The sequence below is a fragment of the Conger conger genome, chromosome 2 (genome assembly GCF_963514075.1).
Source record: "Conger conger chromosome 2, fConCon1.1, whole genome shotgun sequence".
In the NCBI taxonomy this organism is placed as follows: Eukaryota; Metazoa; Chordata; class Actinopteri; order Anguilliformes; family Congridae; genus Conger; species Conger conger.
The window spans coordinates 53,397,573-53,540,408 of record NC_083761.1 but is presented as its reverse complement, the minus strand read 5'-3'; the positions used below and the strand labels follow the sequence as shown (position 1 = coordinate 53,540,408).

The following is a 142,836-nucleotide window of genomic DNA, read 5'->3' as shown; positions in this document are numbered from 1 at the left end:
AGGACGCCCACTGACACGTCGCCTCCTCCATCAGCTGTTACGTTGGCCGTCTGCCGCTGATTCGGAGCGGCTAATAAGGTGCGCAGCTGCGGGTACAGAGACTCGGGGCGAAAAGGTCCCGCGCGCTAACGCTGTGCCACACCGCCTGGACTGCATTCTGCCGCTGACAGCACCTTATTCCTTTTAAAGGCCCACACGCATCAGTGCTCTCTTCCTGGTTTCAGTAAAAAAGAAAAAGAGCAACGAAATAGGTTTTTCTTTTCCCTAACCCTGCCCCCAAAGCCCAAATCCCCCTCACCCTCCAGTGGTCAGCTCTCTGTGTTCACACTTCACAACATCATCGATAATTATGCAAAAACATATGTCACGTGCGAAATCGTTTTCCAAACAGCTCCGAAAAATAGCAGTTATATCCTAAAATATGCATACTGTCACCAAAATTGCAGTTGTTTTACTTGAATCACTACGGAACACAAATCGCAAGCTCCAGGATGAAACGGAAAGCTCAAAAACACAAAAAATATGCGTGTAGGCCTTTAACAAATATGACAGGGTCCGTCTTGTCACTACAGATTGGACCGAACATAGGAGCATCACAGGACTGCGACACCTTAGTGCCTGTTATTCCCACTTTCCTCTGACATAACCGTGAGCTGACATCACAGCCAATGAAATCTAATCGCTCTTTCCTTAGACACCAGCCACATTCACTCAACGGGCTGGTCATGTCCATATTTTATTAGGTATCATGCACTCTCAGAAATAAAGTGACAGCGGAGGTACATTTTTGTTCCTCAAGGATCAAATTTCCCAAATGTACCCTGAAAGTACAGTAGTGTTCTCGTGGGGCCAAATTTACCATGCAAAAAAGTCATACAAATTAATTATATATTGCTGGCTAGGGGTATTTATTTATTTATTTAGTAGAGACAGTGCACATTAATGAACATTTTCAGTTTCCACATCAATGTGAATGTGCCAGAGTTAGCTAATGAGCTCATTTTCATCTGTAGTCCCTAACCTGCATGTCTTTGGCACCGTTATATGTACCTTTACCACACCACATTTGTGCGTATTCAGGCACTTTTCGTCCCTTTATTTCCGGGGGTGTACCTTACTGCACGTTGATGTAGGGGATGTGAAGATAGCTCCCTGCCCTCGGTACTCACCCTGCGTGCGGTGAGCCACCAGGTCCACCTTGCCGTACGTGCCCTTGCCCAGCTCGCGGATGTGCTCGTAGCGCTTGTGTATGTCGGCGGCGGACAGCGCGCTGATGGCCAGGGCCTGCATGTCCTCCACGGGCACGCCGCAGCAGCCCATGGTGCCCGAGGGGGACCCCCCCCCGCAGCCGGGCCCTCCCGCCGGGGACAGGCTCACCTTGGAACAGTGGGACAGACTGGAGAGAAAGAGGGGCGCGGTCACACGGCTGCTGCCAGGTACCCAGCACTATTCCTCACGTGTACATACACACTGGAGGTGCTGCCAGGTACCCAGCACTATTCCTCACGTGTACGTACACACTGGAGGTGCTGCCAGGTACCCAGCACTATTCCTCACGTGTACGTACACACTGGAGGTGCTGCCAGGTACCCAGCACTATTCCTCATGTGTACGTACACACTGGAGGTGCTGCCAGGTACCCAGCACTATTCCTCACGTGTACGTACACACTGGAGGTGCTGCCAGCACTATTCCTCACATGTACGTACACACTAGAGGTGCTGCGCTGGAGGATCTGTGGAGCTGTCATCTTCTACAAAACTAACAAATGGGACCGTGCGTTCCATTATACTTCTGCGCCTCCCTCTGCATCCTTTCTTTGTCCTTTGTCTTCTTTTCGCTCTCTCTCTCTTTCTCTCTCTCTCTCTTTTAATTAAGATTACTCAGCTTTTCCTGCATGGTTAGTGATAAATATTGCAACACTGAAAATTAGCTGGGGAAAGACAGAAAAAAACCATGCGACTAGAGCTTAATTTTCTTGGCTGTTAGATTCCTGCGAGAAAATACAACGAGTACAACCAAATTACTGTCCGTTTCCAGCATTCCTCGCCTCCGGGCTTGGACCGTGTGTATGTGGTGGGGGTGGGGGGCTTATCGTCTGTAATATTTATTTCGCTTTTGCAAACATGACAGTCAACCTCTTGCCTTTCTATCATTGAACTGTTTTGACATGGATAGCGTCGGTGCATAGGGCTTTGCTGAGACCAAACTTGCAGCAAGACAATACAGCAAGACCTGCTAGGATGTACAGTAAACTGCTTTCTCAGTTTGCCTATGGTGTTTCTTAGAAATTAAATTGAGAGAAATCAGAACAAAGCCAAATTTACCCATATGATAATAAACACAAGGAAACCATGTCTCTCTCCTATGTCTTCCACTGATTCTTTGCATGTGGTTCCCAACAGAACATGACGTGCACCAGATCAAGCTTAATGAATTTATATAACAAAAAGGAAAATAAATGCATAACTCCGAAATGTATTCTGAATAACATAATTTCCTTTTCTGAACCTCATTAGATTTCCTAAACAATGGATGGATACTAGTGGCACCTCAAAGAGGACATGAATCCAGTACCTGAGTACTATATATAGCTGTCCTCAGGAAAGTGTCTTTTGGGGAAGTAATCAATGTGAAGCAGTGGGAGGATCAGAAAAAGAAAAAGTGTCTGAACCTTCAAAAACGCACCTCTATGAAAAGCAGACAGGCTTGCTTTTAGCCAGCTCTAATACAACTCAAGCTGATCAACTTCTTAAAAGGAAAGCAGTACAGAATATTGTTTAGTAGGCCTTAAGAAAGTGTGCAGGATTGTAAGACGTTTGATGAGTCTCATTGGTGAACTAAGTAGCTGTATGTGTGTGTGCATTTGTGAGTGTGTGTGTGTGTGTGTATGCATGTGTGTATGTGTGCATTTGTGTGTATCTGTGTGTGCTTGTGTGTCTATGCATGTGCGTGTGTGTGCGTGTCCATGTGTGTGCGTGTGTGTGTGTGTGTGTTTGTATGCATGTGCGTGGGTGTGTGTATGCACATGTGTGTGCGTGTGTGTGTGTGTAGGTGTGTGTATGCGCATCCGTGCGTGTGTGTGCATGTATGTGTATGTGTGTGTGTGCACGTGTGTTTGTGTATGTGCGTGTGTGCATGTGTGTATATGTGTGTGTGTATGTGCGTACGTGTGTGTATGTGTGTACATGTGTGTCTATGCAAATGCATGTGTGTGTGCATGTATGTGTGTGTATGTGTGTGTGTGTGTATGTCAGGGAGAGGGATTAGCCTGAACTGTTTGTTATTCATGTCATGACTGTGGTCCCAGGGAACGGACCGTGCCGTGGAGCAGCGGGGAGGGGGGATTAGATTGGGATTCCGGGAGGCAGACCGGGCAGAAGCAGTGACTGAATAAAGGGAGGCAGTGTCAGAGACGGCCTCCAACAGAGCAGCTGCAGCCTCTCAGCCCTCCCCCCGTCTCTGCCACACTGCTCTCACCGCTGTCACACGCACAGCTACAGAAAGGTTATCTCCATGTCCTCCAACCACTGCATGCCCACTGGCTGCCGTATCACCGCATTAAACCAGGTCCTCATTCTCCTCATTCCACACAGCTCTTTTCATCCTCTCTAAGCATCTCCACAGGTCGAGGACAAAAAAATGTGTTAAATGACTTCCGTCTACAGCACCTAAATTCAGACGGAAAGTGCCTTTTGTATATTTTATATGCTCTCTGTGAAATATGAGCGATAAGAATAGACTCTTCCATCCGGCTGAGACGGAGCTCTTGGTTTGCGGCCAATGAGGGCTCCAGCTGTGCTAAGAACAGCTGTAATGTGCATGGCTGCGATGAAACCACAGGGAATTCAGGCTCTCTGAATGTAGTTCAGACCGGGTCAGAGCAAAACGTCACAATCAGCTTGAACAAGCTCAGTAAAGGCCCATACACACCAAGAGCTACAACTATAATGATAACTATACCCATAATGATGCGAGCATCCACACTGCGGAACGATAACGTTCTGTAAATAGTCTCTCGGCTATAGTCATCCGCCATTTCGCACGTGATGCCCTGTAAATTTGGTTGGCTTTTGACAGGCTTTGACTTCTGTTTTATCATTCATGTAGCTGGACAAAATCATTCTGAAAGGATATCGTTCGTCAATGTCGGTGTAGTTGCGATGTGGACTTCACCATCCACTTCAGTTACAATGGTTTTTAAAATGACATATTTATAGTTATCGCTCTAGCTATCACTCTGGTGTGGATGCGCCTTAAACCTGGGAATGGCAGACCTTGCTTCTATGACTACGGATTTCCTGTGAGGAGAAATACAAAAAGTAGGGAAATATTAAATGGTAAATGGCAGGCATTTATATAGCACCTTTATCCAAAGCGCTGCACAATTGATGCTTCTCCATTCATACACACACTCACACACTGACGGCGATTGGCTGCCATGCAAGGCCCCGACCAGCTCATCAAGAGCATTTGGGGGTTAGGTGTCTTGCTCAGGGACACCTCGACACAGCCCGGGCGGGGGATCGAACTGGCAACCCTCCGACTGCCAGACGACTGCTCTTACTGCCTGAGCCATGTCGCCCCAGGTGTTTCTTGTTGCTCAGATGTGTCCTGTTAGATTGATTAAACAATAAATAGTTCTGAATGCCTACTCTTGGTTTTAGCCTTCAGTTTTACCTGTGAAGACTGCATTTGTGTTAGAAAAGATGAAGACCAGAGAACTGTCTTTTGGAGAAAAGACAAAAGTGACAAAATGAGTGACAAAAGTTCTGGAACAAAGTTTTATGGACTGATGAGACCAAGATCAACCTCTAAGAAAGTGATAGAAAGGCCAAAGTGTGGAGAAAGAAGCGATCTGCTCATGATCCAAAACATACAAGCCCATCTGTGAAGCACTTCCTCAAGTGTCATGGCTTGTTATTTACTTTAATTTACTTAAATACCACCAATACATTTGTGTGGTCTCATACCAAAGGTGCTATGTTCCAAGTAATTTCACACATTTACGTGTAAATACCAAGAAATAAAAGCTGAAATTCAGAACTCTTGTCTTCTTTTTATCTGAATCCCCGAATCTAAAAACAAAATAATTGGCCTTGCTGTTCCAATACTTTTGGAGAGGACTGGAATTAAAACCACATTTTTAGACCCATTCGCCATGAGTTTATAGTGTGCAAGTACATAAGCTGAGACAGCATGCTTTAAGCCATGCTCAGGCATACCCGAGATAAATGGAACCCTGCTCTAGAAGCATCTACATCCATGAGTAATACAAATGCAAGCCAAATGTATGCCCATTATCTGTACTGCAGCATGTGTTCAACTATCTGTGTTTACCGCATCGATTCACATGTTCAGATGAGAGCACTTGGGCATATCTAGACTTCCAGTCACTCTGAAAAACCTCTTGTAGCTGGCTCTGTACATATTGTACTGTAAATATTACATTTCATAATCTATGCAATGCACAGAAAAAGAGGAGAAAGAACTCTCAACACCCTTCGGAATCGTCAAGCGATGCTTCTGAAAATACTGCTTAAATACTTAGACTGTTGTTTTCTATCACTTCACTCCTCATTAGCATTGCCTTGTTTTTCACTTCTGCTATCCCTAATCTTTTACATCTTTTACATTATACAGCTTAACCACTGACATCTGCATGCTATCTCCTCAGAGCCCTGCAGGGCAGAAACAGCACACAAACAAGCTCTGCTGCAGCCACTGGAGACCATTCCAATTAAAATGCACTATAGGCCACTGTTGCTTAACTGTCACTGTCACACACAAAGGTGCTGTGGCTGAACTGGAGCTTGTCCTTGACTTCCCATGTTCACAATTCAAAGTACTGCTGTAGAGTTACGTTGGGGAAGCGACCATACTATCAGACCTGGGTTCAAATAGTATTTGTTATGGATTCAAATACTTTTCTGCATTTGACTAAGCTTGCCTGGTGTATTGGAACAATGAAATAAGCCCAAACGTGTAAACCCCGCTCCATCTGCTCTTCCTAGCAGGCTCAAATTTGCAAGGCATGACCAATAGAGCACAGACATTTGAATCCAAAACAAATACTCTTTGAGTCCAGGTCTGTATACTATGGGCTGGTTTCACAGACACAGAGTGAACTTAGTCCTGGAGTAAAATGAGTTTTATATGGGAAGCTGTTACTTTTGCTTAGAAGATATATCCATAGATAGAATCCATGGATGAGGATCAATAAGGAACAATATGGAAAAAAGTAATTCCAAGAGGTAAGGGGCAATAGTGCTGAATTTCTTTCCACATTACAACTGTAGCTAATTATGCTAGTTTTTATAATAATCTTGGGACAAAAATGGGTGTGTACTGAATGAAAAGCACTCATTATCGATCATTTTTCCATTATCAGCCGAAAGTGAAGCAAAAAGAGCACAGTGCACTAAGTAAGTGGAATGGACAATGTTCGTTACTGTATTCATGTTCAGTGTATTCTTATTACTCTCCGTATTGTCTCTGTATTGCTTTTTTTACATAATCCAATATGTAATGCTTGTTAAAAAAAAACAGCTAAAAAGCACTATTGACACTATGTTTTGATGAAATTACTGTAAAACAAGACTGGCCTACTAAATAATGAGAGTGTGAATGTGTTTATAAATAATTAAATGACCGCTCCCATCTGCCCGAATATATGATTCATATAGGGCACCGAGTCTGGTGGGCTTGTCGATAAACAGACTCAAATGGTCCAACAGACTGTTGCAATGTGTTCCTGTAACAGCCTGACAGTACGTGCTGTTTTACTGTCTGCTACATGCCAAGTAAACTGCCCGGCATATGCAAAACATCCTCAGTGGTGCCAGAGGAGATTTCTCTTTCAGGGTGTTATAAAGGTGCTCATCTTCCTCTCTAAAAGCCCAAAGTACAGCAACCTTTGTATTACCCATGTTTTAAGGGGCTGGCCCATCCAGCAGCCTGAACAACAGTAGCTGGGTTGGTTAAAAAAATGTTGAAACATCTATTATGGGCTGAAATGTTTGGCAGGGGAAGACATCCTCTTATAGAGTATTTAGGAAAGCGCAGGTTATGAGGGCTTCTCCTTGGATAAACTTCACTGTTATTTAATTGCAATATCCCCTTAGACTATTAATATGAGATTCCCAAGGAGGATTGAGAGGTTTGGCCAACAGGTCTGCTTTAAATGTTCCCAAAACCGATTCAAAATTTGCAGAAAAACATCAAATACTATAGCATGAAGGGTGGGAGAGCTTAAAATAATTTCACCAGCTGAACATTTCCCTGTATTGTGCCTCCTCCGATTTCTCATTGCAATGTTCTTTGCTCATCCAGAACCCTGCTATTGATTGATTTTTACATGCATTTATTTCAGTCATGGGAGACTCAAACAGATATAATGAGCTGCATATGAACACACACTCATGTAAGCCTTGGCCCTGACCATTTGCCTCAGCCCTTGGGAAGTACTGGTTGTAACTGTAGCAAACAAAGCTACTCACCTAGTTGGGAACAGCCAATATAGCGGAGGGTGGAGAGTTGATTTACACTTAGCAGATTAGTATGCTTTTATTATGCTCTTTCCCTCATTTCCTCTCCCAATACAGATTGCTCAATCGTATATGTAAGGAATAATCCACTCATTACAGGTGGTAGTGAAAGGGTTTTCATGCACAATGCGCACCACCCGCTGTGGACCACCCGCTGCGTAGTGGACGCGTTGCGTGTTGCAATATACAGTTTACACTCTACAATATACACTTAAATGCAGGATCTATCAATTAATCACACAAGTTTAAAAATTGTATGCTACGTACCAACAGTGGGCAAGCTATGTTGAAAGAGTTATACTAGATATGTGGTCCGATAGAGGACACATTGGACATGTTGGAAATGAAGTGTGCTTTAGAAAAGTGCTAAATAAGTGTATTGTCTCTAACTTTAATATGCAAAATTGCCAATGCACTTTACAGTGCACTACTCTAAGATTCTGAATTCTTTGTGAGGTTTGAATCTTAATCAAACTGCCCAGTGGTGAGTACCGTTTATTTGATGTAGACATTACACATGGCTGTTGCAGTTGTCAGAGATCTGTGCTGATACACTTTGATGGAGAGCAGGCTGATGTTAGCGTTAGGGCTTATCAGTTTGATTTCCCGTCTTTTGAGGCTTTCAGCAAATGTGATTAATATATCTTCAGGCAATTGGCAGTTTTGATGATCAGCTGAAAGAATTACCATGGCTATGGACATGGAGTTTTGACTTAATGTTTCGTAAACAGTGAAATCAATAATACATGCAGTACTGATTATGTAATGAGCTAATAGGTATTTTGTATAACTGAATACATGAATGAACCAATAATTATATAAAGGTGTTTACATAAATGGTAAAAATACTCAAGCTACAGCACTGTTTGTCCTAATTCAGCTGAAGATAATTAAGACCATTTGCCAGCAGGGACCGGCAAAAAGGGAAGCATACATTCTTAACATCACTTTAATAAGTGGCCCCCTTTTGTGCAAGGAGGATATATCCTACAGTTAATGCGGAAATTGAATGCTTTGAACATTTGGTTAAGCCCCACCAGCACTACTTATAATTTATTTCAAAGAAAATCTCTCTCTCTTGCTCTCTCTCACACTCTCTCTCAGTCTTGCTCTCTCTTTCTGTCTCTCCCTTTCTCTCTCTCTCTCTCTCTCTCTCTCTCTCTCTCTCTCTCTCTCTCTCACACACATGCACACACACACACACACACACACACACACACACACACACACACATCAATCCCAACCACCAGTTACAGTCTCCTAACCATGCTGACTGCTCAACCGACACTATAGGGCACGCCTCTCCTCTGCCCTCCCCCTTACCCAACCTCCAATAAGCCCAAGTGCACCAATTAGGAACGGGCCATATCTGCCAGGTTGCTAGGTTACAGGAAATAAGAGAGCAAAGAGCAAATTCAAAGAGAAAAATAGGTTTGCTTGATTTTTTTAACAGAACCAAGACTAAGCAAAGACAAAGAAACAACAACAGCAACCTATCCCCCAATTTGTTTCAGTTACTCAAAGAGAACAAGGCAAGAAGCCAGAAACTACACGACACTGAGAAAAAAAGGACTGTATGGGATGCCACAGAACTGGCAAAGACAGACAAAATGTACTGAATACCCTGTGGCGTCTGGGGGCTGGCCTCGGGTATGTCTAGCTGTGATAGGTGTAGAAAATGACATTATCGGACATCTCCCCAGACAAAGTGATAATGCATGGAGAACTCACCATGCTGCAGACATTGGTATAGCATTGGTATATTATACATGGGTACAGAGGCATTAAATATTTTTAAAGAAATACAACAAGGTACAAGAGGGCAAAATAATGAACACAAATTAAATAAAATTAAACAATGTGCAGATAAATTACATAATCTAGAGAATAGAATATGTGTGAAGTAGCATTTGGAGTGATATCAAAGCAATAAGACCCAGATTAATAGATTAAGTTGATCAAGGATGCAGTAATAGACACCGCATTAAAAGTGGACTAGACCACAGTGACTATACTGGTAACTGCAATTAGACTTTTCCATTTTAGATAATGGGGTTGTTACAGGTATGTAAACATAGACTCACTGAGCACTTTATTAGGTAGCCCTGCGCTCTAGCTTGTTCATGCAAATATCTAATCAGCCAATAGCAGCAACTGAAAGCATAAAAGCAAGCAGATGTGGTCAAAAGGTTCAGCTGCTAGGATTTTCACGCTTAACAGTCTCAAGATTTAGTAGAGAATTGTGTGAAAAACAAAAAATCATCCAATGAGCAGCACAGTTCTGCAGGCAAAAATGCCTTGTTCATGAGAGAGGTCAGAGGAGAAGAGCCAGACCGCTCAAAGCTGACAGGGAGTTTACAGTAATGCAAATAACCACACAATACAACAGTGGAATGCAGAAGAGCATCTCTGAACACACAACGTGTCAAAGCTCTTAAGTGGATAGGCTACAGCAGCAGAAGACCAAGTCTAGAAAATAAGTTCAATAAATACCAAAGTGCTTACTGAGAGTATATGAAGTTAGAATAGTTGGAATTGTTGCATGAACAAAACCCAGTGAGTACCAAAGCTAAATATTTCTAGAAATGTTGATAAAGGATGTAACTTCAACATATCCAAAGTAGAGGGTTGGGTGAAATTTCTGACACGGTTTCCGAGTGCTAAAATCATTTGCAAATACAATTACACTAAAAGTATGTTTACTTTTGGAGATATGAATCCCCCAAAATTGGTCCCTGGTGAAAAAAGTGAATATCTCCAAAATGAAAGTAGAATTATCTCCACATGCTAATTTACAAAGATTTACGGAAGTTATGGATCTCTAAATTTCACATTTTGTACCATGATGTGTTTTTTCATTGTAACACCTGGCAAACTTGAAAACTGAATAGAGTATGAAGCTCAAGTTTTCAGGAATTTTATATTTCATAATTGTATACCAACCCAGAAAAAGAAAAACATCCAAGAGGAGCTGTGGTGCAACCTCCTGGAGTTGGCATGGAATGGCCCTGCTTAATCCATAATCCCACAGCAAGGCAATGATCCCAAACATATACTAGTATTCTCTTTCTTCTTAATGATGTTCCAAACACCTTGTTTTGGTAAGCCTATTGTTTGGCCTATGTCCCGTTCAGTTTCTTTTTCTTATTTCTCAGCCTCATAATGGCTTCCTTGACTTTCACTGTCACAAGTCTGGGCCTTGACAAATGCCGAAAACCGAAAGCCGAGAATGAGACTAGGAACTAAAAGCCTTCTTATACCTGCACCAAGGAAGTGAAGGAATATACCTGACTAATCAGAAACAGCTGAGAAGCCAACTGTCCAATTACTTTTGTTCCCCTAAAATGGGGGGACTATGTACACAAATGGATGTCATTCCTACACAGATCACCCAATATGGATGTTAATTCCCCCAAATTAAAGTAACAGTCTGTACTTTAACCTCATATTCATTGTTTCATTTCAAATCCAATGTGTTGGGAGTGCAGAGCCAAAATAACAGAAATTATACCATTGTCAATAAACTTCAGAAACTCGCTGTATGTGCTAGGATATCTTTAGGCATGAACTAGATGTTTCCCTTATCAGTAGAACTGGAGCGTGTGTCATAGACTGTGACAGCTACTGAAATTGCTTTCAGACAGTCTGGGATATATTGATCAATAGAGTGCCATCTTAAATAGATGAACCCAGAAATTAAACCGAGGCATTGGGCACATTTTCCTCTTGTTCAGAGAAAGAATTACTGCCTAAAACATAAATATCAAGCACCATCAACAGCAAGGCAGGATTTTAATCATTTCTGTCCTGACCTCTCTTCGCCCATGACTCCTTTCATCCACCCTGGTCTCATCCAAGACTGCCCTTTTTCCTGGCCTGGCACTTACCACATATTTGAATTCCCACAGTACACTATATTACTACTTTGGAATATTTAATTAGAGGCATGGCATCTTTTGCTTTTAAATAATCCACAATCATTACTTTTATGGATTTCCAACTCGTAAATTTGCATTGGTAAACTGGAAATGAAGATTATTTGTGCTCCAGGCTCCCAAAGCAAGAATTGGGAAATAAATGCCCCCTGCCCCACAATCCTCACAGTGTCAACACAGCCTTCTCATGCCGAGCTGGACTTTGAGTCCCATCAGCTGGTTTCCTTCTGCTACCAATGATTAAGTGTAAATAACAGGAGGCTGAGTGCAAATGAGCTACTGCCACAGGAGGCACACTGGGTTCCCTCTCCGTCTCTTTTAAAATGGCTTTCCACTAGGGTTGGGTATCATGAGCCACCTGCATTCTGTACCAGAACATCAGCAGGCCTTTTACACTAAATGCCAAGATCCCTGCTGAGTTTTTTTATTTGCCATGTTCCCATGATACGCGTTTCCAACATGAAGGCCTCCCGCCATTCTCTGATCTCGTCCCCAGACCATCACCTTGCGAATGTGCCAAATCCTCTAACAGTTTGCATGCACAAGCGAGCGACACCATACTGCAGGTTTGGAGCACTGGTACTGGAAGAATAACAAAAAAAAAGAACAAACCATACAGCCGCACGCTATCCTGCAGCCACAAAAGCGTGAGGTGTAGCCATGGACCGGTTTTCTTGGTATTACCTACTTTACTTGGCCCAATCGCTCATCCAAAATGGATAATTCAGCAGTTCTAAAAATTACGCTGCAAGATTGATTCTGCTCGTGCAAGAACAAAGAACAGTGATGATGCCACAGAATTGGGGCCACTTACCGGTCCAGCTGCACACTGTAATACATGCTTCTTTGCCCTGCATTGACAAAGACACTGCAAGTTCTAGACAAAGATGCATGAAAATACTGCGCTCTCAGTCTGGGGTTGACAAATCCCTTTCTGTATCACAGTGTACATTCTGCTCTGTTTTTCAGTTCCCACAAGTGACCAATTACAGCTGTGTACCATCATAGCATAGCATACTAATTCACACATCAAGGCCAGAGAAACACACTAATTAATCCACATATACCCTTTCATATTTAGAGAAAACATTGCTTTTTGTTTAGAGAGAAGGAAAACACTGGCTGCCTTGTTTGCGGTGGTACAGAGGTGACCTCTCAAAACCAAAAGAGGCTTGTAGCAGATCTGCACACATTAGATTTTCTCACTCTTCAAGGCAGAGCTCTGGCCAAGCTGAAATCAATACAGCAAGAGAAGCCTGCAGAGCCTAAACAGACACAATGTCCATGTCAATGCAACCTCTCTATGAGCCCATAGTCGCTACACTAGCAAATACCGGCATGGTACAATGATGAAGAGAGAAAGTAACTCAATCCCCTTCTTGAACAGTAGAAAGCATTGGAAGCTTTTTTTGGGGGGGGGGGGGGGGGGGAGGTGATGTCTGTACACAGGATTAGGCAAGCCTGTTTAGATGTAAGATGTAGCCTGTGTGTCATCCCACGTTTACCTGTCACATACAACTCCTCTACTCATCCTTTATCCCTCTTTCCTCTTTGCCTCACTGTACTGTTCATTTTTTAATAGCAATAAAGATCTGGCCTTCTGTTAATAATTAATGGCCCCTTCCTGTTATTATGTTTAATTTGATGTGCAGAGCACACAAAACATGCCTCTTAGTCTGGTACTTATTTGATTAGGTGCTTGTCTGCTTTCAGAACCAGCCCTGGTTTACTCTGCCGTGTGGGAAAAGGTACAAGAATGCCATCAGTTTCCTACATTCAAGAAGGATTTGCTGCCAAATAAGTCAACTTGAGGGCCAGGAAAACATTTAACAGTGGGGAGGAATGATGAGTCACTCAAAAGCAAGCCAAACAAATGTAAAAATAAAGCCTTGTTAATCTACAGTAACTAATTTTAATGGAACATTTTCATGGCTTATTCCACTTGCCATGTCTACTTGCAAAACCAATAGATCGCCATAAGCTCATACATAAGCTCAGAACTAGACTTCCTTCAAGGTCATTCCCTAACCTCCTTAAGTAACAGTGTGCTTCCTTAAACAAACAAATAAATAAATAATGCAGTTATCATACAGTCAACATTGAATCCAGCCTATATAAAAACTCATCGATACTTTGCAGTATTTCATAAGGCAAAATTGTATCAACAATCAATATATTAATATTGGCAACAGAGCACATCAGATTTTATTGCATAAGCTTCCACTTCACCTTATGATTTCCCTTAAGTGTGAAGTGTAAGTGCACTTAGAAGAAAAACAAATGTAGTGTAATAAAAGAAGGCCAAGCAATTCGCACTCAACTATCAGGAGGGGAACAATGTCTGGCTTTGTCAAATATATTCAGTCTGAAATAATACAAGCGTCAGTGCTGGCTGGAGAAAGCACACAGTAAGGTGACTCAGTGGCACAGAGCCTATTACAGTTTAAATTAGTAATATCGACCTGAGATCAATGGATTCCTGGCCTTTACTCTTTTTCAGGTCTACAGTACTCATTATGAGCCATTGATCAATGGTAACAGCAATCACATATCGTCTCAATTGTGAAACTGCTTGAAAGTTTTCGCAAAAATTGTCAGAACTACCAATCTCACAGGCCATGGGTGGACACCACCGAATAACTGACAAATTACATCAATGGACCCAAGTAAGCATCAGTGGCATCCAGGCATGAGGTTTCTTCATTTTTAAAGAAGCTGAAATCCAAATTCACTTTTTCCTCAATTAAGTCAATTCTTCATAACCATACAAACATGTCTTAAAGTATATATTCCATAAAATGAATTAAATTGTAATACTTGTGTATTTTCACACCAAAGCTTTTTTTTCCCCATCCACTTCCTGTAAAACAATATGAATTTACATTTTACATCATTGTGTACCTGTGGTCGTGTAATGTATCTCGATCAAATGTCAGTCAATTTACCGTTACACTCCAATCAATGTCCTTTCACACAGCAATGTGCATTCTTCCCCCTCATTTCACGTCAGTCAAATTGACTGCTCGTCCTTCAAAAACTCCCCCCGAAAGGTTTGTTTCACTCACGTATGCGTCATATCGCGGAAGCTAGTGCTGCTTCATGGTGTCTTTAAATTGGAGCTAGAACTCTTGTTCAGCTTTTTGTCAAACCTTTAGCAATTTTATGTACCTGTTCTACTACCACGCTCTACTAGAACAGGTTCTATAGATACACCTTTGTATTGAGGAATTAAGCCTGCGGGCTTCAGGTTTACTTTCCCTGGGTGACAGTCATCCTCTCTCTGCATAAATGTCTGACAGAGCTAGTTAATATATAATTCTACAAAATTGCCTCATTGACAATTGACAATACTGGGCAGTCAGGGAGGCTCACTCTAATCATTTGTAAGTCACTTTGGATAAAAGTGTCAGCTAAATATATATATATCTCTGAGTATTAAACATGTACCTACATTTATAACATTGGCCAGAGGTCGTATTGTCGTATCGAATCAGTATTCCTTGCTATGCACATGTTTCTGCCCCTTTTAAAAAGACACATATTTACCACAAAATTTGATGAAAATGTATCTACAATTAACACATGCATCCATTTTGTCTTGCTTCCTACCAGGAAATACAAAGGCTTTGTTATTTTGGCCATAGTTATTCCTTCTACTCTTATATAGATAGTACAGATTCTTTCCTCTTACTCTTGGACTCTCAGGCCTCTGAATACATTACCATGTGCCTCACAGATGTCTTCATTTGAATGTCAAGCCATCTTCGTGGCAGAACTTCCTTCCTTACCTGCCAAATTCTCAACTATCTAAGACAATCTCTGAGTGTATAAAGAGCATCAGATTTACTCTTACAGTATTAATTACATGCTCTTTCACTGAAGTTATCATGATATGATATTACATAAATCTTAATTGTACCTGATCCTGGAGTTAATTCCTCAACAAGAATACATCTAGTCTCACCACTCGACCAAGCTCCTGGTCCAACGCCTGCAACTGCAACTCTCATAAAGTAACCCTTTATTGTCTTATATTCCTGTCTATGCCACGATAGCATTTCAATATCTTCTAAATGCTGCTGCTGTCATCTATCTCCCAAAATATACCCATGTCTCATTTCTCCTTGCATGCAGAAAATTCCAAGACCCTGGTTCTTACTGGGGAGACATAACTCATTCCTACCTTCAATCCATAATTTCACATTGCTCCCCTGCTCACACTCTCCGCTCTGCTGCCTCTGGTTTCCCTATTGCTTGTGTGTAGTCACACACCCAAATCCTTCCCTTTTTCCTCACTTGCCCCCGATTGGTTCAGGGAAATTAACCACCTTCAACTGTTACGAGTGTAGAATCTCTCACCTTCAAGTGCTGATTAAAACCCCTTATCACCACCTTGTCTTAACACAAACTTGAAAATGACATGCCTGAAATAAAATGGTTACTATTTGTGACCCTTTTTGACTACAAGAATAATCCTGTCTCTTCTGAAAGGTAACTCTCAGGGATTTGTTTTCCAGTAGTCAAGTTTACTCTAAATATCGCTGAAACAAAGTTACAGAAGCTCAAATACAGTGGAAGTGGAAGATTATTTTCTTATCAAAAAGAAGTTATATCTTTGAGTGGATACAGATGTGTATGGCTTCAAATCCCCTTTCAAATTTGATGACAATATCCCTAGGAATGAGCATTCTGCATTGCTTTTTCTAAGCTATGTCTAAACAGGTTTCCAAAAAGGGCCTTTGGAGATTCCAAAAGGTCACATGGCAACTAACTGATATTATGGGTGTTATGAGGTGTAAAATACTATATATGATACTAAAATGATCCTGCAACAAGTTTCCTTAAATGCTTCTGCCCCTGCCTGTCACCCTCCCCCTACCTATCCCTCTCAACCTCCCTCTCCTTGCTCTCCCCTCTGGCAGAATATTGTAAAAATAATTACAATAATTAAAATAATAACATCTAGCGTACTAATATATTAATTGAGGTCCACTGATTGAAGTTTTTGTCAAGCTCAACCCCCATCAACAAGTCAAACATCCCACAATTTTGCATGCACCTTATTTATTTAAATGCCCTCTAATGTAGAGTCAAATTCATTTTCACTGTCCTCCTCAGAAATATTCACAGGTGTGATTTGTTCCAATGCCTCCAAAGGCAGTCTTCAATTTAGACTTACGCAGTGAAAAATACATTTTTGTTGTAAAACAACAACCTTTTTAGGCATTAAGTCTTGAGAACTGTTTATGCCATTGTGTAATGGTCTCAGCATAAGTTCAACAGCTTTCAAATTATACATCCTGTGCCCACATTGATTGAAGATTTCACTGTGGAAAAAAGGAATGAATGCAAATAAACCCACTCCAGCTTGTGTGACTGATGGGGTTCAAACGCAGAATGCAGACCTTTGTAGTGATGTAGCTCTTTAATTTAATATTACTCACTGTGACTATCGAGATGCAGTTTATCCTCATTTTATGGATTATATAGTCTGTCTTTCTCCAAATAGAAATTGTCTGCCAAATAATAATAATACTTTTGTTATTATTATTATTATTATTAGTAGTAGTAGTAGTAGTAGTAGTAGTAGTAGTAGTAGCAGTTCTCAGATTAATATAATTTTCTTACTGCTAATAACATACAGATCGAATGAGGGTCACATGGGGAAAACACACACAGGAATAAGCTATATAATCATATAAATAGGACCTATATTTGCAGTTTTTTCCCTCTCGTCACTTTCATACTGTGTCTAAATTTGAACAATTCTGCACAGCTGACAGCGATCACAATGATCTTTGACACAATGGAAAATTGCTCTTACAGCTGGGACACTGTCACAGGGTTTACTCATCGCCCCCTTGTGGACACGTGGCCAAACATATGTCTGTCATTAAAGATAAAGCCTCATTTCCCTTGTTGCAACACGACCAAAATGAGATTTATAAGGGATAAAGAATTTTAACATATGGAGAGAGTGGATATCCTCTCTTCATATTTAAGAAAGGTTATGTGAATGTTGAGAATGAGAATGGCTAGATGATGTATGTGCTATGTTTGTATGTTTGCTTTGGTCCTTATAGGCCCCGTTTACAATGTGCACTTTGACAATCAGAACAAGCTTTTGTGTGAAAATCTAAATCTTAATCATTCCAATGAAATACTACTGCCATTAACACAGTAAATTCATAACAGGGCATCTGCAGGTAGTCTATTCCCAGTGAAAAGGCAGAATCTAGACTGATCTAGACATCTAGAGGGCTGTAAATCTTGGAGTGAGAGACATATTGACACTAACAGACTAATTTAGCCACATTTAGTTCAAGATTCATCTGGGCACGTCCTTGTCGACGAGAAACCTTTCTCTTTTTGTTTGTCAAAACGCCTCTCCGTCCAAGATTTTCAGCATCAAATTCTTGTGCATCTTATCACAATATGAAGGGCAAGGTTCAATTACACGGTTCCATCGAGTCTCGTCTGAAGTTACTGTATCACATAGTATAAACTATTTAAACACACACACACACACACACACACACAGTTGAAGGCATATCTTATAGGATCATGGCTTGCCGTCACTCATTTAATTATTTCGAAAATCTTTTCAAATCCTCCTACGTATGCATGATACTGTCCAGTTGTCCAGTTATGCACAGATCTGACACTTCAATACAAACATTATACAATTTGGTAAATATGAAGCCCAATGAACAAAAATATATCTTTCTTTCATAAATCTTTATGTTATCAAAGAAAAGCATATTGCGAGTAATATCCGCTCTAATGTTAAACGTGTAGGCTACACTAAGTAGCTTGCTATTCATAATGGAAAGAAAAGTGACAATATCGAAGTAGCCTACATTTGATGTATTTGGTGTAACTATAAATACGTTAACGTGTTGAGTTTCGCAATAAATAAAAAAAACACGCATCATGGACTTATAGACCTTGACCTATACAACAACAGTTCTAATAATAAGGGCATACAACACAAGTTTAAGGCATAATTAGTGGGAATGTATAGCTCATGCCTCTTCAAGTTTTCTGAGAGGACTCACCGTACCTTATACATTTGAAACGAAATAGTTTGCTGGCTTGTTCATTTCACAACTTATCCAAACACAAGCATTTTCAAAGCATCTGATCAATGAAAGCAAGATAATCAGGATAATTGATTGTGGTCACGCGGCTAGGCTACATAATCAACAACATTTAAATCATTAGTTATTAGTATATCTGCAAAATAAAAATATTTTGTAATAGTTCTTACTCAGCACACATTTTTAAGTCGAACAAGGACATAACTTTAATACAAAACACGAATGTGCAAAAGATTAAACGAATCTGGGCCCCCTGGTCTCCTCACCTGCTGGCGACCTGTCTTTCTCCCCCATGGTCCTGCATTCACTCGCCGCTCCTGGGGCACCTTTGATCGTTCTATGACCTGGTACTTCCCCGGTGGTCGATGGCAATGCTCCAATATGCTCCTTATTTCTTACGCTTTCAGTTTAATCTGGGTCAAAGCGTTCATACGGAACAATGTTATCAAATGTATGGGATGTACAGGTTCAGCGTACTTGTAGAATATGTCTAATTATGAGTTCTCAGCAGAGCATGAATTATTTTCCAAAGCAGAGTAATGTGTTTTGCCTGAATATTTATAAATCACCTACAGATTCTCTCCTTATGCATTTGCACCCTATATATATGCAAAGGAGGTGAATTGCTTACAGTGCTCTACCATTGCGTTTCCAATTCGCTTGATTGTCCGTCTTTGTACTCACGCTCGACCGAGCTCAGGTTGCGAGTGCGCTGCGCGCTGTGCAGTATTTCGTACTGTTTCTTCGCGGTTACTTGAATCGGGTGACTTCGTTGTTCGTAGTAGATACCATCATGCGAACTTGTTCATTTTGTTAAAATTTTCTGGGGCACCGTTGTATGCCTAATTCCACGCGCTAAATCACAGTAGTGGCAACTGTCCACAGTAGTAGAGGCATTAACAATCGTAGCGGAGCAACCTCGCCCCCTTGTCAATCTGCTCGCCTGCGGGAGGCTGTCCTGGATTTTCGTCTGGACCCAGTTCAGTTCTTCAAAGACATAACCCAGTTTCCAAGTACATCTATTTGCACGTCCTTATCATGCCATCCTTGAAAGTAACGGAAAGAACAAAATAACAAATAATGTCCATCAAACCCAGTTTTGAAGAACCTCAATCCCCTATAAATAATATGGAAAATTGTCTATTAATTCAAACGATTTCCTCCGGCTTTCTACTGCAGTTGTGAATATCACATTGATTCTTATCAATCTAGCGTTAGTAATGCTTACGCTGGTCTGGTTCGTATTTCATTCATTACAGCATTTAATTTCGATTCCTTTTCATCGTTCATATGTCTCTTGGTCTCCACCTTCCGGCGAAGACACGAGCGTTCACGTGTGCCGGGTCCTAGTGCCGGGTTCCGGTAGTAAGGAACAATAAATTTGATAGCGCGATAGCGTGTGCTGCCCTGCTTGTGGTTTGTGTTATATTGTGTAAAATGCTAATATATGAGTGTAATATTTACGCAATGTTAAAACAAATGTATAAAGTAAATTAAGCACTATAGAAGCAGCTGAATCGCGTATTCCCTATCTTCAGAGGACCCTACCAAAAATAAATAAAAAAATATTTGAAAAATGTAATTGCTCAAAAACCACATTTTCTCCTGTGCAAGTCAAGTTGGTTATCCTGGAGAGCTTAGCATTTAGTCAGACTAGGTAGCAGTAGGCCCCATGTGCCACAGTCTTAGCTTTAGTTACCATATCGTAGGTGCTTTGCTGGGCAAGAATCCAGGTACTGCTGTGGTTATAAAAATAGATCCAACTGAAGAATTTAAGAAGTTTACAGATATATGTATATTTGTCTCCGTGAGTAATCCCTCCTAATTGTATGCATCACCATCACTGGTGCCAGGAAGCTCCTGATGATCAGAAGGTAGCCTGTAGGTCTGGGATGAGTGATGCATTACACCTGTGACCAGAGACTCTCAGAGGCTCCTCTGGGCTGAAGCACAGGCACACAACCATGTCTACAGCAATTACACCAACTACTCTAGGTGGTAGAGTGAAATAAAAGGAATCTGCGGGTGCAGAGAAAGTGCACTGGGGTAACAGTTATTCTCTGCCCTCCAGATATTCCCCTCATTCTTCTAATCTTCAAAAAAGGTTGTGAAAGTTAGGCGACGTTATTTTTCTGAATTCTGTCCGGCTTTGCAGAAGAATCCCCAATGTTTCTGGAGCAGAACAGTAGGGCTCAGTTTCCTGAAGGTGACCTTCAGAATCAGCTGTACATTGATCGCACTGAAGCCGGGCCGCTGCCCATTACAGTGGTGTGGATTGAACAAGAAGGGAGACAAAGCTGGCTTTGTAAGCAGTGGCCGCAGAGCTATTCTCATGCAGCCATTGTATTATTTTACTTTCTGTTCTGGGCTATATCTTTTGTCCTCTGTTCATTTGATTGACCTACTCTGAATTTCACCTCTTCAGACTGTGAGGATGCCCTGTTCTTGTGTAGATTCGTCAGAAGAAACCCCAGGTGACAGTCTATAAACCCTAATAGGAGGCCTTAAATACTCGCTCCCTACTCTGACATTTTCTTCAAAGAGGCTCACATTGCTCATATTTTAAGTCTGGATTTGAATTCACACAGGCAAAAGGGCATTTTCAAAATGACATATTATATTCAGTTAAATGTGAACTTCGATATAAAACCTAAAGTACAATTATTTAGGCAAGGGTGAAACCTCTAAATAACTGAATTTATTCAAAAGAAGGCAACCTTGATTTGAATTGCTCCTCTCTGTCAACAGAGGCACATTTTAATCCAGAAGGCCCTCATATGGTCTGCATCTGCTTTTAACAAGTTTAATTTTAAATGTGAAGCAAATATAATGTCTGATGGCATTTATACAATACCCATATTTTGACATGTTTCACGTCTGGAATTCTGGCAATTATGTGGTGTTTGAAATAATATTTTAGACAATGTGTCTTCTGTATGTGAAAACAGATGCAGTACTTGGCTGACAGTCAAATAAACCCAAGCTATCTGAGTACATAAGATAAACGGAATCTAGTTTGCACACTTGCAAACATATGCTTATGATTCACCATCTACAGTGTGGTGCCAGAGCAGAAACATAACTTGCAGATTAGATATACAGAAAGACTGCAGCTCCATGTCATTTGTCAATGTTGTGTATTTTTTTGACAGGGGCCTGGGGTGGGGGTAGGGGGTGGTGGTGGTTAGATACGGGTGCCACAGGGAGAGAGAGGAATTGGGTCAATCATGATTTGAGCTGCTGGTCTGCTCATGCCATACCAGAGCACTGTGGCAGGGCACAGATTGTACATTATTCTGCCTCCCTCTCTGTGTGTACGAGCATGCTAAGGGTTACTTCCCCATATTCTCCCAGCTCTCTTGGCAGCAGTGCAGAAGTGATTTATTGCTTTCTAATCCAGGTATATAAGAGAGAGATGTGGTGGCCCAGATTCAGCGGTGAATATCCCTCCCCCCTGCTGTGCGAGGCAGAGGAGAGAGGAGAGAGAAGTGGAGTGATAGAGAATGCTCTGGAACAAAAAGAGGGGACTGCACAGTCTGGTTACCGTACGCTCATTCCCATAGTCACATCACATGAAGCCAAAGCGCTGGTGAAAAGCTTGTCACAACACAATGACAGTCGCAGTTTTACCATGCAGCTCTAGTATAGCCTTTTGTCATCTCAGATTAATAAGGGGTTTCACTCTCCATTTGATTTGTACTATTAATGGATGGATCAAGCTCAAATTTAATCACAAACATGTCATTATTCAGAATCAGTGAGAGCAAACTTCCAATGAAAATAATATGACTATAACTATAAATATACAAACTGGGCAGTGTGCACCGAACAGAAAAATGATTGACTGAGTTTTCACTTAGAGTGGCACACAGATACATGTTCTGCTGCCTGATGAAGACCAGAGTGTTCAGAATTGTTTACTTGTGTAACACCAGTCTGTCTGCAAGTTGCCAGTTTTGTTTGGGCTAATTTTTTGTTTTTGTTTTTTGTTTTCCCTCGGCGTATAGAAACAATCTGTTAACCAAGGGCACAAACCTTGAGGAAAATTCTGACTGCATAGTTGTTCATAGTCGTTGTTGGGGTGACATTGGCTCAGGATGTCAGAGCAGTCGTCTGGCAGTTGGAGTGTTGCTGGTTCAATCCTGCCCTGGGTGTCCCTGAACAAGACACCAAACCCCCAAGTGCATGGCATTCGATCACCGTTGGTGTGTGAATGGGTGAATGAGAAGCATCAATTGTACTGCGCTTTGGATAAAGGTCTGCTATATAAATGCAGACATTTACCATTTGTTCAGTCTAAGTAAAATTAAAAAAACATTATCTGAGTAGTCAAGGTTGTTTGTCTTCACTCATCACATGCCAATACATAATCTGAGTAGGACCTTTGCCTTTTCCTTAAGATGCTAATTATGCTGTTCATTCCACAGACACAAGTTCCTAGAACAGCAAAGATATATCATACTAGAGATATCTATGGTCATATTAGCTTCTAAGTTCATTAATCACAACAAAATAAATCATAATGCCAAGGAGTCATGCCTGTCTACAGTCCTTAGTCACCAACGCATTCCTCTATCATGCCAATGAATGGATGCCCACTGGAAACAAAATTGAAAACAGTGCACAGTTCTGCTGCCCAAAGCCCTTTTTTTGGCACAAATGTCATGTAGAGACGAGGATTACAGGTTAATAAGTCTGAGAGCTGCCAATGATTAAAAACTGCCTGAGACCCAGGCCATGAACTGCCATTGCCAGAACAGCATTTTGCTGCTCCACATATTGACAGTAGTGTCATAAAATGTCCTAGCAGCTTTCAGCAGTGACATACTGCAGGATGCCAGCCAGCCTACATTAAACACGATGAATAGCCAACAGATTGTATGCTGTCACATTATAGTTACAGTTTATGAGCTGAACTTGTGCACTTTTTTCGAAATTGGGCACATGGGGATTCTGGAATTATTACCCTTGTTTGGCATTGACCCCTGTTTGATGGTATACCTAAAATCCACCACATATTGTAGGAGGAGGTCCATTAGCTCTATATATGGCTGTACTGTTAAATAGTACACAAACAGTATCATAAAAGCTGGCTCTTTGCCAAGCTGTCAATCTTGATTAGAAACTGACATTAACATTTAAATGAGGTGGTTGGATAATCCGGTAGGTTGCTTATGTGAGAAGTGATTACGCGGGAGTAAAAGGTGAATTTATTTAGCATGCACATGCATGACTTGCAGGTGCACATGCATATTTATATTGGTGGAGAATGGCTATCCTTATCCAATGCTATAGGAGGATATGTATGAACCATTCCACTTTGTGTGCCTGTGTGCTATGCTCTTTATGTGCAGTAAGGGTTGTCCTGAACTGGTCTCAACACCATACACTGTCCTTTGTAATTCTTCCTGTCACATACTGTAGAAATGTTATCCCTGGACGTGCCACATATGGGACTCCTTCCTCAAGCTCATCATATCTCTCCATCTTCCTCCTATCCAATAATTTGCACAAGATTAGAACCTGCAAGGTTATATTTGAGATGCACAAGATTAATAAAACAACAGCACGAAACCTTCCAATGTGCTATCATCTACTATCAGTGCCTTTATCAAATTTAAATAGCTTATGCTGCTTGACTGGAAATTATGATATAGTGATGTGTTTTGTTTTGTGTAACGCTATGTATAGGTGGATGGTGCTACATTGCCAGGATGGGGATGATGGGGACTGGATACATGAGAGCGAGTGTCCAAGGGGTGGACCAGGGGACAGGAACCATCATTTTTGTATTGAGCTCAATATGATATTATCATATCATATTGCATGGTTTTTAGCAACATAATACAGGTCAGTTGGAGAACATGGTGGGGGAGAGATTATGATTATGATTATTATGATTGTGATTATTATTATGATGCTGATTATTATTATTGTTATTGTTATTGTTATTATTCATATTAATTGTAATAATAATAATAATAATAATAATAATAATATATTTTGCTCTTCTCTTCTAAGGTTAGCTCAATGAAGTTATTAATATGGGGACTATTTTTCAGTATTCACTAAACTAATGGATGCACTAGGACAGGTGAAATATGTTGAGCCATTATTCGTGCTTTGAGTACATGCACCAGAGTGCAATCACTGTGCTGAATGAAACAATTAACCTCTGAAACAGGTGAAAATAAGGCAGGGCGATTATGCAGATTGCTTTTTCATGTACATGACCAAATGTCACGGCAGTCCTCCACTGCACACATCTTCCAGTTACATTATCACATTGCAATCTGGAATTGGAAAATAGGGGATAACAAAGCAAGCAAAAATAATACTGCACACTACCTTTTTCTTTGAATCCATATCATGACCCCTGAGTATCACACACTCAACAAAGGCTGCATAGAGATAAGCGTCAGTTATGGATTATCAAAGATAAACCAGCGGGTGGGGAAAATAACAACACAAAGCCTTTGCTTACTGACCTGCAATTCTTGTTAAGGTTACGGTTTCCAGTGCCTGAACAGAACAGACACAGAGACTCCATTCCTCCTCCTCTGTCCCACAGTGCAGGTACTGTAGATAGTCGCTTTGCCATTCAAACACCCATGGAGACTTGGTGAACTTTATATAAAGAAAACAGATAAACAGGAACAGAATGTTCTGTGAATTGTAATTGGACGCGTTTGGTGCAGCAGATTAAAGGAAAAAAGGAAAGGCACTATGGAGGCAGACCGACAGGGTGCTCTGTGCTTACAGTATACTGTATGCTGCTCATCATGCTGACAAATTACTCCTGGAGTCTGCACAGAGCGTGGTTTTCCTGGGAGAGCTTGTTAGCACTGCAAGTTCAAACTGCAGCAGAAGCAGTGACAGTGATGAATGTTTGCATTTAATGAATAAGAATAATCAATTATTTTTTTTATCAGAAAACACTTTCTGAATGCATTAATTATATTAGGGCAAGAAATTGTCAGTTACACAACTAGATCTATTTCAGCGTACTACTTATTTTATACAAATGTACTTTACCTAATATTTCAATAAAATGTAAAATGGGACTATCATTTCTATATATATATATATATATATATATATATATATATATATGTATATTTTTGTTCTTCTTCTTCTTCAAAATAATCCAATATTTTTTTCTTTTATTACATTAATCAAATAATCAGATTTTCGGAAATTGAACTGATCTGAAGCCCAGACTTTTTTGCTTAAACAGAGTAAACAGAAAGCAATCATCTGTCTGATTATTCTAAATAATACTGCATTGCCACAGACCGTTCTGCTCAGTTCCAGCCCAGTGTAAGATAAACAGAGAAACCTGACACCCCGACCTTCCCAATCCTCTGCAGAGTGAGAGAGACCTGAGCTCATACAATATATTCTGTCAGACCAGGAGAAACCTCAAGGTTCTCTCTCCCCTTCTGTCATTTTAAAAATCCCCTTTATACCTTATATTTTCGTGTACGCCACTTCATAAAAACCTTCACCTTTACATTTCCACAGAATGGACAAATGTTTGGCCAGGGTGAGGCTTTCCATGAAAAGGAGATGGCACATTCCTGCCACTCATGCACGGTAGCTCACCTCCAGTATATATGAAATGTATTTTAATGCATTTTTCATGATGTGGGAATTTCACATCCACACCTCAGCTCAGGGGGGAAACGGTTTCTCCTCATGCCCGTAGGGCTAAACACCATATCAAGCAAGCCTTTCTCTTTCAATTCAGTGGAACTGTAAAGAACAGGGTACACACCGAGTAAAAGCAAGTATATGTCCAGTATTTCATTTTCCACATAATGTGGGTAGAATGAAGGTTTAAGACAACATAAAACCCTTCTAATAACAGTCTATCCCAACGTATAAACCATACATTGGCAAGCTGTAATATTATTTGCAGGGGCAATATTCTGCTAGTTTAAGTGTATGATTGATTGTTATTTTTTGTTGATTCCCATTGTTTTATAGGGTAATCTCATTCTTGTATATTACACAATTATGACTAATTTACATGATTATTGGATAATAATAATGATAATTATACTGATAATAATATACCTTTAAGACAACTTCTTTATACAAGATACAGAAGAAATGCAAAAAAAATAAAAAAATACCCCAAAATAGAACTTTGCTTTAAAGAACAGAACAATATAATAATACCTTTCATTGTGACATGCAGTATGTAGCCATTCACATTAATCTAGTGTACCATTTTCAGAATCTATCTAAAGCCTCAAAGACCTTTTTAAAAATGATTTTGCTGAGCTGTATGAATGGATTATCACGTCTGGCAAGTTAATTTCAGTAATTTGGCGGATTACAGCCACCAGCAGTGTTTGCCCTGATGATAACAGTTAGTTTGGAGGTCTGTTTAACCCCTACAGTACCTATGGAGCCCATGTTGCATCTAACATCTACTTCTAAATCTGTAATTGCCTCATAGAGGTATCACTAAAGGATGTATCCATTTTGGATTGAAGTACTCTGCACTGTGCTTCTTCCAGCATGACCTGTGGCCTGGACTTCTTCATATTAATGTACAGTAATAACAACATACCACGTCTTTCTAAAATGCATCTTAATCAACCCCACAAACAATATGATTTCAACCCATCATAGGAATATTTTTTTTAAAAAGCATTTAATAAATGATACTTACCCATGGAAGGCTACTTTAGTTGCTATACGTGCACAAATGGTTCAAATGATATGTTGGGAATTTCAAAACAGAGAGATTTCCTTGGCTCATGCAGGTTGATAGTAAAAATGGACCCCAAACCCTAGAGTCTAGAGGCAACACAAGACTGCATATACCTGCTGCATCACATAAAATGGATCGTTCAAGTAGCTGTCCACTTATTTCCCAATGCATTACTGTTCAAACCTCCTCCCTCCTCAGCAAAAGCACCCCACCCAGAAAAGAGGGGCTAATTTTACCAGAAATCAGATGCAGAGGTAACAGACTGTCTAAGTGTATTGACAGACCTGTGGTCCTGAACAATAGTACTGGCTTTTTTTTTTGGGCTTCTTCCATTCATCACTGCACAATAATGTTCCAGACGAGGCCACATGCTCCATTAGTACACGCCAGGCACTCTGATGTGTATTGATCCCAGAACCGTTCAGCACTTGCCGGGCTAATCTGGTGTCCATTTACATGCACTTGCCTTCCATCAAGCCCACGATGACACATTGGCGAAGCAGCCAAGGAGCAGGGATTAAAATGAAGTTTCCACTCAGCTAACGGTAGTCCTGGTTGGCTCTTTTCTTGGATTCGCAGCAGCAAAGCACAAGAGAGGTTCATCATCAAGTTCAGTAGGCAACAGGGAGATGAGAAAGACCAGTTTAAATTCTGTCATTAGACAGTTTGAAGCTTGCTCTCAAAATAGTGCTCAGGATAATTCCCTTGAGTGCAGCATATAGACAGCAAATTAATTCTCCATTAAATCACGTGTGTTTGTACAAAACCAGTCATTTGAATGGTTGGCATATAGTCTATATAGTGCCTTTATCTGAATCATTATGACAGGGAAGACATACTGCTCAAATGCAGTTCATGCTCTTTTGATCAGAGAAACCAGTGCAGCCTCATGTACTTTTTGACTTCTCTGATTGCCTCTAATAAACTCTGAACAATTGCCGAACAACAGTACAATAAATATTGAAGTGTCTTGAGTGTATTATGGTACCCCACAAGCTCCCTGTCATCAATGTACACAGTATACAGTACAGACTTCCCTCTGGGTGTTACTCATCAAGACTCAAATAGCCTACTTGCTCCAAAGAGCCCACATTTATTTGACACAATTATTACATAGGACTCCCTGAAAGTATAACAATATTTCATTTGGGGACTAAATACTTTTTACAAGCAAAAAAGGTACTAAGAAATGATCTATTTCTGGCTAGGGGTGCAATTTTATGTACCTACTGTATAGGGTGCACTTTAGACTTGCATCTTTTGTTGAAAATGTTCAAGTGTCAATCAATATTTTTGTCATATTAAAATGTAGATTTTAAATATTTGATGATGGCATTTTCGTAACAATATCAATTCAATGTGTTTGCACTCTTAACTTGCTCCTCTATATGCTGTTTTCCACAGCTGGTGTCACATGCTCCGTTCCCACCACATATTCAAATTTGGTGAGGTTTAATGAGAGCTACAGAGTCTCTAAATATGCTACCATTGGATTATCTTCAAAGAAAATTGAGCACTTGACTTGCTCCTAGTAAAAGAGTCTAAAATCCACCAAAACAATTGTAGATAGACACTTTAATCATTTAAATACAGCTACAAGCAGCAATTATAGGGTTTCAAGCACCCATCACAAATAGACAGTGAAAACATTATGAAACACAGACAAGATAGACAAATACGCTAAGTCAGACCAGGACAATTATTGGCCAATTTTGTTAGGCTCTGGCCTTTCCAAAATGAAAATAAGATTTGCAAATCCAAAAACATTTGACTACAGGTATGACTGAAGATAATTATACTTGCAAAAAGTGACCTCAATTTATTAATTGTAAAAACAAGCAAGTCAGTGGACCTTCGTCAGAGCTTCACAGAAAGGCCATGACCTTTCAATATGTTTATATGATGGTTTTGTACTTCTATTCTGGAAATTCAAGCACTACTCCTTGTCCCATTTCTGACACTTTGATAATTAATTTCACTTTGACAATGAACGGCGATCAGGTAAGGTAGGTAGTTCCCTCATGCCAACGACTGATTCCAATTGTCTTCCACGTGTGGTCTGATTAGCAATGAAGGTCAGTTGCGTGTCTTTCTATTTGAATCAGTGTTTATTTGTTGAATCCTCCAATTTTTATTTATTTATTTTTGAAAATTCCCCTTTTGAAAATTTTTCCCTTTTTCTCCCAATTTGGTAGCCAATTATACCCTTTATATCTGATCCAATTGGTGCTAGCTGGGGATACACCGCCTTATTATTACGAGCCAATTATGCCGCTCCACGAGAGCCAAACTCGGCTTTTTGGCTCGGTGTGCAACTGCAACAAACCTCTGCATCTTAGCCTGTTGCACCACCGCGGCTCCCATTTCACATTGTGGCGAGAAGGTGTGGGAGCTGAACGCGCAGCGACCCTTTGTTACCTTAGGGTAGTGAGGAAAGTCTGTCACACTTTCACCTGCACATTTGATTTTGTGCACAAATTTCATACACACAACCGTTGGAAGACAGGATTCCTCTGAGAATTGAGACCCCATTAGCAGCTTCCTTCTATCTTAGCCAAGTGTTGGGGTTTTGTGTTTATTGTACCCTTATTCGCACGCCTGCTTTCATTGGCTGTTCGTCCACTTAGTTTTCACCTTGTCTGAAAGCTACCTGTTGGGAGGAAGGAGCATTAGGCTGAGGTAGTGTGGACCTAGGAGTACTGAGGCCCTCTGTCAGTGGCTAAGACTGGCTCAGACTCTTTTCAGCCTTGATCAAGCATAAGGGATAAGTCAATGTTTCCCCTGTCCATACGTGGAGGTTGTTCTTGGCACCGCATTGTGTTTACTTTGGTACAGCGAGGTGTTTCTTTTGGTCATGTTGTCTTTTGTCTTTTGTTGTGTGTGTATAGCACTAAGGCTCAAGACGCCGCTGTTGGAGATGACATCCTTTGAGATTTTTGCACACCCCTGATGGTCTGGGGATCTTTGGTGGAAGATCTCCATGGCAGATTGTGTTTTTAGGGTTCTTCCGCATAAGTATGTCATGCATGACATACTTATGCTCTTTGTTGCCTTCTTAGTGCAGGTTTGTTAATGTACTACATTAATGTTAAATATGTGATTTTGGAGTTGTCGTTCCTCCCGGTGTGAGTCTAGCGAATCTTCAATTGCCCAGAGCTCAATATGGGAGATCTTTGTGGCTGTTTGTGTATTTATCTCGCTTCCTCTTAGGTCTCCTGCACTCGTGGTGGAGCTGAGAAGCATATTGTAGTTGTTTACTATTACTGTATACTGTTGCTATTTGTGTGGGGATTCACCGAGACTTAATGCATGGTCGTTGGAGACCGTCCCTCTCATCAAAGAGCCTCGCAGGACTCTCTGACTGCCCTGGGGTCTGTGTTGAATAATCCTTGGTGCAGTAGATGCTTTTAGTTGGCACATTTGTAAGTCTTCTGCATAGTCAGATGGGTCGAGGTAAGTGTCTGGTGAATATCCCTGGTTGCTACTTTCCTAAAGTCAAGTGGTGTACATCGTTGCAGTATCATAGTGTTCTCCCAGGCTCTGTTCACGTACCTAGTTATTACTCGCCTCGTCTTTTACTACCGCCATAATCAGTCAGGTGTGAGGTTGAGTTTCCCTGCCATTTGTTATTTCCTCACTCGAGTCAGATTAGACTTCACAACCATTTTGAAAGGTTATTTTATTGGTCGGTTGATTGCCAGGGAAGTTATTTATCCTTCCTCCTCTGGGATGTATCCCTAGTCTCTAGGGATGACCCCCAGAAAATATTAGTGGTTATCACATCTTGTGGGTAACTTTTACAACCCAACTTGGTCACGTTTGGTCCTCCGACCCCGCTCCATTACAGTTTATGAATCTTCAGAAATCTGCTTTTTTTTGACAGTTTCTTGCAGGCTGATTGCTCATTGGTCTTAGAAATGGCATGGGGGCTTCAGAATCTGAAACAACAAGCTTGTGTTTCAAAAGCCTGAATCTTAACCACAAGGCCACGCCCTAGTGGAGGAAATTGATGGCAGTCCAAGCTATGTTGAAATATTATATCTCGACTAGCCCCTTCCACCAGTCAATTTAAATGTGGCTTTACACACATAGTTTCTAGAGTCCATACATCATAAGTCTTTTGTTTGATGATGATTGATCAAAGTATATTGAAAGTTTTAGATAGTCAATTTCACCTGGACATTTTTGCCTCATGTAGCCTATGTCCGGTTTTCAATATATCACTATAGCTTACTTCTAGTATATTTTCTAATGATCACATGATGATTTCAAGAATGGGCTGTTTTTATTCAGCAGGGATGTCCTGAAAGTCTCAAGATCTTATCCCATATTACCCATTTTCCATTTGAAAGGCAATTATGGCACCACATTTTTACTAAGCATGGCTATATTAAATTATTTGGGGTTGAGCCATACATTGTTGGTTGTATGATGAGTTTCAGCACGCTATCTTTAACAAGACAACGGAAATTTGAAAAGAATGAAAAGGGTTGCTGCAGTAGGCTACATGCTTGTAACCTTATTTATAGTTTTGCTCCGTTTGCTGCCAAATACCGTGTAATAATGTGCTTATTGCTCTGGTTTGACAAATGTCAGCATAAATCACTTGAACAACAACGTGTACAAACAAGTTAGTAATATTTCTTGCAGGGCAGTCTTCGATTCATCAAAAAAATTATCAGACCACACTCTGGCTGAAAATGTCAATTTAACTTCCGGCGGGGAGGGGCTGCGTTACCGAAGAGGAAGCAGCGACAAGGCTGTGATGACCTGCTGATCGGATGACGGAAGCGTCCAAACGGAGTTCAACGCAGTAGGCAGAAGCGAAATAGGCATAGCTTGTAGCCAATAAGAAGCGGAGAGATTATATTTTTCATTTCATCTAGCTATGTAAAAAAGTGACTTTATCAACATAATTACCATTAGCTACAGCTGAGCTGTTGATATCGCCCATTGCGAATATTTGGCTACTGCTACATGGCTATGATCACCACACAAATGTGTGTTCTTTACCAGTAACGTTAACACAGCGAGATGGACAGACTGAACATCATCGGAGTAAGTTAGACAACGCCTTAAGTATAAACTAGCTGGGTGCGCTTGAATCCGTTAACTCCGGATATGGTGAGTATTTAAAAGATTGTTTTCTTATGAGAATGTTGAACTGTAGCCACAGGGCCAATGGCAACCGACACCACGGTGCTAGCTAATTGTCTAAATGTGTTCAATGTATTGGCTAGTATTTCAATCGAACAGGGCAAAGTCCATTTTCTTCCCACAGGCACTTGTTACCAGGAAATGTGTTGTTTTCTGATATGTTTATAATTTTACATTAATTTAGGCATTTGCATTCGAGTAATCTCTTCATGTAAAGGTGCATTGGCTGGCCAGTTCTGAGTTCATTCAGAGTTCATTTTTCAATACGTTTCGTTAATGTGCTGGGGCAGTGCAAGTAGATCCAGCACCTTGGGTCTGGAATGATTCCTTGAAGTCTGTGTAAGTCCACAATTACACGTGTGTGCTGGGCGATCTTGACTACCATTACTTTTTTTTTCTTTTTTTTCGTGCGCCTCAGAACTCAGAATAGGTGCATCGTTAGATAAATCACTTAGAGCTTCAGTATGGGGAGCAACAATTTAGGCATATGTTTTAATTGTCGTCCATCGTCTTCCTTTTTCTATGCATTGTTCTTATTCGGAAACACTGATTTACCAGACTGAATTTATTTTACTTATTTTTAAGGTTTCTCAGTCTTGTTCAGTGTTTGGGAGCCTCTGTACAACTTTTGAGCTTCATTCACAGAACGTATTCATTTAAAATGTAGGAAATGGTTGCTTGTGACCTACTGTGTTTGAATTTTACAAATGGTTCTATTTAACCATGTAATTCACTTACTACCTCTTCATATGGAAGTCTCCTCCCCCATCCTTTCTCTTCAATGTCCATACAGCGGCAGCTCAGTTTAGACTCAGTCATGAAAAATGTGTTCTAATGATAACAAATAAACCAGTTATCAATCCAGCAATTGTGTTTGCCTGTTCATTTCCAACAGGAAGGTTAAATGTAAACCATAGACCAGCCCTGGAAAACGATAAACAACAAAAACTTACATACAGTATTTATTTATTCTAATAATATCTTCTCAAAGAATATTTAAAACTACTAAGTCTGGTGCAATTGTTTCATATTGGCCATACAGTGAAGTTCATTGCTCATTCTTCAGTGTTACACAGCCAATTGCTTTATGAACTGTGGACATGTTTTTGAACTCTTTATGTAGTTAAAACTATATAGCATATATATATACACATATACACATATATACACAGTGGTGTGAAAAAGTGTTTGCCCCCTTCCTGATTTCTTATTTTTTTGCATGTTTGTCACACTTAAATGTTTCAGATCATCAAACAAATTTAAATATTAGTCAAAGACAACACAAGTAAACACAAAATGCAGTTTTTTAAATGAAGGTTTTTATTATTAAGGGAGAAAAAAAATCCAAACCTACATGGCCCTGTGTGAAAAGGTGATTGCCCCCTAAACCTAATAACTGGTTGGGCCACCCTTAGCAGCAACAACTGCAATCAAGCGTTTGCAATAACTTGCAATGAGTCTCTTACAGCGCTGTGGAGGAATTTTGGCCCACTCATCTTTGCAGAATTGTTGTAATTCAGCCACATTGGAGGGTTTTCGAGCATGAACCGCCTTTTTCTCAATAGGATTCAGGTCAGGACTTTGACTAGGCCACTCCAAAGTCTTCATTTCGTTTTTCTTCAGCCATTCAGACTTGGACTTGCTGGTGTGTTTTGGATCATTGTCCTGCTGCAGAACCCAAGTTCATTTCAGCTTGAGGTCACGAACAGATGGCCGGACATTCTCCTTCAGGATTTTTTGGTAGACAGCAGAATTCATGGTTCCATTTATCACAGCAAGTCTTCCAGGTCCTGAAGCAGCAAAACAGCCCCAGACCATCACACTACCACCACCATATTTTACTGTCAGTATGATGTTCTTTTTCTGAAATGCGGTGTTACTTTTACACCCGATGTAATGGGACACACACCTTCCAAAAAGTTCAACTTTTGTCTCGTCAGACCACATAGTATTTTCCCAAAAGTCTTGGGGAACATCAAGACTTTTTTCTGGCAAAATTGAGACGAGCCTTAATGTTCTTTTTGCTCAGCAGTGGTTTTCGTCTTGGAACATTTTTGCCCAGTCTTTTTCTTATGGTGGAGTCATGAACACTGATGTTAACTGAGGCAAGTGAGGCCTGCAGTTCTTTGGATGTTGTTGTGGGGTCTTTTGTGACCTCTTGGATGAGTCGTCGCTGCGCTCTTGGGGTAATTTTGGTCCGCCGGCCACTCCTGGGAAGGTTCACCACTGTTCCATGTTTTCGCCATTTGTGGATAATGGCTCTCACTGTGTTTCGCTGGAGTCCCAAAGCTTTAGAAATGGCTTTAGAACCTTTTCCAGACTGATAGATCTCAATTACTTTCTTTCTCATTTGTTCCTGAATTTCTTTAGATCTCAGCATGATGTCTAGCTTTTGAGGATCATTTGGTCTACTTCACTTTGTCAGGCAGGTCCTATTTAAGTGATTTCTTGATTGCGAACAGGTATGGCAGTAATCAGGCCTGGGTGTGGCTAGAGAAATTGAACTCAGGTTTGATAAACCACAGTTAAGTTATGTTTTAACAGGGGGGCAATCACTTTTTCACACAGGGCCATTTAGGTTTAATAAAATAAAAACCTTCATTTAAAAACTGCATTTTGTGTTTACTTGTGTTGTCTTTGACTAATATTTAAATTTGTTTGATGATCTGAAACATTTAAGTGTGACAAACATAAGAAATCAGGAAGGGGGCAAACACTTTTTCACACCACTATATATATATATATATATATATATATATATATATATATATATATATATATATATTGAAACATTTGTATTGCCCTGAGTTTTGTTAAAATTGACTGATGAATGTATCTTGATGAATCATCTGTGCCGTGGGACTCCAGCAAAGTAAAATGGCCGACAGGACATTGTTCTGCATCAGGATGTTTCTATTGGACTATACCAGGGGTCGGGACCCCTGGTCCTGGAGAGCCGCAGGGTGTGCTGCCTTTCGTTGTTGCTTGGCATTAATTGATCAATGAAAGCCGTTGATTACACAGTTAACTCACCTCACCTGGTTTCTTGGGTCTGAGTCGCTTGCTTATTTTAAGGTGGAGACGAAAGCCAGCACACCCTGCGGCTCTCCAGGACCAGGGTTGCCGACCCCTGGACTATACTATAATAAACACAACTTCTTCTGGTGTCTATCGATGCTTTTTCACAACAGTATATATATATACATACTTAGGGTCAACAATTGTATCCAAAGCACATACTGTAAGTAGGTGACAGCCTGCCTTAATATTCAGCCGAAGAAACATCTCGTGCTATTATTTTGGCCTCCACTATGTATGGTTTGCATACACTGTAGCCACAGATGATGCTAAAGTGTGCCCAACCAGAGAACTGTTGTTGTCCAGATCAGAGGAACTGTCATCACAGAAGGTAGAGGACTCTCACAAAATGAAGTAGTGCTAATGGTGCTAATGTTGCAGAACAGTGCCCTCGCTACCCAGTAATTTTGCCTTTGTTATCAATTTGCTTTTTGAATGTTGCTTTTTCAGAAAACTAACCAGCTGGCTCGCATGCATGCATACAAGTCTGTAGTAATGCTATTTTTTGTCGTAGCATCTAAACATAAATTTAACTTGGCAGCTTGCAACATGCATGCACGGTTTCAGGTGAAAAATGTTGGGATGTGGAGTGCAAGTATTCCATTATCCCTCTCCTCCACTGCTCTCTATACTTTCCCAGCACACACACATTCAGCCCTTTGGTTCAACTTGTGATTGTCACTTCCTACTTCCTGACCAAATGACATGCAGGCCCTACCTTACCAGTCTTGCTTCAGTGCAAATGACTCCAAAAACAAAAACAACTGCCTGAGCTTTTCTGTTTGTTAATTTAGTTGTGGTACATTGTCATGTTATGCATTTGATATGCATGTGCATATGAAATGTTATTCCCTATCTGCCATAAGCAAATTATGGAATGAAGCAAAGAGAAAACAACACCAGTGTGCAAATGAAGGAACTCAAAAAGGTGACGTATCTGGTAACTCACTGGAGCTGTGCACTAAGGAAGTAGCTTTAATACCTTGCATGTCTTGCTGTAGTATCACAGAACCCTGATTTCAAATGAATTTCTCCCAATCTATAAATGCTTGTAATCTAATGAGCATGTCTTAATGTTTATAGAAGATGGTTTACTAAGTTTTATTGTGCAACAGATGGATGAGAGCATGTTTTGGCAGCTGTTAATGACTGTCTGTCACAGCTTGTTTGCCTGTCTCTCTTCTACCTCTTCCCCATTCTTCCTGGTCACATTCGTCACCTCCTGATCCTATTGCCAAAACTGCATACCCAGGCATCGGCAGAGGGCTCGCTTCGTGCGCTGGAAAGTCTAATGTCGGAGTTCTTCCATAGCCGCACCTCCAATGAGCGCAAGAGGGAGATCGGTGAGTCATGGTCGCTTTGCACTCCAGCTACACGGTGGACTTGCAGTTCAACTACAGCTGAGATGCTACACCCATTATACAAAAGGGTGCAAGCAGGGAAGTTAAATGTTGATTCATAATGATTCAGCATTTTATATTCCATATATTTATGTTAAGAGTTAAGATTTAATTTATGGTAGCACCATGTTGGACTTCTTCTAGCTATCAATGTCTGAAAAGTATTTGGCCTATAACTTGAAGTTCTCAATGTTTTTTTTAAATGCTTGTCTAATGGTGAATCTGTCTTATTACAATGTGGCCTTGAACTTTTGATTTAATTGCTTTCTCCTCCCTCTAATTTCCTGCAGAGGAGCTGTTGAATAATTTTGCTCAGCAGACAGGGGCTTGGCGGTACTGTCTCTATTTCCTCTCCAACACCCACAATGAGTATATCATGATGTACAGTCTGACAGTATTTGAGGTGAGTAGTGCCACACAGCCTTCTTAAATGTTTTAAAGTCTTTCTGAACTACTTCACTAGAAAAGTCCTTTCCTCATATTCCAAGCTCTTTGCAGTAATGAGCCTTGAAAATAGAGAACTGGTTTCAGGCGTCGAGTACAAAATGGCTGCTCTTCTACAGTGCATGTTCCTGCAGTTTGGGGAGGAAAACGGTTTTATTAAATGTGCTGAATAATAATCAGAATTGACATGGGACAGTGAGCAGTTGGAGACTACCTCAATCAGTCATGGCCTATTCTGGTAGCTGTTCGGCCCACTTGCAAGACCTGGAACACAACCAAGTAACCAGGCATATTAAGATTTTCAAAACATATATTACAGCTGACAGTACTTGCAATAATGATCACTTAACAATGTTCTGGAGCATAATCTAGCATTAATAATCTCCTACATATTATATATACCTAGTTGACATTTATTGCTTATGACTGGGGTGCTAAATTGAGAAATTCCACATTAAGTTACAGAAAGCGTTGTTGCATGGTCATCAGTTCATGTTTAATAACATTTGCATAACCAGCAGCAAAGTATTTTTATACTCATGTGCGGACATCTGTAACCACATGTATCCGTGTATGTTTTTATAGGTTTCTTTTCAGAGAAAATACTGCTCTGAAAGCTATGAAAAGTATCTGTGGATGTTAATAAAAAGTTTTCTTCCTATAAAAACAAGCGTTATAAGGCCATGGTTCATGAGTATAGCTCCATGTGAGTTGAGATGGTCCATTTCCCACTCTAGAGGCCCATGACATACCACAGCTTCAGATCTTTAAAGAGCTTTATGTAGCTAACAAAGCTCAACCTTTATCTCCCCAGATAAACAAAGAAAATTAAAATCAGGCCCTGTGCTTGTTCAGTAAAGGAACAAAAAGACTTTACTTTATCACTTAAACTACCCTTTTCATCACTTTGTATATGTCAAATTAAAGTCACAGACTGTTCTCGGTGTAAAACATCTCTTTGTTTAGGGAATCCCAGTCCACTCAAGTATGTTGACACTACTGATATTCTTATGAGATGTGTGAAGAAGAGAACGGCAAGCAGTATCTACAGTTAAGATAATGTGTGCATTAATGTGAAGTAGTGCTTTGAAGCATGGTGCAATTCGTTGAAAACTCAATTAGTTCTGCAAAACCGATGAAGGTTGCAAGTGGTTGTGGGAGTGGTTGTTTACGGCTTACTGTTTTGGGATTTGGCAGAAATGGTTCGATTTAACCGTGTAATTTTACTTTGATATTTAAGAGTGCAGTCATTGATTTTGGGAAGAAAATCCACGGCTGGAGAGACTGGATGTATAATGTGTATGTTGCAGAGCCAGAAAGAGCAGCATTCACTGCCCTGGCCTACTTCAACATTACACTTACAACATTGCTCATATGGTATTCGGTTTCTAGCCTGTAATGTTCTGACACATTGCTTAATGTATATATAAAATATAAAAATATTTATAAAATATATACACTTACCATTTTATTAGGTATTTATTAGACTTAAGTCTTATGCTGCTGTAGCCTATCCACTTAGAGGTTTGAAGTGTTGTGTGTTCAGAGATGCTCTTTTGCATACCACTGTTGTAATGTGTGGTTGTTTAGCGTTATTGTCACCTTCCTATCAGCTTTGATCAGTCTAGCCATTCTCCTCTGACCTCTCATTAACATGGCATTTTTGCCTGCAGAACTGCTGCTCATTGGATGTTTTTTGTTTTTCGCAACATTCTCTGCAAACTGTTGTGTGTGAAAATTCTGATACCAACAATCATTCTACAGTAAAAGTCACTTAGATTTTCCCCATTTTGATGGTTGATTATTGACATTAAATGAAGCTTCTGACCCATATCTACATGGTTTTATGCATTGTACTGCTGCCCCATGATTGGTTGATTATATAATCGCATGAATACATTACATTACATTATTGGCATTTGGCAGACGCTCTTATCCAGAGCGACGTACAACAAAGTGCATACCCATAACCAGGGATAAGTTCGCTGAAAGACCCTAGAGGGAAGTACAATTTCAACTGCTACAGGTACAACAAAGATAAGGACGAGGGCCAATTATTATTTTTATTTTTAATTTTTTGAACAAAGAAACAAAGAAACAGAGCAAAAGTGACCAAAGTTAATTACCCAAACACTGCTTACCTAGCCAACTAAAAATACAGATACACAAAGCAAGTCACAGAGACAACAATTAAGGTTCACAGGGAGGTAGGGAGGGATGGGGAGAGGTGCTGCTTACGTAAGTGTACATGTGTTCATAATAAAGTGCTCAACTGAGTGTATACATTTATTTATTTCTTTGTTTCAGTACTGTCTCCTACTCTATCAATACCAAATATGATGTAGTCTATATATTCAGATATTGCACATTCCTGCGTTATATAAATTACAAAGGAAAAGCTGGCAGCTTCCTGTGTTGTGCACTGTTAGCTGCTAGCACTACTACTGCTAAGTTGAACTATAAATACAGTAAAAACCACACAATATGTGAACGAAGAAAAATAAGAGTTGCACACAAGCTTTTTGAAAAAATTGGCAATGGAGGGCCGTAAATTGAAGCTTCGCTCTCAATGTTCTCTTGCAGAACCTTATCAACAAGATGTGGCTGGGCGTGTCCTCACAGGACAAGATAGAGATCCGCTGCTGCCTGCCCAAACTGCTGCTGTCCCAGCACAAGACCCTGCCCTACTTCATCCGCAACAAGCTGTGCAAGGTCATCGTGGACATCGGCAAGCAGGACTGGCCTGTCTACTACCAGGACTTCTTCACCAACATTCTGCAGGTAGAGTACACTTTGCAAAGTCATTTATTCCCCTTCTCTATTTTCTTGATATTTGCAGACGTAAGCTTGTTGCAACAGTTGGTAAAATAACCATCAAGTTACCGTAATAACAATTGTAGTTTGTGCTGCCAGTGGGCACATGTGGTTAGCCACATTTCAGAAAGTGGTGTCGTCCCTTATTGACTTAAACTTCTGCTTTATGTTGGTCTCAGCTGAACATAGTCTTCAAATGTTTTGTGGCAAATAGTAAATATAGCTACACTAGTTCACTGTCACAAAAATTGGAGAAGGCTTATCAGAGTAGCAACAATCATGTTCAGTTTAAGGCAACTACATCAGAGACCATGCAAAGGAAGAGGCGTTTTAGTCATCGCAGGCTGTGGCACTGAAAAAGTAAAGTGGGACATGGCCTGAATTATTCTGATCGCTGTCACCTTGTGTTTATTCCTCGTGTGAGCTCTGTATCATTAGAATCATATCTGATATAGAGTGAGACGCCAAAAACAAGGAAGTCACTAAGCACAGGGCTGCAGGAACCACTTTTGTCACCTCATTTGAACACCACATCATCCATGTGTGAACAGCTACAAAACAACACCTCGGGAGCAGCAAAGCGTAGTCACGCAGTGTAGCCTTCCTCATTCTGCGTCTCTCTCTCTCCACCTTCAGTTGGGTGTAGTTGGGGGTGATGACATCATAACTGAGGGTGATTACAAATGCCGATGCTCATGTAAAGAGACCCATGCTTGTGTCTCCCCCGTTCCCTGTGGCTGTGTCCAGCTGATCCAGTCCCCCACCCTAGCCCCTCTGGGACTGATCCTCCTGAAGACCACATTGGAGGAGCTAGCGTGCCCTAGGGAGGACCTCAGCGTGTCCCGCAAGGAGGAGCTTCACAAGCTGCTACTGGAGGAGGTCCCCACGGTGCTCGGCCTGCTGGCGGGTGAGGGCCTTTCATTTCTGAGGGGCTGAAACCGCGGAGCGCTCAGCAGCGTATTCCATGCGGTGGCTGAGATACAGCCTATATTTCCTCATGCAAATGGCCCGCATCCAAATTAAATGCTTTCAAATGCTTTTTAAATACAGTATGTCCTGGCTTTCTGGGAAATATCCAAGCTTGATATAGATGAGTGCGTAAAAGAATAACAAACACTTGTCGCCTTTTAGTTGTCATGTTCAGGTGCGCAATTCCTTAGAAATGTGGGTATGAATTGTTTCTGTTTTATTTTTTTTTTATTGAAGTACAGTTTGTACTTGTGGCCTGTTGCACCAGCTTGCACACAGTTAAAAATGACAGTGGTTAATAACTGTATCTGTTATTAACCTCCCTTATCCACTGTTCTCCAGTCTGGAGTGGATTTGGTCTGCACTATAGATTAAGTGAGAGCTTTTGTAGTGTTAATAGTGATGCAATTCAGTGTCACAGTAGAACTGGTATTTTCTGCTGTTGAGTTGAGTGCAGGAGAGTGTAGCTGTGTTTGGTGAAAAGTGCTGCCCATTTACACAATGTGGAGTGCTTCCTCACTGCGGATAACATGTTACAAGACTCTTTTTCTGTGTCATTTCCTCTACCTCCCACATACTGAGAGAGTACTTTTTTTCCTTTCCTCCCGACAGGTACTCTGGAGGCAGTCAGGGATAAGCACAGCATCCCTGCCACCACTCCTCCTCCTTCTCCCACATCTGGAGAAAGTGGTATGAAAGGGCTTTTCCTTGGTCTGTTATTGTCATCTTTTCAAAGCTGATGCAATCGATGAATTAGACAGTAGACATCTTGTGACCACGGAAGCAGAAGTTGGGTTTGTTTACTGCTCCGTTCTCTCCTTCAGGGGAGCTGGTGACTAGCATGTTCCAGGGTCCACCGTACTCCAAACAGCATCTCCCCCAGCTGGACCAGGAGAGCCTGCAGCTCTGCTCCCTTGCCCTGGAGTGCCTGGCCCATCTCTTCAGCTGGATCCCCCTGTCCTCCAACATCACGCTTTCTTTGCTGGCTACCATTTTCCACTTCGCCCAGTTCGGCTGTGACCTGCACAAGGGCAAACCAGCTCCCTCCATCTACTCCTTGGCCCCTGCCCCCGGAACGCAGGAGCAGCGGGGCGGTTCGGTCGACAGGGCACAGCTGGGGGTTCTGGCCATGACCTGCGTCAACGAGCTGGTGTCAAAGAACTGTGTGCCCCTGGAGTTCGGGGAGTACCTCCTGAGAATGTTCCAGCAGACCTTCTTACTGCTGCAGAAACTGACACGGGAGAACACCGGCTACAGCGCCAAGAGCCGGCTGGAGGAGCTCGATGAAAGGTAAGGCCAGAGGCACACCCTCCTCCACGCTCCGATCTGCACCCCCTGGGGTCTACAGGTACCCTGTGCTGCGTCACTGTCTGACCGACTTGCACAGGTAATTTTAGGTGTGTGGATCCCTGGTGCTTTTTTGTTATACTGGGGGTTATGGGCACATGGCAGTTGACAAGCCCTGTCTTGTCCAACTTGTTTTCAACCTGAACACAAGCTTTTTTGAAGAAATTCCAAGAGCAAAGGGCACCCCCCTGCTCGATTCTCCAGCCCTCTTCTTTGCAGGTTACTCGCCATAGAACTGCTGCCAACAGGTGGGTGCTGGAGATAAATTGGCATTGTGCAAGTGTGGGGTGTCCCCATCCCCCTTCCCTCTAGCCCCCCCAGCCCCCCCATCCCCCCTCCGTTCCTCCACTGCTGTTGTACTCTAGGTGCCTTCAGACTGGGAGAGCTCAGCAGAAGCTAGGTGAGACATTTTTGTTTCGCCCACTACAGGAGAAGTTGGTGAGGTAAGGGGGGGTGGCTGGCACTGATTGCCTTCAGTAGCTCTGCTGCTCAAACTGTGAAGTTGCAGGTAACGCACTGCTAGGAAGATGAAGAACTTTGCAGTCAGTAGCTTTTACAGTCATTGGATCCTCTGACCCCAGCTGGGTGCCAGGCTAACCGCCCGTTTGGAGGAACCGTATGGTCTTCTCCAATTGTGGTCTGCTCATAATGCCAGGATTACGAGTTCATCGAAGGACACGTATGGGAAATACTGTGGCATGCTTGCTCCTTTTTCCTTTTGGATCATACCTATCCTTTTTTATGATTGTCTGTCCACTTATTCATTGAATATGCCTGTTCATCCTGCGTGATCTGTATTTCAATGAATTTTTATGTGACCTCTTTGTGTGACCATTTCAGTCATGTTTACAGTTTTGATGACTAGTGTTTATGCGAGAATATGACGGATAGAATTGACTTCTCTCTCATCTTGCTAATAATTAGCGGGATGGATTTAGAACATTGTGTATGTGCATTCAGTTATAAAAGGAAAAAGACCTCAAGGTTTCAGTTAATTATCTTTGGAGTTCCTAGCTTTTGGTGTATACTTCCGTAAGTCTCTCAGAGTGCAGATCAGCAAGAACTTGCGGCAATATGCCTACACACCATGTGGAGATCAAAGATAAAGCCAAGAATGCTTAGAATGTTCTGGAATTTCCTGTTAATCCGATCAACAGAAGATGTTCTGTTAGACAAAATCCTGATTGGAGGCACAACTAATTTCTGAAATGAGATTTGAACGCAGTTTCAAATTACAAAAATAACTTGGGAAACACCCCAGACAGCATGGGGCAGATTAGCAGGTTAAGAACATGCAGTCCTACCCCATTTTTCCATTGTCCAAATGGTGGTTTTAGAAGATTCAAGAGTTAGTTTGAAATCCAAATCAACTTCAATATTCCATATTTTTATGCCGCCCACAGTCTCCAAGGGAATTATCTGTGTTCTCCACCTGGCTGCAAAAGGCCCTTGACTAGCATGTTTTTTCTGCTGTATTTCAGGTGTGTTTGGAGTCAGTGGTTTGCCCATCTCTTAGGTAAATGCTGAAGGGGTTTTACTTCTATTTAAACGTTTTTAGTTTAGATGTTTTTCTTGTTCTATTTCATTTTGTCTGGTATTGGCTGCTTTATACTTAAGATTTTGTTTTGGCTGAAATCTGTCCTGAAAGTGCGATATATTTTTTCCAGTTGAAAACACGGTCTTCTTCACTCACAATTTATTTAAACATCTCTCTTTTGTGAACATTGGATCTGATGACCACATCAGTGATGTTTGTCTTTTGTTGTTTGTTCTCAGTTATGTGCAGAAGTTCACAGACTTCCTGAGGCAGTTCATCAGTGTTCATCTGAAGCGGATAGAGTCTAACACGCAGTTCCCCACGGTAGACTTTCTGGCACTGCTGTTCAAGTACACCTTCAGTCAGGTAACACACACTCTGAATATTTATGTCTCTCACACTTGACTGCCCCACCTTTCAGTATTTCCACCAACAATTCTCATAATTGTTGTTATTCTCATAATACTCTGCTTATTATTCACAGCTATGGCTGGGTACCTATAGATAGTGTTGCTATCATTTTGACACTTTCTGTTAGCACTGAAGAATCTAGCAGCTATTGTGAACCACTCAGTTACAAGCCCCAAGATATTGACGTTCATGTTCATGAAAAGAGTTTGAGGCCTGGTCTTTTCTGATATGAACACCTTGTGTTGTATAGTGGGATCCAGAATTATTGGCACCCTAAATAAAAATGGAGAAGGCTGCATTTAATATAAAACATTGATAATGATCTGTGTTTTATGTTCAAACATATGGGAAAACTATATACTTTTATTTCAATACATTTACTTTCATGCTTCTATGTTTAAATTTTTAATTTATTTTATTTATCTAATCTCAAAAAATTGCTCTAAAAATCTTTTTATGTAATAGCTTTTTTTTTTTTTTTTTTTTTCTCAAAGCCACCGGTGCCAAAAGTGCCTCACAATCATACCTTATCATAGCAGTTCTACTTCATGTTCTGTTGTGGGGAAGAAGACTCATTAGAGCAGGAAATGCAAGTGTATTCGGCTTTGAAAAACCTTAGTGCCTTCACAGCTTCTTACTCAGAAAACCCCCCTTTCTCATGTAATGCAGGTCTGCTCTTTTACTTAATAAGAGCTTTTGTGCACAACCTTATATGCACAATTGTATTTATCTCTCGCCATATGCATATCATGCTCATATTGAAATGATCATAGTCCAGAAATGTAACATGCAAAGTAACTGTCTGAAAGTTGGCGTAGAAGCGCGTTTCTCTGTGTAATTGATTTATTCCTTGAACATTGCTCTGTTTGCAGCCCACTCTGGAGGGATACTTCTCTTGTCTTGATATCTGGGTCATCTTCCTGGACTACCTGACCGCAAAAATACAAAGCAGATTCACCGACAGAGATGGCATGCTGAACAAGTAAAAAAATAAAAACCCAAAATTTGTTTGTGTGTACAAGTCCTCCTGTAATGATATGAAGTGGAATAAGGTGTTCAACACAATATGTGGATTTCTGAATGAAAAGCATTTATTATTTCAAAGCAAGATGTAGCATTTGGTGTAGTAAACAGACCACTGGTATTTGGACCCGGTCCTTTGTCTTTTGAATATTAGAGGGAACAGTGCTATTGTACTCTAATCTAGTAAAATCCCTCGTCCATAAAGGGGTTACAAGTATGTCTAAGATGTAAATTTAATAAATAATTGAACCTAATTGATGCTTAATGTATTGAGTTTGTGTCTCAGTGGAACAGGCAGTAGATGGTAAGCTTTTATTTGTGAGAGGTTCGTGTTTGCAGGGATTACTGTTCCCATGCCTGTGTTTACGACAAAGGAAATTGTGTCGGTGTTTTGTAACCTTTCAAGTCATAAGTGATACCCATTTGTGGTCTGCCTCTCACAATGCTTTGCGTGACTTCCTGCTTTCTCAATCTACCACATGCTTTAGAACATGAATGTCACAGGTTGTAGTCAGTATTCATCTGTGACACACTGTGTCACACTTCCAAAAATCAAAAATGTAATGTCCCTCTCCCTTTATTTTATTTGTAATGTGTGCGTGAGGTGACCAATCCGTTTCAGTCCCTACCATTGTCTCTCTCTGTCCCTCTGTGTCTCCAGGTATAAGGACGTCTTGGTCCTCCTACTGGGGGAGGTGCTGAGTCGTGTCCAGTATAGGTATAATCAGCTTCAGCTTGAGGAACTGGATGATGAGACCCTGGATGATGATGTAAGAACATTTGGTTCTCGTCTTGTCATTGTGCAGAAGTGCTGGTGTTTTCCATGGCACATGCATGTCTGCCAGTGGAATATAACTCGGCCCATTGTTCAAAATATTGTCCTTCATAGAATCACATTTATCAAACCATAATTGCACTAGGAGTTTTGGGGGGAACATCCAAAAGTTGTGTGTTTCATGGTTTCCATAGCAACAGACCGAGCGACAGCAATACTTGCATCAGAGTCTGGAGATAGTTGCTAAGGTGACAGAGCTTCTACCATCTCATGCTTTCTCTACACTGGTAAGTCCTGCCTCCTGACCCAGCCTATGAATGTTTGCTTTGAAATAGAGTTCCACTGTCTCCTCTAAAAAATGTACTAACTTACATTTTTTAAATATAATGTGCTTTTGACCTAATTGTGGCTTTTCCAACCTTGTGGTTTTTGTTTTTTCTTTCTGCTGCATTTCCTGTCTCAGTATCCAGTGCTGCAGGAGAACTTGAATATGTACCTGGGGCTGCAACAGTTTGTTGTCCCTGCAAACTCAGGTAAGACCGAACTGAATTCTGAATTGACATGTGGCTTCAAACCACCTGACTTATCAGCTGGTCTGTGTTTAGTTAGTGTTCATGTGACCAAATGTTTAACTAGAACGGAAAATAAAGATCATGCTTCTGGTATATTTTGGGTTTCTGTCAGTGTTGTTTCTCAGAAATATGCATCATTTCCTGTGGGTTTGTCTCCCCCTGCAGGACAGAGGCTGAACATCACCTCAGAAAGTGATTGCCGGCGGCTGCACTGTGCTCTGCGGGACCTGAGCTCCCTCCTCCAGGCCATCGGGCGGCTGGGCGGGCACTTTATCGGGGTCGACTTTGCCGCCCGCTTCAATGATGCGCTCACCGTGGTGGAAAGGTGAGGAGCGGATGCAGAGGTAGTGGCTTCACTGGAGTCAGTTTTCTCAAAACCTGACTTTGGACAATATTACCATTTTTCTCAGTGTTAACTGAAAAAGCAGTCTGGCTGAGCTTTGTGGGATTAAATTTGATGTAAGAGTCCCTGCTCTTGTTTATCTTGTGCGATTGTTCACAGCCATGCTTACAGATGCCAATTTCAAACTGATGAGCTAACATGTCTTCCCAAACATTATTAGGTCCCACCCTAAGAATTGCTTTTAAGTAGGTTTTTTTTTTTTTTTTTTTTTTTTTTATGTAGACATTAATTTCGGTTCATTTGTCAAGTAAGTGGGAATGGCTAAATTGCTTTTGAGTAGATATACATAGCTTATTTAATATATTTAACACTCATTTTACCTCTCAAGGAATAATCCTGCAATACTGGGTATTCATTTTCTTGGTTATTCATATTTGCCTTTTTCAATAAGCTTAGATATGAATAGAATTTTCCAGAATACATATTTAAAATTATACTTAATATGTTTGAACGTGTAATTAGAGCAACATGACGTAATTTAGCATTCTTTGAGCATACCATTAGAGAGGTCATATTTCAGCGCTCCCTGCATCCCGCTCTGCTTTTCAACAGTGTTTCTGTGTGTCTTTATGAACACAGTTTCCTCAGTTAATCTTGTGTAATTACCCGAGAAATCAAACCGTACGATAAATGCAGAAATAAGTACATGTTCAGATGGAGCCCCGTGGTGCACTTCTGCTGACTTTGTAATGAGAGATTGGATAAAGTTCATTAAGCACCTTGAGTGAGGTTTATTAAGTTCAGACCCATGCACAAAGACCTTGTGACGGCTGAGCTGAGGGGACAGAGTGCCTACTGTTCGGTAGGTTTGGGTTTTCTCTGACGTTGTGGCTGTTTCTGTTTTCTTTGCACTCAGGCTGGTTGAAGTGGCCTGCTACAGTTCCCTGACCGGCGTACATGCCCTGGAGACAGCCATGGCCTCTGTGCTGAGGCCCGATCTCATTGATGTGTGAGTTTATTGCGCTGCCCGCAGGTCTCACTGTTCCTGAATACAATGTGTATCTTGGCAGTTTGATGTTTAATGAGTGTTCAAGTCTGACTTGGAAATAAGACGATCAGTCATTGGTATTGTTTTAGTTTGACAGTTAGGTTGGTTCATCTTATTATTTGATGTTATTTGTAATGGTAATCTCTGGAAGACCTGTATGCATGTTTGTGGACTGGATGCGGGAGTGTTATACTTTTTGTATTTTACAGCTGCGTAGGGGAAGGGGGGTTGTTTTAACCGCGTCTGCTTCCTCTCTCTTAACACCTTGATTATCCCTCTGCAGCCACGCCCAGTCTCTGGCAGCAGTGCAGGCCTACTCCCATTGGCTGGCTCAGTTCCACGGCGAGGTGCAGAGGCAGAACGAGACGCGCTTCATCAGTCTGGTCACCTCCGTCGTGGATGCCATCGCCCCCCTCATCAGCGCCAAGGTACCAGTGCACGCCTTCGTTTAAGGGCCGGTTCTGCAGGTTGAGAAATTAACACAAGACACCAAATGCTGGTACATTTTCCTGTGGCTGGTAACTTCATCTACCCTCCAGTCACTTCGGCCAGTAACTCGCAGGTCCTGTTCTATTCTAGATATCTAGTTTTCAGGGAAAAGTGTGAAATTGGCTGGTGAATTTTGAGATGGCACTGTGGCAGAAAAAAGTTTTGTTTTTCTTCCCTGTGTTTACTTGTGATCGTGGCCCGGTGCACGGAGTCCGGGCCGCCGACCGAACACAGCTTAGACAAGTCTTCTGATTCATGTTGTTTTCCTGCTCAGGAGAAAAGCCCACCTCTGCCTTGTAATAGAGAAGCAATTCAGGAAAACACTTCAGACTAGATCCAATCATAAGGGCCTTTTGTATCTGCAGAAAGAGTACGCCGCTTGACAGAGCCAACATGGTAGTGAAGAGGGCCTTATTTACAGCCATCTTTTATATTCTCCCAGAGACACTGTGCAGCCCTTTGTGTGGGCGCCATATAAATTACATTTGCATCCATCTCATTAGGTGGAAAGATGAAACTTTGTTTTCAGCTTCCTTTGTAAGGTCTCGTTCTCCGTTCTCCTTTCTGTTCTGGCCCTGTAGGCGTGGAGAATTAGCCTGTAATATCTAGGCCTCTTACTCACACGGTCGTTCAGCCTGGTTTGAATAGGACCGATTAAAATTATGAAACCTCTAATTCATTATATTATGGATAAAAGCATGTTGACCATAGTACGGTGACTCACAGAACATTTCACAGAACTCCAGACTATTGTCTGAGACAGAAGAATTAAGAGTTTTTTCAAATCCCTATTCACTCCACAGTCTACATAAATATACAAATTAATCTTCTGAGCTCTGGTTTATTGCATACATCATATGCATACTATTCTTGTTTGTGTCAGTATTATAATTGCCCTTATAATTAAAATGTGGCATAAGAGTGTTGGTACAGATTTGGCCGGGTTTTTTTTCGGGAAGATACATTACATTACATTCGTGGCATTTGGCAGACGCTCTTATCCAGAGCGACGTACAGTTGATTAGACTAAGCAGGAGACAATCCTCCCCTGGAGCAATGCAGGGTTAAGGGCCTTGCTCAGGGGCCCAACGGCTGTGCGGATCTTATTGTGGCTACACCGGGATTAGAACCACCGACCTTGGGTCTCCCAGTCATTTACCTTAACCACTACGCTACAGGCCGCCCTGTAGATGAAAAACGTCTCGGGAGTCCGGCGCTGCCTCGTTACTAAAAGGGTTCTTGTGTAGGGTTCCTGTGTAGGGTACACAGAACGTGAGAGTGCCACGATGAGCCCCAGAGTTCAGGGCTCATGACACAACCCTGCCATTTGAGTGGGTGTCATGCTCTGGGGAAAGTCTGCTTCTTGGGGGTCGTAAACTTTACAGTTCGCTATACGGAATTGGGTCCCACTTTTAAAAAAATGCTAATCAAGCTAATGTCAGAGATATTTTCCCTGGGCTTTTTTCTGCAGTAGAACTGCAGCGAGCCTTCATTAGCTCTCCGGTTTGAAACAGCAGCGACCATTAACACAGTGGAGTTCTTGTGTAAAACTGGCGTCTCTCTAATTAGAATTACAGAAGCAGAACTCGAATGAGGAAATTAACTGCAGCTTTACATATCGTTGTTTATTAAAAGCCGTTTACAGCTTCAAGGAAAAGGAATTTAAAATGATTCTAATGAAATGTCTTTTATAAGCACACCTTAGATTAGGGGGTCTCAGATTCCAGTGCTGCAGCCAATTTCGGCCTTGCAAAGTGTGTATACTCCTAGGCAATCCATGACTTGAATTAAGCACTTAAAGACAAGCTGAAATCTAAATTAACTTTTTCCTCAATTTTAGCCAATTCTTCATATCCACATGAACACATCTTAATGTATTATTATTATTAAATTGCTTGCTCATTTTCACATCTTTTTCCATCCACTTCCTGGAAAACAACATATTGCGAGATTTGACGTCATTGTGTCATCACATTTTTAATTCCCCTCCAATCAAAATCCTTTGACGTAGGGGTGCATATTTTCCCCAACCTGTCTATAGCTCTGTTTCCCCCTCCTAAATGTCAGAAAGATCAGTTTCTCTCCCGTATACACCTCATCATGGAAGCTAGAGCTGCTGTAACTTCTGTTTCAGCTTGTCTAAGTGCAAGAACACAGCAAAAACCAGCAGACAGCTCTCCAGGATTGAGTTTGATATCTCTGCCTACGATCATGGAAAAAGTTAACCGCGATAACTGAGCAGCTTGCACATTAGTAGTTATCCCACAGGTCAAAGTCTCCTGGCTCCTGATCAGACTTGTTCCCTCTCCTGATCCCTCTCCTCTCCTGATCACACCCTTTTTCTCTCCTGATCCCTCTCCTCTCCTGATCACACCCGTTCTCTCTCCTGACCCCTCTCTTCTCCTGATCACACCCGTTCTCTCTCCTGATCCCTCTCCTCTCCTGATCACACCCGTTCTCTCTCCTGATCCCTCTCCTCTCCTGATCACACCCGTTCTCTCTCCTGATCCCTCTCCTCTCCTGATCCCTCTCCTCTCCTGATCACACCCGTTCTCTCTCCTGTCCTCCCAGGTCCCAGAGAAGCTGCTGCTGTCGGCCTGTCACCTGATGGTGTCACTGACCACTACAGTGCGGCCAGCTTTTCTGCTAACTCTGCCTGCCGTGCAGAACCTCTTCAACATGGTAACCGACGGCTCTGCTGCCAGGCTCCCCCCGGAGGTCAGAACATGAAACTACAGCCGCTCTGTCCCTCAGCTCAGTGATCAGTGGAAACCTTACTCACAGCATGAATTATGTATTAATGCAGTATGACAGGGATGGGATACACACCCTCTGTTGTGTTTCACTGTCCTTTTGACATGCATTTCTGCTGTATGAAATGTCAACTTTTGTCAACATTTATTGTCCACATGGATGCACAGGGCATCCTGAAAAAAGAATTTCTTTGGTCGAATATGAACTCCTACTGAAGCTAAAATGTACTCCTCTCTTTGTCTATTCTAACACGTGTATCTAATGAAAGATGGTCCAGCACTGATCCGTTTTCACATTAATTTGATATTTTATATAAATGTTTGTTACTTTTGTGAACTGAGCTGAAACATCCATCCATTATCTGAACCCGCTCATCCTGAACAGGGTCGCAGGGGGGCTGGAGCCTATCCCAGCATACATTGGGCGAAAGGCAGGAATACACCCTGGACAGGTCGCCAGTCCATCACAGGGCACACACACCATTCACTCACACACTCATACCTACGGGCAATTTAGACTCTGCAATCAGCCTAACGTGCATGTCTTTGGACTGTGGGAGGAAACCCACACAGACACGGGGAGAACATGCAAACTCCGCACAGAGAGGCCCCGGCCGACGGGGATTCGAACCCAGGACCTCCTTGCTGTGAGGCGGCAGTGCTACCCACTGCACCATCCGTGCCGCCTGAGCTGAAACATGCACATCCAATATACTGTTGGATATAATGAGTCCAAGTCTGTAGGAAAACCATCGCGTCTGCACACTGAATCTATTGAAAAATTCTTCCATTGAGTTACAGCAATGAAAACGTTGACGTTTCGACCCAAACGGGTTTCCTCACGCCAATTGTCATATGTCGTTGGTAGTAGGTACAGAGCTATGATTATACAGTGAATGGTGCATTCTGTTGAATTGTTGAGCCAAGATGGCGGCACTGTGCTCCTCTTCCCTCAGGGCCTGGTGTTGGTGTGCAGAGGCCTGTCCAACATGCTTCTGCTCCCCTGGCCCGGCCTGCCCGAGAGCGAGCAGCAGTGGCCCGCCCGCTCCGCCAACCACAGCAGCCTGCTGGCAGTGCTCACCCGCCAGTACCGGCAGCTGAGGGACCCTGCCAGCACACAACATGGCCGCCTGGGTCCGGAGGAAGGCGAGTGCAGCCTGCCGCCCTCCCCGCACTGCTCTGAGCTGCGTTAATCGCATTTGTGCCTAGAGTTTGATAATGTTTCCAGTTTGATAATGACTATAATTCAATTAAAATTCAATGACATTTTAGTTTCACAGCAAACTGTCCCAAAGACGCTTTACATTGTAACAGGGGAAGAAAAAATGGGGAATATCAGCCCTAAGCCCTTAGTTATCATATGAAGTAAATGATTAAACACTGAGAAAAAACCCTCAGAATGATTCAGTTTGTGTTATAAGTGCTTGCATCATCGTCATTACAAGTTTCAGCACAATTACTTTGCCAGACGGTCTTATCCAGATCAACGTGCAGTATTGAAGAACTTCAGTGTTGTGTCAATGTGAACAAGCAACACATGGAAAGAATAACTTTCATTACACTAATTGCAATTCAAAAACATCCTAATTAGATCCGGTAAAATGTGCAGACTGTTCAGCCAAGCATTGGATTTTATCACAGCAGAAATAAGCCTATAAAAAATAGCCTCCTTCCTAAAAATAGCTCAACCCAATGGGGGGAAAAAAACTAAGCAAAACCATCTACATACAGTATCATAAGGTGATTGTGCACTGTGTGTGATGCAGCAGTAAGCAGAATGTTTATTGTGCACTTTGAGAACTGTGTGTCTTACACTCCCTGCTCTGACTGCTGTATTTGTGCATTATGAAGACAGTTACAGCAGTGAGAGATTGTTACTGTGCATTGTGAAGACTATGTTACAGCAGTAAGCAGAGTGTTATTGTGCACAGTGGACTACAACTGTAAGGGGAGTTTATATTGGGGAATTCCACTTGTGATGGGGTGCTTGGGTGAAGCTTGGCTGCAGCTCATATTAGTGTCCCTGTGTGTCTTATAGTGAAAGCAGTGGTGCACAAGACGCTGTGGATATTAAGGGACATCGTGGACAGCGTCTCAGGGGAGTCCACCAAGTCGCGGCAGATCTGCTACCAGTCTCTGCAGGAAACTGTGCAGGTTTCTCTGGGCCTGTTCCCTGCTTTTGTCCATAAGCCAGGTACAAAGCTGACATCCTCAAAACCCTCCACTTACACAAGACCATAGCGGCTTATCACAGGGGACAGTCATTCTTACCATTCCTTTGATATTGAAATTATATATTGTACCTCATTCATCAGTCTTCCTCATTCATTCCTTGACATTGTCAAATCAGAAGTGTCATGATTTCTCCCAAATGATAAGTAAAGTGTGACGTTAAGTAGTAATTTCAACAAAATATATTTAATGTAACCATTGAAAATATTTGGTTAGTGGCCTTTTGTCACTCAAAATTGCCTATTGCCTATTTTGCCTATTGTCAGTGAACAGGGCACAATATAATGAGGCATGTAGCATTATTTGTGATGTAGCGTGTGGAAGCGGACGCCTGCTCTCGTTCCTCAGGATGCCATTTTGTTTGTTTCTCTTCTAGACGTGACCGAGGACATGCTGAGTTTCTTCCTGACGCTCTTCCGGGGCCTGAGGGCTCAGATGGGACTGCCCTTCACAGAGCAAATCATCCAGACCTTCCTCAACCTGTTCACCAGGTACACAACAGCAACACACAGGGATTAGTGACATGTCTTTTGGCTCTTTTGCCTACAGTGGTCACCTGTTCATATACATACGCATGTAAATTAGGTTATTTGCGGTTATTTTATTACATTGTTGCAAAGGGTTGTGAAGGCAATTTCCGTGTTTGTCCTTGTGAATCTTCTTTCAGTCTTTGAGTGTGGAAATGAGTTGATGTCGGAGATCGAGACTACAGGCTTGTGTTAAGTCACAATGTACTTTGGGTTGCATTTGATCTGACCCTGTTCCTTATGTTGCTCTTGTACATATTGCGATTTCTAGCTTTTGGTTTCCTCCCAGCTCTGGAAATCTCAGGAATACAGGTCTGTGCTGCTTGCTTTCACCAGGGTCTGAGATTATACTTGTTGCACTTCAGGATAATGTGAATGCAACTCTCTAATGACCTGGAAAGCAATACTTTAAAAAGGAAGGAAACCGTTAACATGGTTGGTGATAACATGGGTATCCATCCCAGTTCAAGCCTTTCCGAACCTATCCAACGAATGTAATCTTTTTTAGCAGGCACTCTTATCTGTGATTTACACAGCTCATATTTTGCCATACATTCATACGGCATAATATGTACGGAAGCAATTCTGCTTAAGTGCTTTACTCAAGGATACAAAAGCAGCACCCCAGAATCGAACTTGGAATTTCACTGTTAAAAGCCCAGGTCCCTAGCCATTATGCTACTCCATAGTGTTGTTCCACTACTCAAAAGTAAATGCCACTCCTTTTCACTCGACCCAGTCCCATCACCCCTTTGAAGAGCTGGAGAGTAGATCACAAGGTGCCCCGTTCCAGCTGGACTGTGAGAGGATGAACCGCTTTCATACTCTTCTTGAGCACGCCGGTCTGATATCTCGCTGCACACAGCAGCCCCGCTCGATTTGTGAATGTGAATGCGGCGTCTGGCTGTGCTCCGGTTCACAGGGAGCAGCTGGCAGAGAGCGTTATGCAGGACGGCGGCGCTGGTTGTCAGGTGGTGGAGAGGTTCCTGAAGGTCCTGCAGGTGGTGGTGCAGGAGCCCGGCCAGGCCTTCAAACCCTTCCTCCCCAAAATCATCTCCCTCTGCATGGAGCAGCTCTATCCCATGTTGGCAGAGGTGAGCACAAGGACATTATATAGTGTGCATTCTCCCTGGGGGAGAATTATTTGCCCAGCAGTGTCACATAGGTGTCAGATATGTCAATGACAATAATGCTAACAATAGCAATACAAGTCAGATATGTCTAGGCGTGCAGTACATGGTGTATTTCTTGGTCATGAAGTTTAGCGGGATAGTTCACTTTCTGGGTTTCGACGTTTTATTTTAGGTTTAGTGTATGCTTTTGATTGGCCCAGACAGTTTGTGTGTGTTATGGAGGGTATTTCAGATACTCACTGTGGTAGGGCATTCCATGTTTGTGGTCATGGAAAGAAGATTCATGTAGGCTCCAAGGCAGTTTATACAGTAACGTTATGTTTATATATACCAGCAGATTTATTTTGTAGAATCATCACTATAATAAATGTAAAAATCTTTTCTGTCATTTCAGTACCCTTTTCCTACTCCGTTCTCATGCAGTGCAGTTCTTTAGTCCCAAGAAATATTACTGTCGGAAGCAAAGCCGCAAATTCCTTGAGCTCAGGTCATGCGGCCAGAGGAAATGGTTCCAACCAAAAACCACCAACCGACAGCCATGTTATTTTAGAGACCTGAGTGTAAGCGCTGTGACGCATGTGCCCGCGTGTGCGTCTGCGTTTACAGCATTCCTCCCCGGACGTGAAGGCGGAGCTGTTCGAGCTGCTCTACCAAGTGCTGCACCACAACTGGAGGCATTTCTTCAAGAGCTCTGTGCTGGCCAGCATGCGCAGGAACGCATCCGAGGAGCCTGTGGAGAACCAGGCCCAGTTCACCGCCGCCATGCAGGTGTGTGGGTCCCGCCATGCAGGTGTGTGGGTCCCGCCATGCAGGTGTGTGGGTCCCGCCATGCAGGTGTGTGGGTCCCGCCATGCAGGTGTGTGGGTCCCGCCATGCAGGTGTGTGGGTCCCGCCATGCAGGTGTGTGGGTCCCGCCATGCAGGTGTGTGGGTCCCGCCATGCAGGTCTGTGGGTTCCACCATGCAGGTCTGTGGGTCCCGCCATGCAGGTCTGTGGGTTCCACCATGCAGGTCTGTGGGTCCCGCCATGCAGGTCTGTGGGTTCCGCCATGCAGGTCTGTGGGTCCTGCCAGGCGGCCGTTAGCCAACCGTGACAGGCCAACAGGCTGGGAAGTTGGTTATTGGTGAACAGGTTTTGAGGCCAAATATTTCTGAATGATGTGCTAGGAATTGAATCAGGTTTATTCCAGCTTGCTCATTGTAGTTACTGAAGTTTTATGCCAACTGCAGACAAATGCACTCATTGAGCGCTTTATTTGGTAGACCGGTACTGTTAATGCAGATATTTAATCAGCCAATCATGTGGCAGCAACAAAATGCATAAAAGCATGCAGACATGGTCAAGAAGTTGAGCTGCTGTTCACACCAAATATCAGAATGGGGAAGAAATGTGATCTACGTGACTGACCGTGGAATAATTGTTGGTGCCAGACAGGGTAGTTTGAGTGTCTCAGAAACTGCTGATCTCCTGAGATTTTTACGCACAACAGTCTCCATGCATTACAGCAGTGGTATGCAGAGCATCTCTGAACACACAATGCGTCAAACCTCTAAGTGGATAGGCTACAGCAGCAGAAGATTTTAGTCTAAATAATACGTCTAAAATACCTAATGTACATGTGTTTGTGTTTATATCATCCACTTGAACTGACAATTCAACAGTTCATCCCTCATAAATGGCATTCTCTGAATCATTGTAATGTGTGGTTTCCCAGGCGTTCGGGCAGTCTTTCCTCCAGCCAGACATTCACATATTCAAACAGAATCTGTTCTATCTGGAGTCCCTCAACAGCAAACACAAGTTGTACCACAAGGTCAGTAACCCATGGTGACTTCACTTTTCATTCTCTCTCACCTCGAAACCCTAAGAACAGAATTTCACTCTCCATTCTCTCCCATCTCCACACCCTAACAACAGTTTCACACTGCAGTTTCTCCACCCATGATGGATGTGCAGATACAAGTTGGAATCTGTAAACATTTAATCTATCTTCAGGGACGGAACAGACCTGTTTACACTTAAAGTCTAATTGAAGACAATTGTCCTCTTACATCACCATTTTTTGAGTATTTATTGTTATTACTATTTTCACTCATACAGAACTTAGTGGCTTTAGCACTACACACCCCGATCAGATTTTAGCGCGGGGCTGACACCTGCCATCTTGATGGACACAATGCCCCCTTCCCACAATGCATGCATGTTTCCTCCCGCAGAAGCTGTTCTGTTCCACCATGCTGTTCCACTTCATCAACGTGCTGCTGCAGGTGCTCGTGCGCAGGAGCCACGACCTGCTGCAGGAGGAGATTGGGTTAGCCGTGTACAACATGGCCTCCGTGGACTTTGACAGCTTCTACTCCACCTTCTTGCCTCAGTTCCTCAGCGGTTGCCAAGGCATCGATGCCAACCAGCGCAATGCTCTGGGGTGCAGCTTCAAGATGGAGCGGGTAAGGTGCCCTCTCTTTAGTAGGCTTTACACACCTTCCCACGCTTCAGGTATTTTGTGTACTACTTATAAATATGGTTCAAATATGGCTTTTCTACATCTGGTATGAGGTATAGTTAGAGGTAATAAAGCGCAATACAAACGCCGTATACCATGAGCTCCAGAATTATTGGCTCCCTAAATAAAAAAGGCTACATATAATAAATTACTTGGATAATGATCTGTACTTTATGTTCAAACCTGTGGGAAACTACACTCACTGAGAATTTTATTAGGTAGACCTGTATACCAGCTTGTTAATGCAAATATTACATCAGCCAATCATTTGGCAGCAACTTCCGAGATATTCAAACCAATATTGACACCAACAATCTTTCCACAGTCACTTAGATCCCATTTCTTCCCTATTCTGACATTTGCTCTAAAAAAACAGCAGAACCTCTTGACAGCAAATGTCAGAATGGGGAAGAAATGGGATCTAAGTGACTGTGGAAAGATTGTTGGTGTCAATATTGGTTTGAATATCTCGGAAACTGCTGATCTCCTAGGATTTTCACGCACAACAGTCTGTAGAGTTTGCAGAGAATGGTGCGAAAACAAAAAACGTCCAGTGAGCAGCAGTTCTGCGGGCAAAAACGCCTTGTTAATGAGAGAGGTCAGAGGAGAAGGGCCAGACTGGTCAAAGCTGACAGCCCACTGTATACACTCAGTGAGCACTTTATTAGGTATTTAGTAGACTTTTCCTTTTTCTGTAGCATATCCACTTAGTCATGATGCGTTGTGTGTTCAGAGATGCTCTTCTGCATACCACTGTTGTGTGGTTATTTGCATTACCGTCATGTTCTTGTCAGCTTTGACCAGTCTGACCATTGTCTTCTGACATCTCTCATTAACAAGTCGTTTCTGTCTGCAGAACTGCTGCTCACTGGATTATTTTTAGTTTTTTGCACCATTCTTTGCAAACTTTAGAGACTTGTTTGTGTGAAAATCCCAGGAGATCAGCAGTTTCTGAGATACTCAAACCACCCTGTCTGCCACCAACAATCATTCCATGGTCAAAGTCACTTAGATCACATTTTTTCCCCATTCTGATGGTTGATGTGAACATTAACTGACGTTCCTGACCCATATCTACATGATTGTATGCATTGCACTGCTGCCACACAATTGGCTGATTAGATAAATAGGAAATAAAGTTCCTAATAAAGTGCTCGGTGAGTATATTTGCTGTCGTGGATATGGGATTAATTTGAAGCTATGGCTGTGTGTTCCTCTCTGACCTCTGTGCTTGTTTCCCCTGTGCAGGACCTACCCTCCTTCACTCAGAGTGTGCAAAGGCTGGTAAACGACCTGCGCTACTACAGGCTGTGCAGTGGCAGTCTGCCCCTGGGGAGCGTGAAGCTATAGCAGATGGTCTGCCCTGCGCCAGCACCCTGGACTCTACTGCAGCCCCCCTACTCCTCTCCCTGACAGGCTCACCTCTGCCTGGGGAGAAGCTTCCAGAAGTAACACCCTGCAGCTTTGGAACCTTATTACCTACACATGTCAGTGGACTGCCCACCACCTTTGCCCAATTTGATGTTTCAGGTGTTCAGGTACCGAAAAGGCATTTGGACGCTCCAGTGCCCACTCCCGTACCCTGCAGCTGGGCTGTGTGGAGTTTGGGCACATTCCTCCACACATTCCTTTGAGCTCACTTTGAGCTCTGAAAGATGAATTCCACTGGTACAGAAATGGTTCTTAAATTAAATGTGTTGTGCATACTTTTCTTTTTGGAAAAATGCAAATATGGATTTTATTTGTTTTACTGGCCATTTTGAATTGAGGTTTTTTTTATTATTTTAATTTTTTAACTTATGGATAGTTTTTATTTTTATTAAGGTTTATTGAATACATTGAGGACTGATTCTTTTTTTGCTTCAGGAAATTTCTAAATGTTCTCCAAACAGGGAATTCTGGGTAAAATTAGTCTTAAGATGGCCGGACAATGCCAATGTGCCTTTCAATCTTCCAGATGGGAGCGGAAATGGGCAAATACTGTCAGTGTTGCACAATGATTCCCATCAAGGGATTTATTTATTTTGGATGAGCTCCCCACTTTTAAGAGAGGACTAAATGTTCAGACTTCTGTGAACAACAATTGGATACCTGTGTACTTTCTGCTGCGGTTCTGTTTACTGTATGTGGAAAGCTTTTAAGTCCTTGATGGCACATCTTTTATGCTGACTAACCCAGTGAATAAACTATATGAAAAAAAGATGGTCTGAAGTTGTGGGAAACATGTCATGGTAAAATTTCTGGTGGTGTTTATGGGAGACATATTGCGAGATATGCCTTCTGCACCAGCTGCCAGTTTTCAAAGGTTTTAGGATAATGCAAAATTATGTTGTCGACAATGCTCTCCATTATTGCTTCTATTAAGTACTTACTTCAACAGGCCCGTCTGGTGGCTGGGCCCATCACGCATCTTACAAGTCTGAATAATTTAATCCAGTCAATTGCCACAAATTTTGGGAAGATAATGATGCTGTGCAATTGTGCATTATCCTAGCTGTCATATGTCTTGTTGCATGCTCACCTTTGTATGGGAGATTATATCAAATGTCTTGTGGAGGATGCGGTCTATTCCTTCACCATACCGAGGAGACTCTAGCTCAGCTCTTATCATATGGTAAAAGGAACATGATGGTATGTTTGGCACATGAGAATTGTGTGAAAGTTAACTGAAACCGCAGGTGGGTGTCACGTATAGGAGGTGGTGTCACTGGTCATTGTATTTTGGACGGATATGAGACACTGATGTCTGCAGCAATGTCACAAATCTCTGACCGTGCCAGTCTTTGGGGAATTCATAAAAATAAAAGAAAAGGCATATAAAATCAAATAAGTAGTTCAGGCACATGACTGGCTTCTGAAATGGTAGATTTTATTTCATTATAACTGAAAATAAATAACACTTTATTTAAAATATAATTATAAAAATACATACCTGATGGGTATGGTGTGTGTGATCTCTAATAGTGATGGGGTATTCCCAAACTGCCGCTCTGAATGAGGCCCCAGTAGGATTGTGTTAATGTGAACGTAACAGAATAAAGACTTGTAGTGGGTCAATCTAACTTGGTTCAGATAATGCTTGTGTTTGCCATGTCATATTCTGCCAGTGACAGCTGTGGCCTTGACACTGAGGTAAATGACCTGTTGTCCTTGTGTTTACCCAAAGGTACATGTTTGTCTCAAACTGCTGCTTATTTATTGGTTGTGATGATGTACCCCACACATAGAATGCTGCATACACTTGCAACGTCTGTTTCAAATATTGAATATGCCTTCCTTGTGATTACCCCCACTGACAAGCATGTAATAGGAATGTTTTTTTACCTGCCCTATTCAAATACAAGGATATAGCCAGTGATTGCATTTAGATAGTTGCACATATCGAACAATCATTAACAACACTCGTTTTGAACAAATGTTATTGATTTTTTAAATACTTGAATACTTAACCTGAAATGTCCTGGGAAAGTTAAATGAGCAGTGAATTGCAGAACTCGAAAATATAAAATCATAAAAATTGGTCGCCATGGTGTGAATCATCTCCGTGCAAACAAATTACCTGATCAAATAGACACATCTCACACACTACCTTGCACTGTTTATATTTGAAGCTTGGTTGTTCGGGGGTTAATTTTACCCTTTAACCACTTTGGAGTTGCGCTTCTGAGAGGAGGTGGAGTTGACCAACACTAGAATTGGACAGTTTATTCGAGGTTGCATGTTGCAAATTTTCGTTTAAAACTGGGATTTCTGTGGACTTCCATTGCAAAAGGTGGACTGGGCAAAGTGAGAATTTGTGTGCTCTGAACGGGCGTTTTTGTATCGACATTTATATAATTGGAGGAATTTAAAGGGTTGCTTTCATCTCACAATATTCGAACATTATGCTATTCCAGCGTTGTTTGCGACGCCTTGTAATTGGTCAGTGTGGTTTTAAGTTATGTTCTGTTCCTGCGCGGACTGCAACTAAATTCCATCACTGTCAGAGAAGTAACGTTGGCTTCAGTAATTACTGCACCACGTCAGGTTCGTCTCCTTTACGACCGTCATGCAATCGTTTGTTTTTATACGTGTCATTGGTTATGTGTGTTGTACAGACTGATATGAAGCATATTAGTAAAGACGTTCATGGAATACATGTGATTCTCAATACAATAATTCCAGCTCACTTTACAGTTACATTTGTGTCAACTCCTGGAAATTTTGGTTTTCAGAAGCAATCACTATTATTCATTCAGTATCGGATCAGTTTTATATATTTTAGTGAGGTTAAGAAAATATTTTGGTTCAATAATTATGTCGTGATTTTAGTGGCAACAGAAACCAGTCAGAGGAGCCCTAATGGTTTTCTGATTACCGCAACTGCAGTTTGCTGAACCCAGAGGCCTGAGGGAGATGGGGATGCACTTTACCTTTTCCAAAACAGCCATCACTTGGATTTAATTAGACTTGGCGTTCCCAAACTTTTTCATAACATCACCCACTTCCACTTTCATCCTTTTAGATGTTTAACGTTTAACGTTTAAGAAACGAACACAATAGTTCAATACTACATGGAAAGAAATAGAGAATTTGACATATAATTGATAATTGCGTTATATTTCATGTTCAGATATAATTTATTCTTTTGTACAGCAAGCCAGGAAAATAATCAAATTTTTTAAGTTGATTTTAAGTGATGCCCTATTTGTCTGTTTGAAGTTCATAAAATCCTAAAATGTTTGTAAAAATGTTTTCATTTTGAAGTTCCCCTGGAACACTTTCACAAACCCAAGGCATCATTGAACCCCAATTTGAAAACTTATACATCACATTTGTTAATGATTGATTTTGTGTAGTCTAAGTGACTTATTTTTTGTAAGTAGACATCCTCATCACCACTGATAAAATGTCCTGATCACATTTCTTAAAGGTTTACATTATCGTCTTATTGTGACTGAAATGCAAGTAAATCATATAGTGGTATAGTATATTCCAGTGAGAACATAACTTTTTCTGTCCATACAGGGAACATTTAGTGGTTAACTGTGTCGAGCCCAATTCATGATCATTACATTGTCAACTCCGATTAGTGGAATTTTGTTCTTGAGGACTTTGTTAAATAGATGTACAGTAATTCAGTTGGACTCAATTTAAAAGAGCATGCATCATCATCTTCTGATGCCTTTGGCCCGATAATTCCAGAAGTCTATAGTATTGGTGAAGTGTGTGACCATGTGCCTGAAGGTTTTCTGTTCAAAAGCCAGTCTTGGTTTTTACCATGGAGGTGAATTTACATAGTCATATGAGGAGAGATAGTAGAACATCTCATATTTAAGTATGAGATCAGGTGAAGTAATTTGAACATTACACTCAAAATATTACTTTAAACCAGACAGAAATGCTGAGATCTGAAGGAGTTTAAATGAGCTGACAGCAGCACATGACTGTATATGTTTGTTTGAGTTGGCCAGATCAGCTTAGTGTGCCAATGTGTCCCCTTCTCTCCAAATCACCTGACCTACCATCAACAATCTCCAGGCTTGTCCTGATTAATGAGCCTCACGTGTGATCATACCCTCCGTATCCTCTTTGGTTAAGTTAGAGTTAGGAGATGCAGTGTGTAACAGATGCCCAAAGCTAACCAGATTAACTGCTCTACTTTCTTTATCCATAACCGTCTGAAAACTGGAATTGGTTTCCTTAAATTTCTGTGTGTGCTGTATAAAAAACAAGTTTTTCTTTTAAACCTGTTTTGTCAGTGTTGTCATGTAAAACCAACTTAATATCAACCCTGTTGAATTATCGACCCTAATATTTGAAAAGCCTGAAAAAATAATTTCAGTGTATCAGGACTTTTTCAGTTACAGTTGATATGCATTTTAGGTATACTTTTATTGACCAATAGACCATCTTGTTGCAACTCATACTCATTGTATACTGTAATAATTTTATGAACGATAATACACTGCTCAAAGGAATGCATCCATATAACAGTATTGCGTGCTTGAAACTTAATTAGAATGGGGATGTTGCTGATCTCAGTCTATTTGTGTATGCCTGTGTGTCTGTGTATTGTATACACACGTGCACGTGATGCTGGGATTGCAGATTTGAGGGAACGCACCCTAATTGCAGTGAAGCCAGATGGAGTACAACGGCGCCTGGTGGGCCAAATAGTCCAACGCTTTGAAAAGAGGGGCTTCAAATTAGTGGGCTTGAAGATGCTGAAGGTGAGTGCCGCCCATCACAGAAGTGTAGTACAGTATCAGAGATTGGAGGCCAGTGCTGTGAAGTGTGTGTGTGTGTGTGTGTGTATGTGTCTGAACAGCAGAGAGGTAACAGACCACAGGTCACTAATTAAGAGGTAGAAGGTCATACGGTGGTAGATGTTAAAGACTACAGTTGAGGAGTCAAGCTCAATGTTCTACTGTTCGGAGATCTTATAGAAGCAATGCTATGGCTGATAGTGACATGAAGGTTTGATTATCGTCCTATGGTGGACAGTGGAGTAAATAACTGCCCTCGTAGTAATGCTTTCATTCATCTCCTCAGGCTTCAGAAGACTTGCTGTCTCAGCACTACCAAAACCTGCAGAAAAAGCCCTTCTTCCCTGACGTGCTTTGTTACATGTCTGCAGGACCTGTGGTTGTCATGGTGAGTGACACACTGATTATAACTGTATTCCTTTTTTTTTTTTTTTTTTAATAATCTGTTATCATTTATTCAGTTATTCTGATGGAGCAGGACCTATTCTGCTGTTTTTCATTCTAACTGATGATTGGATTTACTGAACTGTGACTGAATATGTATCTGTCATAGTTTTAGTTCAATGTGGTTGGGTTTTATTATTTATTTATGTTAAGTTACTATCAAAACATTGGCAATACAAACTGGTATGAATAATAAATGACACTACTTCACTTTTCATTTGTTTTTGGACCACAAATTTGTTTAAGGGAGGGATATTAAGAAAGTATTTCAGTAGGAATTAGCTGTCAGATGAGTAGTCATTTAACAGCTCCATCAAACTAATAAAAAATTGGCCAGAACAAAAAATCACCTTACTCCTCCATTTCGGGCTTCAGAATATTGGGCCGATTTAGGAAAATTTTGGCTAAAGCTAAGTTTGTCCCCTGTCCATTTGGTCAATAGTCATATAGCATCACATTGGGCAAAATGTGAATAGCCAGTAGTGATCTTTAGTTGACTTTCCTCCCATCTGAAACATAAATGCAATGCAATGCAGTCCTAGTATAACTGCTTTCATGGACTGCCCTTCCAAATCAGACAAAATGCACACACAATCTAAATTGTGAGAAGTGTTCTAACAGAGGAGAGAAAAGACAGCTTTAGCAGAATGATATTCATTGTAACCTCTTCCAGTGCAAATATTGTTCAGTGTCAGGTAACTCTGTTGCAGGTTTGCCAGTAGATATTTGCCCTTGAGATTCCCTGCAGGAATTCAGCAAGTGTCCAATTCTCTGCCTAAGGTGTGGGAGGGATATAATGTGGTCCGAACGTCCCGTATGATGGTGGGGAAGACCAACCCAACTGAGGCAGACCCTGGCACTGTCCGAGGGGACTTTGGCATCCATGTTAGCCGGTAACCATGCCCTCCTTTGTGGAGCTTTAGCCCATATGAGCACAATTCCTTTGTTAATAGCCCATCATTATGTTCTGCTTAATTGAGCCGAATTCAAATTACACAAATTCTCTTTTGCTTTAGCATGATGGACATTGAAATCAGAGCTTGGCATACTGTATTAAATATTCGTCTGAGAACCTTGCAACAACTGAATATCAAGCATTTTGACATTTTAGCCAATTCCTGCTCAATATTGTCAATTGTACTAACTGCCAGTGTGTAATATCCACTCAATAAAGTAATGACAAGTTGTTACACATTCTTGTTAAGCTACAGTGAAAGAAAGTACTGGAAGGACCAACGAAAAAGAAAAACACAGTGACAAAGACATAACCATTCAGCAATTTGTCGTTATTGTCCTATGGGACAGTGGAGTAAATAACTGCCCTTGGAGTAATGCTTTCATTCATCTCCTCAGGCTTCAGAGGATTTGTTGTCTCAGCACTACCAAAACCTCCAGAAAAAGCCCTTCTTCACTGAAGTGCTTTGCTACATGTTATTCAAATATCTATATATTTAAAAATGTAATGTTTTCTAAATATATAAAATATGAAATATGAAATATTTAATAAATATGAAATATATTATTTAAAAAAAATTATGTTTCAAACTATTTACTGTAATTTACATTTTGTGACTCTTTACTGGAGTAATGCGAGCTATGGTAAGGGTATTTTAACCTTATAGCAGCACCGTGTGGCTCTAAAATTGTTGCTGAGTCAAAGGGGTTAATGACTTAATGTATAATATAATTCTTAGCTTTTTTTTGTACTGAACTTGTGTGGTGTGTCAGCCCAGACTTGCCGGATTTGTAGTTCGTGTAGCAGGTGTCAGGTTCAGTCAACAATGCATTTACACAAATTGCAAAATGTGCATTTAATGGTGCATTTATTTTTTGTGTGGTGTCTGGCCTGCCTGCTTCCCTCAGGAACGTGGTTCACGCCAGTGACTCAGTAGAGGGAGCCCAAAGGGAGATCCAGCTGTGGTTTGACGGCAAAGAGCTGATGGACTGGGACTGCTGTGATCATAGCAACTTGTCTGAGCTATGAGAGAGAGCACAGCAAGCGGCCTGCCAGAACTGCACCATAGCAACACCAGGACTACCTCAAATTGTTTTCATATAGGTCACCCTCATGTTTCCACTACCCAGCAGCCCAACATAGACATGCTTGGGAATAAGACAAAAACCTGCTACCTGGTCCCAATATTTATTCACTAATACATTACCAATAATACATTTACCATCAGAGTTTTCCACAAATCTCCCACCTCTTAATTAGCTGTTTCAGCATTTTCCTCCAAACATCTGTGAAATGAACTTTTAAACCTTTCACCATACAAAAACAAGTCACAAGTGGGAGCAATTTAATGCCTCAAGTAATTCTTGTCCAGTTTGAAAGTCTATAACTATGGTTTCTAGGCAGTGCACATTTTTATTTTGTTAAGGGCACAGAGGTTCAATGCACCCAAACGTGATTTTTTTTGAGCCTGTCATAGTGCTCACAGTAGAACAAAAAGGACAAATACCTTAGTTTTTGTCTAAGTTACTGTTACTTTAGACATGTCATTCTAATGTAATTCCTTCCCTGCATTTTTATTATGAATTAGTTGTTCATAAGGACAGTCTACCAGGTAAAAATAAAAAGAGTACAAGCTACAAAATAGGCAGAGATGATGACCCACACATTTTAGTTAGACAATCACATTCTAATGTTTGCATTTCATATAAGGTGTTAATGTGCTCTATATGTAATAGGACTATGGTGAACTTAATTTAATTTTCAGAAAATAGACTTGAATTTTCAGATGGTAATATTGTGAATGGATAATGTTATTCATAAATTAAATTGTCAAACATCACAAGAATGTTAAGGAAAATGGACCTGATAAACTTGAATAGAAGCATTTTGCTTTTGCGTGGGGTAATGTTTGTCTATAAATACTTACCTAAACATCAGTTGGGACAAAACCCTCCCATGAAAATCTTAACTAATGTTACCCTTCAAGGCGGGAAAGTCATTATGGGGACACAAGCTGCCTTTATGTTCTGCTGATGAATCTGAACTATAGGTAAAATAAACTGAGTTATGCTGAAACTGTGCCAAATTAAGAACCTATTCAATGTGAAATGTTGTAAATAATTTGTTTTGTTCAATAAAACATTTCTGCTGAAATCATAGGCTGTAAGTTTGCTATCTTTGGTGTATTTTGGTTATACATTGCTATTACAACTACTTTCAATCTGACCGTTTATTAACATTTACATTTTGGTTTCAGCAGTTGGAATGTTAAATCATATTGGCTTGAGTAAGAGTCTTGTGGTTCATATTATAAAGCATGTGTGACATCCGTAAGGGAAAATGTTGCATATATACTACAACCTATTAATCATATAGGAGACTTGCAGTTTTCCTCAGATTCAAAGTTTATTTTAACAGTAATACTTTATGGATCTGTAATACTGTAGAAAAGTATATTTCAGTTTGATATGGTATGCAGAAGAGCATATCTGAATATACAACACATCCGACATTGAAGTGGATGGGCTACAGCAGCAGAAGACATTTTTAGAAAAGACACGTTGAAAACAATGTAATAAATACCTAAAAAAAAAACTTGAGTGTACTTGAGCTACAGTAGATGACTACAACACCCACAATGCACGATAAACATAATTGCGTATTCGTACTACATTTCCCTATATGCACGAGAGTCTGAAAATGCAGAAACTGAAGACCAAAGTTCTTTCGTGATAACTTAAGGTACGTGCATTGTTGGTTTGCTTAACGAGGTCGTTTGTGTAGTTTTCATAGAATCTGTTCGAAAAATGTGCAATCTTGTTTTCCAAACCGTAGCGATTTAATTAGTTTTTGAGGGTGCATGACATTTGCCTTTACTAGGGTGCCTACTGTTACCGAGGCAGTTAGCTTTAGCTATCACTAGTTATTTACCGTTTGCTCGTCGGCTCCCCTGTACACGTTTTTGTCCGTGGTCATCGTCCAGATTTTTACATACAAAACTAGATCCTGAAATGCATCATCAAAACTTTCACTGCTCATTGGCTGAAAAGCGATATTGCATCTAGCTAGCTAGCGTGTTTTCATGTCGGTTGCTACATTTTCTATGAACTTATGTAATATATCAAAAATCATAAACGTTTTATGCTTATGTTTTGACGAGATGTTATAATATACGTGTTGGTCAGAACTTTGACAGTTTCTCTGACGGGGCAACGGGTATGTCCGAATAGCAAATAGCTATTGCACCTTATTTACATAAGCCTATTGGTTTGCAGGGCAGCAGAGCAAGGATGGCAGAGGAACAGACGAGGGTATCCGAGTTGCCCGAAGACGTGGAAACGGATGACTGCATGACCACCTACACGTATATTTACAGCCCGGATTTGCTGAAGTAAAATACAAATAGAAAGGCATACCGTCTGCCCATGTACTCTGTCGAAAATATATATTGCTATGATTTTTTTCTGTGGATTCATCACAAATAACATAACAAATATTTGGTTTGGTTGCAGAGACCATGTTGCCTTCATAACTGGTGGTGGATCTGGAATTGGATTCCGAATTACAGAAGTGCTAATGAGGTAAACAACACTTTCTAATCCAGGACGCTACCTCTGCAACCTCTTTAAACTTGTGTGAAAATTGTAACAGTTGTGTGTAATTTGCCCTTTCAGGCATGGCTGTGACGCTGTGATTGGCAGCAGGAATCTGGATAAGCTCACGCAGGTCTGAAAACGTATTAATTCAATGAGAGATAATATCTCAAAGAAATGTAGGATAAGACATGAGGTCATAAGAATTTGTCTGGTCAGTTTCTAGTTTCAGCTTACAACTGTAGTAGCATTAACCAGGACACTTGTTGCAGTTTTAAAGATGTGTTTACGCATTCAATTTGCATATTGTGTTATCCGAGCAAATTGACACATTTTATGTTATTTGACAGGCGGCTAAGAAGTTGAGTTCTGCCACTGGGAGGCGTTGCCTGGCTCTGCCTATGGATGTCCGGCAGCCAGAAACCATTTCCACTGCTGTAGAGGAGGCATTGAAAGAGTTTGGAAGAATTGACATCCTCATTAATAGTCTGTACCCCCATATGAGTTACACACCACTCCACATTAGAGTACATTGCATTTAGAAATGCATGCCTTGTGAAGAATTTTTTTTCTTTTTTTTCTTTTTTATACAACTGGTGATATGAGGTGTTCTTGTAGAAAGTCCTTATATTTGGTGGAGTTATTTAGAATGGATTTACCACACAAAAAGGACATCATTTCTGCTGTTTTCTTTCACTGGAATGGAACATGAATGGAACTTTGACAGCAAGGCTTTAATATTTGTAGGATAAGGTAAACTACTGTCTTTAAACATTATCTCAGTGGCTCAATGGACTTTATCATGCTCTTAAATTCTGACTCATGAAGTGAGTCATTGTTGGTCTGGTTGTTACATATATCAGTTCTCAAAAGATTGCACAGCTTTCTTAGAAAAAAAGGTTTGCTTGTGTTCTGAACATTTCTTTATCATGAATCTTATCATTTCAGACATGATCCTCTGTTTCTTAAGATTGGTCTTTAGCCAGAATTGTGGTGTCGGTGTGCTGAAGACTTTCATGGGTGTCTCGGTGGTGCAGCCTGCAGAGCACTGACCGCATGCTCATTGTGAGCCGCGACGTCAACGGTTCAAATCCGACCGTCTGACAATTTGTCGCATGTCTTTCCCTCTCTCTCGCCCCCATTCTTCCTGTCTCTATATACTGTCCAATAAAAGCTGAAAAAGGCCTAAAAAATATCTTTAAAAAAAATAAAAATAATAATCTGACTTTCCCCATGATTTAAAAAAAATGATTATTTTGAAGTTGCTTATCTTTTTGATAGATCACATGAGTTCCCAAATAAACCATAATTTTTGTTTGTCCTTACTTCCTGGGCTTCTTTCATTTAGAGGGCGGCCTGTAGCGTAGTGGTTAAGGTAAATGACTGGGACATGCAAGGTCGGTGGTTCTAATGTAGCCACAATAAGATCTGCACAGACGTTGGTCAAGGCCCTTAACCCTGCATTGCTCCAGGGGAGGATTGTCTCCTGCTTATCAACTGTATGTTGCTCTGGATAAGAGCATCTGCCAAATGCCAATAATGTAATATAATGTATGAAGACTGATTCTGTTGAGAAATGTGGCAACAGGAAACCATGAAAAGTTCTTTTCAGATCTTTGTTTTTTCCTCAGATGCTGCTGGTAACTTCCTGTGCCCTGCCACTGCGCTCTCCTTCAATGCCTTTAAGACCGTAATGGAAATTGACACCATGGGCACATTCAATACAAGCAAGGTGGTCTATGAAAGGTGGTTCAAGGTAGAGTACAGTGACGCTTGTTATAAATATGAGGGAACTCTCCATGTTGTTCTTCACATGTAAAACCATATTAGAATGAGTATTTAAACAGCAATATCTTTTGTAAGCTTCACATTTTAACATGTCACAAATAATAACATAAACTGATAATCATAAAGGTGTATTTTGATTGGTTTTTATCAAGTATATCTAGTCACAAACTTGCATTTGTGTCTGGTTGTTCAGGACCATGGGGGCTCCATTGTAAACATCTCAGCAACTCTGGGGTACAAGGGCCAAGCTCTCCAGGTCCATGCTGGGTCTGCAAAGGCTGCCAATGGTGAGTAGGTTTAGCCATGCTTGTACACATCAAATGCTTTTTTATATAGTTTGTATGGTGGACTGATAGTGCTTACTCGTTTAATTCTCTCTCTCATGGAGTTCTTATTATTTTTTTCTGGTGTGAAATAGAAAGTAATGGAAAGTAAAATGGTCCAGCTGTATTTGCTGTCTATTATAATCGCGCTAACCTACTGATGGTCCAAAGTTTGCTCTAAAAACAGTAAAAATGTATCTTCTACTTCCCTCCCTTTCCTCACCTCTTTGCTTCCTGCTGTCATACCTTGCCTCTCTGACACAGATGCCATGACTAGACACCTTGCAGTAGAGTGGGGACCAAGCGGTGTCAGGATCAACACCCTGGCGCCTGGTCCAATCTCAGGCACAGAGGGATTCCGCCGGCTGGGTGAGAATGGTGGTTGTTTTTGAGATTGGTCGCCAAAGCGATGTGAAGTACAGATCCTCCAATCGGTTATGGAAATTACTTGAGGGATAATTACTTCCACTTCATCCACAGTTTGGTTGTACTCTATATCTCTCCTTTCTACTCTTTCTCTGCTTTACCCCTTTTATATCTACGTCCCTCCACACCCTTTCCTCAACTGTCTTCCCCCCTCTCCTTCAAACTCAGGTGGAATGAGTGCAGAGAGCAGCGGTGCCTTCCAGACCATCCCACTGCAGCGGGCCGGGAACAAGACTGAGATGGCCCATGGCGTGCTGTTCCTGGCCAGCCGGGCGTCTTCGTACGTCACGGGTGCCTGCCTCGTGGCAGATGGAGGAAGCTGGCTCACCTCCGCTAACAACCTGCCTGCGCTCCTGGGTATAGCCTTCTCCCAATCTGCTAAACTCTGACTCTCCACCCAGCCATCCCAGGTGTGTAGGAGAGGGAAGTAGAGATTGGGCAGAGCCATGGCACAGCAGGGAAAGGAGTTGGTGAAACAATGTGGTGGAGATGTTGTGGTGGAGGAATGGACTAGGTAATAGACTACTGTATAGACAATGTTACTGTGTACCTCTTCCCGACCTGCATGTTTTACTGAATGTGCTTAAAGGGACAAATTTGGGATATAATTAATTTTATTAGACTCTGTTTTAATAAATTTTCTAGTTTTCCGAAGAGGTATATGGTGGTATGGTATATTTAAAATAATTTGTTAAAGGAGTAACATGGTGGTTGGTCACACTTTCTAGGTTTTTATATGCAATTTGAGAGGGCGTTGAAGAAACACAATGAAAGTGTTAAATATGTCCGTTCTTTAGTTTTGGACAAGTAAGCGTTTTAAATTTATCGTCCTATTTCCAACCGGTTGAGAATGTTCTCGTAGTGCGTCACACAAGGATAACCACTCCCCTATCCACGCAGTTTGCACATCTGGCATACAGGCAAGACAATGCTAATATTTTACTCACGTTTGGTTCACTTAAATTAGAATGCCTTTTAAGGACTATTAGACTATTTCTGGTTATATTAATTTTGCTTGCTAGCTAACGTTAGCTAGCTACCTAGTTTGCTTTCATAAGGACGTTATAGTTGTCCTTTTATCTTAACTTTGCTAGATAGCTAGCAAAAATTATCATTGAATAAGTCAGCGTCCTTACCTTAGATATCGATAGTTGATACACAAAGTTAGCTAGCTTGTGATAATTCAGTCTCCCGAGATGAGCATGTATCATGGAGGTAGCTATGGTAACAAACAACAATGTATGGAAAGTGGGAACAAGGTCTGTCAATTATAGCTAATTGACAGTTCTCATTACCACACACAGACAGTTTGGGTGAACTTTTATTGTGGAAAATTTAAGCCTAGAAAAATACATCTTAAAATACATTTAAATTAATAATAAAAGAAAGTATGCATATTTGCATAAAGACAACTGGCAAGTTACATTACCACCATGTTACTTCTTTAATGCATCTGTTGAATGTGTGTATATTTGCATATAGTTTGAACAGTTAAATGCATGTACATATTTCTTTCAAAATGACAATCATCTATTTGAACAAAATTACTGTAAGGGGAAGTATTCCTAAAAAAGAGAAAGACACACTCTATTATGCTACAAAGTAATTTATTACAAAAACTAACGATTCGACTCAGTGTCATCTTCAGGGCACATGCTGTGCCAGTGTGGAGTGGAGTCCTATAAATAAAGTGCAGGTGATTGATAATGGGTGCCACCCGTGACCGTGAAATGCATGACAAATAGTTACCCTGTAGTTGCTGTTGAAATACTGAACAATGTTCTTGCATCTTATAATTATATACCTATGCTACAGTTATATAGGTACAAAGAATGGATAATTGCATATTCAGAAGTGCATTACTGATACATTTTACATTTTAAAAAGGTAACTGAATGTTTCATGAAACATATACAGTACATGTACAGTATACCGAATGCATCCATAATTATAATCAATAGATATTCAGATTTTTAAATAGTTTGTGGATAAACATTGTTTATAGAAAAACCTTACATGCACATGTACATGCATACCTGCATACATGCAATGCTTACTTAGCATTTGCGTCATATCAATACAATTCATGTAGCCGAATAACATGAAACCAGCTGTTCCTGAAACTCTTCGGATGTTAAAAAATGTAAAAAAAATAAAAAATGAAAAAAGAAGTGTTACAGGAACTGTTAATTCGGTTGTAGCTATGTCGAATGTTGTGCCTGTTACACCGTGTGAAAATATGGCTTAGGGCAGCTATGTCCAGGCAGTGTGCGTTGCTTGGCTACAATACTGCTACTGCTTGATGTTTTATTTGACATTATTTGTATCTCCTAAAGCATAATTAGCAAAACATCTTAAGGCCAGATGTACTAAGCCTTTTGCAACGATTGTTAGGCGCACATATGACACAATCAGGAAAGGTGTCGTATGTATCAAACTGGCGCATGGGGCTAGAACTGCAGTATGCGTGTGATCTAGGCAGGTCATCGCAAGATGCACTAATGGATCACGCAAATAAAGGTTGGAGATAATCGAAGTGTGGGTGATTATGTATTACTAAAGTGCACACAATTAACGAGGGTCGAATTGTGCAATACATTTCTCTTGTCTCTAAAGAGCTGGCGTAAACCAAGGCAAAAGACAGAGACACAGATCTAGACTTTGAAGATGCACTATAATAATATTTGCAACAAGAATCACACTATTTCAACCCCAGAGCATGAACTCCTCAAATAAATTATTAATAGTAAATATGAATTTATGATTACAGCCAAGCAATAATTAAGGCTGGGTGTTTGTCACAGAAAATATTTACAAAAAAATGTATTAACTTAACCAATATCTTATGCAAAGCAGTTGGAAGTGACCTAAATAACGTGCTCAACCCTAGTGACAGTAACTGAAATCAGTGTTGCTAAATGCAAGGATGTGCTGCTTCTAATCACTTTTGTCCATCTCAGAAAGAGCGTGTTTCTTTGGATCAGTTTTCCTCTAAAACTTAAGACAGCTTGTCTTTAAGGGGCTTTTGGTTGTACATGCATTGCTTGTAGATGCTGCCATTGAAAATACAATATAATCTTATTAAATGTGTTGCAATTTTGTTTCCTATAATGTGTAATATACAGAATAGTACTTGAGGTTGTTTTTTTTTCTCCTGATGAAATGTCATCACTTGCTTTGTTTTAGATTACTGGTCATCTACACTGAAGAGAGACAAGTAAAAGACTAAAGAAAGTTAAACTAACCTCTGCAACATGAAAGGGATGGATCTGTTTACCTACTCCAAGGGACCAAAAATCAGTAGAATGGGACTGGGAGTGAGAGAGAACCACACAGAACATCCTGGCTTCAGACGGTTAATAAATTAATAATACTTGTTTTATTGTCTTTGGCATCAGAAATGTTTTAAATGGCACTTTTGAAAGTAATTCTGGCTTTGATTGTTGCTAAATGACTACATGTAAATTAAAGCATCTTTCTTGAATACAAAAAATGGTTACATTTTCTGATATGTATTAGGTATAATTTTTTACTTCATTTTTGGTTTTGATTTACAGCACACAAAAAGACAGTATTAATTCCCTGAATAAAACATCTAACCTTCTGTGTTTGTTGTCCCTTTTTTAATGATAAATTTCCCCTTGGGTTATCTTACCATTATTCATGAGCAAAATAATAATAATAAAGCAAAATAATTGAGGGATGGTTACTTTTGTTAGTGAGGAGGAAAATATTATGTTCATGAATACTATTTGATGTATTTTGAACTATTATCTCAAGATGTGGCGGCATGGATGGTGCAGTGGGTAGCACTGCTGCCTCACAGCAAGGAGGTCCTGGGATTGAATCCCGGTCGGCCGGGGCCTCTCTCTGTGGAGTTTGCATGTTCTCCCCGTGTCTGCGTTGGTTTCCTCCGGGTAATTCAGTTTCCTCCCATAGTCCAAAGACATGCAGGTTAGGCTGATTGGAGAGTCTACATTGCCTGTGGGTATGAGTGTGTGAGTGAATGGTGGGTGTGCCCTGCGTTGGACTGGCGACCTGTCCGGGGTGTATTCCTGCCTTTCGCCCAATGTATGCTGGGATAGGCTCCAGACCCCCTGCGACCCTGTTCAGGATAAGCGGGTTAGGATAATGAATGAATGAATCTCAAGATGTATTTCTACAATGGGGCAGCTTGTAGCGTAGTGGTTGAGGTCGGTGGTTTGATCCCCGGCGTAGCCTCAATAAGATCCACACAGCTGTTGGGCCCTTAACCCTGCATTGCTCTAGGGGGGATTGTCTTCTGCTTAGTCTAATCAACTGCAAGTTGCATTGTATAAAAGTGTCAGCTAAATGATATGTAATGTAATGTACAATGATGGGGGCTTTTCTTAATTATGGCAAGTATTCTTAGGTAATCAACTGTCATCGTCTTCCCTGGCCTACCAGCTCCTTTACTGGGGGTGACATTGGCTCAGGAGGTAAGAGCAGTCAGAGGGTTGCCAGTTCGATCCCGCCCTGGGTGTGTCAGTGTCTAACCCCCAATTGCTCCTGACGAGCTGTTTGGTGCCTTGCACGGCAGCCAATCACTGTTGGTGTGTGTGCGCGTGCATGTGTGTGGATGGGTGAATGAGAAGCATGAATTGTACAGTGCTATATAAATGCAGGCATTTACCATTTTACCATTTATGTTTGCAATTACTGTGCTCTCTTTCTTCTTAATGATGCGCCAAACTGTTTTGTTAAGCACAAAATTGACTGTTTTTTTAGTTCTCAGCCTCATAATGGCTTCCTTGACTTTCATTGGTATGACTCTGGTCCTCTTGTTGACTGATGCCAATAACAGACTCCAAGGGCAATAGCAAAAAACCTAGAATCATGACTAGATACACAATGCTTTCTGATACCTGCATTCAGCAAGCAATTGAATTGAATATACAAATGTGAAACAGCTGAGAGGCCAACTGTCCAATTACTTTTGGTCCCCTAAGAGGGACAATGTATAAAAAGAAATGTAATTCCCAATATGGATGTAAGTACCCTCAAATTAAAGGGGAGCGTCTGCATTTCAATCTCGTATTCATTATCCAGTTTGAACATCAATTGTGCTACTGTCCAAGTACTTACAGACTGCACTGTATGTGCGGCCGACTTTCGGTTGGAGAAACCCAGCTCAACTACCAAGAATCTCCACACGGGGGCACTTGTGTTCAATATACAGTACTAAACCGACAAGATAACACGGGGTTAGTTAGGGGAATCAAAGTTACAAGTAATTTATAAACAAAAAACAAATCAACACCACTTTTTCTCCATTATTGACTGTTCTTATTGCTTGAACTTAATTCAACAGCAATTAGTAAATTTCTGGCATCGTGTACTGGGCGCGCCGTAATAATAGCTTGCAAGAATCCTTAATATCTACACTTCGTAATTTATCGATTAAAGTCGGACAAGAATTCCACAGCAGAATTTAGACGCTCCCCCATAGGCCACGGTGTTGGGTCTGTGTTGACTTGACAGACTGCGGCGTGCTCATTGCGCCTGCGTACTGTGGGTCTCGTGACGTAGCTGTGAATGCGGCTGGTAACAGCAGCTGCTGATGAGAGCAAGAAAGAGCGATGGATGTGTGGTTGGAACCAACATTGTGAATCTAGCATACGCGCTAGCAATCTGAACTGTACTCGTATTGGTCATATTCGGAAGAATCACCCACGACCGTGAAAGGATTACAGCTCGTTTTAAGAAAACATCGTAAACTGGCGAAGGAACCTCTTGTACAGGTGGCCCACTGAAGTCTTTTGAATCTGGGGACGCTTTGAGAAAAGGGTTGAGTGGGACAAGCAGAATTTTCAGAAATGTACAGAAACAAGACTGAGAAAAGAAAAACAGGCCGTCTCTGTTCGTCTGTTCAATGAGAAAAAACAAACGAAGCAGGATAGCTAAATATTACTTAAGTTCGTATCATTTTCAGGATTCGTTTCTCTAGCGATCAGTGTAACTAGCCAATGTATGGAGATAATATTAGCTAGCTTTCAACGCCGTGTTAGCTAATTAGCAAGCTATACAAGTAATCGCGCGACTGTTGTGTTTTTCATATTTGGAAACGTATGTATAGTGGCTTTTAATGTCAGATATTTTGCTGTGCCGCCAGGGCTGGGTTATTAGCTAACATTAGCTAGCTAACTTAGGTAATTTGTGGCACAGAGATAGCAGACTGTCTAGATAACGTTATCAACCAAATGTCGTTAACATAATGTGGCTGAATTAAATATTTAACTTACAAGCTATCGTTAGCTAGTTAACGTTAGCTAACATAAGGATTTTGCTTGGTATGTTGCGTCTTTGGCACGGAGGAAGGGGGGGCTGTATTGGCAGAATGTTTGAATTAGGCATTGATAGCTAGCACATGAGCTATCTAGTAGCTAGGCTCGTTAGTGTGATTTTAGAAACTCCGGAGATTTAGCCAATGCCAACTGACATACTACTGGTGGGTTTACATATCACTCGGGTGGTGCTTAGCAACCATCAGGGCTGTTCCGCTCAGCTTTCTTGCCACCAACTGGAAAGGTTCAGTCAAGTCAGTTGTTGATGCTGTATGTTATTACTGGTTGGGAACGAATGATAACAATAATTTACCTTATTGGCTAGCTTATCAGGACAGTAGCTCGTCTATTTCATGATTTTAGGTTATGAATATAACCTAAGCGAAGTACGCTGAACAAAATCCAGTATATTCGCTAGATTTGTCATACCATTAAGCAGTTGCTTAATGGCATTAGCTAATACTAATGGTAAATATAGGCGGAAATACAACAAATGTTACTGTTCGAAAATAAACTCACTTTTTCACTCTTGTTTGTATGCGGAAAAAATAAGCTACATTGGAAAAACCACGTCATTCTTTGTGTAAGATTGGACTACTTCCAGAGAAAGAGGACTGAAATCGGTTATGTGAAACGTGAGAATGCTTTTGGACAACTTGAAAGTTGTAATTTCAGTTGAAAGGAAATCAACAACTTGTCATCAGACATACTAAGAATAACTTTCAGTCTTTGCCTTTTTCAAGTGAAGGACATTTGAAATTGTCTCAGGCTACCAAGTCAACAAATGGAGCAGATCCTGCTGTCCAGCCCTGGGGGGCATGCAGACTGGGAATTGGAGCAGAAGCCGTCTTTGGGATTTCTTGTTTTAGATCCTGATAAAGTTGCCACTTTGCCTAAGGGGGGCAAAGAAAGTCTGGAGACTGGTTTGGATTTCCAAGAGACTGGAAAGGAACTTGTGTCATTGAGCCTAGATGAGATTCTCCAAGAGAATGCCTTAAATCTAGATAACCTTTTTCGGAACTCTAGATATTCCGGTGCTGATCAGATCATGTCTTGGAATGAAAGGTCAGAGTGCCCTGTGCTGCAGTGGGAGAACTCCTTTCCACCATCGCAGCTAACCGAGGGTCCGCCTGCTGATGTCCCAAGTCTTCAGGTCCGTTCTAATGAACACATTGATTTCAGAGTTTCTTCTCTTGACCAGACTGTGGCAGGCAGCCTAATTCCTGAAAAAGACAATTCATCCTTTCTGGAACAAGATTTCCAAGTCAAAGTACCCATGGAACTGATAAACAGTCCTGGAGAACCTCTCAGTTTCAATAACACTCCTCCCTCTGGGCAGGTTTTAGCCTGGAATGAAGAATCGAACAAGGCTGATTTCTCTCTACTGGAAAAACTCTTGTGTTTAGAGCCTTCCTCTTCCTCCTCCTTCTCTTCCTCCACCTGTGTCTCCCTTCCCTGCGGGGCTAGCCCGCAGGGTGTCAGTGAGGAGCCATCTCTCCTCTCACGACATGAGGAGAGCAGCCTCAGTCAGGTGTCACAAGGCAGAGAAACGCTGTCATCTGAAACTGAGGACAAAGGTTTATTCTTGGAGCCGGTGAGGGATTCGCTCACAGTGAGTAACGCTATCCTGGAAGGGTCATCTGAGAACCACCTGAGCAGCCCCTCCCACACCTGCAGCTCCACTGGCTACAGCCACACGCCGGATGTTCAGAAAGGATCCGGACTCGTACGGAATGGAGCCGGCGCCGACACCAAAGGCAGCCTCGGTGTTGAAGATCACTCCCTGCACACGTCTGAAGAGGGGCGCTTGAGCTCGCGTGCGGATGATCCTGAGGAGAACGGTTGCGTGGACGATACTGAGCAGAACGTTTGTGTGGACGCTCTGACCCTTAGTTTGTCTTTGAAGCAGTGCTGTGAAGGCCACCCCTCTCGCCCCGGGCCCCGACGTCAGTCGACGGAACCCGAAGCCGCCGCGTCCTGCCCTGATGGAGACTCCACACCCCAGCACGATCTCCTCAGCAGCCTGGGCTTGGATGGGGGTATCTCAGTAGACTTCATGGAAGAAAAGGTTCATCTGGGCTCAACTCGACAAGGAGGACTCAAAGAGCTGATTGGCCGTCGCAGCCTGACTGCTGATGCAATGCACGATAAGGAAACGCTCAATCCAAAACCCCCCGAGAGCGGCCTGCAGGATGCTGGTCCTGGTCCTGGTCCGGAGCTGAATGGAAGGAGTGGAGAGGCAGAGCTTGACCTGGATATAGTCTATCACAGTCGGGATGGCCCTGACGACCTGGCCCAGGAGTTGGGTGATTTGTCTTTGGGCAATTTGTGGACGGCCGCAGAGACGACGGAAGGGCTCTCTCTATCAGAGGTCGGGGCGTCTAATTCGCTGCCAATGGGGGGCAGCGTTTCAGAAGCGGATGACCTGTCTTCTTTGAGGGCTGTGTTTAATGCCCTGGACCAGGACAGTGATGGGTTTGTGCGCATTGAGGAGTTTCTGCAGTTTGCCACAGCCTATGGAGCTGAACAGGTTAGTAAGACTACCTCTGGTTAGTTATTTTCTCTTTCATTTTGGTTGTGAACAGAACTGGAAATAATTGTTTGGATGCAATTGATTGTGATTATTCCAATCCATTTTGGCTTTCAAGCGGAAATGTCTGTTTCCGGAACAGCTATTGGGCTATACAGTGTTTAAATGCCCCCACAATATCACAGTATTATTGTTCTCATATTAGCAGAAAAGTCCACAAAATGAGTTTTGTTTTAAGCAGCTTGAAGAGCTTAACCGTATTATTTCCTTACTGAAGTCTTTCCAGCAGTTGGCTGAAATGAACATGACGCAGTCATTGGTCTGACACTTTCTTCAATACCCCAAGCCTGAAAACGTGCAATTGGAAACCCCTGTTTCATTTGCCGTAAACCCGAGACTATTTTCACTGAATACCTGAGTAGTGTTTTCCTCTACATTTACTTTGACCAAAAGTGACTACTTTCCACACTTCATAGCAATGGCTTATGTCAACTAGTAATAGGAAAGGCTGTCTACTTTCTAATAAGAGATAAGGAAACCCGTTTACAATCCAATCAAATCTGCCTCATTGCACCAAGTGTGAAAGCCATTGCAACAATTAGAATAGTGATATTTGTGTTTCCCCAGCCAGTGCAGATAGTTTCCTCTGAAAGGGGATAGATGAGTGCAATATGTTGTCTGCATAATGCATTTTTGGTGAATGGTTATTGCATAGATTAAAGCGGATAAATGCGTGCTATCTCAGGAATGGGAAATAGACTGTTCAGCCCAATGGGAGGCCCCTACACTTGCATAAAGCCCGTTTTCAGGCAGTTCTCACAAAATTGTGCTGATGAAGCAGGTGAGGGAATGTAGCTGTGTTGTTTTAACTTCATCCGGCACCTTTGCCTGTAAAGTGAGAGGGCGGCGATGGGGTTGTGTTACCACGAAACACAAAGGCACTAAAGAAACCTGAGCACATGGAATTCAGGGTACACTGCCAAAGCACCATTTGTTTTATTATAACTGAGACCGAGAAGGGCTATATTGTGTGCTGAAGGTTTGTTCATTTTAGCGAAACAGTCTATCATGTTCTTTCATCTTTCATCCCCAAACAGTGGTGATGTACTGTACATTCTTGATAATTGTTACTTTTCACCTCTTTGCATTTCTGGCGAATCACCTCTATAGACTCCGCTCACAAAACCTGGGCATATCCAGTTTAGATCAGACCCATTATTTATTTAACACCCCCGATTGGGACTGACTGTTTTTATTTTTCTATTTGTGCTGATGCCTGGCAACTTGACTGACTTATATTGTTGTGGTTACACTTTGGAATGTATTTGTGTTTTTATTGTCATCTCTGCTGTGGGTCGTGTTGCACTGGCTAACATATTAACTATTTGAATGCTCTTTTAGCTGACTGGGAAAAGGTGCCTGGTAAACTGTTTCTATTCTATTCTACTATTCTATTTTATAAAATCATCTGGAAGCAGTCAACCTCAGTTAGCTAATAGCTACCTTCTTTAACATTGCAAGTAATGTATATTTTATTGTAAGTTGACAAGTTGAATTAATTCAGTCGTGAAGCTGTTTTATAGAAATGTTATTGTCATGAACCAATATAGTACGAGTTAAAATGTTTCACATTAACTTCCCTGATTATGTAGGGGCCATGAAGCATCATTTGACAATATCCCATCAAATTAAATGTTTAAGGTATCTTTAATAAATAGAATCCTGTTTCGAATTTATTTGGCATTAAACAGGAAGCCTGGATAACAGTCATTTGTAATGAAAACAATTATTTTACCCTCATATTTTCCTTGTGTAGGTTAGGAGCATAACGGGCGGGGAACGTTTGTGTCATTGTCTGTGCCCGCTTATTCCAACGGCAGTGGAACAAATGAACCGTGTGTGGGTGTCGCATCGAGTCTCTGGTGCAACCCACTCTTTCTCTCTTGTACACGCTGCTACCGACTGATGGTGTGCTTTGCTTTTGTGGTTTCTTTTGTAGGGGGACTACAAAAAAAACCTTCCATTGCCTCAAGAATCCTGTCTTAAAGACCCTGCAATAATACAGAAGTAATACTTTCAAAATACTTAGATTGGCAGAGCTTTGATGTGAAATGATAATCTTTGATGTTTCTCATCAGAATGGCGTGTTTTTAAACCAAACATGATCATCTCACTGCCATTTTGCATCCCAATGCTGAAGTTACGCTTGATTACATTACATTACATTACATTACATTATTGGCATTTGGCGGCCGCTCTTAACCAGAGCGACGTACAGTTGATTAGACTAAGCAGGAGACAATCCTCCCCTGGAGCAATGCAGGGTTAAGGGCCTTACTCAAGGGCCCAACAGCTGTGCGGATCTGATTGTAGCTACACCGGGATTAGAACCGCCGACCTTGTGTGTCCCATGATGCTTATAATTCTGTCAGTGTCATGTGATGGTGATTGAGGTGGGCTGGAAGTGGCTCAGGCCTGTACACAGGACACGTCCCTGTGTTGTGTTCCGTTCCCATGGGTAAAGAGCCCATACTGGGTACAAGACCTGTGCTGTGTTTGACTAAAGAGACCTGCACTGTGTTTGACTAAAGACCTGCGCTGTGTTTGACTAAAGAGACCTGCGCTGTTTGACTAGAGACCTGCGCTGTGTTTGACTAAAGACCTGCACTGTGTTTGACTAAAGAGACCTGCACTGTGTTTGACTAAAGACCTGCGCTGTGTTTGACTAAAGAGACCTGCGCTGTGTTTGACTAAAGAGACCTGCGCTGTTTTTGACTAAAGAGACCTGCGCTGTGTTTGACTAAAGAGACCTGCGCTGTGTTTGACTAAAGAGACCTGCGCTGTGTTTGACTAAAGAGACCTGCGCTGTGTTTGACTAAAGAGACCTGCGCTGTGTTTGACTAAAGAGACCTGCGCTGTGTTTGACTAAAGAGACCTGCGCTGTGTTTGACTAAAGAGACCTGCGCTGTGTTTGACTAAAGAGACCTGCGCTGTGTTTGACTAAAGAGACCTGCGCTGTGTTTGACTAAAGAGACCTGCGCTGTGTTTGACTAAAGAGACCTGCGCTGTGTTTGACTAAAGAGACCTGCGCTGTGTTTGACTAGAGACCTGCGCTGTGTTTGACTAGAGACCTGCGCTGTGTTTGACTAAAGAGACCTGCGCTGTGTTTGACTAAAGAGACCTGCGCTGTGTTTGACTAAAGAGACCTGCTCTGTGTTTGACTAAAGAGACCTGCGCTGTGTTTGACTAAAGAGACCTGCGCTGTGTTTGACTAAAGAGACCTGCACTGTGTTTGACTAGAGACCTGCGCTGTGTTTGACTAGAGACCTGCGCTGTGTTTGACTAGAGAGACCTGCGCTGTGTTTGACTAGAGAGACCTGCGCTGTGTTTGACTAAAGAGACCTGCGCCGTGTTTGACTAAAGAGACCTGCGCTGTGTTTGACTAAAGAGACCTGCACTGTGTTTGACTAGAGACCTGCGCTGTGTTTGACTAAAGAGACCTGCGCTGTGTTTGACTAAAGAGACCTGCGCTGTGTTTGACTAAAGAGACCTGCACTGTGTTTGACTAAAGAGACCTGCACTGTGTTTGACTAAAGAGACCTGCACTGTGTTTGACTAGAGACCTGCGCTGTGTTTGACTAAAGAGACCTGCACTGTGTTTGACTAAAGAGACCTGCACTGTGTTTGACTAAAGAGACCTGCACTGTGTTTGACTAGAGACCTGCGCTGTGTTTGACTAAAGAGACCTGCGCCGTGTTTGACTAAAGGGCTGTGCTGGAATTTCCTCACTGCTCCCTTCCAGCTCTGCGGCCTCCTTCCTACTACAAACCCCTGATTCCCCTATTCCACTCCGTCAGTCGTCTCGGTTTACATGTTTGTTTATGTGTCGTTCGCACAGGGATGTCTCCAGGGCACTGTGTGCAAGGTGTGGGTGGCGATACGCTCGAACAGCGAAGAAATAGTTTTGTGTCCAGTAAGCTGCAGCGTGTTTTCAGAACGAATTGAAAGGAATACAACAACGTATGTTTCATTTGTCTTCACAGCGTAGTGCTTCTCTCAGTGGCCACGTTAGTGGTGTGAATTCCTCTGTCCAGGCTCTCGCATTTAGAATTTTATTTATTTGTATTTATTTACAGCCTGAAATAAAATTTTAAAAGGATTTTCCAAGTTAGCATGTCTACATAAGAGTGCGCAGGGGTGACATTGGTTGATTTTCAGCAGGCTTACAGTATTTTGTGTATTAGCCTGATTATCCGGAATTTTTAATTGCCCGTCTGTCATACTTTTGCCGTTCTTGACATATCATTAGCTAAATAACTGTAGGCAAGGCTTTTCTGAGCGATAAGGAGATTTCAGTGATGTTCCAGCAGTGGAGTCAGTGAAAGGGGGTTATTTTACGTCTGTCCACGGGTTGTTTGAAGATCTGATGTTCAGACACCAGCTTGTATTGAGTCTACCTCAAGTCAAACTGAGACGGTAGTGATTTATTCTGGTCCGAGCTTTTCATCAGTACTCAACCCAGGGCTGGTGAAGTTTGTGGTTTGCAAATTGACTGTTGACCATTTGGCTTGGCTAGTGTATTTGGTCGTGCTACCCTATTGCGTATTTGTTTGTGGACATTTTGAGTGCTTTGACTGCCTGAAATGGCCAGAACTATGCTATTTGATAGTGTGCAGTTGCTTCAGAAAGAAGAGCAGTTTAAGCCATGACTGGCAGCACGAAAGAGTAACAGCTCCCACGGTCTTGAGAAATGTGGTGGGACAGAACACTTCGTTTAATTTGATCCCAGTTAACACTGCTATTGTCCTTTTGGTATACCCATGGTTACTCGTCATTCCCATTATCAGTGCTGTTACTTTCCAAAATGTTTCAGCCTAGGAATGCCATTTAGATCAGAATTATGCTCATCCAACCCCTCATAAGAGATTTTTGTTGACATCAAAAAGCAGCTGCTGTAAGTATTATCACTTAGTAAGTCACAAGCTCCACTGTGCTGAAACTTGTGATGCATTGGACCGCACTGGCTGGGTATTACTTACACTAAGTGTACCCAATCATGCCTACTTAAGTGTACCCAATCATGAAAATGCCTTTACGTGGCAATCACATTTATGCCTATCAGCTAACCAAGTTTAAAACATGGGCTGGTATTATCTGACATCGCTGCGCGCCTGGTTGAGGATATTGAAAGTACGGGTTGCGTTGTTGTATGTTTTGGCTATGCTGTGCGTGCCTGCCTTCATGCGCATTATTGCTGTGTTTCGTGAGACTTAACCTAGTTTCTGAGGCTGCTTAACTTTGTCAGATTTTAAATATTCCCTGCCCGCTTTACTGCTGTGCCTGCGCTGTTAGCGACTCCAGTTTGTTCGTGCAATACAAGATTTGGCATCAACGTTTATTTACAGTTTATGGCCCAGGCTGTTGATTTGGTTATTTAGACAGCTTGAAGATGATTTGCCTGTGACAGCTTGAAGATTTTAGAGGAAAGTGTAAATGTCTGTTGGACGTGGGGAGACGATACAATAACTCTAGGCTATAACAAATTATCCAAGACTGCTGTAAACGACAAGCATTCTGTTCTGTGCTATAAGAAATGATAAATGAGCACTTGCAGGATTGCCCATTCCTTGCCTGAATATTGCGGTGGAGATTGGCATGCTAAAATAATATCTTCGTGACTGATTGCAGTAACCAAGTCTGAGTGAATCTAGGGCTGCGCAGTTCTGATTTAGTTGTTTTACTCATCCTTTTACTTTCATTTTCACCGGCTCTTGTGTTTGACTGCAGATGTCCACTGTGAAAGTGAAAGGCTGTACCCTCGTGCTGATCATTCCGACGATTCTCTGCACTGAAAACCAGATGCTGTGAAGGCCTTGGCTTCATTTGGGAGTCCTAAAGGATTAGGGCTATGTGCATGGCTGCTGCCAAAACGGAACTGTAATTACAATTTTTTTTTTGCTCAAATATTTTTATTTCAGCGCTGAAGAGTCTGACCCACCGCTCTGCGCTCGGTTCAGTTTGCTTTCCATTAGCCGTACTGTCAGCCCCTCAGCTGGTCGGATCCTTCTCATCCACGCAGCCCTGGTGCTGTTCCACTGGGCCGCGGACTGAGGCTGTCAGTGGCTACTTATGGGCAGACAGACGGGCATGCTCTGGTTTAGTGGCCCTCATCAGCGCAGGGCAGGGGCTTAGGTGGGACCGGGAGGGGCTGTTCCATCCGGATTCCAAAGAGATTACACCGTCGGCCCCCCGAGTCAGGTGCTCTGCCTAATCCCCCCTCCCCTCCCCAAACCCACTGCTGCCCCCCCCCCCCCCCCCCCCCCCCAACATCGACCATGAACGCCCGAGGTGTGCCAGATCGGAGGGGAGATTAGCTGGCAGAATGTGTTCCCCTGAGTCAGGGCAACTGGTCCAGCCTGCTTTCCATTGATACGGCCAACCTGGCATGCCTCATTGTCTGTAGGGGGTGGGCAGCCAATCACACAGATAGCGTATACTACAAATCCTCATCGCCACAGAGAACAAAAGACAATCACAGAGCGACCCCGCCCTGTCACGTTCTGTTCTCCTGCGCTCCGTGTGTAGTCTGCAGTTCAGTCTGGCACTTTACCAGCATTTAATTTTCTTTGAGACTATGTAACGGTAGCACTAAAGTGTTTTCGTTCTGACCTCGGTAGGTTTTGTGTTGCAGAAATTGTAGTTGAGCTATGTCAGGAATGATGGCAGTCTCATGCATAACAAAACCTGTATTTATTTCTCTACATTCCCCGTGGACTTGAACTAAAGGCTGAAACTGCCCATGTGAAAAAAATACTGAAATAGCGGACTGAAGTATATCTTAAGTATACTTCAGAGTACTTTAAGTATATTTAAGTTTATATTCCATACTGTTTGCTGAGTGTACTATTTTCTCACGTGGGAGGAGAGATCGGAGGGCGTTCTCGCTTTGCCTTTGTTTGCTTTCTTCTTTGTCGGCATGTAATAGTCTACATTCTGGAGCCGGAGCTGAAAGACTTGACCTTGCGTTCTTAAACTGCCGCGAGGACAGGTGGAGCGGGTTGACTTATCTCTTGTTTTGAGGACACATTGCAAGGACCTTGCAGCTTGTCCCAAACACGGACCACTCCCTCCAGCGGTCTCCCGGGGCTGCGGTGATGATGTAATGAGATGATTTATGGGAAGCCTGCTTGGGCTGGGCCTTGCCGCTCCTGTCCAACTGGAAGTGTCCAGTTCATGCGTGCTCTCTCTCTCTCTTCCTCAGCTTAGTGCTTAGCTGAGTGTCAGTCTTCGTTGTAAAACTCTTTTGTTACTTTTTTCCGGTTTGTGGAAATGCGAATTCATGGTATTAATTAGCATAGAGTGAATTTCTTTATTCGAAACTGTGGTTTTGCTTTGGGCTACATCAATCCATCTATGACTGGGTAGATGCCACATGAATAACAAGTGGGCTAATCTACTTCCTCTTCTGTGTTCCTGTTTTATATCTATTAAAAAACATTTGTAGGGATGCAGTAACATTGTGTCCTACATGTTTTACTTTGTATAGGGAAATGTAGTGAGAAAACATGTCTTTTTTATTTGATTATAGATTTTCCTGTAGGCCTAATCAAAATTTAAAAATTGGTTTCTAGGTTCTAGTCCATAATAGTAGTCATAGGAATGTGGACTGTGATGTCAGCACATTTATTTAACTCTTTATAAATAACTCTTATTGTCTGGCTTCACCTGTATAGCAGAGACTGATTCATGAAAGTATGCTGTGTCTGAGGGCATGTTTTTATTTGCTGAAAATAGCGATACTAAACAGAGAACAACATTGGAAGTTGTAAACTTTCTAAGCTTTTAACAATATGAATAGTGAAAACCAGAAAGTAATATTCACACTTGCTGTGTTATTCCAGTGAGCGGGTACAACTTTTTTGAAGACTAAAGTGTTTATTAGTTTTGCGCCTGGGCTGTTATCATCGAGGGAACCAAAGCCGGTCACACGTTGTCAAACCTCGGACGGCTTAATCAGTTTAAGTGATCTTGAGTGGTCTGAAAAACACACATTGTGTTAAAGGCATGTAAACAGGCGGTATAGCTGGCACTGGAGGCTGACCGAGGGCACTGTGTGTTCCGACCTTGACTCACCTCAGCTCACTGTTCTCAGCCTGAAGGCCGTGGGCTCACTTTGGCTCTCGCGAGCCGTAAACGGCTTGCTGGTCTAACCTTTTCTCTCACAGGTGATGTCAAGTCTCAAATGTGTGCGAATCAACTTCTGACTGCTCTAGGGGCTTCATGCAGCACTTTAAACCCTGGGCTGTAATCAGAAACGGTGCAAGGGAGCAAAATAATTACCCAGCAGTTGTTTAATTCCATGCAGCTTTCAGAGAAAGATGCTACTTGCCACAGGTGTGTGCACAAAGTGGGATTTCTGACTTGGCGGGATAACTGCACTGAGCAAAATCCGGAACCTTCCAAAATCTGAACCATGGGCCGAAGTAAAAAGTGCTGTTCTGGGTTTTACTCGCTGCAGTTACAGTAACCAGCCAATCCTGATTTGTGAAATACCCCCCAGGACTTAAAGAATACAAATATAAACAGTCATAAGCTTTAGTCAGTTTGTGTGAGTTGAAACTGGTTTCAGAGGCTCGCAGAAGAAACAACAGCACTTTAAAGGAAAATATGACAAAGGACAGTCCAGCTTTTTTGTTTGTTTTCTTACCTTAAGTATGACTGCTGTGTACTTTCTTTTATGTGACCAATCCAATGATTTCATCCAGATCCAGAGCAGACCATTGGCACTCCATGAATCTGAATCTCCCTCTCTAGCTCATTGGTGAATGACATTTTCTGCTTTCTTGGAGGGGAATATTTCTGACCATTAATGCTGATTAGATTACCTATATACTTATGTTGTGTAGTAGAAGATTTGTTATTTTAGTTTGTTGTGTTATTTTTCTCTGGAACCCGTGAGGGGGAAGTTTGAAGACTTTTCATTATTTGTTTTGCTGTTGGTGTGGGTGCGCTCTCCCCAAAGTGTCACATGGCATGTGACAATCTAATTATTTACAGCACATGCCTTTAGTTCATACTGAAATACCAAAATCCAAAGTCCAAAGACATGCTGGTTAGAGACTACAGATGAAAATGAGCTCATAAGCTAACTCTGGCACATTTATATCGATGTGGAAACTGACAAAGTTGATTAATGTGCACTGTCCCTAATAAATAAATAAATATGAACTAGTCAATTTTATCCTGGCAGCAGCATGTTCGCGATTGCACTGTTAATTAGCAGATATTCCACAGTTCCCGCTCTCCAAGCCAACATAGCAGCTTAGTATTAGTGTTTTCCAATCCCTGTCACCAAATTCCTGGGGGAGTGATTAGCAGGACCAGTAGGAAGACGATTATGGGAGATTCACCCCATCAGAGTGGGGTTTAAATTAAGCCCTGGCATTCACACGACAGGACCAGTGCTGTGTCTGTTACACACTTCACCGATTCTGTCTGAAAGTAAAGTGTGAAAGCCAATCTGGGAACCATTTTAGGCAGAGCTTATTCAGTTACATTTCTAAATCAATGAAGACCCTCTCCATTGCTCTCACTGGTAGTTGTGTGTCATTTGCTAGCTATAAAAGAGGAGGATTGGGGACACTTCTGTTTAACATCATCACCAGACTGAAGACAATTACTGGCCGAATCGCCGGATTTTAAGAATAATTATTAAGGATAATGATCAAGATGTATCCAAAAGAAATCAAAGCCATATAAAGACGGAATGATGAGGCTGTGTTCTGTGTAGAAATTATTGGAAAAAGCGTCTGACTTCCTGTAGTATGGCTTCAATAGGTGGGACCAGCCTTATGAAGTAGCTCATTGTTACGGTTTCCAGAGAAAATCGTGTGCTGCTACGTAGTTTCCCTGCTCTTCCTGCATCTCCATGCAAATCCCCTCCAGGAAGCGCTCCAGGAAGCAAAGCCGCCAGGGTGCTTTTCAGGCCCGAGAACTGCGACTCTACTTTAAAGGTTCAGATAATGCTTGACATAATTTGGTGGGGGTAGCCGTTTTTGTGTTCCCATCACACACCTCTTCTCTAAATTGATATAAATGCAAAATGCGTACACATCAGTGACCTATCACCATTGTGAGCGTAATTGCCCTGTGAGAGATGACTGTTGCCTTGGCCATTAAAGTTGAAGAATGATTTGCACAAATACTATGATAAAAAGGCCATTTCCTCAAAAAAGGAAAACCGTAAGGTTCAGGTTGACCAGTCAACCCAGAGAAGGCTTGGGCTATTTTGTAGCCTATTTGGTGGTCTGTGCACTGTCTGTCAACTGAAACTATGTGCTGACCTGAGAAGGCTATGCATAGCCCAATCCATCCGAAATTGGACTGCAGTTGGAAAAAAACAAACTTGCGTAAAACAGTAAAAATGGAAATATCCATCACGTCTAGCCCGTGCGCTATTGAAAGACTTTATTGAGCGTAGGAACCAACGTGATGCTGCGAGCAGTTTTACCAAAGCGGGTTTGAACTTTGAACGTAAAACGATTAGCCGGGCTGATTTGCTCTGAGGTCGCTCATTAAATGTTATTGCTCCTGCAATGCAGCAGTGCTATATCTCTGTGAATCTAGCAGCCGGGCCCGTTCTGTTTCTCCTGAGCAGAGCGGAGATGTGAGCTGTGAGCTCGTCTCCAGTGTTCGCCCTGGACGCTTTGATGTGCATGAGAAATCCCCGCAGGAATGTCTGTTGTTCGATTCCTAGGCTCGGGTGAGCGGCTCTGAAACACAAACTACCGCAGGACCCGCGAGTCTCTCTCGCCAGCCAGCCACCACCGGGCCACAATTGTCTCTGTGGGTTTTCTTTTTTTCCTTTCCCAATTAGGGCTGGGATACATTCTGCACAGAAACGAAATGAGCGCGAGAGCTATTTAAAAAGTAACAAACATGACATCTGATCTCTGAATTCTGTACTAAAAATGTTGTTTTGTCCTTGGCCTGAACAATGACTGAGTCTGAAGACGTGCCGTATGTCACGATTCTTTACCAAACGAATCTTTTTTATAGGCATACTTCGTCTTTGGCTCACTTATTGCCATCTGTGTGGCATTTCTATATTTTATTCTAATCTTCATTTGTTGTATTTATTTACAGAAATGACAGAAATAATTTTAGTTGATGTAATTTATTGTATACTTTATAAGTATACTTGTTGAACCTTTTTTGTTTTGTGTTTTGTTTGCCTTTTATTCTGATGCACATACAGGCTGTAAGATGATGCACATACAGGCTGTAAGATGATGCACGTACAGGCTGTAAAATAATGCACATGCAGGCTGGAAGATGATGCACATACAGGCTGTAAGATAATGCACATACAGGCAGTAAGATGATGCACATACAGGCTGTAAAATAATACAGGCTGGAAGATAATGCTCATAGAGGCTGTAAGATAATGTTCATAGCGGCTGTAAGATGATGCACATACAGACTGTAAGATAATGTACATACAGGCTGTAAGATGATGCACATACAGGCTGTAAGATAATGCACATACAGGCTGTAAGATAATGCACATACAGGCTGTAAGATAATGCACGTACAGGCTGGAAGATGATGCACTTACAGGCTGTAAGATAATGCACATACAGGCTGTAAGATGATGCTCATAGAGGCGGTAAAATAATGCACATAGAGGCGGTAAAATAATGGACATCCAGGCTGGAAGATGATGCACATACAGGCTGTAAGATAATGCACATAGAGGCTGTAAGGTGATGCACATACAGGCTGTAAGATAATGCACATACAGGCTGTAAGATGATGCACATACATACTGTAAGATAATGCACATACAGGCTGTAAGATAATGCACGTACAGGCTGTAAGATAATGCACGTACAGGCTGGAAGATGATGCACCTACAGGCTGTAAGATAATGCACATACATACTGTAAGATAATGCACATACAGGCTGTAAGATAATGCACGTACAGGCTGTAAGATAATGCACGTACAGGCTGTAAGATAATGCACCTACAGGCTGTAAGATAATGCACATAGAGGCTGGAAGATGATGCACATACAGGCTGTAAGATAATGCACCTACAGGCTGTAAGATAATGCACATAGAGGCTGTAAGATGATGCACATAGAGGCTGTAAGATGATGCACATAGAGGCGGTAAAATAATGCACATAGAGGCGGTAAAATAATGCACATAGAGGCGGTAAAATAATGCACATAGTGGCTGTAAGATAATGCACATACAGGCTGTAAGATAATGCACATACAGGCTGTAAGATAATGCTCATAGAGGCTGTAAGATGATGCACATACAGACTGTAAGATAATGTACATACAGGCTGTAAGATAATGCACATACAGGCTGTAAGATAATGCACATACAGGCTGTAAGATGATGCACATACATACTGTAAGATAATGCACATACAGGCTGTAAGATAATGCACGTTCCGGCTGTAAGATAATGCACATACAGGCTGTAAGATGATGCACTTACAGGCTGTAAAATAATACAGGCTGTAAGATAATGCTCATAGAGGCTGTAAGATGATGCACATACAGGCGGTAAGATAATGCATGTACAGGCTGTAAGATAATGCACATGGAGGCTGTAAGATAATGCACATACAGACTCCAGCTCATATATGCTTTACATGTCCCTGTGAGGCATACAGCCCTAGTTTTGCCAGGCTGTTTTTGGAGTGGGTCAGCAGCCACTGTCCCAGAAACCATCGTCCCCGCTGTACTCCAGCCGCCACAGAGCACACTCAAAATGAGAACGTACTGTAACACCCGAAAGGTACATTTCCAAAAATGATAGGAACTACCCTTACACAGTAATGGAGCTGTTCCCTTGCGTGCCGAAGCAGGCGGGAAGGGGTGCGCGCAGTGTGAGGAGTGCAGTGTGAGGAGTCTAGTGAGAGGCCCGTGTGGCGTGTGTGAGGGGCAGCAGTTAAATGGTAGATGGTTGCCATTTATATAGCATCTTTATCCAAACCGCTGTACAATTGCTGATTCTCATTCACCCATTCATACACACACTCACACACCAACGCCAATTGGCTGCCATGCAAGGCACCAATCAGCTCCTCAGGAGGATTTGGGGGTTAGATGTCTTGCTCAGGGACACTTTGACACACCCAGGGTGGGATCGAACCCGCTGACTGCCAGACGACTGAGCCAATGTCGCCCAGGTTAGCGTGTGGGTGAGGTGGTCAGGAAGAGGCCGGTATGCCGTGTGTGCGGGGCAGTGGTTAGCGTGCGGGTGAGGCGTGCGTGCGGGGCAGTGGTTAGCGTGCGGGTGAGGTGGTCAGGGAGAGGCCGGTGTGCCGTGTGTGCGGGGCAGTGGTTAGCGTGCGGGTGTGGCGTGTGTGCGGGGCAGTGGTTAGCGTGCGGGTGAGGCGTGTGTGCGGGGCAGTGGTTAGCGTGCGGGTGTGGCGTGTGTGCGGGGCAGTGGTTAGCGTGCGGGTGAGGCGTGTGTGCGGGGCAGTGGTTAGCGTGCGGGTGTGGCGTGTGTGCGGGGCAGTGGTTAGCGTGCGGGTGAGGCGTGTGTGCGGGGCAGTGGTTAGCGTGCGGGTGTGGCGTGTGTGCGGGGCAGTGGTTAGCGTGCGGGTGTGGCGTGTGTGCGGGGCAGTGGTTAGCGTGCGGGTGTGGCATGTGTGCGGGGCAGTGGTTAGCGTGCGGGTGAGGCGTGTGTGCGGGGTAGTGGTTAGCGTGCGGGTGTGGCGTGTGTGCGGGGCAGTGGTTAGCGTGCGGGTGTGGCATGTGTGCGGGGCAGTGGTTAGCGTGCGGGTGAGGCGTGTGTGCGGGGTAGTGGTTAGCGTGCGGGTGAGGCAGTATGGGAGAGGAGTCCTGCTCTGGCTGGCTTTCAGTATCTGAGCTTAATGAGCTGTCGGTTCGCCCGGGCGGCTGTCCTGTTTAATCACGCCGGTCCCAAGCCGGAGCGATGTTGGGAAAACAGCATGCATAATTCACTTGTCCTCATTTGTACCCTGAGCGGTAAACACACAGATGCTGTTCTCAGACTACTGCCGCCTCGGCCAGACCCCTTTCAGAAGAGAGGCTTCGTGCTGCGCTCTTGTTTTGGTGCTTTTGTTGAGTCTGTTGAAACGATAAGCACACTGTTGGTTCACCTCTTGTAGGAACAATCGGGCGTACACGGTGGAACCTGTCGCTGAGATAAACCATGAGTCTCTCCGTGTTGAAATGCCGTGGCTGCTTTGCATGTCATGTGTCTGACCTCACTATATGCTGATATCCTGCCTGGGCTGCACTGGAATGTCCTCTCTGGCACCCAAAGCTGCCATGGTCCTGACTGATATGTGGGCTTTTACATGTTATTTAACTGACGCTTTTACAGTTAGATTAAGCAGGGGACAGTCTCCCCCTGGAGCATTGTGGGTTTAAGAGCCTTGCTCAAGGGCCCAACAGCTGTGCTCATCTTATTGTGGCTAGACCAGGGCTTGAACCACCAACCTTGCGGGTCCCAGTCATTCACCTTAGCCACTAAGCCACTAGGCTTTTTGATACATTTTTGATTCATTTAATATGATTCATCCTGTTTCTTATTAAGTGCATAGCCTATTTCAAAACAGTTTTGTACATAACTATTCAACCCAGATGAAGCCATAAGACATGCTTCTTTAAAAATGTGTAGGACTGTTTTCATGTGATGAGAGGGAGCGATTACCCAGCTCACTGACATTAACCGGAGCCTGTGACATTTCCGTACGAGAGGATGGTGACGTTAGAGACATTTTGTTTGAGAACCCATCGTACTGCAAGCTTGCTCATTGGTCAGATGTGGAGCCCCTCTCGGCCGCAGCAGTGCCATTGTTCCGTCTGTCAACCTGAAAACCGCCCTGCTGAGCGGTGACCCAGGGCCCAACGGCCGGTGCACGGGCCTCCTTCTCCTGAGCGGGGCTTCTTCATCTGGAGCGTGGTGTAGCCCAGCGCTCCCGCTTCTTCCTTTGTCTCTGGCCTTTCGTATAGCCGGTCAGCTGTCAGAAGGAGTCCTGATCAAAGCTGTGTTTCTGAAAGAGGAGAGGAAACCCTCCCTCCCTCCATCCCTTCCCTCTCCGCTAGCTTCTTTCAGCGCCCGCCCGTCCACTCGTCTATCTGAAAACTTTAGCTTTGTGAGGCATAAAAAGGTATTATAAGTAATTTCTGCTGCTTGATTTTAACTAAAGCATTTTGCAGGACCTAACACCTGAAAAATAGTTTATTGAATATTGTTGAATTTTTGGGCTGGTATTTTTGCAGAGGGAAAAGAAGCCGTTCGTTTCCAATGCGGTACTGTGAAGTTGTTGATCTTAAAATAGCGCGCATTAGTTGAAGGTGTGTGTAATGTTTCCCACACAAGCGAAAGCTTTCTCTACATGCGCGGGCTGCGCAGCAGCAGTGCGTTTTTCCCCCCTGAGTGGAGACGTGGAGACAACAGTGTAGGGTTTCCTGTGTGCTGTGGTCTGCAGGAAACACAGCACTGCCTGCCCACACACACACACACACACGCACACACACACACACACACACACACGGACACGTGCACGATGCTCGTTGTCACATTCGCACAACCGGCGGGTAATTGAACTCATTCCACTGATAACTTGTTCCCGCTTCAAAAAGTCATTATCACTGTTTGCTCTCACAGTGTACCTCAGAACATCTCATTTTATGCATTAGACTAATGTTGTTCTACAAGCAGGGAGGCATCCCAACAGGACATATTGCTTTCACTTGATGTCTTGCTTTGAATTTTTCAGGAACCTCATTTATTGGTCCTGGGTTTGTCCCTGTAATGTCTCTGCGTGAATAAAAACATATTTTGTGTTATAACATGTTAAATATAATAATAATATGATTATGATGTTCAAATATGTTCAAATGATATGATAATCATTCGAACTGATCTGCTGTGTCATTGCCTGTTTGTTTTTGAGCAATAACCAAATTTAACAAGCCAAAATGTTTTTGTATGGAAATTGCATGTTTTTATTTGGAAGGCAAAGTCAAGGACAGGTGTTGATAGACTCCCACCTTCTGTCCTTGTCCTTACAACCTTTATGAGTGACTGAGCTAAGAGAGTAAGCAGCTGATAGCAGGTGCTACTGGTTCACAATATACTTCTTTCACTGTGCAAATTCATTCTGGTAAAAAGTCTGCTCGATTTGATTGGTTGTGTTGTGTTTGAATTGTAAGCTTTATTCTTTCCACCTTTTGTTTTAGCCCTCCATTTTGAGCACAGACTTTATATTGTGTTTCCTTTGTCCAGAATAATCCTGCTCTGTTTCAGTGTGAGAACCCTCCCTCTCTCCCTGGCCCAACATCTCAGTAGCTATTGCACTCAATACCTGTTCACATGTTGCTAGGCTACTGAGCGGAGGGTTACTGGGAAACGGATTAGCTGATTGTATGGAGTGTCATATGAGTGCCTGTCGTTAGGTGCAGGATGTAAGGTGTGGGAGATGGGCCCTGTGCTTGTCTGCGGTTTGTGTAATGCTGAAGGAAATGGGATTTCATGCTCAGAAAATCTGCTTAAGCTCATGTCCATGTCCCATTTCTCTAATATTATTTCTGTTATTGTTTCCTGAGATGTAGTGAGTCATGTCAGAGAAAATATATTGTTTTATAATGGCTGTCAAAGAGCTAAATGAATTGTGAAGTGCATTCGAGTATGTTATTGTTCAATTTGATTCAGAGTTCTGAACTCTGTGACTCTTCTCTGAAGAGGGTTAGCCCGTGACTGCGGGAGCTGAAGGTGGTTATTGGCTGAATCCGCTAAACCAGGCAACCTCAAATCTGGCCCTCAAATCCAAACCCAGCCCAGCTTTTCTTTCTTCCCAAGTAACTAACTGAACAAATAGTGCTGCTCAGTTTGGGTGTAGCGCACCCCAGATCAGTTTGGGTGTAGCGCACCCTAGACCAGTTTGGGTGTAGCATACCCTAGACCAGTTTGGGTGTAGCACACCCTAGACCAGTTTGGGTGTAGCACACCCCACATCAGTTTGGGTGTAGCACACCCTAGACCAGTTTGGGTGTAGCGCACCCCAGATCAGTTTGGGTGTTGCACACCCCAGATCAGTTTGGGTGTAGCACACCCTAGACCAGTTTGGGTGTAGCACACCCTAGACCAGTTTGGGTGTAGCACACCCTAGACCAGTTTGGGTGTAGCACACCCCAGATCAGTTTGGGTGTAGCGCACCCCAGATCAGTTTGGGTGTTGCACACCCTAGACCAGTTTGGGTGTAGCGCACCCCAGGCATGTCTCGCTGTCCCTGCCTTGTGGGGAGCATCCTCCTGTAAGCCCTGGATAGGCCTGGTGTGGGGCCAGCTCAGGACTTCCCAGAGGAATGTACTCCTGTTGACGGCAGGTATCTCCTAAAAGCACAGAGACGATCCTCGTAAGAAAAGAGGCCATTTGTGCGGGACTGCCCTCTCCTAGGAGCTTGTAGGCAGGACATTTGTCAGGTCGAAGCAATTTTAACCGGTATTTGTTCCTCTGAAAACTGCTGATTCTCTCAAGAGGTGACTGCCAGAACGTTGGTATTGATCAGAGATAAGCAGGCTGTACAATACCAAATTGTTTATGGCCTTCATTTAGTTTTTTGGTGTGTTTTTTGAAAGTGTTGTACTTGAGGGAACAACGGTGTCCTGGACATGAAAGGAAGAGGCCCAGCCACACCCTCCCCCTCTGCAGTCACTGCTTTCAACCTTTGTCCTGTGGCAGCAGCGGCCTAGGCTGGGGTTTATTCATCTCGTCTGAATGGCTTTAGTGGGAGGTGAAAGTTAATGTCTAATCCGTGGTGCACATGGTGGAGTCCCCATGAGACAAAACACTGATCGTAATCTTACCGCTGATTCAACTCAAATTTGGTCCTCACAGCGCTGCTTGGTTACTACCAGTAAAAACCTCTCTCCTCACTCGACCACACAGCCGACAGTTTCATAGCCAGCTTCTTCAACGCTGCAGTGTTGTAATGTAACCCGTCTGATTTGTCTTGACAGGTTAAGGACCTGACAGGATTCCTGGATCCCAGCGGTTTGGGGGTGATCAGCTTTGAAGACTTCTACAGAGGCATTGCAGCTATCGGCAATGGCGGTGAGTCGGGCGTTGTTCTGGGCTCGGACAGCCACTGCAGGCTCACTCATTTAGAGCCGTGCACTTCTCCCATCAACAGTGCATGTATCCGTGGCTAACTAGCAGGGGCGCTTCTGTAGTTCTCTTATGCCTCTTTTCGACCGGGAGTTCCTGGGAATTTAACTCCCAGGAACAAGTACGCAATGAACAAAAGGTTCCTTCAGCCTGCATTTCCACCGGGGGCTAAAGACCCCGGGGAGTTTACGCAAATTTAGTCTGAAGAAAAAAAGTGAAAACGTTCCACGTTTTGCAACGCTTACGCCGGTCTGTCTGCTAGCGAGCTAAACTAATAGCAAGCTGTTGTTCTTATGCTACACTGGGTGTGGGTGTGAAACTAATGAAAACCCACCGCAGTTGCAGGAGTTGCAAATACTGATTTCGAAAGGAGACAGACTCAGAATTGAAAAAATGTTGCATTTATTCACTTGTTATGGTTTCACATTGCACATAAGTAAAGCCACAGTCCAAATCGAAAACAACAGTCACACTACAATGTGTTGAGAAACACCATTAGACCTGTACGTGCGTCTACATCGTTGCAAAACGCCGGTCTTTTAGCTGTCGTTAAATAGCTATCGCTACATAATCGCTTGCTAGCGGGCAGACCGGCGTAAGCATTATGTGCTCGTACAGTAAATTGAGGAACTAAGGTGTTGTGATACAACAAACAAAACAAGCTCTGTAGCAGGCATTTAAAAATGCCGCCTGGAATACAATGCACGTAAACTCGCCCAATCAGAAATTACCTGCGCTGCTAGCCACACCCACGCTAGTTCCTGGCCATCAGAAAGCTCTACCTCCTGAGCAGGGGCTTTTTTAGGGCTGAATAACGGCCCCGGAACGATGAGATTTGCCAGGCACGTGGTATGAAAACGTGTCGACTTCCGGCGAAATACCTTAGTTCCGGGGTAAAGTTCCACCGGTGGAAATGCGCCATTAGTGTTGTTGTTATAAGTCTACGTTCTAGAGTCCTGCCCTGTCCTCTTCCCCTGTTCCTCCCAGAGGCAAATTGTGGTGCACATATTTCTATAGGTATATAATTAAGCATATAAGAGATGATGTGTTTGAGAAATGACAGCACTAGCACGGGCTTCTGTTGAGATTCTGTTGAGTATTCTGTTTTTCACCCACAAAGTTGTCCTCTCCTGACAGTCAGTTTAATCGGGTGAAAAAATCCTAATTCCTAATTAAGAATAGAAGAAAGTCTTTATGACATGCAAATCCACTAACTCATTACATCCTCCCACAAGAAGAATGCCAAGCTGTGGATGTCTGAAATAGATTTTACAGCGTGCCTATATGACCCAGCACCCTTGTGGCTCTTCATTCGGACGGGTACGATTCTACCCAGAATCCCCTGCTTTCCAGGGGCCTTTGCTGTTTTCTAGGTTACGCAGCTTCAGTTACTCAGCTGTTCAATTAATGATATACCGGTGAGCACGAGTCACAGGAGCGCAAGGGCCTCTGCTTATGTCTCAGATAGAGGGGGGGTGCTCAGGTTTTCCTGAATAATTCACTCAATCCCAGGCCTCTTCTGGACTTGTCTACACATACATGATAGGCGCTTCACGGCGCATTGAGAGTTCACCTCCGGGTACGACGAAAACGCTGTTTCCGTTACGGCATTGGCAGAAACGCTCCGATTGTGTTCCAGACCACTGTAGCTGTGATGTCATTTTCCATTACCGTTCCCTGATGTGATGTCATTTAGATCTCTGACATGCTCACGTGTACGTACCCTCGCACACCGGTGCTGTGGAACGAGAAGCTTTTTCTGTTTGTCAGAAAGGCATGGCTGTCTGGGATCAGTCCCTGCCTCCCTGCAGTCTGTGGCCGCCTGCCTTATCTTAACATGGGGACCTCCCCCCCGGGCCTGTGTTAGGGACTGCTTTTGCATACGGCTGACCGTCTGTTGTGTTCCTGAGGGAGCTGCTGTCAGCAGTGGTCTGAAGGAGACGAGGCGGTGGTGGGGGTCTCCCAGACAGACTTAGTCCCCAGACTGGGCTAGGGCACTTTGAGAGGGGAAATGCGTGGGGGGTTTATGCCTTGTTTTTACAGTGTGAGTGGAGCCCTTTCAGGCTCTTTGTTGACATCTTCAGTTTGAGGACGTCCTCGCCGGCATGTCGTTAAGTCTCCTGGGCCTGCGCTAAGTCTCCCGGACTTGCCCATTAGCAGTCCAGATTCAGCTTAGACCCCTCCATCTTGACCCCCTGATCTCTGACCTCTCCAGCAGCAAAGCCAAACCACCAGTCAGTGCTGTTATCGCCCTCAGAGTAACCGTGTCTGTTCGCTCAGGGCTCCCATGTTCAGTCCCACACCCAAAATGAGGAGCGAGGCTTGAGTACCGCTCTCCGTTAGACGACTAAGGGAAGAGGCGCAGAACCCGCCGAGGAGCTGCAAGTACAGTCTTCTGCACCTACTTTGTGTGTTTATGCGATGCACAGACATCTCGGTGTGTCTGCAAATTTTTTCTGCCAGTTTGCGGGGCGGGAGAGCCGGACGTTTTTATCGGAATCCGTTGCAGCTTTCTCGGAAGTCTGTCCTCTTGCCACCGGTTTGTGGACGTCAGAGTGTTGCTGTGACTTCCAAGCCTCTTCACAGCCTCCTGACAGAATTCCAGTCTTCCAGGCGTTTTTGGCTGCTTCAGCCCTCTGCTTGGAACATGCAGCAGCGATGTATGGAAATCTTACCCCAATATGATGCAAGTTTTTGCTCCTGTCAAGTCAAATCGCGGTTTAGCATGACTTTGTGCAATGTCTAGAAAGGCACTTCGCTTTTTGTTTTATTTTTTGGGGCTTATTAGCTAGCTGCTGCTGAAGGCTTCAGGTTTAGAATTTCCTGAATAAAAGGCACCTTGTGGGCATTTGAAATTCCTTACCCCCAGTGGTGGCGGTGGTATTTTTTTCTCTGGTAAGCCACTCCGGCTGCGGAATGTTCTGGAAGAAAAAAAGAAAAGAAAAAACAATGAATAGAAACCGCTCCTTTAGGCCGTTATGGCAGACCGAGGCAGTAACAGCAGTGCGCGGTTCTGCCCTGTCCGGAATTCAGTTTGGAAACCCACAACCCTGCTCCGAGAATGCCAACAGGCTTCAGAGAAACATTCACAATCGCAGTCCCGTCTGCAAACACGCTGGAGAGGGTCTCCGTTCGTCACGGTTGGCGTCATCGATGTAGCCGTTTCCCTCACGCCGTACGCTCTGCGGCTTTGCGCTGTAAGATGCTTTGTGTGAGGAGAGCGTTGCCAGGATTGAGTGTGAGTGGTAAATCAAACCGCACTCGCAGGCTGGACGCTTGGAGGCTGTGTTTACCAGATCAGGTAGCCGAGTGCTGCTGTGAATGGCTGCGAGTCTCCTCAGGGCCCTCTGTGCGGCTGCAGACTGCTCTTATCGATCCGGCTCGGGTTTCCGGCTCATCAGGAGACTGGATGATTCATGGCAGGGCTGAGGACAGACGCAAGTGTTACCTTACTGCCACTCCTGTAATACCACCAGGTACTATGCAGCCCGGTTAATAATTATGTCATGTTCTGATACAAGGCACGACGTCAAAACAATCTCTCCCAGCATACAACTAAACTGCAGACTTCCTGCTTGTAGTCAGTGTGGATCGGACACTGGGGGCCATCGTATTTTCGATGTAAAGCATCTCAGAACAGGTGGTGACATCAGCCAGTGGGATCTCACCATCTCATGACTCAGAGGGGCTGGATGGTACCCGAAGCTTTGACAAAGCTAGTTGTTTTGTTTTTTTTGCTTTGGTTTTGAACACAAACCAAGCACGTTGGGTCTGCCAAGACAAGTTTTCTCACGATTTGGCATTTATGGAAACCTGCTGTGACAAATGACTGTCCTCGATACATCCGTGCACCGCTCTGTGTTATTCTCACTGAATAATGTGCAGTGCTAAGGATGGAGGGGTGTAGACTTTGCCTTATTGGCTATGCCGCTTTTTCAGGGCATGTTGTCATTAACAGGGCTCAGCTGTGTTTGAGCTGTCAGAGGTGCACACACCTGTGTCTCTGAAGCGCTCCCTGCTGCCACACCCTGGCTGACTGGGACGAGAGGAGCTCTTCACCACACTGCTGCACTCAAGGCCTGTTTAGATCATCTTCAGTTCTGCACACGAGGAGAAGTCAAGTGCTCTCCTTGCCGTCAGCTTTTCTGAACGCCGGGCCACCCGTTTTATTCCTCATTAAAAGTGAATATGGAGACAGGCAGGTTTCAGTATACTACAATAGGTGAAGTACTGGGTTGAAAGTCGAGTGGCACTTTTCATATATTGATTCGAGGACAGTCTGAGTTAATGAAAGTTTACGCGAAAAATTGATTTTGATGGATTTTCTTGTCAGTTTGACATGCAATTTAATTTTCCTATCCCTGCTTTACAGTCTCCCACTAATCAAACCTGTCACATTTTGACGTCTCCAAATAAACATAGGAAATACTGCCTAGAGTGAGAAATGGTCCTTTTGAGGAGGTGGCAGATGGGCCTCATCTTGACATGTGGGTCTGCAAATATAAATGAGGCATAACTGAATTGCTGATTTGCTTGACTTTGGTCCTGCAACACTGTCAATTAATTGTCTTTTTTTGGCTTTGTGTGTGCCTTTTGAAAAGGGCATGGTCGCAGAGAAAACACGATCGCACAAGGGAGTTAATGTAATTTTTTTTAGCGCAATAAAGGAAGGAAATGCCTCAGGACTCGTTTCTGCAGCAGAAACCAGCTAATTCGTTATGTTACTCTGAGGTTGCTGACAAGTGAACAGTGCAGCTACTGCTAACTAGCTATAATTAGCTAATTCGGGCCAGAATAGCGGTTCGTCTGTGAAGTTCTAAAATGCATAGTAGTTCAGGTCCCCCCATGCTTGTTTGCATTGTGTCGAGTTTGGGGCTGTGTTTGTTTGATGCCCTGTGTCTGCTCCCCCCTTTCAGGCTCTGACCCCCAGCTCTGCGATGTGGGCTTTAACCTCAGGGATGAAGCGGGGGTCCCTGAGGAGTACGACGACTACGTCACTTTTGAGGTGAGTACACAGCGCCCGTTTCCGGACGCTCGCTGTGAGAGGTCGTTGCAGGTTATGCATTACCTCAAGCCCAAGAAATGCCATCACAGGCAATTTGCTTCCTGGGGCTCCCATTAACCGCCACATGTCATCATCTCAAACTCTCGCAAAGTATATTCGCAACATATACTTTACCCTCACACAGGATCACCACAGGATTTATTTCCCCCTCACGCGAATGCAAAACATCATCACGGTTGATGGAGCGACATTGGCTCAGGCAGTAAGAGCAGTTGTCTGGCAGTCAGAGGATTGCTGGTTCGATCCCGCCCTAGGTGTGTCAAAGTGTCCCTGAGCAAGACACCTAATCCCAAAATGCTCCTGTCAAGCTGGTTGGTGCCTTGCATGGCAGCCAATCACCGTTGGTGTGTGAACGTGAGTGTGTATATGAGTGGGTGAGTGAGAAGCATCAATTGTACAGCGCTTTGGATAAAAGCGCTATATAAATGCCAACCATGCACCATTTACCATATCTCTCATGACACAAAAACAATCTCCGATTGACTGGCCACCACAACAGGCGCTGCCCAGAGGAAATTAAACCTGACCCTGTTTTTGTGCCTCTGACGGATCCGTTTCTGCTAACTGAACTCTGCGTGCACTCGTATCTCCCAGAGAAATCAACTCTTTGGCTAACAAGGCTATAATCTCGATTCTGTGAATATTCAACAAGCTAAACGGAAAGGTCTGGCAGGGTGTAGCTTGACATCTGGCTGAATTTATTTGACAAATATTGAATTCTTATTGAAATATGTACTTTACATATGTATGCCATTATAATTTTCAGCTGTGGCCAGCATACCTGGAATTCTTTGCCTACCTAGTGTGTGGATATGTATATTTAGTTTTAATTCCTGTGGAACTTAATTGTGTTTAGGTCTTCCAGGTTTATATGTGTACAGGACCGCTGTAATGCCACCTGCTGCTCACAAGACTGCTGTGTGTTGTCTTACGTCTGTTGTGTGACGGAGGAGCTGATTGACTTGTGTAGCTATGGTACCCCCTACTGGTGAGGTCGTATAATGCCGTACAAAAGAGCTGGAGTCAGGGAGCTTTAATCCACGTTTCTTCAAAAAAGCAAAAAGAGTGTTTTACAAAAATAAAAAGTAAGAGATTAATCATTTTGCAAAGGCCATACCTGAAATTAGCTTTCAATGGCACGACGTGTGCTTGTGGTCACTTGGACATTTTGTTATTGGAGTACGTCCCGAATGTTTTTTTTTTTTTTTAAAGTTCTTTTTAGCTTTTTTGTTTTGGGCTATAAACAAAAGGGGGTAGGCTAGTTGTTTGTAATGGGAGAAAAGAAAATCAAACAAATAAAATAAAAAATGAAAAAAATGGAAGAACAAAACCCCAAGAGAGATAAAATGAGTGATTAAAATAGTTTGAGCCTTTGGTGCTCTATGTGCCATATAGTCTGTGATGAGTTTGAAGTATGCCCATCCATCAACGGAAAGACAAAAAGCAGTTAAGTTGTAATGGCCTTGGACTAATTTGAGTGTGGTTTTTCCACTTCCTGTAACAGCGAAGTGGGGGTGCTAATTTCACTTTATAGATTGTAAATACCAATGTGAGTTTAACAGTATATATTTGTCACTGACAACCTAATATTTTTTATGTTAAGTCTGGTCCATAAACAAGGGGTAAAATCACACAATATGCATCACTATATTATTTCTCATGAACAATGCTGTTACTTCTAAACACAATAACAGAGAGTCGAAATGTCTTGTTTAGGCTAACAATATATTGGTATACAGTTAATATATGGACCTACTACAGTTGTATTATCAATAAGGCTAAAAACTATGCTTTTGCAATCCCTAAACGGCACTACCTTTAAATATATTCGAAAATATTAATCTAGATGCATTCGAATTGTATTTATTTATCAACCAAGCCTTTTCAGTTTCCAACAAATTTGTGAATGCATTTGAAACATTTTTTTTTTTTTTACTGCTAAATTTAAATATAATCAGCAATAGTTGTGTTATGTGTTATATGCCAACTAGATGTGCTTTAATGATGCTACTTCATTTCTTGCTCGAACAGTTTTTGATGACAGCATGTTATATACTGTTGTTGGTGCTCATATTGTCATATATTAGTAATATATTCTGTCAAAAGAAAATGATTCCTCACTACACTGGAACAGAGAATTTACTGAGACAAGAGCCTGGGGGTTATTGGATTTATCTTCTAGTAGGTACCACTACAAGCAATGAAAGTAGTAGAAAATAGCCAGGCAGTTTGATTTAAGCAGTTGGTGATTTTGTTTATGTGCACCTTACTTAATGCGTGTTTTCCATGCAACATCACTGAACAGTTGGCAGCACTCCACAACTCCTAGATTGTTTTTAAATCTGAGGTGGTGACACGGTACAATTATGTAATATAAAGTGTGTTCCAACCTCACATTTCTGCAAAGTTTACTTACAGTACACTTGCTCACAATTCCCTAGAAATGATGTACTGGGAACTGGCATTTACAACTGACTGTAATGTGTCTTTGATTTCTCAACCATTCAACCTTTGAAAAAAACCTTGCATATCTAAAAACCATGCCTATAAAATCAGCAGATTTATTAGTTCCACGCTTATTACTGTGTTAAAAGTCAAATCTTACATCAATGAAGGTTTCATTTCAGTTTTTATGTGGCAGCTCAATTGAAATACAAGGCAGCCCCTGTATAATGTTGAAAATGACTTTTAAAATGGCAGGTGACTGTTACATTAAAAAGGGCCATGAAAGCATTAATTATTCAAAGCAGAGTTGAATGATGTAAATGGGCACATAGTGTAATAAATAGAGCCACTTTGTTCTCCTGACCATTTCATACTACTTTCTATGAAGACTGGGTGTCTGAGAAAGGCTGCATTATGTTGTGGGAAGCCATTAAAAGTGTTTGGTCCTAATAAGGACGTTTATGTGAAAAAAGAACATTCAGGAACGTAAGTGTGGGTATGGTGGGGGCGGTCAGTGCCTCTACCCGGATGCCACACCTGTGTCTGATCAAGCCTGGGTCGTGACTGTCCCTCGCCCTGGGCTGTGAGGCCTCAATGTGGCCGCTGTTTCACTTTGTTTGCTCTCAAAACAAGCAGGGTGAGGTAGCTGGGTGGAGATCGTTCCGGGAACCCCACCCTCCTGCTCTGGGCTGCAGTAAACCCCCGGCCTTAGACCGCCCTTTCGCTGTCACGGTAACCCAGCCCCTTCCAGTCACAACACCGCAGTTGTTGTGTCTCTGCCTGGAAAGAAAACGTAAGCTAATCTGAAATAAAGCACGACTTCTTATTTATGTGGTTCATGTGCTGCGTGTGCTGTCATATTACCTTCCTCAGACTTCATCTCCCCCCAGAAGAGTTTGTGAGGATTTAATAGTTTAGCCTGAACCCAGAAAGCAGATATTCTGTCTTTGAATAGCCCTCTCTCCACAGGGCACTGGCCATGCCTCTGCCCTATAGAACTATAGGTTCTACACTATTGGTGTGGGAGCAGTCGCATCATTTCGCAGTCCGGATAGTGTAGCAGAATGCCATGGTGGCATGAAGACTAATTCATGACTGTCTGCTCTGCTAGACACTCCTGAATCTTAAGTTTTTAAAATGCTCATGTCTTGTATTTTGAGCTTAGTTCAGTGCTTGTGACTTGTGGATTAATCCCTCAGAATGTTTACAAGCAGTATTAATTGTACACAGAAGAAGCAGGACATGTTTTTGCTGGTGAAAGCAAAATCGAGAGGCAGGTTCAGCCAGGGTCAAGGTAATTCACTGAACATTGAAAAGTGCAGTATTGCTTTGAAATGTGGCTTGTTTAGTTTCTCTGAAACATTTTGGCGAATGCTTACCTTTAAGTTGGTACCTGTTACATTTTATAGATGGAGAGAGTTCATGCTTTGTGTATGCTTTTGTGCATTTTACTGATTGCTGGTGTGGTGCTTTAACAATGGGAGCTGTGCCTCTCTCATAGCCTGTCTGATGACTGTAATGTTGAGTGGATCTTAGCATGCAGCCTCAGGTCTTACCCCATGGTTTGTACCTCGGGGTAAGAAAGGGGAGGCGCTCCCAGCTCTGGCCCCGCCCCGCTGTGACATCACCGCTCTCCACAGGAGAGCCTTACGCCTCCTGCCCTTCGGACTTTCCCCTCACAGCCCAGTGCAGGACCCAGCTCCGTCTCGCTCTCGCTCTCCGTGTGTGTGTCTGTGTGTGTGTGTGAGGGAAGGCAGCCCCTCATGATAGTGCTTCCTTCCTGTCCCTGACCCCTGGAGGACCGTATGGCTCTGGGCACAGCGACCGGCCCTCAGGGCTCTGCACCGCCACAGCCCCCGCACCAGCAGGTAGGCTCTGCGGCTCCAGTGTGGGGACAGCTTCATCGCCCAACCGGGCGAGACGCCCCACGAAGGCTAGGCTACGCTAAGCGTTCCGCATTGACACCCCACCGGAACCTCTCTGCTCATCTGCTGTGTGTTGTTTAGAGCTTATATCCAGAGGTTTCTCAGATGGACTGTTTAATGTATATAAGGAGTTCAGAGGTGTGCTTTCGGATGTTGACAGGTGTTCTGTTGCAAGCTTTGAGCTGTGCTAGGCTGAAGGGTTTGTTTTGTTTGCATTGTGTGCTTTGAGATGGGTTTGACGGTTGATGTTTGAGGATGATTTACTGCTCAAGGTGCTTGCGTCCCTCGGAGTATGTTCTCAGCTGACATGTGTATCAAACTGCATGTCTACCCATTGGCGGACCACTGATATGTTTTGCATTGGCATTATCTAGTGACTGCATCATCTCTCTTGACTGTCCAGAGGGTACCTTGTTACAGCAGTGCAGGCTATGGTTTTATTTTATTTTGTTTTACTTGATTTTTGAGTGTACATGCACAAAGTGGTGAAATTATAGTACATATTCAGATCCAGACATTGTTTACTAGTTTCAAGCATTTACTCCAAACAACATACAAGGCTGGATTTCAGCTCTATTTTCTGTTGTGGAACTGGAATATAAAGTTGCAGGTTTTATTACTCTTTTCTTTACAGAGTTTATTACTTGTTACAGAACTTGTTAATCATTACAGCTTCTTCATTATTATTGTTCTTATCTTTTAACAATTCAAAGATAAACCCATTTCCCTTTTGGCAATGTACTACATAATTTTTCTTACGAAAGCAAAATGATGTCATTGTTTTGTTTGAAAGAAATATTGGATATGTTTACCCAACATAATGACCGTATGAGTGAAATATGTCTGCTATAGACGGTGATGTCGCGCTGTTCCTCCCGCAGCAGAACGAGGTGACCGATAGCGCCTATCTGGGCTCAGAGAGCACCTACAGCGAGTGCGAGACCTTCACCGATGAAGACACGGGCGCGCTGGTGCACCCGGAGCTGCACGAGGAGGTGGAGACGGACAGCGCCATCGACACCGCGCTGCACGACCCCGAGGAGACCGGGAGCAGGTCAGCACCGCGTCCCCGAACATCTCCTCCAGGGGCCTTACACGCCTGCTCTTCCCCAAACACCTCCTCCTGGGGCCTTACATGCCTGCTCTTCCCCAAACACCTCCTCCAGGGGCCTTACACGCCTGCTCTTCCCCAAACACCTCCTCCTGGGGCCTTACATGCCTGCTCTTCCCCAAACACCTCCTCCAGGGGCCTTACACGCATGCTCTTCCCCAAACACCTCCTCCAGGGGCCTTACACACCTACTCTTCCCCAAACACCTCCTCCAGGGGCCTTACACACCTGCTCTTCCCCAAACACCTCCTCCAGGGGCCTTACACGCCTGCTCTTCCCCAAACACCTCCTCCAGGGGCCTTACACGCCTGCTCTTCCCCAAACACCTTGGGCTCCTGCACGGCTGCTGTTGTTCTCCTGGATCTCTGTTCCCTTGAAGAGCCTGCTCCTGTGGTGACCCTGTGAATGTTTTACTTCACGTAGTCGAGCAGTTGACTTTGTACTGCGTGATGCTGCTGTGTTATTGTGGGCTGTTTCATTTCGCGTATTCATTTTTCTGAGAGCTGTACCCTTGGATAGGCTGCACACACGCTTTCTTTGAAATACTTTAGAACCGGTCACACTTAAGGGCCCTTGAATTAGCATTAACTAATAGAATTCTTAACATGAATTAATTGTACAAATACAGGATGAAGCTGTCATACTTAATTCTGGTAAATTTGTCAGTGTCAATTTCTTGCACTGCCATCAAAATTCCCTCTTAGTCGAGGTCCAGATACAATGTTAAAATGCGAGACCTTGAGCCCGATCTTTCTAAACGTTGTGAAATTCTAACACTGACCGAGTGCAATTTAGCATGGATCAGTGCCGTGCATGTGGTTTGTTTGCGGAGGATTTTAAGCACACTGGACCCTGTGTCTGGCTTTCTCTCTCGCTGTTCCTCCTTCTGTTACAGTTTAGCTGTTGGCACCAAGTTGTGCCTCCAAGTATTTACTTTCATCACTCCTGGAGTTGTGAATACAGCTTTTTACAGCTCCTGTATGTATTCCAGTAAGTCGCCTTTTCCCATTTAAATTCACTATGGGTCCTGTATTTTGGTAGTTTGTTTGTAATTTTCACCTCTTTGATAAAGAAGTAAAAATAGTAATATCAATGTATTGATTGTGATGTTTAGTTGGTGAATGTGCTCACTCCATTAAATTACAATTTTTGAATAATCTGGGGGACCAATGGGAGCTGCCTCTAATTAATTATAGTAATTCGACAGAATGATGATGTGTAGGAGGGGCCTGAATAGGGGCCCCTACTGCTACCCTCTGCAGGTTAAAGGGAGAGATTTGGTGACACCTGTTTGACAGCAGCCTCAGACCTCTTAACTCTGAAAGTAATCCCGTGTTTAGACAACTTGAGGCGATGTGTAAGCTAACCAGCTAGCAACATGCATTGGATTATAAATGCAGCTAATGCAACTAGCACCACTTAAGATGTAGCAGAATAGTTATAGATTCTACAAGTGCTCTCCCGTTTGACAGGAGCTGGGCTCCCCTCTCTCCTTGGCCGTGCTGGGCTGTGTTCAGCTATCGGAGCAGGTGAGCAGTTGTAGAAGCAGGCTTACAGTGCTGTGAGGAGTGGGCTCCCCTCTCTCCCTGGCCATGTTGGGCTGTGTTTGACGTGCGGAGCAGGGTCCAGTGAAGGGAGAGGAGGGCAGGAGAGAGGGCTTATCTGCTGACAGGCTGACCCGCGGCTCCCGGCCCAGGACAGAGCAGCGCCGGCTGACGGACGCGTGTTTTTGTTTCCTCTCGGCCAGAGAAAGCTTTGAATGGCAGGAAGTGCAGAGCTGGCTCTTTTCTCTTTCTCCCTGTTTCTTTTTTTTTCTTTTTTTGGAAGGTAGCAGTTACGGCTCGGCCCTCGTATGCTTCTGCCCCTTCCCTCCGTCCGTAGGAGGAAGCTGGCAGTTTTGCATGTCGACTTTTCAGCACTTAGCAAGATTTTGGAAGGTCGTCCCGCTGTCTCCGGCCATTTCCCTGGGTCTAAACAGGATGCAGACCAGAATCTGACTCCTATCTCTCTCTGACTTATGTCAGTGGCCCTGTGATTTACAAAAAAATAAATGACCTGTTGACACGAGACCCGAGTCTCACGGGGCCACTCAGAGTTTCTGTGTTGGCATTTACCACAGAATAAGAGCATAAGAGCAGGGCTGCCCTTCAGATTGCAATGTGCTATTCAGTGTGATGGTTGGAGAGTCCTTGCTGATAGGAGTTGGCCAGGTAAATGGGAAAAGGTCAGAGAAAGTGGTGAGTCTGATCCTATAGCCTTTGTTTATCTCAATGATTAATGGACAGTTGACTTTGTGTTATGCTGTCCGTAACCCTTTTAGTTCGTGGATGTGTTCATGTATAAATTCTTTAGTCTTTGTACTCTCCTTGGGATTATTACCCTTTATGTTCCAGAAGCTGGAGCTGTTCTGAATACCAATCGTTTTGCGCTACCCAGGCAGTAATGCGTCCAACAGGAACACGTTTGGCAGAGTAGCCTCCCTCTCCAAACAAACAGTATTTGGGAGAAGAGACAATTTGCATATTGTGCAAAATATGTATGTGTGTATGTGGTGTACTTTAAGTTGACTAGCCAACAGGCTGGTGGTTTCAATAAAGGAGATCAAATTGGCTATATTACTGTAATTTTAGTAAATTATTTGTTTTTATCCTTCTGGTCCAGCTTCTGCTTAGGTTTCTGTTTTGTGAAAGCTGTAACAATGGTGCCTCATATGACCCTGTGATAAACTGATGGAAGAGCGATGCTAATTATGCATCTGATCAGCACTTTTCCAGTCATGCACCGTTGTGTAACTTAAACAACCCTCTACTGGTATGTTACTGTAAGTCACAGCATAGAGGGGCCACCGTGGGTGTTTGTTAGATTCTTTAAACATTACCTTGCGCTTTAGCCACAGAGAACCTTCTAGTACTGGATGAATAGGTGACTGCAGTGTGTATGTGTATGAGTGCCAGCGATTAGAAGTTAGCTTTCTTAAGTTCCCAACCTTGCCTGTGGACCAGAAATGTGAGGTTAAGTTTTAGGTTGCCAGGTCTTTTTCTTGTTATTATTAAATTGGTTCCAATTTCCTGTGGCAACACTGAATCTCTTGGCATAAGAAAGTATTGAACAGAAAAACTGGCCTGTTCTCCATGCCATCACCGGAGTTTAATTAGACAGTATTATATACTTTAGTTTGTTTGTTTTAGTCTGTTCACCTATGTATTTCATAGTTTTACCTCAATGGGATGAGGTAATGTGTGTGTATATATAAATGTAGTAGAACCAAGTGATTATATTTTTCTGTCATTACAGTAAAGCATACAGTAACATTACTGTAAAACATAGTTTTACTATGCATATATTTGTACAGTAAAACATGCTTTCTGTGATGAAGCAGTCTTGTGGGACTGAGCTGAAACAATGTTAAACTTTAACACGCAATTTCTAGTAAAACAAGAAGAGTAAAAAACTGCTGGAAACGGCATGAACTTAAGAGGTTTAAACAGGATTACCCCTCCTCCCCCTCCTGCTCCTCCTCCTCCCCCTGTCCAATGCCTGGGCCCCTCGCCCCTCCATAGGGCTGCAGCGGCTTCTCTTGCTCTGCTTAAGGCTAAATCTGATTAACCCTCAGCCAATCACAGCTAGCGTCTCACCGAGCCTCTGACAGGAAGGTACAGCTAAAGGCGTCTGTTTTATTTCTGCCATTGTCGCGTGGAGTAAAAAAACCTAGGGTCAGAACTCTGCCCTGTGCCTGTGGAGACCCGTACACTTCCCTAGTCTGCGGAGACCCGTCCGGTTCCCTGGTCTGCGGAGACCCGTCCGGTTCCCTGGTCTGCGGAGACCCGTCCGGTTCCCTGGTCTGCGGAGACCCGTCCGGTTCCCTGGTCTGCGGAGACCCGTCCGGTTCCCTGGTCTGCGGAGACCCGTCCGGTTCCCTGGTCTGCGGAGACCCGTCCGGTTCCCTGGTCTGCGGAGACCCGTCTGGTTCCCTGGTCTGTGGAGACCAGTCTGCTCCTTTAGTCCGTGGAGACCCGTCCGGTTCCAGACGTGCAAAGCGTCGGTGGGCTGAAGCATGCGTGACCTCCCCTTGCCTGCGCTGTGTGGGATGGACCCCAGTAGCTGTGGGTTGAGTCGGGGGTAAGTGCGTTCTATAGAGCCTCCCCTGCAGTGCACTGCTGTAGTACATGGAAACAGGCTGGGTTCAGTTTTGTTGATCCTGGGGCTCATGGGGAACATTTGGTGGCTTTGCTCCTGACAAAGGAATGGATCCCTACTTGGTGGCTTTGCCCCTGACGAAGGTATGGATCCCTACTGCCGGCACTGTGGGTGCTTATTCACAATGTAAAATGGCTGCAATTGAATGAATCCGGCTGTCCATCAGTTTTTGCTCACTTTCGATTGGCATAGGTCAGATGTTGTGAAATAACGGGCTGTTTTCAGAGTGAAAACTGAGCTCAGGGGAGGTGAAGTGTCTGCATTAAGTATTAATAACTGCTAAAGAACAGGCTTTGTTGTTGCTAGGGAGTCTGTCGGATTTAGGCAAAATGGAAGGTTGCCGTGTGAGACAACTGATTGTGAAAGTTCTCCAGATTGTACCCAGCACAGCCGTGAACCGTGGTGTGAATCACTGCTTACATCGTCACTTTCCAGGGTTTATGAGTCAGCCCGTACCGTCAGCCTGTTCTTATCTGTTAACGCTGCATTCGCTTTGCGACTGATTTTTTTATTTTTTATTACTTGAACAAATCCACATTATTTTGTAAAAAAGAAAAACAGTCAAGAAGAGAATCTGCATTTTCTAAAAATCAAGCTGTAAGTCTTTGTGCAGTCTTTGTGCTCAACAGAAGTGTTGTGTGATCAAGACCACTTGCCCAGTGTAGGTATTCCCCTTTATGGTTCAACTCCACATGTTTTTTATAACTGCTTATCCGGTTCCAGTATTGGGAGTGATACCTTATCCTTTCGCAGAGGGCCGGATCAGGCCTTTATATAAGTTTGACTCTGCAGGGTTGGAATGAATCGCTCCAGGTCCAGCTGCGTAAGGCTACAAAGCTCAGAATTTTTTCATTGGCTTAGCGGTGGAGATAAATTCTGTGGTACATGCCGAGCAGGGTTTCAGTAGGAGCCCTATTAATAATTCACATCAGTATTCCGTGTACATCCACATTCCACTCTGGGAACATGACCACTAGCTGCAACAAGAAAATTATAATCATTTAGTGAAGATGAAAGACCTCTTGAATGTACCGGTAGCTCAGTGGTTCTCCCCCTTTGCCTGGTGGTCAAGGGCACACACGTTATTTGCGAGTTCCCGTTTGTGGCCATGCCAGGCTACTGAGAGCAGATTGAAGAGCTCTGCCCGTACTGAAGAGGTGTTTGGTAACGTCCTGCATAGGCCTCTCGCTTGGCACAGCGTGTAGACACTTATGTCATTCGCCATTTGCATGCTGGTGTTTTAGTCATTAAGTGGTCTGTCAGCTGTCTCTGTTTTAGATCTCTTTGCCAATACCTATTGCTGCAGATGGATATACCCTCTGCTTGCCTCAGTGCAGTTAGCCCTGCCTTTCATAATTTTCATGTTCGTTAGCGCCGGCTTACACAGTCAAACACAGGCCTTTACGGGAATCGTTGTATGCGATGCAATGAACAGACAGAATTGCATGGGTAACACTTGAAATGCTGCACAGCAGCAGTTGACAAGTACGTACATATTGTTTTGTTGTTCTTTTTCCAAATAACTCTCTCGGCCTGCCGCTTATAACCTCTGGAGGATCGTGTCGGTTCAGAGCATCTGGAACAGTGAAGTACACTATTAGCGTAATGGAAATGAGAGCAGTAAAACTAATGGGAACATTAAGCTTACTGAAATCAAGTGCCCCAGGCAGGGTGACCTACAGCACAGCAAAGCTAACTATACCCGCCTATAGCGCTGTGTGATAAACTGCAGAGATGATTACGGACTGCAATAACAGCGTGTGGTGTGTTGCCTTTCGTTTTCTCTTTAATTATACCTGATTATACCAAACTTCAGACGCCTCATGAAATGCTTCTGGGGAATAAAAGTCTAATGGGTGCTGATAACGCAACCAATCAGCAGCAAGGTTGTTCAGCTTCAATGTAATCATGTTAAGTGTTTTATCACATGGAAGCTGCAAGGCCTTGCTGTTGATTAGATGTTAAGCTGTGTGTTAATATCAGTGGTGACATTTATTTCCCCCGGAAGTATTTCAATCGACGTCTGAAGTTTGGATGTTTACTTTTGCAACACGTATAATTAAAGAGAAAAAGATGAAGAGACGCCGCATGGCGGCTATGATTGGTATTGCATTCAATAATTATTGTTGCGTTATGTATTGTTGTGCCCACATTCCTTGGCAACCTGGCCATTTATTCCGATCGATTTGACCGAACTGCACTTCACAGCGGAGTGTGTGAGTAATTCTGCACCATCAGGCTGGGAGGATTTTAATGCAGGGATGTGCTAGTTCCATTGCAGTCATACTGTATGCCTTGGTGGAAGTAATGTTTTACTTGAACAAGGTTATATACTGTCACATTAAAGTCGTTCAGAGGCAGAGAGAGTGAAGCAATGTATACAGTATACACCGCGTCATGCGTGGCTGGCTTTATGCGCTGCACCAAAATGTCGAATGGAAATGAGACCAATGCCAGAAGAGGCAAGAGGAGTCAAAGGTACTCTTTTAAGCACTTCAGTGACACTGGCTGAAGTGACGCTTAGCCCTGCTCTCTTCTCTGTGTTCTTGCAGGCTGTCGCTGGGCTCTGACCTCAACAGTCACTCCCTAGTGACGGTGATTGGAGGGGAGGAGGAGCACTTTGAGGACTTCGGGGAGAACCACACCTTGGACCTGCTCCTGGAGAGTCCCGGAGGCCCGGTGGGGGAGGGCAGCCCCAGCCAGGTCCTCTGCTCCTCCCTGCTGCTCTCTCCCAGGTACACGCTCTCAGTCACCTCCATGACAAGCACAAGGAGGCTACGCCGTTTAATGATAACAAAACGTTTTGTTAATGCTTTATTTTACAGCCCGTTAATGACTATTTACTGGGTATGTACACAGCTACTTGTGTTATTATTGGGTAACTACTTTGAGTTCAGCGGTACATACTCATACTATGAAACAAACGTTTTCCCGCCCGTTTCATAGTACTTACCTCTGAAATCAATATAGTTACCTGATAAGCACCTGGTATTTACCCAGTAAGTACTAGGTAATTAACATGCTGTAAAATAAAGTGTGAGTTTTGTTTTGTTTTGTTTTTTCAAATAGTCTGTATAGGAAACGTCCGCTGTACCTAATGTTACATAATGAGGCCTGAGAAGGCTGCAGGCTTGTTCTGGTTTGTTCTGGTGCAGTTAACCGTGTATGAATTATTTCTATAACAATACATCAAATCTAAAATAGAAAAAGGTATTTGATACAGTTCAGGCCACATAACGGTATGCACGTGTGGCATAGCCCGAGGGTTGATGGAGTAAAAGATGAGAGTGAGTTTATGGGCATAAACCAAGCGTGACTAGAACAGAGATGAATTGGAAGGAGTATGATGATAAAGCCGGTGTGCCTCCCTGAGGCCATGTCTGGTAAGGCAGCGGGTGAACTGTGGTTCCTCACCCGCAGCAAACCCGTCCCCTTCGGCTTCCGGCTGTGGCGATTACATAACCATAACGTATTTACACGACTCTGTCAGCACTGTGCTTCAAGGCTGGGCTTGTTGTCGCAGCGCCGGATCTTCTGCTGCTGTACCCGGGCTCTGTCCTCCCCGCACGGCTGCCCTCACTCTTATAAGTCACCGATTGTGTAGAAACTGCAGCCTACAGTGGCCCTGATACAGACCGCACCTTGAAAGAAGCACCTTCTCCCTCTGTTACTGTTTTTTTTAGTAAATTAAATGGTAAATCAAATGCAGCAGCAAGGTTCACAGAAAACCCTGTAAATAATTTAATCACGGATAAATTCACAGGGTCTCCTGCACAGATGAACGCTGCAGTGTGTGTTATTGTAGCAGCAGCCTGTTAAGCGTCTGTCGACACAACGCACAACACACCCTAACTTTACTCCCTTCCCTCCTCTCCAGCCCTGACCTCTGACCTCTGACCTGCTGCGCCTCTCTGCACTGGTCTCTGTGTTTATTTAACCCCCACTCCCTGCATGCACTGCTGTTTTTCATCCTGGTTTTTGTAAGCTAGGCTAGTGCTTATTTCCTAATGGAGCTCTGTAATATTACCGGGCGCTCTCCAGTGCTATGTTGCCGGTAACTGCCGGGCTAACAGCTTCTGCCACAGTAAGTCATTAGGTTGCATTAGCCGGCCGCTAATGGAGAAGAATGGCAGCCTGCCTTGACTCCGCCGGTATCGGTTTCACCCTCCAGAGTGTCTGTACAGAGCAGTCGTCCTTTTGTGTTCACGCACCTCTCGCACAAAGCACAACTTTGCACAAAGAAGCGCTAGTCCCCCTGCTCCACACAGCCCAAACGCGCCTGTCGGGGAGAGCGAATGCGTTTTTAACGATGCCCTTTAAGACCTGCCCGCGCTTGTAGGGCATTGTGAGGAGATTAATACGTTCGCACGGGGCACAAAAGAGCCAGCCTGATTACACGCCCGCTCCGTGGGAGAGTCGAGACGCTGCAGGATCTCTCCGGGGAGAGGGGGAGTGCTGCGGTGTGCGTCGAGACCGGCAACATCACCGACGTGGCCTTCCCGGCAGCCGCGATAAGGACTTCGTCTCTCCGAGCAGAAACACCGTTCAGGAGTTGGCAGTTCGCCGATGTTATGATCGTTGCCACACTTGGTGGTCGGTCGCAATGGCTTTTGGTTCATACCTCAGCGATGGGGGATTTGTCTTCATCACGATCGTAGCCGTGCCCATCGCTAAGACTTAAATTGCATTGAAATTTGACCCTGCCGTTGGCTCGGTTGTCATGGGAGAACATTACCATCTCCCTTAAATAGTTTTTAGCGCTCCGTGCATGTGCTGCCACAGCGTGTGTTTTATTATAATTTTTGCATTTATACATTTTATGAGGGACAGCTTGTTTAATATCGAAGCGATGATGGGATGTCGGTGACAGTGTAGTGATATCCACGGGGCAGTTGTACATCTCCGGGCGTAACTGCGTGTTACGGAGCGCTGTGTGATTCACAGCCGCCGCTGATAGCAGGTGGCCGCTTCGCTCGATCGATTCTGAGAGCAGAGCTGGCGAAGCCTCCAGGACCTTCAGACCCACGCTCAGGAACCTCTCCTCAAGGACGACACGAGGAGGAACGCAGAACACCGCCGAAAGCGCTGAGATAGCCGGGGGGCGGCGCAGTGCAGCCCTCTCTGCTTGATTGGCAGGGACTCCGTCCATTGGCAGAGCAGCCGCCGGGCACCGAGGCGGGGCCTGGCGCTGGCACGCGGGCGGAGAGCGGACAGGGTCACCTCCTATAGCGGTGCCGTGATTGGGACAGATCGCTCCTGCCTGCCCGTGCTAAACACCGTGCCAAGACACACACCAATATTACATAACCATGGTGGAAAAGCATTTATTTTATTTTTTTTAAAGATATTTTTTAGGCCTTTTTCAGCTTTATTGGACAGTATATAGAGACAGGAAGAATGGGGGCGAGAGAGAGGGAAAGACATGCGACAAATTGTCAGACGGTCGGATTCGAACCGTTGACGTCGCGGCTCACAATGAGCATGCGGTCAGTGCTCTACGGGCTGCGCCACCGAGACACCCCGTGGAAAAGCATTTATAATGCATAAGCCAGTGAGGTCTGCAGTGAGAACAGCCTGCAGCCCTTTAAAGGAGACTGCGGCTGAGGGCTTTCCCCAAGATGCTGTTACAAGACCTACTCCTGTATCATCTTTCTTTTTCCGTGCAGTGACCACTTTCATTCAAGTGATGCTTTCTGGATTCGTAACTTCCAGATTGGTTACTTCTCTTCTTAAATTGCACATAATACTTCCCAACATTTCCTTACCTTGGGTAACCGAGCTAGTAGTTTGTTACCAATCCTTGTCTGCCTGGAGTGTCAATAAATGTTTCTATAATCAAGTTGATTCTGTGGAATTAAATTTGTCAGGGCTAAATCCAAACATCTACCAGGTTATTTGTTCAGTGAATTGGTTTCACTTTTAATCTCAAAGCTAAGGAATGCCCTTGTTGGAATGTCCGACCTAAAAACTATGTGAGATTGGCATATGTGGATTGTCCCCCGAGTTATCCTTGACTGCACACTTGATCCCAGAGGGAACGGGCCACACTTGATCCCAGAGGGAACGGGCCACACTAACCCCAGAGGGAACAGGGAATCCCGTGTTAATCCCCAGCATCCCAGTAGTTTTTCTGTTACTCACACCTTTCACTCCTTTCCTCCTTCTCCCCCTCTCCCTCTTTCTCTCTCGCTGTCCCCAGAGCCGATCCTTTCCCTGCCAGCTTTCAGAGCTTTCTCAGGGAGGAAGTGCTTGACTTTTTCTGTAGCCAATGTCACAAACAAGTTAGTCGCCTTGAGGACCTCTCCACACGCCTGAATTTCCTTGAAATGAATAGGTAACGCATGCTTCCCCCCCCCCCCCCCCCAAATCACCCTCACTTCCCTGTGTGTGTGTGTGTGTGTGTGTGTGTGTGTTTCCATGTGTGCTTGGCATTTCATTGGAGGTTTTTGAAATCGGTATTGTGCTGTCTGCTGTCATGTTTTTGCCTGTAAAGATTATAGTTCAGAGAAAGTAGTTTGCAGGTAAGTGCGATAGGCAGTAGTGATTGCTGTTGTGTGGAACAATTTCCATGAAAATACAAACTGCATTTCACCATTTTTAGTGCTTGGGTTCTGAATATAGCTTGTGAAAATTGTCTTCATCTTGTTACATACATGTTTCCATAGCCATGTTTCTCCGGTCCTAAATATTAGCACTGTGATGACGCTCATCATTGAAAATGTCCGCTCTGCACACAGACTTCAAGCACACACACATTCATTCATACATGCATACAAACAAACATTTCTATCAGTGTCGCCTGAAAACAGTTTAAGTGTAAATGGCTTGCTGATGCAGAAATTCAGACGGCACATTTCGTGACGTGCTTTAACCGATAGTAAAGAAACGTCTACACTGAGACGTCAGGCTCTGAGGGATTAACCTGGTCAAGAGAATTCTCTCTTTGTAAAGGCAAAGGGATTGCCTGTCCAAAAGCAGTTTTTGGCTCTGTTCCAGGATGATTCAGCATCCCTCTTCAGTGCTTTATGAAGACAAACACAAACCAAACCAAATAAGTTTTACCTTAATGGCTCCCCCTTTAACAGTAATGGTACCTTAATTACTTAATTTGGGGAAATAATGTTATCCCGAGTGTTCTCAAGAGATATTAGACAGAGCTGTGAGGCAGATCGTGGGATGCATTCCAGTCCATGTGAACTTTGACCCCAGAGACCTGTCCAGATCACCCCAGGCGATGGGCAGCACTAGTGCGGTTCAGTCCAGTGTCTGAGGGCCTCCACCGCATGCAGGACTGGTGTGTCATTGTGTGTGCTTCCGTGCTTTGCTGTGACAGTTGCTGTGTGCCTTCAGGCAGTCGGACCCTGGACCCATTTCCATCGCCTAACCCCTTACATTGGGCCGTTTCACCAGAAGGGGTGGGGGGGGGGAGCGGGGGAGCGGGTCAGAGGGATAGATTACGGGGAGCACGTTCTGCTTCCTCTTCCTGACTGACTCTTCCTGTTTGCTTTTCTTCCCTGCAGCTCCAGCAAGAGACTTTCCAGTAAAAAGGTGGCAAGGTGCGTATGTCAGAGGCAGTTCGTTCCTCTCTAAAGAGTGACAGCGGAAACTGTGGGGGCAGGGAGGGTGTCACCGGGCAGTGGGTGGGAAATGTACACTATCTTTCATGTGGGAAGGGCATGTCATCAGACATGTCACTCTGAGAAGAGTTCAGAGTGTTAGTCGTGTTAATTGCTGACCATCACATGAAAACACAGGCTAAGAGTCAGTTCTCTACTTCCTCTGGGTGAGGAAAAGTGCACTTGTGTATATAAGATATCTCCGAGAGTGCAGGAGCCATTTGGGGACAGACTTCTTCCAACTCCTGGACTCCCGGGGAAATTGGTCCTGTGGCACTCCTGGAAAGGAACCAAGCTCAGAGTGAACTCCATGCTTAAGGCTTTTACCTGAAGAGCAGGGTGGTGTTGGTGGTAACCGTCACCGTCTGTGTGCTGATTGCCCTCTGTCCCCCATGAACAGACACCTGCTCCAGAGCAGCAATCTGACCATCGACAGCATGGATGACCTGTCCCGGGACATCCTGGACCTGGCTGACACCGACATCACCGATAAGGTACAGCAGGCCACCTGGCCCTCCTGGATCTCCCACTTCTAGAACCGCTCGCTCTGTAGCTCTCTCGTCTTGTCGAGCACGGTTCCCCCCGGTGATGCCTCTTTGTCCACCCGCTGCAGGTGATGTTCCTGGAGAAACGGGTGTCGGAGCTGGAGACGGACTCCGAGGCCAACGGGGAGCAGCACACGCGCCTCCGGCAGGAGAATCTGCAGCTGGTGCACCGGGCCAACGCTCTGGAGGAGCAGCTGAAGGAGCAGGAGGCGCGTGCGGACGAGGCCCTCCACCTGGAGGTGCGCAGGCATAAGGAGGCCCTGTGCAAGCTGGAGCGAGAGAGGGGCATGGAGGTGGAGAACCTGCAGAGCAGGTCAGTGAACGTCGCCTCTCGCACCTGAGACGGGTCATCCGCCTTAAACTCTCAAAACGGGTTGTCTGCCTCGAACGCTCGAGAGGTGCTGTCTGCCTTTAACGCTCGAGAGGTGCTGTCTGCCTTTAACGCTCGAGAGGTGCTGTCTGCCTTTAACACTCGAGAGGTGCTGTCTGCCTTTAACACTCCAGACGGGTGCCGTGTGTCTCAAACGTTCGAGACGGGTCATTGTGCTGTTCATTATTGACTGAAATGCATTGCAACTGCTTTGCTTTTTAAAAACAGTGAAAATCAACTTGGTACTGAAGACATGCCAGTCACTGGCAGTGTTCTTTGTGCTGGAGAATTAACTGACTCAGGGTACCATGGTGCACTACTGCCACCTAGTGGTGTAGCAAAAAACTCTCCACTGAAGCCTTTTTGTATTGTCCTTGTCTTTGTGTTTGAAACCAAGATAAACACAAGCAATACAAGTCCTGAAGTTTTAATGTTAATAATATTTTTCATATAGTGGTTTTGCTGTAGTTCCAAGAAATTCAGAGAAACCTTAGCCTGTTGTATCTGTGCTCTGACGAGTGTCTGGCCTGGGTTAAATACGCAAATGTTTTTCTGTGCTATATTGATCTTGCCTGGTACAGACGGTGAGGTTTGAGTCTATTTCATAGGTTCCAATATACCAGGGAAACTTAGTAAAGCGTAGAAAAGTATCTAAAACAGCTACGCGTTTGCCCGAGGTCTGGTGTGTGTTAGTCCTGCTCTGACGTGAGTGCCTGTGCTGTCTCAGACTCCAGCAGCTGGATGAGGAGAACAGTGAGCTGCGTTCCTGTGTGCCCTGTCTGCGCGCCAACATCGAGCGGCTGGAGGAGGTGAGCCCAGCCCCCGCCCCGGGTCTCCTACAGCATTGTCTCTTTCATGTGTGCAGAGACCTGTCTGTGTGTGAATGCGATTTACGTTTAAAGGGTAACTGTGCCCATAACTTTTCCCATTCTCATAAGCTAACTTAAGTCCCGCATAACAACATATATTCTTTATTTTATCGGACTACGTCGGTCCTGTAACATTTCAGTGAGCAGACATATTGCCAAATGCTTGACGTCAAGTTGTTGCGAGCCAGGAGTCACTGCGTGTTTTATGCAATCCTTGCGCGCTAGCGATTGTGGTGAAGATCCCATAATGTCATCATCGGAATTTTTGTTATGATATATTGGACAGATTTAGGCATATGATTTGTGGGTACAGGTGCCCTTTAAACATTCGCTCATTCACACATTCTGAACTCCTGCCGGCCCTCCCTCCCCTCGGCTCCTGCAGGAGAAGAGGAAGCTGCAGGATAGCGTGGAGGACGTGACGGAGAGGCTGAACGAAGAGCTGGAATCTCGCAGGAAGATGAGCGACAAGCTGACACACGAGCGGCATAAGAACCAGAAGGAGAAGGAGTGCACGCAGGAGGTGAGGCAGGAGGCTGACGTATTCATGATGCCATGCTCTATCAAGTGAAATGACGGTTAAATTCAAATTTAACTTCCACATATTATTTAAACGATTGAAAATCATCCGTTAAACACCTACCAAATGTTTCAAAATGTCCTTAACCGAATGTTTAAAAATACTTAACCAATCAACTGATTTATCATTATTAGTTCAGATCAGTGAATCATTTCCTAATACTGAATACTGAGTAGCTCCAAATATTTTGGAGCTCATGAAGTCTTAGGCCTGTTTCATACTTTACCCCAGGAAAGTAAACACCAACACAGATTGAGGCCATAGGCAAGCTCTTTGCTTATATTGCACTTTGTTGTTGGTCGCTCTGGATAAGAGCGTCCGCTAAATGCCTGTTATGTAATGTAACATAGCATGTGCGCGTTTCCCGGCTTCTTTTGGCCTTATGTGAGGTTATATACTGCCAGTCCACAAGGTGGCAGCCTAGGCTGATCTGGTGTGAGTGCGCAACCTTGAAACAGAAAGGATTACTTATTTGTTCGTAGTTGTTTGTGGAACAGAATTTACATCCGTTTACATTTAGCACCGCTCATGGAAACGTGTGGAATTGCGTCACGTTACACTGCAAATTAAAATGCAAATTCTGCTAGGCAAGCACGCGAGAAACGTCCGTTGTGCAACTCGTTGTTGTGTGCCCTCCTTGCGTAGCGATAGGCTTCAGCTCACAAGCTGAAATTGCGCTTCTATCGTCAATCTATATGCTGTCAGGAGACCAGGGTTCCTTCTTTGTCAAGCAAAACCAAAGACGCAATAGAGTTGTGGGTGTCTGTACATACATTCTAAATGGTAAACGGTAAATGGCAGGCATTTAATAGCGCCTTTATCCAAAGCGCTGTACAATCGATGCTTCTCACATACACATACTCACCCGCCAACGGCGGTTGGCTGCCATGCAAGGCACCAGCCAGCTAGGCAGGAGCAGTCGGGGGTTTTAGGTGTCTTGCTCAGGGACCCTTCGACACCCCCAGGGCGGGATTGATTGACAGCTCTGACCCTCCCGAGCGAGTGTCGCCCACATTGTGAGACGTGCGTGTTCCTGCAGCTGATCGAGGACCTGCGTAAACAGCTGGAGCACCTGCAGCTCTACAAGCTGGAGGTGGAGGCTAAGACCGGGCGCTCCCCCAGCGCGGGACTGCAGGAGTACCAGAACCGCACGCGGGAGGCTGAGCTGGAGCAGGAGATCCGCAGGCTGAAGCAGGTAAAGCGCTCTGCTGCAGGGGAGCAGACGTCACTGCCACTCACACGCGCTCTCGTGTGGATAGTTAGTGTTGGGAGAGAGTCGGAATCCCCCTCTGCTTTTGAGACGGGCATTCGCCAGGGTGGGATGCCTGGTTTTGGGTGCTGCTGAAGTGAATGGGCGGCTTGTGAGTGTGCTGGTTTGGGAGAGGACTCTGCCCTGCTCACACGGCTAACACCAACCCCCCCCGCAGGACAACCGCAGCCTGAAAGAGCAGAACGATGAGCTCAACGGGCAGATCATCAACCTCAGCATCCAGGGTGCCAAGAACCTGTTCGCCACCTCCTTCTCCGAGTCGCTGGCCGCAGAGATCAGCTCTGTGTCTCGAGACGAGGTGAGCTTCAGCTAACCGCCGATTCGCTGAACAATCCATGAACAATGCCATCAATAACGAAATGCTCAGATATTCTCTAATGAATACAGCCCCATGCACATACTTACAATGGATGTAAAAATAACATATTGTGGAGCTGAGCCATCATTCATTCCTGTTTCTCTGAGTTTGTTACGATGTTTAATTTGCCTCTGTCAAATGAAATGAAAGGTACAATAGGTCAAATTTGTGTGTTAAAACATCGTTATAATGCCTTCATTGAAAAAAAAGGCGGTGTTTCAACGTCAGCGCATTCACAGAGAAGTCTGAAATTACCTATTGTACCTTTAACCTCAATTACTTATTTTATGGTCCTGAAATAGATTCACAATCCCTTACTTAATGTTTCTGTTGGTGTTCTTCCCCATTAAGTTAATGGAAGCCATCCATAAGCAAGAAGAGATTAACTACAGGTTGCAGGACTACATCGACCGCATCATCGTCGCCATTATGGAATCGAACCCCTCCATCCTGGAGGTGAAGTAACGAGCCCCTACTCAACCCCCTCGCCCCCGCCGCACCTCGGACACTGGGGGCTGGACCCAACGCGCGCCTGAATCTTAACGGGAAGAGGGAGAAACAGTCTTTCTACACACTCTGAAGATGAACTAGAAGATGTCTGCTTTGTGCCTGAGTGTTGCTGCTGTCTCTATGCAGTTTCACAGGGCTTGGCTTCCTGGAAACACTGCTCCCCTGTGTGTGTTTTTGATTAGTTGCGTGTTTTGACTTTTGGTTCCTGTGACTTCCCCGCATACGGGATGGAGGGGCCTGGTGTTCCTCTCTCTCTATCACTATGTGTTACTATTTATATGTACATGTGCGCCTGTGCTTTTCGCTGACGACCCTCAGGCGTGGAAGGCGCTCAGTCACTATAAGCACTACACTGTATGCCCTGTAAGTCATAGTCGGTCGTTGCAGTTTAATGGCGAACAGCCTGCGTTCTTCACGTGTGCCCGTTCCATGTGCTAAGGGTCCACGTGTGTCCTCACTGCTACTGGGGTTCACTCTCTTCATTCTGTTAATGACCAGGGTAACTTCACAACGGAAGTGAAGGTTTACGGGGATGAACAGATACCCGTTACTCCTACCTTTCGAGTATACTAAAGTTAACAGGCGTCGCTTGCTGTAACATATCATATCGGCAAGCTAAAACCGTTCGTTCTGTATGTGCAGGTTCTGCCTTGTTTATAGACCGCAGTCTGCATGCTGCGGGTTCTGTAAAAGGGTGTCTTTTGTTGCCGTGTCCTTCAGAGGTTTTAAACAGAGCTATTTAAAAACGTATGAAGCGCGAGCTGAAGCCCGCCAGAAAGCAGCCGTTTTAAGTGAAACCTGTTTAAACGGGGAGAATGATCTCAACGAGCTGCCTTTCGTACTCAGGCTCTCCGTGCTGAATGTAGTTAATCGTGTTCGGTTTGTTCCTTCCTGCGAGTTTCACTCCTCCCGGTTTGTTTTTTTTTTGCTTTTGTTTTCTGTGAGAGGTTGTTATGTATCCACATGAGTCCGGCAGACCCAAGTGAGGGGCGGTTTGAGGAGGGGAACAGGAGGTGCCCTGAGGGTCGGTTTGTCCTGTTTCTCAAGGACTCCCGTTTGCTGTGTGTGCGTCTGCGTGCCGTGTGTGTGTCTGCGAGCGGGATGCACTCTGTCCCAAATCTGTTATTTTACAGCAGAGCAAGCCCGTTGTGTTGGACGAACAGAGGTGGAGTAATGTCTTTGCGCTCACTCCTCCTGTTCCCACTACTCAGTAGCATAGAAGAGGGAGGATTGCCAGCAAACGGTGGAGTCGTTTCTTCTCCAAAATGTATCACTGACTGTGGAAGGCTAAGAAGAATGTATTTTTCAGTGTCCATTCTCTTGGAAAATCTTCCTTTGGAAAATCTGGCTTCAATTTGTATCTTTCCGTAGACTTGCTCACAGCGTGTATGTGGCTCAGTAAATGCTAATATGGTAGGACTTGACAGCTTTGAGGGATATGAAAGGCTTTTACTAACTGATGCTATAAAAGACTGAAACTATTCTGCTGACCTCTGGAACATGAAGCAAGCGAGGATCAGGTCGGAAAAACACCCCAGAGACTAAGCGCTTCACAGCCCACCATCATTCATATCCTATTTAACGAGGCCTTAGAACTCACCCTGTCAGCGAAAAGCCACACAATCGCCCTTCTACCTATTTAACAAAGTGAAATTATGCATTTTAACCCCGAGCTGAGAGAATAGAGACATACTGAGGCATTTCTGGGACAAATAATATGGTCAGTCCTTGGTTTTGATCCACAATATCTCCCTATATTTGAGTTACGCGCAAATGCCATTTTCTTACTGGCTTTTTCCCAAGCATAGTTTCAAAACTACAATCAACATGATTAGCAATGATTGCACAGCCATTGTAGTCTTAACTGTACATTAGTAATAATGTAGGTATATTGGTCTCTGTGGTGGAGGTCATCCTAGGGATGCATTCAGAGTAGTGATTTAATCAGTCAACAAAGGAGTTCATTTGTGGGGTCTAAAAATGGAATGCTTTGACACAGGAAAAAGGGTAAATTTCTCAAGAATGTGGATATTTGTAAGCAATGTGTAGTACTCTGAAGGAGATTTACGACGCAATCCATGAATGTGGTTAAAATCTGGACAGAAGAAACAAGAAGGAAGAGCAGACCTCCTCACTAGGTCTTTTTGCAACCCCTGTGGATTAATTTACATGTCGGAGAGCTGCAAGACAACTTGCTTCTTTTATTTTTTGCATATTGCTCGTGATTCACGCACCATGTCTGGACATTTTATGACTATCTGTATATCTGGATGTATATTAGTGTTGATATTTAGCCGTAGCCCTGAAGATAAAGAGTGCTATGGGGTTTGCCCCGTTGGACTGAGATGTGCCATGTGGCACATTGACATATCACAGTATGAGGACACATCTTCAATCCTGCACCTACAGTAGGCACTCGATACTACATTTTATCCTTTAATCAATGCGAAATAAAATGGCCTTGGATGTAAATTACTGTACATGTAAACAAGTTTTTTCTAATCTGTAGATCTAGCTATTTTTTTATTGTAAGAAGGAAGAATGACTTTAGTTTTCTGGGAATTTTCCCTTTCCCATTGGAATGTCACTGTGTCCCTCCCATTGTTTATTTGAATGTGAATAGATGTGATATCCAGGAAAACATCTTGTTTTCTTTCTCCCAAACCCATCCCCTTGCATCTATGTAAAAAGCATCTTGACGGGGATGGGATTATCTGTAAATATATTAGCGTTTCCGGATTCTGAAGGGAACTGAATTCATAAGTGACGACCCATTGGAAATGCTTTTTGTGCAAATATATGAGTTGGCAGGTTATTCCACCACAATGTCTTACTTGAGGGATGCTGGTGGAATGGCAAAGTACACTGTGGTCACAGGTGTAATTAGACTTTACATTAGTTGCAGTGAAGACCAGGTCAGTCTTCAAATACTTTTTACTCTTCTGTGCTCTTTGATGTTCTGTAACTGCTCACCATAATGTCTTCTGAATTGAAATCCAGGATTTACACAATGTTTGTCTTTAACCAATTTCATTTGCTCCTATTTGTGGGTGAGGCTGCACTGAGAGACTGGACAACCTAATTACATAATAATATATATTGTGCAATGTGCATATTGTCAAGACATATTGGAACATAATGCATGGAGACATAGGACTAGAAAAGGATATTGCATCTCAAAATGACCACTATCTCTTTAAGAAGGGTTTAGCTACAGTATATTGGAATAAGCTACAATAAATCATTCATATTCAATTGGAAATAGAATACATTTTTAATAAATAGCTGGAGAAACCAGTAGCATATTTTCTGTACAAGGAGAGGAGCATTACAGAATTGTGTACTTGTATTTCCAAAGCATTATGCACTTTAATCATCCTTATGAAGTTCATTGAAAACCTGCTCTCACTTTGCCAAAGAATGATTCAACTTTTGCACAATGAATCAATTTGGGTTAACACTGATAGTTTATATTGCAAGTGACTAACAGGAAGTGGTCTGTAAAAATGCTTTCCTGGGCTATATCCTGAGTATTTTGGTTTTAATATCTTTATATTGTCTCCTAACATACAGCTTATGAGCATAGTTGCTGTATGTCTTTGTGGAAGTGGTGTCACACCCACATATACTACCTTCACAAATTCACTCCAGCCAAAAACACTCATTTGCTCCAGTGTTGGTTCGCTGGTCCAGTGCTCTCTCAGATATGCCTCATGCTACTTTGAAAATGACTGTGAGCAATGTTGATATGTTTTCAGTTTAAATAGCTATATAATGAAATTAAATGTATATATGAATCATTTTCTGTCTGTAGGACAAAGCCTTTTCTTCACAGCCTAGCTTCCAACACTCCAAAGAACGTCTCCGAGGTGGAAATATCACAGCAAAGAGTTGCAGTAATGACTTGCCTGTAAAAACATGAAAATATGAAGAAATAAAAACGAGTCATTCACAATATGACAAATAATTGTATTATAAACTGAAGTGGGAGATATTGTTTAAATTAAATGATCAGTATTGTTTACTGCTGTATGTTACTGTATCTTTTGAAGAAATCCTAAAAGATGTAGGCCTAATCATCGTTTGGAGAATTATAGGTTTTCCAATTCACTGTAAAAGGTGAGAAAAACATAAAGAATATCAACCTATTGAAATCACATGAAGTGTCTCCTGTTTTTTGTGTGGTTGCAATTGCCACTGTTGACAGTTCTGCATTTTAACCACAAATCACTGAGCCATTTGGAATTAACATCAGACCAGCATAATCTTTTTAACCTTCAGAGCGCAACCTCCTGTTGCAACGGACAAGTGCATCATTTTGAGCAATACACAATACACTATCATTTAAGTTCCATTTTAAAGCACCTGCTTTTTATTCATTTGTGGGGAGATTTTAACAAACTTAAAAGTTTGTGCTCAATTGTCATAGTTATGGTTTAATTTACAGTTGTGTATGTATATAGAGTGCATTTAAAAGCGAATGTTCTGCACTGAGATGGATGTTACAGTGAAGTACTCACATTTTTCTAAATAAGAGTGAATTGAATTAACCCAGTTTACTGAAGCTTGCCCAGCAATATTTATTTAGTCTACTCCTTGCCTAATTGTTGCTTACTATAGTAACAGGATACAGTTTTATGCTCAGATTGGATAGGTATTAAAACAATCTAAAGTTGATGCTGATTTTCTCCAAAATTTTGCATGTTTCAAACTGATTTGATTTTTAGAAACCTGAATAAAAGAACGTCTTTGACAATTCAACTACTATATCACTATTGCCGTTCAAGCTGCATGAGGGCATTTACTATTTCTGTACATAAACCATGTTCTGTGGACTATTCACATATCGCCATCATGCTCATATTCGCACCACTCACGTTGGAAGAGTCGCATGCACGCTGACCTCATGAAGGCTCATGAAAACCCAGTGCTAGGTTAAATCCGATACAAGGCTGTTTAAAATGAAGTGACCCTATCAGCACAGAGAGCATCTATTAAAGCGCCTATGCAAATCAGATTACATTTTTTAACTTGAATGTCCAAAATTGTGCAAATACATTTAGGAAAGCGAAATAAAAATCCCAAGCGTGGAAACATACCCTCGTCTGAAGATATTTCAATTACGGTCGGCCCATGTTTCGCTATAGTAAATTGCCTTGCGGAACCTTTCATTTCGATTTAAGATTTCTAACACGGGTCCTTTTATCAATCGCACCCGCATGTTTTGAAAATGGCGGCGCGCATTAAGAATGCGCTTATGGGCTTTAGCAAAGGAATAACATTGTTATTATGTTAGAATGTGTGATCGGTTTGATAAGTTACTAACTCAGTAGCCTCCAGATAAAGATTTTACATTTGTAGCCGAGTTGCAAGTTCATAACGTCTTTACAGATCGCTCACAAGACACTGATTGTGTTCGAGTAGCAAGTAGTCAAATACAGTGTTGCTGTAACGTTAGCTAGCTGTTTAACGACCTAGAAACAAACTAACTCGGGGCGTATCCAATGGGCTTGTTTACGAATCTGCTTGTTACACTGTTGTGAATTGTTATGTCTTCACTTGCTAGTTAAGTTAACTTCAGAAGATAGCTAAAGACCATTGTCCAAAATCGGAGTTTACCCTGGTGTACAATCCAGCTATGACCAGCTTGAAATACCAGCTACAAGCTGTTTCAAAACATAGCTTGAGCTGGTCCAACCATGTTAAGTATGCAGCTGGTCTAACTGGTCAACCAGCTACCAGTTGTTTCAAATCCTAGCTTGAGCTGTTTTTTTCAGCAGGGTACATAGGGATGTACTTGCAAAGCGTGTGATATCATGCTTTGAGTCTTTCGTAACTGTCCTGAAACGACATTGAACATTTAAATTGGTTTTCAGTATTTTTATTGCATAGCGTCCATACCGAGTTGAGTTTTTATCGCAAGTTTGCAAAGTAGAGGAAAACTAAACCTGAGAAAGGTGTACTTTACATACAGGTATGAGTTAGATAATTAATTTGAGATGTTAGTAAACCATACATAAACATTTCAGTTATTAATCTCATTTTACCCGCGTCACTGTTTGTAAATGGATAATTCACACCAAGAAGCAAAGGTACGCCTGGAGGTTAGCCAGTTTATCAAATGCCTGTCTACCTCCCAGGATGCCCAGGAGGTGGCCAATACACTTCGCAAACTTGCTAGTTATTTGGACAGTGAATCCCACAAGGATATTTCACCCGGTCAGAGAGAAGAGTTCAACCGGACGCAGTACACTGGTATCTTGAAATGTCTTCTTGGTAACCTGAAAACCGAGAGGCTGCAGATCCTCACTTCTGCAGAATGCTCAGAGCTGTGGGATGCCATGTTCCTCAGAGGTCCACCAGACCAGGCTATACTGGTGCTAATGGACTACATTGGTTCCTCCAGGTGAGACTTTTTTTGGAGAATACGGAATATTAAAATGGTTATGCCATTGTGGTTTGCAGTTGGAGTTACATACCACATACCATTCTGTTCTGACTGTCCTTCAGCCCAAGTGCGGGTCTAGACAAGGTTGTGGATGTGCTGGTGCGATACCTGCAGACCGGCCGCCTGGCGGCCTTGCTGTGGTCGCGCTGCCTGGGATCCTTCTCCCCAGACTCTCCCCAGCTCAGAGAGATGCTCCTCGGACGCTTGGTGTCTCTGCCCGACATTACCGCCAACCGGCTGCATCCACGTAATAGACCCCTCTTTCTACCTGACCAATACTACCCCCTGCTGGCCAGGGAGTTGGGCACTACTCTGGAGAAGACCTGCCAGGCTCTGAGAGGTGGGGTAGAAACTCTCAATGTACCTTTTTTGTGATTGCAAGCTGCCATTTATCCTGCTTGCATGCATACGCTTGAAGCAAACGTTACAATCTGTCACCTAGTCTGTGATGCCTTTCTTTTTGGCATTTGTGCAGATAAACAGGACTGCACCCTGAGCTTTGTGGCACAACTTCTGGGGAAAGCCTGTATGCAGGGCCACAGTGGTAAGTTGTGTCTTGATTGGAAAATAAATTGTGTGTTTGTGTTGGTATTTAACCATTAGGATTATGTGCTGTGCCTGTGTGTTTTGTTTATCAGAGCCCATGTTCAAAGAGCTAGCACCACGCCTCTCCGCTCTCACTCGCTCTGACATGCTGTGGCAGAGGGTGTGTTGGCGATTAATGGAGGATGTTCCAGATCGCTGGATGGAGAGTGTTGTCACTGGGCTGGTGCGGGCTGTGGAAGGGTGAGTGGTGCCACCCATGGTAAACGTGTCCTTGAACGCAAATTCCATTTTGGCTCTGATTCTTACTTTGCTTCCTTTTAGTGTTTTTATGAGATCTGACATTTTTATATAGTAGTTAGCCAGAACTGAGTTTGAGAACTATATTAATATAGTTTTTTGTTGAGTGTACATTTGTGCGTAAATTTTTTCTCTCTTCGATTTCTGTAGCCCATGCGCTCTCTCCAGGATTATGGGGAACATTGTGTTGAAGAATAAAAAGGCCCAGTTTGTCATCACTCATAAGCTCCTATTGCTGCAGTACAAGTATGAGGTGAGGGCATTGCAAATTTATCACTTCCGTTTGTATATCCTAAGGGATAGCTTGCCTGCCTTACAATCACAAGGAGTTGTAGGCAACCTGCCGTCAATGTCCCAAATAATGTTTGGGACATTGGTCTGACAAAAGTCTAAAATGTAATTGATTTTCAACCAGCAACTCTCCCAAAGCAGTAAGACATTAGCGCTCTCAATGAACTAGCTTTGCACTATCACAACTTGTGCCTGACTGTGAGACTCGTGTTTCCCCTGTTTCATCCCATTTCTCTTCTCTCTTTCTCTCAGACCAGAGTAGTGCGCTCCCTGCTGGGATACCTGGCACAGGATCGGGAGCGCCGGCCGCTGCTCGTTCAGGTCAGGAACCAATGTCTGTGGGTGAAATCTGTGAGCCTGCGTTTTCTTCCCTATTGAATGGCGTTGTGTGGCATAGCACGCAGCAATAGCCTGAGTAAATGTTTACTGCAACAGTTTGAGTATATGCTGTGTGTACGTTTGTATTTCTGTTTAACTTGGGGATGTTTATAGACGTGTGTGTGTGTGTGTGTGTGTGTAGGTCCTGCGGTCGCTGTGCCAGACGTGGGCGAACAGCAGTGCGGTCAGGCACACTCCGGTGGAGCAGCAGCTGTACCTGAGTCGGGCTTTACTGCTGTGTCTGGGGCTGCTGAGGGACACTGAGCTGCAGGAGCTCCGTCCAGGTCAGCCCAGTCACCGCTACCAGCACCCTACAAGGCATCCCCCTGCCAGGCACGGTCAAACTCAATACAGTTTGAGTTTTAGCCCCCGCTGACCTTGAGGAGGACCACAGTGTAGTTTCACAAGTTGTTCTTTCCTGACCCTTAGAACTGATGCAGTGCATGCTGGGTGGGATGCAGTGTCACCTTGACAACAACGTGGTGCAGGTGCGGCGTGTGGGCATGGTCGTGGGCGAGTGTCTGAGCGCCCGCCTGGAGGCTAATGGACCCAGACTGAAATTCCAGGTACGCTCTTATTTGCTAAATATTTTGACTCCTTTTAGTGTCTTTCAAAGTTGAAGCATCAAACAAAGAATGCATTTTGTTGAATGTTTATTTCTCCCAGGGAGAAAACATGAAGGCATGTTTGCAAGTGTAACGGCACCGCTCCACTGCAACCAACAACGTCAGCTAGTTTGTCAAAGTACAGACAATCGGTCAGGTCATACAGAAAACAGTTTTTTTCTGCCTCGATAATAAGGCGCTCGTCAGTTTTGGCGGGAAGGCAATGTGTTAGAGGTCCCACACGACCGTAGTAGTACGTGCATGATCATGTAGCCGACGTGAATAGCCACCTACTTTATCATTTGTACGGAGTTAAAGAAGAAAAAACGAGCAGTACAACTACATTTCTCATTAAAATCGATTCACTGGCCGTCAAACGTGACGTGATGGCTTCAGTGCAGCCACTGCCAGTAATTACAACGGATTCGTTCCCTCAGCGTCTGATGGCGATGGCTGCAGTGGAGCCGTGCCGTAATTTGCTGACTCTGACCTGTTTGCTGACTGCTCCTCTCTGACCTGCAGTATGAGGAGGACGAGGAGACGCGGGAGCTGCTGTCCATGCTTGAGCCGCTCCCTGCAGAGGACGCTGTGCCTCGTGACAGGTGATTTCTGTCCCACTGAGTCATAACTCCTCTTCAGTTCTGCCACACTGAGTCATAATTCCTCTTCAGTTCTGCCACACTTGCTGTACTTGCGACCGAAACGCATTCTATGGGTGGCATTTCGTGCTGCAGCGCCCAGGTTCTGCACTGACCTTCCTGAGTGTATTAGGGCTTCTAACTCCATCCAGTCTGGACTCCACGGCTAAAAACCTGTGGTTAATTTTAACACAGTTCACCTGTTATCTGTTTAGGAAAGCCTATATCACTGGTTGTCATACATAGCATGGTTTCTCTCTGTGTATTAGGGGTTATTCTCCCATCTGGGTCCTTGTAAATATTGTTTTTATTATTTGCTCTTGTTTGTGTGTGTTTTGTTTATTTACAAGTTTTCGCTGCTTTGAGCATGGGGAAAGCACTTCATAAATATAATTTATTATTATTATTGTATTATAAATTCTGTCTCTTCAGTACCAAAGGCCTTTACCCATTTTGACCATATTTGCCTTCCTTCACCCTTTTCCTAGACCCGACCCTCTCCAGAATAACCAAAGTTCAGAGATCAGAGGGCAGAGTTCACCTGCAGCTGTTACCCCCCAGACCTCATCGGTAGATGAAGTGCCATCAGCAGACCAGGGCTGTGAGTCAGAGCTGGACAGGTGAGGATGGAGAGCCTGGATAGACTCTGACCCGGCCTCGTGCACCGGCACTGACTGTACAGCCTATAAAACATCATGACAGTTTATAGGCTGTAGAGCCTCAGTAAAGTCCTGAATGTGTAGACCAGTGTGTGTGTGTATACAGTGAGCTCTAGAAGTCTTGGGACAAAAACATACGTATGTTTTCTTGATTAGGCTCTGTACTCCGCAATTTTAGATGCAACAATCAAACAATTCACATGTGGTTAATGTACAGTCTCAGCTTCTATTCAAGGGATCATACATTTTGGTTTCACCATTTAGAAATTACAGCATTTTTTATACATACTCCAATCTTCCCCCATTTCAGGACACCATAATATTTGGGACAAATTGCTTTACAGGTGTTTCTGTGTTTAGTTGCTTCCTTAGTCACATTCAGTATCTAGTTTTGTTTCTATGCTTTTGATTGCTCTTGAAAGTCTGGCATTGTGTTTGTCAACATGATGACCTTGGCTGTACCGATGACAGTCAAGGAACCCAAAATGGCTTGTTAATAAGAAAAAACTGTCTCAGAGATAGGAGCTTGAAGAGTTCTGGAAACAGGTCTTGCATGACTGAACTATCCACAATTTGTATGTGTGTATCTACACTAAATGAGTCGTGTGTTTAGATTGACCCAGCAGTTTATTCATGTTTTGTGTTCGTGAATTTGACAGTGACGATGAGCTTACCCCCTACGACATGTCAGAAGACAAGGAGATGACCAAAGTCACCGCTCCTCTCTACCTCAGAGACTGCCTGGATGGTATGCACGGGGTCCTGCTGTAGCCTGCTGTTTGAGTTAGGCCCTGCTGTAGCCTGTTGTTTGAGTTTGGCCCTGCTGTAGCCTGCCGTTTGAGTTAGGCCCTGCTGTAGCCTGCTGTTTGAGTTAGGCCCTGCTGTTTGAGTTAGGCCCTGCTGTAGCCTGCCGTTTGAGCTAGGCCCTGCTGTAGCCTGCCGTTTTAGCTAGGCCCTGCTGTAGCCTGCCGTTTGAGCTAGGCCCTGCTGTAGCCTGCCGTTTGAGCTAGGCCCTGCTGTAGCCTGCCGTTTGAGCTAGGCCCTGCTGTAGCCTGCCGTTTGAGCTAGGCCCTGCTGTAGCCTGCCGTTTGAGTTAGGCCCTGCTGTAACCTGCTGTTTGAGCTAGGCCCTGCTATAGCCTGCATTTTGAGCTAGGCCCTGCTGTAGCCTGCCGTTTTAGCTAGGCCCTGCTATAGCCTGCATTTTGAGCTAGGCCCTGCTGTAGCCTGCCGTTTGAGCTAGGCCCTGCTGTAGCCTGCCGTTTGAGCTAGGCCCTGCTGTAGCCTGCCGTTTGAGCTAGGCCCTGCTGTAGCCTGCCGTTTGAGTTAGGCCCTGCTGTAACCTGCTGTTTGAGCTAGGCCCTGCTATAGCCTGCATTTTGAGCTAGGCCCTGCTGTAGCCTGCCGTTTGAGCTAGGCCCTGCTGTAGCCTGCCGTTTGAGCTAGGCCCTGCTGTAGCCTGCCGTTTGAGTTAGGCCCTGCTGTAACCTGCTGTTTGAGCTAGGCCCTGCTATAGCCTGCTGTTTTAGCTAGGCCCTGCTGTAGGCTGCCGTTTGAGCTAGGCCCTGCTGTAGCCTGCTGTTTTAGCTAGGCCCTGCTGTAGCCTGCCGTTTGAGCTAGGCCCTGCTGTAGCCTGCCGTTTGAGCTAGGCCCTGCTGTAGCCTGCCGTTTGAGCTAGGCCCTGCTGTAGCCTGCCGTTTGAGCTAGGCCCTGCTGTAGCCTGCCGTTTTAGCTAGGCCCTGCTGTAACCTGCTGTTTGAGCTAGGCCCTGCTATAGCCTGCATTTTGAGCTAGGCCCTGCCAAAGCCTGCTTTTTGAGCTAGGCCCTGCAGTGTGTAATTCACCACTCTGTCTGGTCTCCCCCCTCAGCTCTCCTGACCTCTGAGGACCCAGAGAGGTTGGAGCTGAGCCTGCGTGCTGCAGCGGGGCTGGTGCGCAAGAACGTCTCCACGGCCAGAGAAGTGAGGGGCCCGTCTGCGTTCACCTTTTTCTCCCACTGTGCTGCGTCACGTCCACAGTGTGTTTGTTTAATGTGCAGGCTTTGGGTGTGCAGGACTTGTTTAGGCTGAATATGTGCAGTATGTATACACTGTGTATTTAATGTGCTGGCTTTGTGAATCCCCTGTGTGCAGGGCGTGCTTAGGGCTCAGTATGTGCAGTGTGAATACTCTGCATCCCTCTCTGTAGGTGAGTGTCCAGCTGTCCAAGGTCCTTCTACACCTGGAGAACAAGCACAATTTCCCAGGATTCCTCAGCCAGCGCCAGGCTGCCATGATTGCACTAACTGTTACAGACTGCATCCCGGTACAACATTCTCTCCCTGTCACTTTGCACCGAGACCTTACTAGCACCCAAACAATTTAATACAACTCTTTCCTTCTGTGTTGTCGTCTCTCCCAGGTGACTGAGTTCTTGACCACAGAGTTCTACTGTATGAATTACAGTCTGCGACAGCGGCTTGATATATTAGAGGTGAGTCAGCGTTAGACTACCGGTTTCAGTTTTTCTGTGCTGTACACTTCCCTGTTCCAATGGACTGTCTGACTGTGTCTCCTCTCTGTCAGGTCCTGGCTCTCTCAGCACAGGAGCTCTCTGAGCCAATCACTGAGAAGATTCAGCCTACCCAGGCTGCCACCACAGTGATGCCCTTTGACCCCTCCATTGCCCCCTTGCCCTGGCAGCAGGTTGTGGAGCGCCGGATTCAGAGCAAGACGAGACGCTTCGCTAAAGTAGGTGACCCGGCTATAGCACTAGCCTGTATTTCTGCTGGTGAATATTAGTATTATTTTTTTAAATAGTTAATCTTTATTTATTTATTTATTTATTTATTTACTTACTTACTTACTTATTTACTTATTTTCTTATTTTGGGCGGCATGGATGGTGCAGTGGGTAGCACTGCTGCCTCACAGCAAGGAGGTCCTGGGTTCGAATCCCCGTCGGCCGGGGCCTCTCTGTGCGGAGTTTGCATGTTCGCCCAATGTATGCTGGGATAGGCTCCAGCCTCCCTGCGACCCTGTTCAGGATAAGCGGGTTCAGATAATGGATGGATGGATGGATGGATGGATGGATGGATTTACTTATTTTCTTGTTTTCTTATTTACTTAAATATTCCTGTGAGTGATGAAAGCATTATGTTCTTGTAATGGTACACTGACATTCATGAAAATTCAATTTTAACATTTAGAGAAACAGGATTTGAACTACCTCAGAGCAGAGTTATTTTATAGATTGCCTTGACTCTCTCCCAACACAAATACAACGACTAGTGGTTCTAATATATGGGCAGACTGGGCCATTATTATAATGAGTGGTGGTGTCTCTTTTTGTCTGGCAGGGAGTTGCTCAGCCTCCTGCAAGTGCCTGTCCAAACCGCTATGCCCCTGTTGCTGGCTATTTCTTTTTCCCTCTACTGCGGAGCTATGACAGGTACACACTGGAGGATTCCACCATGGTTCACCCAGTACTGTAACTGCTGGAGCATCTCTCTAACCTGAATATCAGTGTGATGATTTTTATGTGAAAGTAACAATAATGAAATTCAACACAACATCATTGTTTAACTGTCTTTATCAGTCTGGAGTCACTGCGTTCTCTTGTCGTAGGCCACAAGTAACCTTTGACCTGCTGGGAAGTGACCACTTGGTACTTGGGAGACTTATACACACGCTGGGCCTCCTGGTTCACCTGGCAGTTAATGCCCCGGTACGCTACTGCCAAATTGGCGTTTCCTTTTTTTACCTCGAAGTGGTTCCATAACCGCTTAAATTGCAGAAAGACCCTTATTACTTTCTGCAGTGTCAGGTGTAATGCCCTTTGTGTCCTGCAGGTGGCCACTCAGATGGGCAGAAGTTTGCTGGACTTTGTGTGGGCTGTGCGCTACCATGCAGACCAGTGAGTGGGCAAGGGCCAGAGGTCGCTATCGTGGGTGGGATGGAATGTGCCTAACATAATTTGGCACATTCTGGCCATAAGAAACCTAGTAATTCTGAGCAGTTCTTTAGTAAACAAATATTTGTCTGTTTTACTGATGTTTCAATGGCTGCTTCTTGCATATCACATCTGTTCAACTGTGTCACTTCCTGTCCCAGGGTGGTACGGCGGGGTGTCTTGTTTGCTGTCTGTTCGGTGTTCTTGAGCATGCCCAATCAGAACCTGCTATCAGAGCTCAGTGACCATTTGCTGGAGACCAGAGCTTGGCTGGCAGGTAAGACTCAGGAGTAACTGCCATATGGGACCATATGTCGAAATAGGACATTTTCCTGACAGTCAAAACTACTCGCAACTGAAATATAAAATATGTATGTATTGGCGAGATGTGTGGCACAGTCTGAATAAACAAAAAAATACAGAAAGAGGGCAGATCGTCTACAAATACGTATGCTGTGTTAGATTTATATTCAATGATATGCCAATATTTGCTATGTTGAGCAGAGAAAAGTCTCTCTGTGTAATAACCAGGCATATATCATAATAAGGCTATATCAAAAAAAGGGGAAAGAAGTCCAGTGCTTGCATACCAAGCCTGGCCAGAAGAAAGCTGGGGTGGTCCCTTCTTTGTTTTCATCAAAATATTTTTTATATTTTACCATGGCTTAAATTCTCAGGCATCATGTCTGATTTCAGGCATAGAGCAGTTTTAAATTCAGATAATACTTAATTGACATTTCCTCTTTTCAGGCTCACAAATATTTTCTTGCTTTAATCCCTGTTTTACTAATAACATGCACAGTTCTGCACCTGATTGGTGCATGCTAATAAAATATAACAAAGTAAATGATTGGTTTTGTCTAATCGTACCGGATCAATACTGAATAAGCATACATCAACCTGCATTTGATTTACAAAAATATGTATTTAGTCATTATTTAGCATGTGCTTTGAGAGTTCAGGGGAACATAGCACCAGAGACTGTTTCCCCCTGGTATGGATGGTAACGGTAAGGATAAGGGACCCTAGCAATGCATCAAAGGGAGAACATGCACACACAACGGGAAGCTTATGCCTGAAGCTAGAGGTCCTGGTGTGAGTCCTAATAATTGTCGTACATTGTTCTATTTGTGATACAAATATCCTCCTCCCTTCAACTAGCTTATCGATAAAGCTTCATTATTATTTTTCTATGCTGTCAATCCCTCGATTTAACTTAAAATGGCTTTTCACTGGAACTGGTTGTAGAGGACAAAGATTTGCACAGTGTCGTATAGTAAGATGGTCATTGGTTAGTGTAACAATTCAGTCAGTCAGTGATGAAACCTACAGGATTGGGAGGAGGGGGACTCCAGAGTTTCACAGCTGCTATGGTGCCCTTCAATGCCTGGGTCTGCAGTCGTGGTGTGCGTTTCAAAACGTGCTGCTGAAGGCTGTTCCTGGCATCTGGAAAGTTTGCGTCAATCAGGGATGTTCCGGTCTCGTTCTGGAGAGGGAGCCCAGCTGTATTGACAGGGGGGATTCAGGGGAAATACGGGGCAGGAAGAACAGCAGAGATTTCAGGATGTCCTCTGAACGGGGACTATCTGCGTGACGTGCTTTGTGAACCGGGAATTTCTTTATGTTTACTACTTAGTGAGTAAATTCAAATTTCCTGAAAAATGGACTGTAGTCTAAATGTATATTTCATCTATCATTTGCCATTGAACAAATGTTCTACTGTATGAAAACCCTTTTCACATTTCTTTACATTTTTAAATGAGTAATTCAATTACATTTGATTTAATTCAGTGCTGGTCGACACTGATGCAGAAACAAGTAGTCTTCTTGTAGGTTGTAGTTAAATTGTAATTCACTTCTGTTGTTGTGGCCTGTGAATAGCCTTTAGTGGGCCACAGGGCTGGCCAAGGGTCAGATTTTGTTTCCTTCTGCGTGAACCTATGATTTAGGAAACCTTGTCATCTTTTATGTTCATTTCTGTCCCCTGCTTCCTTTTAAAATGGTGGATACACGGATAGTGCTGACTCATCTCTTGTGCAGATGTGGCTGAGGGGGACCCTGACGCAGACTGCAGGAGCCTGGCCATGCAGTGTCTGGTGCTGCTGGAGAGGAGTCTGAAAGCAGGGCTGGATCAGTCCACCATGACTATCCAGTCCTAGCAGGGCTGGATCAGTCCACCATGGTTGTCCGGACATAGCATGGGTGGGGATGGTGAACCAGGCTGAGAAGAGGGGCTTGGCGGGGGGAGGGTTGGGTGGCCTTCTTGTAAAACGGTCTTCGTACAGATCTGCCACATCCGGAACAGTGTGTTCAGCCAGAATGCTACCACGTATGGTACGCACGCTTCTAAGTCTTTTTCTTGCCGAAATATTTATAGACTGGTAAAAAGGATGGGAGTCACTGGGACAGAAATAAGCCTTTGGAATTTTAACAAGGAAAGAGGATGTCTTTTTTTCCCTCTCTTTCCTGTGCTAGAGGATCTGGTCCAAAATCCTTCTTCTGTACAGGTGTTTACAGAGGAAGTTGTGTCACCCCTTGCCCCCACAAACAGTCACATCCTTCTTCCTTACCGTAAATTAATGTGTATGTTCTATAAGTTCCGCAGCAGTATCCTTCACAAGGTGTTCATATGAAGCAGTTGGCCTATTTCTTTTCTTTATTTTCAGTGATACCAAAACGGTAAAGTGCTGTCATTAATGTATAAAAACTGAGAAGGAATCTTGTGTAGAAGAGAAAAATACAATAAAGCAAATATGATATGTACGCTGGCTTTGTTTGTTGTCTAATTTAAGAGAATTTGCTGCATTTGAAACCCATTATTTTGTTGAGTACACCATACAGTAATAACTGAGGTTAGATGTGTAGACAACCTGAGTAAAGTGGTATATTGGATAGATCACAGTGTCATGAAAACATATTTCTATTGCATATTTGTTTCACTGAATGGTTTCAGATTTTTGAACAATGTCATTTTAGACAAAGTAAAAACAAAGCACATTTTTTTGTATTACTTGCTTAATGAAAAAGTTACCAAACACCAATATCATCAGTGTGAAAATGTAATTGCTCCCTTAAACTTAACTGGTTGCTCCACTTTCAGCAGCAATAATTACAACCAAATGCCTCCTATCGTTTATCAATCTCACATTACTGTGGAGGAATGTTAGCTTACTTATTGTATTTATTTTAAGCCATTTAGATGCATGTTCTTGCATTGTCTTACTGCACAACCCAATTATACTTCAGCTTCAGCTCACAGGAAGTTGACTGAACATTCTCCCAGATCAAGCAGAATTCATGGTTCCTTCAAGGTAACAAAGTATCTTCACATCATCACACTACTGCAGCCATGTTTGACTTGGTATTATGTTCTTACTCGCAAATTCTGCATTTGCTTTCTGCCAGGCATAATGGGACGTATGCCATTCAACATTTTTCACTTGATCCCAAAAAGGCTTGGGGATCATCTAGGACATGCCTGAAAACCTACCACTTCGTCTTAAAGCAGAATGGGCTAAAATACACAGTGATGCAAGGGAGTG

The 142,836-nt window shown here is 43.3% G+C and overlaps 6 protein-coding genes across 10 annotated transcripts in view; 5 read left to right on the top strand and 1 right to left on the bottom strand.

Moving 5' to 3' along the window:
* The window catches only part of sbk1 (SH3 domain binding kinase 1), a 4,219-nt gene extending 2,469 nt beyond the window's left edge, over positions 1 to 1,750 (bottom strand). The window contains exons 1-2 of the mRNA XM_061230465.1: positions 1,641 to 1,750; positions 1,170 to 1,396 (exon numbers count right to left, since the gene is read on the bottom strand). Of these exons, the coding sequence (XP_061086449.1) occupies positions 1,170 to 1,396; positions 1,641 to 1,750 (337 nt within the window). The remainder of the gene's footprint in view (positions 1 to 1,169; positions 1,397 to 1,640) is intronic.
* Positions 1,751 to 32,062: 30,312 nt separating this feature from the next.
* On the top strand, positions 32,063 to 60,924 carry LOC133121568 (exportin-6-like). 2 transcript variants are annotated; one of them, XR_009708017.1, is made up of 24 exons: positions 32,063 to 32,431; positions 36,795 to 36,885; positions 37,233 to 37,345; positions 39,970 to 40,167; positions 40,948 to 41,107; positions 41,782 to 41,859; positions 41,994 to 42,459; positions 44,293 to 44,419; positions 45,337 to 45,446; positions 46,149 to 46,257; positions 46,457 to 46,549; positions 46,726 to 46,795; positions 47,000 to 47,159; positions 48,094 to 48,186; positions 48,509 to 48,653; positions 51,286 to 51,432; positions 52,424 to 52,613; positions 53,506 to 53,661; positions 54,076 to 54,190; positions 55,149 to 55,320; positions 55,966 to 56,149; positions 57,074 to 57,172; positions 57,576 to 57,806; positions 59,111 to 60,924. XR_009708017.1 is itself a non-coding variant. In XM_061230836.1 (24 exons), the coding sequence occupies exons 1-24, from the start codon at positions 32,429 to 32,431 to the stop codon at positions 59,210 to 59,212; spliced, it is 3,390 nt and encodes a 1,129-aa protein (XP_061086820.1). In that variant the 5' UTR covers positions 32,063 to 32,428; the 3' UTR covers positions 59,213 to 60,924. The 2 variants fall into 2 exon arrangements, 1 of the variants encoding a protein (XP_061086820.1); XM_061230836.1 differs by having other exon boundaries at positions 55,966 to 56,127.
* A 602-nt stretch (positions 60,925 to 61,526) lies between these two features.
* On the top strand, positions 61,527 to 67,666 carry LOC133121657 (nucleoside diphosphate kinase, mitochondrial-like). The gene is made up of 5 exons (XM_061231010.1): positions 61,527 to 61,888; positions 63,953 to 64,074; positions 64,397 to 64,498; positions 65,335 to 65,447; positions 66,418 to 67,666. The coding sequence occupies exons 1-5, from the start codon at positions 61,747 to 61,749 to the stop codon at positions 66,536 to 66,538; spliced, it is 600 nt and encodes a 199-aa protein (XP_061086994.1). The 5' UTR covers positions 61,527 to 61,746; the 3' UTR covers positions 66,539 to 67,666.
* A 486-nt stretch (positions 67,667 to 68,152) lies between these two features.
* On the top strand, positions 68,153 to 75,243 carry decr2 (2,4-dienoyl CoA reductase 2, peroxisomal). Of its 3 annotated transcripts, none has more exons than XR_009708032.1 (10): positions 68,153 to 68,251; positions 68,785 to 68,900; positions 69,022 to 69,090; positions 69,184 to 69,235; positions 69,453 to 69,588; positions 70,734 to 70,858; positions 71,084 to 71,177; positions 71,478 to 71,582; positions 71,808 to 72,153; positions 74,826 to 75,243. XR_009708032.1 is itself a non-coding variant. In XM_061231079.1 (10 exons), exons 2-10 carry the CDS (start codon positions 68,800 to 68,802, stop codon positions 74,858 to 74,860), a joined length of 906 nt encoding a protein of 301 aa, XP_061087063.1. In that variant the 5' UTR covers positions 68,153 to 68,251; positions 68,785 to 68,799; the 3' UTR covers positions 74,861 to 75,243. The 3 variants fall into 3 exon arrangements, 2 of the variants coding, with proteins under 2 accessions (XP_061087063.1, XP_061087064.1); XM_061231079.1 differs by having other exon boundaries at positions 71,808 to 71,996; XM_061231080.1 differs by having other exon boundaries at positions 71,808 to 72,049.
* A 3,485-nt stretch (positions 75,244 to 78,728) lies between these two features.
* Positions 78,729 to 129,663, top strand: rab11fip3 (RAB11 family interacting protein 3 (class II)). The gene is made up of 14 exons (XM_061230464.1): positions 78,729 to 78,867; positions 79,351 to 80,474; positions 98,496 to 98,589; positions 103,560 to 103,648; positions 108,960 to 109,132; positions 115,939 to 116,121; positions 120,907 to 120,942; positions 121,403 to 121,496; positions 121,616 to 121,860; positions 122,645 to 122,726; positions 123,172 to 123,309; positions 124,406 to 124,561; positions 124,794 to 124,934; positions 125,346 to 129,663. The coding sequence occupies exons 1-14, from the start codon at positions 78,729 to 78,731 to the stop codon at positions 125,457 to 125,459; spliced, it is 2,808 nt and encodes a 935-aa protein (XP_061086448.1). The 3' UTR covers positions 125,460 to 129,663.
* Positions 129,664 to 130,731: 1,068 nt separating this feature from the next.
* Positions 130,732 to 142,057, top strand: telo2 (TEL2, telomere maintenance 2, homolog (S. cerevisiae)). 2 transcript variants are annotated; one of them, XM_061231154.1, is made up of 20 exons: positions 130,732 to 131,910; positions 132,015 to 132,292; positions 132,428 to 132,496; positions 132,591 to 132,738; positions 132,946 to 133,048; positions 133,339 to 133,407; positions 133,607 to 133,748; positions 133,894 to 134,030; positions 134,592 to 134,671; positions 135,196 to 135,327; positions 136,026 to 136,114; positions 137,235 to 137,326; positions 137,553 to 137,669; positions 137,766 to 137,837; positions 137,930 to 138,094; positions 138,702 to 138,793; positions 138,970 to 139,069; positions 139,194 to 139,258; positions 139,456 to 139,571; positions 141,335 to 142,057. In XM_061231154.1, the coding sequence occupies exons 1-20, from the start codon at positions 131,570 to 131,572 to the stop codon at positions 141,451 to 141,453; spliced, it is 2,526 nt and encodes an 841-aa protein (XP_061087138.1). In that variant the 5' UTR covers positions 130,732 to 131,569; the 3' UTR covers positions 141,454 to 142,057. The 2 variants fall into 2 exon arrangements, with proteins under 2 accessions (XP_061087138.1, XP_061087139.1); XM_061231155.1 differs by lacking the exon at positions 141,335 to 142,057 and adding an exon at positions 140,627 to 141,320.
* The last annotated feature ends 779 nt before the right edge of the window (positions 142,058 to 142,836 follow it).

What these genes read in the sequence shown, in the direction of transcription:
- telo2 (XM_061231154.1), top strand. Translation starts at nt 131,570, where the DNA reads ATGGATAATTCACACCAAGAAGCAAAGGTACGCCTGGAGGTTAGCCAG. An exon ending in GACGCTGTGCCTCGTGACAG is followed by an intron (nt 134,672 to 135,195) that starts GTGATTTCTGTC and finishes CCCTTTTCCTAG; the next exon opens with ACCCGACCCTCTCCAGAATA. An exon ending in ACCTGGCAGTTAATGCCCCG is followed by an intron (nt 139,070 to 139,193) that starts GTACGCTACTGC and finishes TGTGTCCTGCAG; the next exon opens with GTGGCCACTCAGATGGGCAG.
- rab11fip3 (XM_061230464.1), top strand. Translation starts at nt 78,729, where the DNA reads ATGGAGCAGATCCTGCTGTCCAGCCCTGGGGGGCATGCAGACTGGGAA. An exon ending in TGCAGCTATCGGCAATGGCG is followed by an intron (nt 98,590 to 103,559) that starts GTGAGTCGGGCG and finishes CCCCCCTTTCAG; the next exon opens with GCTCTGACCCCCAGCTCTGC. An exon ending in TCCAGTAAAAAGGTGGCAAG is followed by an intron (nt 120,943 to 121,402) that starts GTGCGTATGTCA and finishes CCCCATGAACAG; the next exon opens with ACACCTGCTCCAGAGCAGCA.
- decr2 (XM_061231079.1), top strand. Translation starts at nt 68,800, where the DNA reads ATGGCAGAGGAACAGACGAGGGTATCCGAGTTGCCCGAAGACGTGGAA. An exon ending in TACAGCCCGGATTTGCTGAA is followed by an intron (nt 68,901 to 69,021) that starts GTAAAATACAAA and finishes GTTTGGTTGCAG; the next exon opens with AGACCATGTTGCCTTCATAA. An exon ending in TCTATGAAAGGTGGTTCAAG is followed by an intron (nt 70,859 to 71,083) that starts GTAGAGTACAGT and finishes CTGGTTGTTCAG; the next exon opens with GACCATGGGGGCTCCATTGT.
- LOC133121657 (XM_061231010.1), top strand. Translation starts at nt 61,747, where the DNA reads ATGCTATTCCAGCGTTGTTTGCGACGCCTTGTAATTGGTCAGTGTGGT. An exon ending in TAATTACTGCACCACGTCAG is followed by an intron (nt 61,889 to 63,952) that starts GTTCGTCTCCTT and finishes CTGGGATTGCAG; the next exon opens with ATTTGAGGGAACGCACCCTA. An exon ending in TGGGCTTGAAGATGCTGAAG is followed by an intron (nt 64,075 to 64,396) that starts GTGAGTGCCGCC and finishes TCATCTCCTCAG; the next exon opens with GCTTCAGAAGACTTGCTGTC.
- LOC133121568 (XM_061230836.1), top strand. An exon ending in CCGCCTGGGTCCGGAGGAAG is followed by an intron (nt 52,614 to 53,505) that starts GCGAGTGCAGCC and finishes TGTGTCTTATAG; the next exon opens with TGAAAGCAGTGGTGCACAAG. An exon ending in GCAGCTTCAAGATGGAGCGG is followed by an intron (nt 57,807 to 59,110) that starts GTAAGGTGCCCT and finishes TCCCCTGTGCAG; the next exon opens with GACCTACCCTCCTTCACTCA.